A 144,179-nucleotide genomic window follows, 5' to 3' on the forward strand; every position below is an offset into this window, starting at 1 on the left:
TATAATAACTCTCCTCTCCTATTTTTAACTGACAAATCCATTTGTTCTCTAGGCTTCCTTAACTTGTTAATCTCACTCCAAAACTTTTTCTTATTTTCAACAAAATTTGTTGATAACATCCCACCCACTCTCTCATTTGCTCTCTTTTTACATTGCTTCACCACTCTCTTAACTTCTCTCTTTTTCTCCATATGCTCTTCCCTCCTTGCATCACTTCTACTTTGTAAAAGCTTTTCATATGCTAACTTTTTCTCCCTTACTACTCTCTTTACATCATCATTCCACCAATCGCTCCTCTTCCCTCCCGCACCCACTTTCCTGTAACCACAAACTTCTGCTGAACACTCTAACACTACATTTTTAAACCTACCCCATACCTCTTCGACCCCATTGCCTATGCTCTCACTAGCCCATCTATCCTCCAATAGCTGTTTATATCTTACCCTAACTGCCTCCTCTTATATATATATATATATATATATATATATATATATATATATATATATATATATATATATATATATATATATATATATATATATATATATATATATATATATATATATATATATATGACTTTTTTGTACAATTTTTGAACTGATTTTATAGCAGAAATTGAGCATATGAATCGAGGAGAAAAATACAAGAGTGACAAAGTCACATACATATCTCTAAGTGTAAATACACTGAGAGACATGCACCTCTCAGTGTATATATCCTGCACTGTTGTCTCGTGCAAGGGGACACCAGATATATTTACACTGGTGGTGGCCAGCTCTCTGGTGGCGCACTCAAAATAGTCAGAGAAAGGTTTTTGTTGTATATGTTATATATAACAAAATTAGATACATCAGCAGTGAGCTGCTAGATTATTTATTCTCTGTTTTTTCTGTTAAGGTCCATCACGCAGGATGGTACTCATGGACGTTCAGTTAGTTTAATGTCTTTATTATGCACCCCGTACCCGTCCCGTGGGCGGTAGTCAAAAGATTACAGAGGTACATAATGGGTCCAGGGACTGGACCCCAAGCTGGGAGAATCCTGTAGTCTCAACCTGAACTGAGAGACTCCAATAGTTTCAATCTGAGCTGGGAGACTCCAGTAGCGTCAACTCGAGCTGGAAAACTCCAGTAAGGCAACAAGGATATCACCAAGTATTCCAGCAAAGGTTCATCAGCTACGGCAGATTTCGTTCCAGCAGAGTTGGAACTACAGCATCACTAAAGTGAGAGATCCCCAGAAGACGGAGAAGCATCACCGCTAAGTTTGTATAGTGAGTGGTCACTGAGGCTGCCACTGCTGCCCGCTGGTCCCAGGAACTATGTTTAACCTGAGCCTCCACCATGCGACCTCCACCACACCTTACCCAGGTATAAATTAGGAGAGTCCCTCCTACACACACGAAAGAAAACGTGAAGAAAAAATTGAATCGAAGCGTTCTCTTTAACAGTTTGTTCATTTATGAGAGAATTTGCGTAGGATGTTCAGTTTTTGTCTTGAGTTGACGTTTTATGCATTGATAAATATTTTTGTCACTATGAGACGATAATCTGGTAAATATAGGTGTCCTATGGCTTGGCTGGTAGCGCATTCAGCTCACACATTGAGTGTCCGTGGTTCGATCCACGGTACGGGTGCAAATGATAGGCATGTTTCCATACAACTGCTGCTCCTGTTCACCTAGCAGTAAATAGGTGCCTGGGTGTTAGTCACATTACACCTGCTGATCCTGTTCACCTAGCAGTAAGTAGGTACCTGGGTGTTAGTCACCTTACACCTGCTGATCCTGTTCACCTAGCAATAAGTAGGTACCTGGGTGTTAGTCACATTACACCTGCTGATCCTGTTCACCCAGCAGTAAGTAGGTACCTGGGTGTTAGTCACATTACACCTGCTGATCCTGTTCACCTAGCAGTAAGTAGGTACCTGGGTGTTAGTCACATTACACCTGCTGATCCTGTTCACCCAGCAGTAAGTAGGTACCTGGGTGTTAGTCACATTACACCTGCTGATCCTGTTCACCCAGCAGTAAGTAGGTACCTGGGTGTTAGTCACATTACACCTGCTGACCCTGTTCACCCAGCAGTAAGTAGGTACCTCATCTTTGACTGTTGCAGCTCTCCTGCAACTACAACTCCACTGCTAAATCTCTGGTCTACCTAATGTACATCTGACATACCTCCACAAGTGGGGCCTTGCCCTCATGTAACCACATCTTCAACTGCTGCACCTCGCCATTTCTTCCACTGACCACAGTATGAAACTATTTGTATTAAATTGATACAGTCTGTTGGATGGGCGAAACGTCTCTAAAGACACCCAAGTCTTGCACGTTTCTTATTCATTTCCCTACCAGTATTATACCATTGATCTAATACAACGAAATCTATTTATAATACAACGAAATCTGTTTCCAATACAAAGAAATCTATTTATAATACAACGAAATCTATTTCTAACAAAACGAAATGTATTTCAAATACAACGAAATACATTTCTAATACAACGAAATATATTTCTAATACAACGAAATATATTTCTAATACAACGAGATATATATTTTAATACAACTAAATATATTTCTAATACAACGAAATATATTTCTAATACAACGAGATATATATTTTAATACAACTAAATATATTTCTAATACAACGAAATATATTTCTAATACAACGAAATATATTTCTAATACAACGAGATATATATTTTAATACAACTAAATATATTTCTAATACAACGAAATATATTTCTAATACAACGAAATGTATTTCTAATACAACGAAATATATTTCTAATACAACTAAATATATTTCTAATACAACGAAATATATTTCTAATACAACGAAATATATTTTTAATACAACGAAACATATATTTCGTTGTATTTCAGAAGGAAAAGATCAGGATAAACAAAAGACAACAGACTCAGTAATATAATTCCTTTCACAGTGTGAGATACGAACCTACATTTTTCTACGAAACATTCGTGCATTTAACATATTTCGTAACAGAATCGTTCAACGTGTATGTCAACTTACTGAGACATTTTCGTTAAATTCTTGAGGTCATCAGAGGTTCCCACAGTGTGGCTTTTATAGGGGATAGAGTTGTCTTACACTGTGGGGTGTTCCCACACTGTAGTGTACAGCTGCTGGTGTTCCCACACTGTAGTGTACAGCTGCTGGTGTTCCCACACTGTAGTGTACAGCTGCTGGTGTTCCCACACTGTAGTGTACAGCTGCAGGTGTTCCCACACTGTAGTGTACAGCTGCTGGTGTTCCCACACTGTAGTGTACAGCTGCTGGTGTTCCCACACTGTAGTGTACAGCTGCTGGTGTTCCCACACTGTAGTGTACAGCTGCAGGTGTTCCCACACTGTAGTGTACAGCTGCTGGTGTTCCCACACTGTAGTGTACAGCTGCTGGTGTTCCCACACTGTAGTGTACAGCTGCTGGTGTTCCCACACTGTAGTGTACAGCTGCAGGTGTTCCCACACTGTAGTGTACAGCTGCTGGTGTTCCCACACTGTAGTGTACAGCTGCTGGTGTTCCCACACTGTAGTGTACAGCTGCTGGTGTTCCCACACTGTAGTGTACAGCAGCTGGTGTTCCCACACTGTAGTGTACAGCTGCTGGTGTTCCCACACTGTAGTGTACAGCTGCTGGTGTTCCAACACTGTAGTGTACAGCTGCAGGTGTTCCCACACTGTAGTGTACAGCTGCTGGTGTTCCCACACTGTAGTGTACAGCTGCTGGTGTTCCAACACTGTAGTGTACAGCTGCAGGTGTTCCCACGTTGTAGTGTACAGCTGCTGGTGTTCCAACACTGTAGTGTACAGCTGCTGGTGTTCCAACACTGTAGTGTACAGCTGCAGGTGTTCCCACACTGTAGTGTACAGCTGCTGGTGTTCCAACACTGTAGTGTACAGCTGTTGGTGTTCCAACACTGTAGTGTACAGCTGCAGGTGTTCCCACGTTGTAGTGTACAGCTGCTGGTGTTCCAACACTGTAGTGTACAGCTGCTGGTGTTCCAACACTGTAGTGTACAGCTGCAGGTGTTCCCACACTGTAGTGTACAGCTGCAGGTGTTCCAACACTGTAGTGTACAGCTGCAGGTGTTCCCACACTGTAGTGTACAGCTGCTGGTGTTCCAACACTGTAGTGTACAGCTGCAGGTGTTCCCACACTGTAGTGTACAGCTGCTGGTGTTCCAACACTGTAGTGTACAGCTGCTGGTGTTCCAACACTGTAGTGTACAGCTGCAGGTGTTCCCACACTGTAGTGTACAGCTGCAGGTGTTCCAACACTGTAGTGTACAGCTGCAGGTGTTCCCACACTGTAGTGTACAGCTGCTGGTGTTCCCACACTGTAGTGTACAGCTGCAGGTGTTCCCACACTGTAGTGTACAGCTGCTGGTGTTCCCACACTGTAGTGTACAGCTGCAGGTGTTCCCACACTGTAGTGTACAGCTGTTGGTGTTCCAACACTGTAGTGTACAGCTGCTGGTGTTCCCACACTGTAGTGTACAGCTGCAGGTGTTCCCACACTGTAGTGTACAGCTGCAGGTGTTCCCACACTGTAGTGTACAGCTGCAGGTGTTCCCACACTGTAGTGTACAGCTGTTGGTGTTCCCACACTGTAGTGTACAGCTGTTGGTGTTCCCACACTGTAGTGTACAGCTGCTGGTGTTCCCACACTGTAGTGTACAGCTGCAGGTGTTCCAACACTGTAGTGTACAGCTGCAGGTGTTCCAACACTGTAGTGTACAGCTGCTGGTGTTCCAACACTGTAGTGTACAGCTGCTGGTGTTCCCACACTGTAGTGTACAGCTGCAGGTGTTCCCACACTGTAGTGTACAGCTGCTGGTGTTCCAACACTGTAGTGTACAGCTGCTGGTGTTCCCACACTGTAGTGTACAGCTGCAGGTGTTCCCACACTGTAGTGTACAGCTGCTGGTGTTCCCACTCTGTAGTGTACAGCTGCTGGTGTTCCCACACTGTAGTGTACAGCTGCAGGTGTTCCCACACTGTAGTGTACAGCTGCTGGTGTTCCCACACTGTAGTGTACAGCTGCTGGTGTTCCAACACTGTAGTGTACAGCTGCAGGTGTTCCCACACTGTAGTGTACAGCTGCAGGTGTTCCAACACTGTAGTGTACAGCTGCAGGTGTTCCCACAATGTAGTGTACAGCTGCAGGTGTTCCAACACTGTAGTGTACAGCTGTTGGTGTTCCAACACTGTAGTGTACAGCTGTTGGTGTTCCCACACTGTAGTGTACAGCTGCTGGTGTTCCCACACTGTAGTGTACAGCTGCTGGTGTTCCCACACTGTAGTGTACAGCTGCAGGTGTTCCCACACTGTAGTGTACAGCTGCTGGTGTTCCCACACTGTAGTGTACAGCTGCTGGTGTTCCCACACTGTAGTGTACAGCTGCAGGTGTTCCCACACTGTAGTGTACAGCTGCTGGTGTTCCCACACTGTAGTGTACAGCTGCTGGTGTTCCCACACTGTAGTGTACAGCTGCAGGTGTTCCCACACTGTAGTGTACAGCTGCTGGTGTTCCCACACTGTAGTGTACAGCTGCTGGTGTTCCCACACTGTAGTGTACAGCTGCTGGTGTTCCCACACTGTAGTGTACAGCTGCTGGTGTTCCCACACTGTAGTGTACAGCTGCAGGTGTTCCCACACTGTAGTGTACAGCTGCTGGTGTTCCAACACTGTAGTGTACAGCTGCAGGTGTTCCCACACTGTAGTGTACAGCTGCTGGTGTTCCCACACTGTAGTGTACAGCTGCTGGTGTTCCCACACTGTAGTGTACAGCTGCAGGTGTTCCCACACTGTAGTGTACAGCTGCAGGTGTTCCAACACTGTAGTGTACAGCTGCTGGTGTTCCAACACTGTAGTGTACAGCTGCAGGTGTTCCCACACTGTAGTGTACAGCTGCTGGTGTTCCAACACTGTAGTGTACAGCTGCAGGTGTTCCCACACTGTAGTGTACAGCTGCTGGTGTTCCAACACTGTAGTGTACAGCTGCAGGTGTTCCCACACTGTAGTGTACAGCTGCAGGTGTTCCCACACTGTAGTGTACAGCTGCTGGTGTTCCCACACTGTAGTGTACAGCTGCAGGTGTTCCCACACTGTAGTGTACAGCTGCAGGTGTTCCCACACTGTAGTGTACAGCTGCTGGTGTTCCAACACTGTAGTGTACAGCTGCAGGTGTTCCCACACTGTAGTGTACAGCTGTTGGTGTTCCCACACTGTAGTGTACAGCTGTTGGTGTTCCAACACTGTAGTGTACAGCTGCTGGTGTTCCCACACTGTAGTGTACAGCTGTTGGTGTTCCAACACTGTAGTGTACAGCTGTTGGTGTTCCCACACTGTAGTGTACAGCTGCAGGTGTTCCCACACTGTAGTGTACAGCTGTTGGTGTTCCCACACTGTAGTGTACAGCTGCTGGTGTTCCCACACTGTAGTGTACAGCTGCTGGTGTTCCAACACTGTAGTGTACAGCTGCTGGTGTTCCCACACTGTAGTGTACAGCTGCTGGTGTTCCCACACTGTAGTGTACAGCTGCTGGTGTTCCAACACTGTAGTGTACAGCTGCAGGTGTTCCCACACTGTAGTGTACAGCTGCAGGTGTTCCCACACTGTAGTGTACAGCTGCTGGTGTTCCCACACTGTAGTGTACAGCTGCAGGTGTTCCAACACTGTAGTGTACAGCTGCTGGTGTTCCCACACTGTAGTGTACAGCTGCTGGTGTTCCCACACTGTAGTGTACAGCTGCAGGTGTTCCCACACTGTAGTGTACAGCTGCAGGTGTTCCCACACTGTAGTGTACAGCTGCTGGTGTTCCCACACTGTAGTGTACAGCTGCTGGTGTTCCCACACTGTAGTGTACAGCTGCTGGTGTTCCAACACTGTAGTGTACAGCTGCAGGTGTTCCAACACTGTAGTGTACAGCTGCTGGTGTTCCCACACTGTAGTGTACAGCTGCTGGTGTTCCAACACTGTAGTGTACAGCTGCAGGTGTTCCCACACTGTAGTGTACAGCTGTTGGTGTTCCCACACTGTAGTGTACAGCTGCTGGTGTTCCCACACTGTAGTGTACAGCTGCTGGTGTTCCAACACTGTAGTGTACAGCTGCTGGTGTTCCCACACTGTAGTGTACAGCTGCAGGTGTTCCCACACTGTAGTGTACAGCTGCAGGTGTTCCCACACTGTAGTGTACAGCTGCAGGTGTTCCCACACTGTAGTGTACAGCTGCAGGTGTTCCCACACTGTAGTGTACAGCTGCTGGTGTTCCCACACTGTAGTGTACAGCTGCTGGTGTTCCCACACTGTAGTGTACAGCTGCTGGTGTTCCAACACTGTAGTGTACAGCTGTTGGTGTTCCCACACTGTAGTGTACAGCTGCTGGTGTTCCCACACTGTAGTGTACAGCTGCTGGTGTTCCCACACTGTAGTGTACAGCTGCTGGTGTTCCCACACTGTAGTGTACAGCTGCAGGTGTTCCCACACTGTAGTGTACAGCTGCAGGTGTTCCCACACTGTAGTGTACAGCTGCAGGTGTTCCCACACTGTAGTGTACAGCTGCAGGTGTTCCAACACTGTAGTGTACAGCTGTTGGTGTTCCAACACTGTAGTGTACAGCTGTTGGTGTTCCCACACTGTAGTGTACAGCTGCAGGTGTTCCAACACTGTAGTGTACAGCTGTTGGTGTTCCAACACTGTAGTGTACAGCTGCAGGTGTTCCAACACTGTAGTGTACAGCTGTTGGTGTTCCCACACTGTAGTGTACAGCTGTTGGTGTTCCAACACTGTAGTGTACAGCTGCAGGTGTTCCCACACTGTAGTGTACAGCTGTTGGTGTTCCCACACTGTAGTGTACAGCTGCAGGTGTTCCCACACTGTAGTGTACAGCTGCTGGTGTTCCAACACTGTAGTGTACAGCTGCAGGTGTTCCCACACTGTAGTGTACAGCTGCTGGTGTTCCCACACTGTAGTGTACAGCTGCTGGTGTTCCCACACTGTAGTGTACAGCTGCAGGTGTTCCCACACTGTAGTGTACAGCTGCTGGTGTTCCCACACTGTAGTGTACAGCTGCAGGTGTTCCAACACTGTAGTGTACAGCTGCAGGTGTTCCAACACTGTAGTGTACAGCTGCTGGTGTTCCCACACTGTAGTGTACAGCTGCAGGTGTTCCAACACTGTAGTGTACAGCTGCAGGTGTTCCAACACTGTAGTGTACAGCTCCTGGTGTTCCAACACTGTAGTGTACAGCTGTTGGTGTTCCAACACTGTAGTGTACAGCTGTTGGTGTTCCCACACTGTAGTGTACAGCTGCAGGTGTTCCAACACTGTAGTGTACAGCTGTTGGTGTTCCAACACTGTAGTGTACAGCTGCAGGTGTTCCAACACTGTAGTGTACAGCTGTTGGTGTTCCCACACTGTAGTGTACAGCTGTTGGTGTTCCAACACTGTAGTGTACAGCTGCAGGTGTTCCCACACTGTAGTGTACAGCTGCTGGTGTTCCCACACTGTAGTGTACAGCTGCAGGTGTTCCCACACTGTAGTGTACAGCTGCTGGTGTTCCAACACTGTAGTGTACAGCTGCTGGTGTTCCAACACTGTAGTGTACAGCTGCTGGTGTTCCAACACTGTAGTGTACAGCTGCTGGTGTTCCCACACTGTAGTGTACAGCTGCAGGTGTTCCCACACTGTAGTGTACAGCTGCTGGTGTTCCCACACTGTAGTGTACAGCTGCAGGTGTTCCAACACTGTAGTGTACAGCTGCAGGTGTTCCAACACTGTAGTGTACAGCTGCTGGTGTTCCCACACTGTAGTGTACAGCTGCAGGTGTTCCAACACTGTAGTGTACAGCTGCAGGTGTTCCAACACTGTAGTGTACAGCTGCTGGTGTTCCCACACTGTAGTGTACAGCTGCTGGTGTTCCCACACTGTAGTGTACAGCTGCTGGTGTTCCAACACTGTAGTGTACAGCTGCAGGTGTTCCAACACTGTAGTGTACAGCTGCAGGTGTTCCAACACTGTAGTGTACAGCTGCTGGTGTTCCCACACTGTAGTGTACAGCTGCAGGTGTTCCCACACTGTAGTGTACAGCTGCAGGTGTTCCCACACTGTAGTGTACAGCTGCAGGTGTTCCCACACTGTAGTGTACAGCTGCTGGTGTTCCAACACTGTAGTGTACAGCTGCAGGTGTTCCCACACTGTAGTGTACAGCTGCTGGTGTTCCAACACTGTAGTGTGCAACTGCAGGTGTTCCAACACTGTAGTGTACAGCTGCAGGTGTTCCAACACTGTAGTGTACAGCTGCAGGTGTTCCCACACTGTAGTGTACAGCTGCTGGTGTTCCAACACTGTAGTGTACAGCTGCAGGTGTTCCAACACTGTAGTGTACAGCTGCAGGTGTTCCAACACTGTAGTGTACAGCTGCAGGTGTTCCCACACTGTAGTGTACAGCTGCTGGTGTTCCCACACTGTAGTGTACAGCTGCTGGTGTTCCCACACTGTAGTGTACAGCTGTTGGTGTTCCCACACTGTAGTGTACAGCTGCAGGTGTTCCCACACTGTAGTGTACAGCTGTTGGTGTTCCCACACTGTAGTGTACAGCTGTTGGTGTTCCCACACTGTAGTGTACAGCTGTTGGTGTTCCCACACTGTAGTGTACAGCTGTTGGTGTTCCCACACTGTAGTGTACAGCTGTTGGTGTTCCCACACTGTAGTGTACAGCTGTTGGTGTTCCCACACTGTAGTGTACAGCTGTAGGTGTTCCCACACTGTAGTGTACAGCTGTTGGTGTTCCAACACTGTAGTGTACAGCTGCTGGTGTTCCCACACTGTAGTGTACAGCTGCTGGTGTTCCCACACCACTGTAGTGTACAGCTGCTGGTATTCCCACACTGTAGTGTACAGCTGCTGGTGTTCTCACACTGTAGTGTACAGCTGTTGGTGTTCCCACACTGTAGTGTACAGCTGTTGGTGTTCCCACACTGTAGTGTACAGCTGCAGGTGTTCCCACACTGTAGTGTACAGCTGCTGGTGTTCCCACACTGTAGTGTACAGCTGCTGGTGTTCCCACACTGTAGTGTACAGCTGCAGGTGTTCCCACACTGTAGTGTACAGCTGCTGGTGTTCCCACACTGTAGTGTACAGCTGCTGGTGTTCCCACACTGTAGTGTACAGCTGCTGGTGTTCCAACACTGTAGTGTACAGCTGCAGGTGTTCCCACACTGTAGTGTACAGCTGCTGGTGTTCCAACACTGTAGTGTACAGCTGTTGGTGTTCCCACACTGTAGTGTACAGCTGTTGGTGTTCCCACACTGTAGTGTACAGCTGCAGGTGTTCCCACACTGTAGTGTACAGCTGCTGGTGTTCCCACACTGTAGTGTACAGCTGCTGGTGTTCCAACACTGTCGTGTACAGCTGCAGGTGTTCCCACACTGTAGTGTACAGCTGCTGGTGTTCCCACACTGTAGTGTACAGATGCTGGTGTTCCCACACTGTAGTGTACAGCTGCTGGTGTTCCAACACTGTAGTGTACAGCTGCAGATGTTCCCACACTGTAGTGTACAGCTGCTTGTGTTCCAACACTGTAGTGTACAGCTGTTGGTGTTCCCACACTGTAGTGTACAGCTGTTGGTGTTCCCACACTGTAGTGTACAGCTGCAGGTGTTCCCACACTGTAGTGTACAGCTGCTGGTGTTCCCACACTGTAGTGTACAGCTGCTGGTGTTCCAACACTGTAGTGTACAGCTGCTGGTGTTCCCACACTGTAGTGTACAGCTGCTGGTGTTCCCACACTGTAGTGTACAGCTGCTGGTGTTCCCACACTGTAGTGTACAGCTGCTGGTGTTCCAACACTGTAGTGTACAGCTGCTGGTGTTCCCACACTGTAGTGTACAGCTGCTGGTGTTCCCACACTGTAGTGTACAGCTGCTGGTGTTCCCACACTGTAGTGTACAGCTGCTGGTGTTCCCACACTGTAGTGTACAGCTGCAGGTGTTCCCACACTGTAGTGTACAGCTGCTGGTGTTCCCACACTGTAGTGTACAGCTGCTGGTGTTCCAACACTGTAGTGTACAGCTGCTGGTGTTCCCACACTGTAGTGTACAGCTGCTGGTGTTCCCACACTGTAGTGTACAGCTGCTGGTGTCCCCACACTGTAGTGTACAGCTGCTGGTGTTCCAACACTGTAGTGTACAGCTGCTGGTGTTTGCAGTGTCTTGGTTAAGAAACAATTAAGTGGTCAGCTCCACGTTCATAAATTTTTCGCTTCTAAACGAAAAGCTAAATTAAAATTTGATCTTTATTAAAAGCGTCTTGAATCTCTTTCTTCCTTTCATATTTTACCCAAAAATGATGTTTTTGGCGGGTTCTCGGATTACACAGAATTAAGCACCATTTTTATGTACCCCAGATCCCCTTTCCATGAATATTGTTTAATTATTACTTATAAAATTCCAGATTATTGAGCCATACAAATATCTGAATATTTCTAATTCTGTGAGCGTTTATCTTTCTTCTCTATGATAATTAAGCCCACAACATTTTTCGTTACTGTATTATGCATTATTTCATATATAATTTAGGTTTTTATAGGTAATAAGTCAGTTAATGATAGCAGAGGGACTGTAAGGAATTGAAAAATAAAAGTCTCAGCTGGGCTGCCTCCTTCGTTAAAAAAATAATGAAATATGTTATTAAATAAACATTAGTGGTAAAATAAAAAAACAAAATATTGTAATACTCAGCTTTATTTGTGATACCATTATTTATGCTATTGAAAATTGGTAATTCAGTAGTAATTGTATTGTATTAGTGTGTGTGTGTGTGTGTGTGTGTGTGTGTGTGTGTGTGTGTGTGTGTGTGTGTGTGTGTGTGTGTGTGTGTGTGTGTGTGTGTTTGTGTGTGTGTGTGTGTGTGTGTGTGTGTGTGTCTGTTTGCTTGTGTTCATACATGTGTGTGTTTGTTAACGTATAAATTATGCTAGCAGTGACCTCTTCACATTGGCATTATTCAACAGGTCCTGAGAGAAACACGGGTGAATATATTACTAGGAAGAGAAGTCTGTGTCGTTCAGTAGGAACAAACTGAATCTACGAAATCGTGCCATCGAAGTAACATTTAGAAGCACTTGCGGTGGACGATGCCGGGGCCGGATTCCTCATACTCCTCCTTGGTGATCCACATGGTCTGGAAGGTGGACAGTGAGGCCAGGATGGAACCACCGATCCAGACGGAGTACTTACGCTCAGGAGGAGCAATGATCTTGATTTTGATGGTAGCAGGAGCCAAATTAGTGATTTCCTTCTGCATGCGGTCAGCAATACCAGGGTACATGGTGGTACCACCAGACATGACAATGTTGGCGAACAGGTCCTTCCTGATGTCAATGTCGCACCTCATGATTGAGGTATGAACTGTCTCGTGGACACCAGCAGATTCCATACCCAGGAAGGAAGGCTGGAAGATAGCCTCGGGGCAACGGAAGCGCTCATTACCAATGGTGATGACCTGACCATCGGGAAGCTCGTAGGACTTGTCCAGGGAAGTAGAAGCAGCAGCAACATTCATCTCATTCTCGAAGTCAAGGGCGATGTAGCAAAGCTTCTCCTTGATGTCACGAACAATCTCACGCTCAGCTGTAGTGGTGAAGGAGTAGCCACGCTCAGTTAGAATCTTCATCATATATGCAGTGAGATCCCGACCAGCAAGATCGAGACGAAGGATGGCATGAGGAAGAGCGAAACCTTCATAGACGGGAACCATGTGAGAGACACCATCACCAGAGTCACACACCAGACCAGTGGTACGACCAGAGGCGTACAACGACAACACAGCCTGAATGGTAACATACATGGCTGGCATAGCGAATGTTTCGAACATGATCTGTGTCATCTTTTCACGGTTGGCCTTGGGGTTGAGGGGAGCTTCAGTCAACATTGTGGGGGACTCCTCAGGGGCAATACGAAGTTCATTGTAGAAGGTATGATGCCAGATCTTCTCCATGTCATCCCAGTTGGTGATGATGCCGTGCTCGATGGGGTACTTGAGAGTCAGGATACCTCTCTTGCTCTGGGCCTCATCACCGACGTAGGCGTCCTTCTGACCCATACCGACCATCACACCCTGGTGACGAGCGCGGCCGACGATGGAGGGAAAAACCGAACGGGGAGCGTCGTCACCAGCGAAGCCGGCCTTGACCATGCCGGAGCCATTGTCGCAGACAAGAGCTACCTGTTCCTCCTCGTCACACATAGCTGATGGTTTGAGTCAATCCCCACCTGAAAAATTTTTGTTATGATAATAAACGCCGTTGTATTGATTGCTGTATTATAAGGAAACCATTAAACTGCAAATCATCATAAATCTATTACATTTTATTCCAAAATTTTATTAAAACTTTACTTGTGTCTCATCCAAATTCCCAAGTAAGTTAAGCTATATGTTAATATTCTAAGCTTCTCAACTTTCAGCGTTATTATAGTCACAAGTTTCAATGCTTCTAACTTTCAAGTATCTTTAATAACTAGTATATGTAAGGCTGACAGTAAACTCTTTGTTTATATCTAACAGATTTAGGCTGAGAGTAAATTCTCAGTATATAAACGAGAACACTTATGAGTATATTTCAGTTACGTTTTAGATACCACTAGGCTACGATCTACTTAAATACCCTCATATCCAAATTTACTTTAGAATAGTTGAATACTAAATGTTTCTAGCCAATAACACCGACATCAGTTACGACGCAAAACACGAAGTCACTATTTACTTTGTTTCTTTAATAGAACTTGAGAGTATGGTAAATGATAGACTAGTTGCAGTGGAGGTCTTCGTTGGTACAACGTTTCACCCATTAATGGGTTTTCTCAAGTATTTGATAAAATCTACTCGTAGGCGATAAGTTGTACCAATGAAGAATTCCACTGTATATGAATGGTTCAAAGAACCGACACGTTGTTAAATTTGACACATGTGCAACTCTTGGGTATCTTTATTGAGGAAACGTTTCGCCACACAGTGGCTTCATAATTCCATACAAAGGATAAACTTGAAGAACAGGAGGAGAATGAGGTAATCAGTCCCTCAGCCTTGAGTCGATGTGGTCAGTCCATCAAGGCTGAGGGACTGATTACCTCATTCTCCTCCTGTTCTTCAAGTTTATCCTTTGTATGGACTGATGAAGCCACTATATGGCGAAACGTTTCCTCAATAAAGATACCCAAGAGTTGCACATGTGTCCAATTTAACAAGAACTCCACTGTTGCTGACATGTCTCTCTTTCCTTGTCATGCCGCCTCCAGTTTCTAACTCAGGTAGTTACCACCTCTGAGGAGAAAATGGCTCAGAAGAAAAACACGGCATTTCACAAGTTTTCAGAGGGGCAAGTGATGCTTTCACACAATGGTTGTTAACCCGTTGGCGTGGAAGATTAAGGCATCCACTGCGTTGAATTTCTAACACAGACTTGGCGTGGAACATGACTTACCGAGCACTGACCGACACAGGAGTCGAGTGCAGACTGAGAGACCTGCACAAATGACTTTCTTTTATAGGGAGTCACTGCAGGGTTTAACGTGCAAATATTCACGCATGATAATTAGAGTCTGTTCAATGGTTAAATGCCTTCTGGCTTACTCAGGTAAAAGTTGGTACGGCCCACTGAAGGTCGTGGTGGACAGGTAAGATGGATAAGAACCAGTTTACTGCTGTGTCGCGTGAGCAATAATTTGTAATCCCTGGCAAGAAAGTGTGTTCCTTCTTGCTTTTATCTTCGAAATAACAAAATAGCGGTTTGTGTGAGAGGATTTTTTGGAGAGAGGCCGGGAAGGGAGAGGGGAGAGCTCTGCTGCACTAATCATCTGAGGAACTGAGGCTAACACGGCCTATTGTGCTTACCGTCTTAGGCTATTTGTTTTTATTTTTTAAATAAGGGTTTTTAGGTTTCTGTTATACTGGTTTTTGTGCTCTGTTCCTAGACCTAAGTGCCGAATAGGTAAAACTTGCGATTTTGGCTTTAATAGCGACGCTTTTCTTGTCGAATAAAGCAACCGAAAATTTGTGTATGCAATAATTTTGCAAAAATCATTCTGAACCTAACGAAAAAAATATATTTCATTGTGTTTTTTTATTATTAAATTACTGTAAATTTGTCTAAAATATATTTAGTTGGATTGGGCTAAATTAAATGTGGCAGATGTTGCAAATGTATGGAACAGGAGGTAGGTTACTGAAAGCAGTGAGGAGTTTTTACGAGGATAGTGAGGCTCAAGTTATAGTATGTAGGAAAGAGGGAGATTATTTACCAGTAAAAGTAGGCCTTAGACAGGGATGTGTGATGTCACCGTGGTTATTTAATATATTTATAGATGGGGTTGTAAGAGAAGTGAATGATCGGGTGTTGGCAAGACGTGTGGGGTTAAAACATAAAGAATTTAACACAAAGTGGGAGTTGTCACAGTTGCTCTTTGCTGATGACACTGTGCTTCTGAGAGATTCTGAAGAGAAGTTGCAGAGGTTGGTGGATGAGTTTGGTAGGGTATGCAAAAGAAATTAAAAGTGGATATAAGAAAGAGTAAGGTGATGAGGATAACAAAAAAAATTAGGTAACGAAAGACTGGATATCAGGTTGGAGGGAGAGAGTATGGAGGAGGTGAATGTATTCAGATATTTGGGAGTGGACGTGTCAGCGGATGGGTCTATGAAAGATGAGGTGAATCATAGAATTGATGAGAGGAAAAAGGTGAGTTGTGCACTGAGGAGTCTGTGGAGACAAAGAACTTTGTCAGTTGAGGCAAAGAGGGGAATGTATGAGAGTATAACTATACATATACATGTACAAGCATATATATACACACCTTTCTGGGGTTTCCTTCTATTTTCTTACTGGTTCTTGGTCTTGTTTATTTCTTCTTATCTCCATGGAGAAGTGGAACAGAATTCTTCCACCGTAAACCATGCGTGTCGTAAGAGGCAACTAAAATGCCGGGAGCAAGGGGCTAGTAACTCCTTCTGTATAAATTATTAAATTTAAAAAGAGAAACTTTCGTTTTTCTTTTTGGGCCACCCTGCCTCGGTGGGATACGGCCAGTTTGTTGAAAGAAAGAATATACGAGAGCTGTTAATCTTGTGAAGGGTATGTGTGGGGTATAGGGCCAATCCTTGTAAGCACACTGTGCCTCTGAAACTCTTCTAAACTGAGACACAGATCACAGCATCATTCGTGTATCCTCAGCTGGGTGAGTGCATCAGTTACTGTCCGCCGACGTGCAGAAAAAAAACGAGGAGATTTACGAGACCATCTCCCTCTGTTTTTTTTTTTACCAACATTTAAGACTTCTGCAGAATTAATGATCAGAGTTCCTACTATGTTTTTTTTTTTTGTGTGTGTTAGGGGCTGTTAGCTTGGCTCGGGACATATCAAAGTCTGGCTCTAATCTTTATCGTGACGGTATTGTGTTGGTGTAAAGTTTTTCAAGACTGAGTAATATTCATATTATGATTCTGTTATTGATTTAGTTGACTTAAATTCTCAAGTATGCAAATTAACCACAGTGAAAAATTCGTAAATTCTAAGCAAACCATACCAAGGGTGGGGTTTGAACCCGCTGTCAGAGTCGTAGTGAAATTCTAAGAGCTTTCGCGATTTCTCACATTAACAAGGATAATGATAATGTGTGAAATCACCAAAGCTACTGGAATTTCACTATATTTTCAGTGTAGTTATTCTGCATATTGTGATATCATCTGTTTCCTGTGATCTCATTGCATACTCGAGTATGTTCTCAGGTGTAAGCAGGCCAGAATTCACAATTATGCATGTTATTACAACCCAGGAATCCCAAAGGCCTCTCATCCTGGGTGTAAAGGGAGCAAAATAAACACAGCAGAAAAACTTTTGACTTACATTGTCCTTCACCAATTTAGAACAGAAGTATGTACACTATATACACTATGTACAACGATAGGTATTAGTGCACTCCACTAGAGAGCAGACCGTGCTTCAACCAGCTCTAGAATGGGAATGACAAGGGCAGACAGGAGAGTGGTACCCACATAACCTCTGCGATTGCCAAAACCATCTTTTCATTAGCTGGAACCTGGGTACTGGTTGAATGACGGGGGCCCCATCATCAACCCTTAGTACCTGGTTCGCTGGTTGGGGAAGATAGCCTTTCAATGAGGGTGTGTACATGCGCTGAATAAAGGTTACGTACTCTTTGCATGCCACACACGTAAAATTGAAAAAAATACATTAGTTGAAAAGTAGAAATACCCAAGCTCCTTCTGTCATATTTTAGAGTGAGAAATAGTTTACTACTCTTGATTCTTTATTCTCACTCTTCTGAAGATATGTATGCAAACCCATGAAAGCGCTCAGTTATTTCTGTATTTCTCTCTGTGGTATTTTTATGAGTATTTATAATATATATGCAGTATGTATAGGTAAGGTAAAGTTCGTCAGGAAACAGGACAAGCGTTTCCTGACGCGGGTCTTAGATGACCCGCCTTTGGAGCTTTTGGTCATCTGACCGAGGCCTTCCACTGGCTTACCGGTCCACCCTATTAAAAATTATGGTCATAATTATAATCATTTAAGATTAATATCCTAATAGTATGTATAGGTGGTGCCAAAATATGTGGTACTTCTCTTATCAATGAAACAACGAAGGGTGAAAAAGGCAAGAAATACCAGAGTCAAATTCATCAGAATGCTTTCTCGTTGTTGAGAATTTTCAAGTATACGAGTCGAGCATTTTTTGACAGGGACAGAAAAAAAATAGGATTGGAGTTTGTCTCCCCAGTTCTAGAATATAATATATTGTGGCTATGATGAGTGGTATCACGTCTGGCAGTGGAACTGACCCCATCAAAAACGTCAATAAAAATTAATTGATATTTTCTGCACTTATCTTAAACGGTCGATATATTGAAAAATATGTTAGGAAATACAAAGGCATTAAGTATAAGTAATAATTTATTTTTATTCCGTTTATAGTACGTGTGCTTAGGTAGTAAAATACACATGCATACTTAATAAATTGATAAAACAATGGTGAAAATCATGTCTTATAAAGAATATATAAAAATATTTAGGGATTTTTAAACGAAAGAAATATAGTTCATGATATTATTTTGTTTTAGAAGCTTAATATTCAAACATAATCATAATTTGTATCACAGTTATAATAGAACAAGTGCACAGTTTAGAAGCACTTGCGGTGGACGATGCCGGGGCCGGACTCGTCGTATTCGTATTTAGTGATCCACATAGTCTGGAAGGTGGACAGTGAGGCCAGGATGGAACCACCGATCCAGACGGAGTACTTACGCTCGGGAGGAGCAATGATCTTGATCTTGATGGTTGGGGGAGCCAGAGCAGTGATTTCCTTCTGCATGCGGTCAGCAATACCAGGGTACATGGTAGTACCACCAGACATGACGTTGTTGGCGAACAGATCCTTCCTGATGTCAATGTCGCACCTCATGATGGAGTTGTAAACCGTCTCGTGGATACCCAAAGATTCCATACCCAGGAAGGAAGGCTGGAATAGAGACTCAGGGCAGCGGAAACGTTCGTTGCCAATAGTAATAACTTGACCATCAGGAAGCTCATAGGACTTTTCAAGGGAACTGGAAGCAGCAGCAACATTCATTTCATTCTCGAAGTCAAGGGCGATGTAGCAAAGCTTCTCCTTGATGTCACGGACAATCTCACGCTCAGCTGTGGTGGTGAAGGAGTAACCACGCTCAGTCATGATCTTCATGAGATACTGAGTCAGGTCACGACCAGCAAGGTCAAGACGAAGGATAGCATGAGGAAGAGCGTAACCCTCGTACACAGGAACCATATGGGTCACACCATCACCAGAGTCACACACAAGACCAGTGGTACGACCAGAAGCGTATAGCGACATCACGGCCTGAATAGCCACATACATAGCCGGCATAGCAAAAGTTTCAAACATGATCTGTGTCATCTTCTCGCGGTTGGCTTTAGGGTTGAGAGGAGCCTCAGTCAACAATGTTGGAGACTCTTCAGGGGCAATACGGAGCTCATTATAGAATGTATGATGCCAGATCTTCTCCATGTCGTCCCAGTTGGTGATGATGCCGTGCTCGATGGGGTACTTGAGAGTCAGGACACCTCTCTTGCTCTGGGCCTCATCACCGACATAGGCGTCCTTCTGACCCATACCGACCATCACACCCTGGTGACGAGCGCGGCCGACGATGGAAGGAAAGACAGAGCGGGGAGCGTCGTCACCAGCGAAGCCGGCCTTGCAGAGACCAGAGCCATTGTCCACCACAAGTGCTACTTCTTCTTCGTCACACATGGTTGTCGGTTGTCAAACTCTTCTGAAAATAAAGTGAAAAGTTCTAAAATGACATATTCATGAGTATTAATAAGCCATTACATAGCCATAAAGTATATATACGTATGTATGAGTAATATTCATGTTTTGGAGGAAATAGGGAAAAGTGAGCATACTCTACTGGTTTCTTTACTGAAAATTAATAATATAAAGCGCGTCCAGTTAAATATTTTAGTATTTTTCTAAACTGAATTTCAGTCAGGGTCGGTGCCACCTCTTAGCTGAGCTAAGACGGCAAAACTAAATACAAAATTGACATTTTTTTAAATTGACAATTTCATTGCTCCTCTTTGAGCCTCACTTCACCATAATGGAGATCGCGGAAAGATAGACTTTAAAAATCCCGTGAAAACTCAATAAGAAATGTATATTCACTGTGACAAATATTTTTTCCGTTTTCGCGTAAAATAGATCTTTAATTATAAATGCATAAATATATTTTTTTATTGTTACTAACACTCAATATTAACTTTCGTTGGTATATTGAGTCTGGGGAAGAGTGAAGCCATGGAAGCTCGATCCTACTTGAGAGACTTGATCCTCTTGTTCACGAAATTGTAATAACACGATTGGAGACAAATGAAGGAGCTAGTGGAGCCTGAACCCATGACCTGTGAGCTTTAGAACTCACTTGCCATGGGTTCAAGCCTCTCCCGTTCCGTGATTTTGTCCTCTGATCACTAAGTTGGGTGTAAACAGTGTCTCGACCTGAACATGGCAGCGGGTGTTGGGTTAAGCCGGATCAGAAAGTTTCTTAAGAGTGTCAAACACCCTTGCACAGTTACAGGTTGTCGCGTCTTCTGTTTGCTGAAGGTGTCTCAGCTGGCTCGGTTATTATGATATATAAATGTACCTCGCCATCGGCAGCTAGAAATAACAAGAAGGCACAATACTGTGACTGGAACAATACACAAATTAACCGTAAAGTAAAAGGACACAAGTGCAACTAATGTGACATTTATTGTGGCAACGTTTCGCTCTCCAGGAGCTTTATCAAGCCATTACCGTAATGGCTTGATAAAGCTCCTGGAGAGCGAAACGTTGCCACAATAAATATCACATTAGTTGCACTTGTGTCCTTTTACTTTACAAATTGTCGGTAATTCTACCAACTTTATTACAAATAAACCGCACATATGAGAGAGGAGCTTACGGTCAGACTTGGATTATTTACAAAGTCACGCAAATTTAGCAAAGTCACACTAGTAACTTTGTAAATTGTCTAAGTCGGACCTAAACGTCGTCGTAAGCTACTCTCTCGTATGTGCGAATTATATGTGTATCAGCACTAGCCTAACTGACTAGCCTAACTTACTGCGAACTTCTGCAAATTCTAGTAACGACTGAGACGACCCGGCCAATGTGTTCTCTTTATATAAGGAACTAACACAGAGCTAAAATCTCGTAGTGTTATTTTTTGCCAGCGTTGAATCCCAAATATATTTAAGTTTTATATAAACAACAGTCACTGGCCTGCACTTCAACCAACAGAATCCTTGAATACACATCGACCTCGTGAATCACACCAGATGGTGATAGTAAGAAATATAACTCTAACTTTCAACACTAAATAATCAAGATAACAGTTTAGAAGACCAGGAAAAAATACAAATCTACCCTCTGCCTCCCTTTTCCACGAATCACCTGTTAAATTCCGCTTGAGAATGTCATCCAAAACAAGTAAGGTTATTTGTAATGGTACATGAGTCATGTTTTTGCTCTCCTTACAGGGACTACTCAGTAGCCTGGATGACAGCCAAGTGTGGTAGTGGGCGGATTCCATTTTTTTGCCTTAGACTTTACGTAACCATGCCCAGCCCCCATCTCAAGCACAAACAAGTGGTCACCACCAATACATCTTTATGATATAACACGCAGTAACTGTGTCTCCTTTGAGTAACATCGCAGCTTTATACATCATTAGTAAGGCCTCACCTAGATTATGCAGCTTTATACATCATTAGTAAGGCCTCACCTAGATTATGCAGCTTTATACATCATTAGTAAGGCCTCACCTAGATTATGCAGCTTTATACATCATTAGTAAGGCCTCACCTAGATTATGCAGCTTTATACATCATTAGTAAGGCCTCACCTAGATTATGCAGCTTTATACATCATTAGTAAGGCCTCACCTAGATTATGCAGCTTTATACATCATTAGTAAGGCCTCACCTAGATTATGCAGCTCAATTCTGGTCTCCATATTACAGAATGGATATAAATTCGTTAGAAAACATTCAGCGTAGGATGACTAAATTAATACATAGCATTAGAAATCTTCCTTGTGAAGAAAGATTGAAGACTCTTAAGTTACATTCACTTGTTAGGCGGAGAATGAGGGGAGACCTGATCGAAGTGTATAAGTGGAAGATAGGTATTAATAAAGGGGATATTGGAAATAAATGGTATAAAATACCGACACAATGGAAATATAAACACATATGCAGTATAATGTGATCCTTTATTGACTACGTTTCGCCCACACAGTGGGCTTTTTCAAGTCACAAACAGAACTACCTGGGGTGGAAGGAACGCGAGTATTTATAGTCAGGTTCAGAATGCTGAGGTCAGGTGGAGAATGCTGCATCTGATGATGTACCGAGTGGGGTTATAGAGTCTAAAATCTCGGGTAGCTTGGAAAGGAGATTGGATAAGTTTGTGAGCAGACCTTCTACAGTGTTCTTATGTGGGATAGCGATGAAGAAGTTTCTTGGCAAGTGGTTCAGCTATGTTATAGAAGCCACTATTCTGGTTGAAGTTGTCGGATATAGAAATAAGTGATGATTCCAGGATTCTTCGGTATTGAGTGTCGTCTTCTGTGGCGATAAGTCTTGAGTTTCTGTAGTTTATCAAGTGGTTGTGTGAATTACGGTGTTGTACGCAGGCATTCCTTGTGTCGTCAGACCTCCTTGCGTCAGGTGAGGTGACGCGTGGGTAGAGGTGGTAGTAGTAGTAGTAGTAGTAGTAGTGGAACTAAGGAGGTGAGGCAAGAGAGGGACCTGCTGGCATCATGTAACACCAGTTCCCAGGATGGGTAATATCCTCTTGCTTAGTAATTTTGAAATACTGTAACTTACTAAGCAAGAGGATATTACCCATCCTGGGAACTGGTGTTACTTGATGCCAGCAGGTCCCTCTCTAGCCTCACCTCCTTAGTTCCATTACTACTACTACTACTACTACCACCTCTTCCCACGCGTCACCTCACCTGACTCCTGCCACTATATATATATATATATATATATATATATATATATATATATATATATATATATATATATATATATATATATATATATATATATATATATATATATATATATATATATATATATATATATATATATATATATTATCACACTGGCCAATTCCCACCAAGGCAGGGTGGCCCGAAAAAGAAAAACTTTCACCATCATTCACTCCATCACTGTCTTGCCAGAATATATATATATATTATATATATATATATATATATATATATATATATATATATATATATATATATATATATATATATATGTGTGTGTGTGTGTGTGTGTGTGTGTGTGTGTGTGTGTGTGTGTGTGTGTGTGTGTTTTCTTAGTTTTCTCTGTATTAGGACTGAAGAAGCCACTCGTGGCGAAACGTTTCCTTTAATAAATGTCCTGAACTGTACATAAGTGTCTTTTTCCTTCCTCTTGTCTTCACGCTTTACCGAGCAAGTGTTGATGTGGTTAATTTTGAGGACAAGAGTCTATTGGCTACGCGAGTGTCATCAAAGCTGTGTTTCACCTAATACAGATTAAATTAAGCTCTCAATGCATTCCGATCGAGAGGTACACACCTCTCCGTGTATTTACAGTGTGAGATACACACTTCTCGTGTATACACACTGAGATACACCCATCTCAGTGTATAAACACAGATATACACACTTCTTTGTGTAAATACACAGAGATAAACTGCCAACAGAATGTAAATTAATGAATTAGCTAGAGCTTAGCTAGGAAACTCAAAGTCTAGGTCGAAATGTGTGTTGAATGATTTTTTCCTATACATACAAGAAAGGCTAGCATAGGCCCCATCGTGACTACAAATACACTTTAATTAGGCTAGCATGGTACAGTGGAGAGTGCATTATCTTGCTAGTTTTAGGATTGGTTTGCAGTTGTTGATGACAGGCGCTCGTGGGAGTGTATCCTGGAGGCAGTGACGAAGGAAAACATTGAAATATTCAACTTCATCAGGCTGGCCTGTTCCAGGATTTTGTCTAGTAAGGCTTATTAAGATTTTTGTCGATTAAGACACATGGAACTGAACTTTTCTCCAGGCTGAGGGACTGACTATCTCAAATACTTTGTATTTGATTGAAGGTACCCAACTGTTGCATATGTCTTAATCTTCAACTTATCGGTACTGTGTACCATTTTCAACAATAAGAGCTAAACCCGTATGGGTTGCACCTTGGGGAATGCTTTTAGGTCCGATCCTTGACTAAGAAGAAAAGAGTCCAGTTCACGGAATCAAGAGCCTTCTCCACCTCCCCCCCCCTTGGTGGCATCAAGGTACCTCCCTCGATGAGAGATGTTCTGCTGCCAGGTAGGATGGAGGTGAACGCGACCCCAGAGCAATTGCTTAGCTGTTCTTAGTTTACGTTGTTACGACATTCCCTCTTCCAACACCTTGGTATGTTTCACGCAACACCTGGGTATCTTTCAACACCTGGGTGTCTTTATTACGACGATGTTGCACACGGGTGTTGCACACGAGTGTTGCACACGGGTTCAGTGCATCAAGTTGAAGGGAATAAGAACATTATTATAACAATCATATCTAAATGCTAGATTCACTAGGGCAGGGGTCCCCAACCTGTGTCCCGAGGACCGCATGTGGCCCTTCTAGGAAATGGATGCGGCCCTCATCACACATTTGACCATCAAATGTGGCCCACTTGTGTAGGATGGTTGAGAACCACTGCTCTAGGGTCGTATGGCGCTGCAGGGTAGGATGGAGGGGTAATATGCCTGATCAGAGACCAGCGAGGGTGAAGAGTATGTCAGAGGCAGAGTTACACAAGATTTTGTTCGGATTTTTAACCCCTGAGGTTAGCCACCCAGGATTGCATAAAATCAGTGCGTCATCGAGGATTGTTTGTCTTATATCCACTGGGTTCACTCAATCTTGTCCCTCAGTATGCCACCCACACCAGTCTACTAATACCCCGGCACCTACTTGCTTGCTAGGTGAACAGGATGTTAGGTAAGACACATATGCAACAGTTAGACAACTTTATTCCGAAACGTTTCGCCTACACAGTAGGCTTCTTCAGTCGAATACAGAAAGTAGGCAGGAACAGTAGAGATGTGAAGACGATGTAATCAGTCCATCACCCTTGAAGACGTAGAATTTGAGGTTGTCAGTCCCTCAGCCTGGAGAAGTTCAGTTCCATAGTCAGGAACTATAGTCAGATAGTTCCTAACTGTTGCACATGTGTCTTACCTAACAACCTGTCGGTATTGTATACCATTTTGATATTCATCTAGGTGAACAGGAACAACAAATGTAAGGAAAAACGCCCAATATTTTCACCAAGCCAGGAATTGAACCTTGGACATTCAGTGTGTGAGGCGTGACCGCTGCCAACTAGGCCACGGGGTGCTAAAGAAAGGTATAATCAAAGTCAGTGTAATAAAACTGTTGCTGACAAAAAATCAAAGAGGGACTCTGTGTCAAAGATGAAACTATCAGCAAGATCAGATAAAGGGTTTTAAGGAATAAGAGCAACAACATTAGCAGTAAAATTTATTGTGTTAGGTTCTTTACCTGGCTCATCGACTTACAACGAAGAGATCAACAGTAGCTGTTTAATGCATGTGCTCCACCGCCAGCCTGGCCATCAATAACTTCATGCAATAAAGAGGCACATACAGCAAATGGAGATCTTCATTAATACGACATTACGCCTACATAAGACTTCATAGAAAACAAAGTCTCGTGTTGGTGATGCCTTGTACTAATAAAGGTCTTCATTTTTGCTGTGTATTTCTGTAACCACTTGTCTGCTACGTCATACTTCAACTGCTTATCCTGACGTAAAATATACTGTAAGAGAAGATAAATACATTAACCATAAGGTAAACTAAGAAATCCAGCACTGGAGGGCGCAGTGGGATGCATAGATAGGGTTCTCTGTTCGTATGTTACGAAAAAGCAGCAGGAGAGCTGGAAGCCCCAGGAGCTATAATGTCCTCTTCCAATAAGGTTTTCTTCCTGGGGCTCAATATAAAACGACAACACAGAACACAATAATAGTTTTGTCTATTAGTAAGCTGTCTCAATGAGTTGGGACACAATGGACGGAGTTCCTTCAATGAGTTACAGGCACTGAGTCGGGGTCCTCAGTAACAAAATATATAAATAATATCAGGGAGTGGACAGACACCAGCAGACTCAATCTCGTCATCTTGTGCAAGAAATTCTGTGTATGGTCTCCCTCACTTGAAGGAAGTGTACGAAACGGAAACTCAGATAAAAGTATTACGTACATATTTGCAGATTAAGTGGCTCGTGACTCCCATGCAGTATACGAGAAACCACAGCTGGGAGTCCTAAATGACCCAAAAGTATATTTTTTTTTTCCATTTTAGGATGTAATATTTCGATAACCGCAATAACCTATACAAATGATAGGCCTTGGACAAAGGTGCAGCAGATAATTCAAATTTGAATATGTTAGGAAAGGTAAAATTAGTATAATATAAAATATATCTATATTTTACTCATAATGTAACATATATTTGAAGTCTTTAAATTTGATCAGAAAGAGAATTTTAGGTAATGTTGCATTTAGAAGCACTTGCGGTGGACGATGCTGGGACCCGACTCATCGTACTCTTCTTTGGTGATCCACATGGTCTGGAAAGTGGACAGTGATCCAAGGATAGAGCCACCGATCCAGACGGAGTACTTGCGCTCGGGAGGAGCAATGATCTTGATCTTGATGGTAGCAGGAGCCAGAGCAGTGATTTCCTTCTGCATGCGGTCAGCAATACCAGGGTACATGGTGGTACCACCAGACATGACATTGTTAGCGAACAGGTCTTTCCTGATGTCAATGTCGCACCTCATGATGGAGCTGTGAACGGTCTCGTGGATACCAGCGGATTCCATACCCAGGAAGGAAGGCTGGAAGAGAGCCTCAGGAGCACGGAAACGCTCATTACCAATGGTGATGACCTGACCATCAGGAAGCTCGTAGGACTTGTCCAGGGAGGAGGAAGCAGCAGCAACATTCATCTCATTCTCGAAATCAAGAGCAACATAGCCAAGCTTCTCCTTGATGTCACGGACAATCTCACGCTCAGCTGTGGTGGTGAAGGAGTAGCCACGCTCGGTCATGATCTTCATGAGGTAGTTGGTCAGGTCACGACCAGCAAGGTCAAGACGAAGGATGGCATGAGGAAGGGCGAAACCTTCATAGACGGGAACAGTGTGAGTGACACCATCACCAGAGTCACACACCAGACCAGTGGTACGACCAGAGGCGTAAAGGGACAAAACAGCTTGGATAGCAACGTAAACAGCAGGAGTATTAAAGTTCTCGAACATGATCTGTGTCATCTTCTCACGGTTGGCCTTGGGGTTGAGAGGAGCTTCAGTCAACATTGTAGGAGACTCCTCAGGAGCAACACGAAGTTCATTGTAGAAGGTGTGGTACCAGATCTTCTCCATGTCGTCCCAATTGGTGATGATGCCGTGTTCCACAGGATATTTGAGAGTGAGAATACCACGCTTGCTCTGGGCCTCATCGCCAACATAGGCGTCCTTCTGACCCATACCGACCATCACACCCTGGTGACGGGCGCGGCCGACGATGGAGGGGAACACAGAACGGGGAGCATCGTCACCAGCGAAGCCGGCCTTGACCATGCCGGAGCCATTGTCGACCACAAGGGCAGCCAGCTCCTCTTCGTCACACATGATGGTAGTTCGTGGATTCCCCTAGAGGATAACTGCAAAGAAAAGTGAAAACTAAATATTTGTACCACATCTTGATTATTATTATTATTATAATCAAAAAGAAGCGCTAAGCCACAAGGACTATACAACGTACCACATCTTGAAAACTACCATTCCTAGATCAATAATAATATAATCAAAACCATATCTAAGTCAGTTATTAAAACACAATGGATTATTTTATTTAAAAAACAATATTCTTTAATTAAAAGTAATGTTTGTTATTAGCATCGTCCTTAGAATATATAAAAAAATAATAATACTATCAAGATTCTGAACGGAAGATTTCCTTACCATATAAACATTCAGCCTATGGAATAATAAATGTTTAATGTACGTAATTATTAATCAGTGATAAATTACTAATCCCAAAGTTACTTATGAACTGTGACAACATAATGGGCGCTTGTCGAACGATCCACAGGTTTTTCGGAGATTCGAACCGGGGTCTGGTTTCAAATCCCCGAGAAACCTACCAGGTATTTGTTCATGTATAATAAACAATGTTTTTATTATCCTTTGATAATACAGACTAAAAAAATAATGATTATGTTCACTAAATGTATTTGTAGGAATATATCTCACACAGTGACGGCGGTTCGGATCTTTCACTGTGTTTATGTATACATAATAATCCACTTTTAGCCCCGTCATGTGAAGTAGTTACTGAGGTTCTCTGTCGTGCCGAATAGGTAAAACTTGGGATTTTGGCTTAAATAGCAACGCTCTTCTTGCCGAATAAGGCAAGTGAAAATTTGTGCATGCAATAATTTCGCAAAAATCATTCTGAACCTAACGAAAAAAATGTATTTCACTGTGTTTGTTTATTATTAAATTATTGTAAACAAATCTAAAATATATTTAGTTGGGTTAGGCTAAAATAAATTGCGCTTGTTATGATGAGGTTAGGTAAGTTTTGTAAGTTCCTTTTGGTGCAAAATTATAAATTTTTACATCAACATTAATGAAAAAAATATATCTTTAAACGTATAAGAGAAAATTTTAGAAAGGACTTAATTTTAAATGAGTTTTTTTTTTTTATATTTTATTTAAAACCAACAATATACAATAAACAAAAGGAAAAACCATAAAGATGACAATATATGAACAATAACTGAAAAAACATTACATTAGATATTGAAACATTAACGAATAACATAACAATATAACAAATATGACCACCATTACCTACATATAAAATCAGAAACCGAAGCTTAAAATTGTCCTATACTAGCTACATGTGGATAAGTTAACTTTCGTAAAAACATGCAAACCTATATTAACTCTTCCTCAAATTAATCATCCTTGCTCTTAATTTACACTAGAATAATAAAATACAAGTATAATAAAGAGCAGTTTGAATCAAAGAACATTCCACAATTATCATAAATTTACCTAACCTGCCTCTTGTGGGTAATCTGTGATGTTTGTGGTATCGTGACCGGGTGTTGGGTATTAGCTGTTACGCACCAGTGGATCTATTATTGTTTTTGAGGAAGCATGATGCCCTAAAGGGGTTGTTCTGCCGGCTAGTTATCAAGTGCCTTGACGTGTATTTTGGACACTGCGGCTACAATAGACTGAACATCACATCTGCTGCGATTACTTAGGTAATAAGACTTGATTACTGTTTACTTGTATAAGTGTGGACGCTGGTGGTCGTGTGATGGACCTATATCTTTTTTAATGTATCGTTGGCGATTATTATACCGACACATGTATGAGACGTGTTCAACTTCACCTGGGTGAGTGCTTTAACTGGTCTACTTCCCATTTAGTCTGTCTACTACTGCTCTTTGGTCTCCTAATGTGGTTTAAATATACGCCAACTTTAAACCTCCGTGTTTCCACTTAGAGTATAAAATAAACTTTAGAGATTCAGGGAACCTGCGACATTCAAATGAAATGCGAATACGGGTATAGACGAAATGATAATTAGGTAGTAAATGAAATATGAGGGGGAGACCAAACAGGCATAAACTCTCATCATGAAAATTTGACCACTATAAAAAAAGAAATCCAGTACATATTTATTAACTCTTTTGACGGGGAAATTTCGAATTAGTTCACTGTAGTTCAAGAAAAATATAGATGTAATTTTGGTGACCACTGCCCCTACCGACTAAAATTTAAGACACGCTGAGGTACTTCCCTTATTACAATCAAAACAAAGCGCTAAACCCCCAAGGGGCACTGTCCACAGACGAACTCTCCAGCAAGTTGATAAACGACACTTTCGCAGCATCTATGCGTCTTAATTCTGGGGAATAAAGATTCCCAAATGTTATAAGCCATTTTATCAATCAGTGGTTGCTGCTATGCTCCACCACAGGGCCGCCGATCACCCTGCTGTTAAACCAGTCCCTGAAGATCAACATTCAATTCGTAGTGAACCGTCAATGGATGAATATCGAATCCAGTGGCTGCAGTAGAGATGACGACGTAATGAATGTAGATAAATGGTTCATGTAACCGACCTAATGAATTTATTATCCAGGAAGACTTAATTTTTGAAGTGGTAGACCCTCGGACGGATCTGTCTCTTACAATGTGTAGTTACACTAGTCAAATTATGCAATTAAAGTATATATGTTGGTAAAATTACCGACAATATTACCAACAAGTGCAACTAATGTGGCATTTTATTGTGGCAACGTATCGCTCTCCAGGAGCGGCTCTCCGGGTAACAGCTTGAAGCTCCTGGAGAGCGAAACGTTGCCAGAATAAAATGTCACATTAGTTGCACTTGTGTCCTTTTACTTTACATATGCAACTACACCAGACACTACTGAACAACTCAGTTTACGGGGGAAGGAGATTCACGTAGTGTTACCCAGGTTAGACTACACACAACACTTCACCACCCACTACTTGTTATGATCACTTACAGATCTTGGCCCAGAGGTGCTTCGTAAACACACTAAACACAGGACTCTCAAACCTCAGTTATATATGTTCTCGGCTACACCACTTGTGTGGGTGTATCCAAATTCCTTCCTAGTGAAAACTTGCCAAATGCATATCAAAGTTGCTCAAGGATTACGTGGCCAGCAACTAAACAAATGATAAAGCAGAGGAACTAAAGAATTTTAATTTTATTGTTATCTGAAGGAATTTTGTTAGACATAGACTATGTAGGTAGCTTATTTTTCACTTTTTTTCAGTAACCATCGTTTTTTAATAGCAGTTGCAGCCTACTATGATAATGTGACTTACTGGTAATGTAGAGTACCGTATTTTTTCCCGGCTTGTATAAGTATTTTACTGCCAGTAGATTGCATAACATTAAATAGCATCTAGGTTAAATACTTCGTGATCCATTTACTTGTGCAGCATTGTTTTTCTGTTTAAATATACTCTCGAGTGTTGATAAAGAATCATTTAAGAATGTTGGGGTGGCGGAGACCCAAATGCTTCTCATAAAGCTCTAGTCAAGTAAATTGATACTTGAGGCTTGCTGCCAGCTCCCTGACCACAGGTTATTGCTGGCCAGGATATTCATAAGAGGTTTGAGGCTAACAGTCTTCTTTGTGAGGAGACGGAACACCTTGGACTTTTTTACGAGTCCAAAAAAAGAAAATTGTGTACAACTCGGTAGATATTTTAATGCTCACGGGATATATACTCAGGTGTACGTTCTTCAGTGTAAGTTGAGAATTTACTCTCTGAAGTGGGACTTGTATAATGAGTAAACAGAATCGTCAAAACTTATTTCTTGGGTAGCATTGCAAATTGGGTTGGGCAAATATTTTGTTAATGGGAAGGATTGTAAAGGACTGCCTAGTATGGGCCAACAGGCCTGCTGCAGTGTTCCTCCTTATGTAAGAATTACCCACATGTACAACATCTGGGTATCTTTATTTGTAGATATTTCGCCATCCAGTGGCTTTATCAGTACAGTCCTGCATGACCCTTGTCAGTTTAGCGCTTGAATTTATCAGTACATTCAAGTACAGCGAGAATTTACTTGCATCACAAAAAAGTGTTCAGACTAGTGATGAACAGTGTTAATGCACTGGCTAGTTGTCCATTTTTCAAAGGCACTTTTTGACAGATACTTCGCCTGCGCTCGTGCACTGCCCCAGCGTGATGTACATCTCTGGTCAGCTGCTTTCCAAAAGCTGTCTTGATTATGATACTCTGGTTATGGAGCCTAGTTCTATCTCTTATGTGCAAGACAGGTATACAATACCGACAAGATGAAAGTTAAGACACTTGTGCAACATCTGGTTATCTTTGTTGAGGCTGTTGACCACGATAAAGAATTTGATATTATTTACTTGGATTTTAGTAAGGCTTTTGATAGTTCCGCACCAAAGACTGTTAAAGAAAGTGGCAGCTCATGGCATTGGGGGAAGGGTGCTCTCGTGGATCGAGTCATGGCTCAGACAGGAAGCGGTGTGTGTCTATAAATGGGGTTAAATCCGAGTGGGGATCAGTAACAAGTGGCGTTCCACAGGGATCAGTCTTGGGGCCCGTTGTTGTTTATAATATATATCAATGATCTTGATGAGGGAATTACTAGTGATATGAGCAAATTCGCCGATGACACAGATAGGTAGGATAATTGATTCAAACGTAGATGTTATGGAACTTCAGGAGGATTTAAACAAACTCTATTCTTGGTCAGAAAAGTGGCAGATGCAGTTCAATGTAGATAAATGCAAGGTTCTGAAGCTCGGGAGTGTCCATAACCCTAGTAATTATAAGTTTTTTATTTTAAACTCGGGTACAAAATATATGGGTACATAATCAATATGTAACAAGATACAAGCAGTAAAACAATAATCTGCAGTGACTACACAAATACCGAAGAAGCACTTATATAACAACATCAGAACTGGCTGCTGCACTCCAATCAAACACTTTTATGTACTGTGCTTCACGTGAAAAGATGGTCTTATATAAAAAAACTATCGATAGTCCTACCTAGTAATGCTTACACCCCCCCCTTGAAAACGTACCACTTTCACCTTAGTATATTCTATAATTTGTTCATGATTGTAGCCAAAGTATAAACGTAAGTAACCATTCTACAGAATTCATTACCTTTGTAACTTGTGAGCTCATTACCTTTGTACCTAGTTCAGCTATCAAAACTTTGGGGGCCCAGTCCCTGGACCCATTACGTACCTCTGTAATCTGTAAATACCTTTGTAACTTGTCATGATTGTCACTGACAAATCTCTTATACATTTATAAGAGCATTAAGGACATCATTGACAACATATATAAACACAATCCAGCCATCTAAAAGGCTGACTATAATACAAGGAATGTCTGAACATGATGGCTCACATCCACCATTGAAACCAATCCACACCCTAACCCTCATATACCCCATGGTAACAAGGGTGGGTTTAATACACTACCGCTGACACTTCAACCCTCCTCCCTCCACATGCCTAGTAACTGTGTCTGCCGTCACCACTTATAACCACCATCAGTCACTGAATTTAAAAAAAAACATTAGATACAATAAAATAAAGGAATATAAGAACCCCTTATCGACTCCGCCACAGAAAAATAAATTTTTCAATTTTCTAATTCTGCTGATTCATCTTTGTGCTGACACAAAATATCCCCCATCCCCTATGCTTTTTATCTCTTTACTCCAAAGCTAAATACCAGATTATACATTTTATCAATCAAATTTATATTACAATAAGCATAAACATATCAATACTTATCCGACTAATAGGTGTACATCATTATCACCCTGAGTTCCATGAAATTTACATAAGAATTAATACATATATTGACAATCCTCATAATCCTTCCCGTCTTCTAAATACAGTGTACAAACATTCAATGACATGTCGTTATGATCCAATCATAATTAAATTACACTTCCCCTTTACCCCAGTGCAAGATAAATGCCACTTGCACTAGACGTCACAACATCTTACATTTGTTCACTTAAAACGTATAAAATAATAACTAACATAAATAACTTATAACAATATATAGATAGTAATTACTTGACAAAGTGAAGGGTACCAACTAATATGGTAACAGTACACTAGAAATTGAAACTCACACTCTAATACATACACATTCCCATTTTTATGTATTATTATGTTCAACAAGATATATATATTTATTAATGTTCCAGAGCAATATCAGACTTACTCTGTCACGCACTAAGTTACATAATGTAACTTATGGCTCCTAATAAAACATGTACAGGGCAGTACTACCTCAATCATTAACAAAACCATCCTGGCAAAAGACACTTCAGAAAGCCATCCCCTGACCCCATGCTATCTGTATTAAAAAACACAAACTCACGTTCCCTTCCATGCTCAAGTTCGTACCTGACGTCTAAAGTTATAAAACCCCTGTCTCTTAACCAAATGTCACCAGTTCACCCCCCCCCTACGCCCCCCTCATTCCTAACGACTTTACACCCATATATTCCACTACCACACACTTTTATTCCACCTTCCATCCTCCACTAACCTCAAAACGGAACAAAAATGCCAGTTTAGGGAGAAACAACCCATTCCAGCTCTAAACTACACCCAACCCTAACATTACACCTACTGTCAGATTACGATAACCCAAGGGAAAACTATTTACCCACACCCTCCCATATAGTAGCCTATTTGTGCAAACTGTACGATACACCATACCCCCGGCCGGGATTGAACCCGCGGTCATAGTCTCAAAACTCCAGCGCGACGGGCTGGAGTTTTGAGACTCTATGACCGCGGGTTCAATCCCGGCCGGGGGTATGGTTTATTTGCAATCGTGTCATTACGATTTCTTAAGTCATGTACGATACACACTCGCTGCAAGCGCCCGCACCCTACAATCACCCCCACCTCCCGCATGCACCAAGACACGCACAAAAAATCTGCCACTACATACATCACTGCCCTCCGAATGTCCTTGGAAACCCCGCCCACATCAAAATGCAAAGCCCTCAAAGTCGAAATGTTTCTCCCCCCTCCCGCCACTATACCAAGGACCCTTGCTAACCATGTCCTTACAACCTCCAAGTTTTCACAAAAATATACAGCATGAAAATCCGTCTCCTCTTCCCCACAATGCAAACAAGTGCCCGCACCTACATAACCCATTCTATATAGCGCTGACCTTGTAGCTAGAATTCCCATAAAGAATCTATAAACCACTTCACGAACCCTTGGCTTTAATCTGATCTTCCGAAAGTCTTCCCAAATGCCCCTCCAATCATACATCGGGTATGTTGCTACTCCCTGTATCACTGTACCCTGCCTACCTGTTCTCCCAAGCCTACTTACCCTTACTTTTTTTGCTTCCCGTACTGCCAACAAATTTCGCACCATATCTCACCAGTAGTGCCTTCCCCTTCCACCATTTTCGCACATCCTCCATGACCTCTCCCACCCTTCTACCCCTCTCCCCTCCCACCCTTCTACCCCTCTCCCCTCCCACCCTTCTACCCCTCTCCCCTCCCACCCTCAAGTACCGCTGCTTCACATACACTGCCTTCACTCGTGTGTCCAAAGGTATAAAACCCAGCCCACCCTGCCGCACGCCCATCATCACCACCTCCTTCCACAGCCATGGCTTCCCATAACTCCACACATACCTCAAAACCACCCTCTGCTGCAATGTTACATCCCCAGCCCTCCACCCGCTCATTCTACCCATCGCTCTACTCACAACTTCCTTGGAATTTATTCTCTGCGCCTCCCCAGCGTCCGCCATATACACAACCCCACATATCTTAATTCTATCCACTACGTTCCACCCATACAGTTCCCCCCCCACCCACGTGCCTACTTCTAATAACTTTGACTTTGCTTTATTAACCCTCATCCCTGTCGCCCCACCAAAAATCTCTATTATACATCCCACGTTCCCCAATCCTATTTCCCCTCCCACCAAAGCTGTGGTATCATCCACATACCCCACAATACGACATTTGCCAGGACCCACCTCTCCCTGTTCCCACACTCCTTTCTCTATAAGCCTATAAAAAGGGTCCTGCATACATGCAAAGAGGATTTGAGACAAGGGGCAACCCTGTCACAAACCCTTCCCCAACTGCACCGGCAACCCTAACTTCCCATTAACCTGTACCCTGACCGTCGCAGGCGTATACAAAGTAGTCACCCAGCACACAATCTCGTCCCCAAAACCCTGTTTTTGTAAAATACTCCACAACATACGTCTATCTACACTGTCATAAGCCTGCTTCCAATCAATCCCCAAGATCCCCCCCCCCCTTGTCAACCCTCCACAAAATCCTTAATTCTCCCATGCCCCTCACGCATACTTCGACCTGGAATCCCACACTGTCCTCTATGTAGGACTCGGCCAAGCACCTTTTTCATACGATTACTTAAAACCTTCGCAAAAACTTTATAATCAGCGCACATGAGGGAGATCGCCCTAAAAGCACCCAAGGTCTTCCCCCCCCTCCCTTATAGACCAAAACAACTACCCCCGTGCCCTGCGATTCCCCCAACACTCCCCTTTCCTTCATACAGTTAAACAATGAGACCAGACATTCCTTCATACAATCCCAATGTGTAATATAGAAATCATTAGGAATTCCATCAATGCCCGGCGCTTTTTCCCTACTCAAGCCCATTACCGCCTCCTCCGCCTCCTCCTCACTGATCCTACCCTCTATTATCGCTCTCTCCTCCCCTAAAATACCCTGAATTCCTTCTCTTAGAATCTCTCCCTCCCTCCCTCCTCCCTCCCCCTGCTTAAAATTCTCCCTAAACCAATAATCGGCATAATTGCTCATTCCATCGGTGGTACTAAGTACCTGCCCCACCCTATATCCCCCCCCACCCCTTTACACACCTCTAATTCCATAATCGTGGTCATCTGTTGCCTATTCCTAAATCTCCTCAAAACACATCCTGACGGTTTCTTACCCCATAGAACCTCCTCTAAACCTTCCCTCACACATATCGCATCAAAACGAGAATTTTGTATATCCCTCAATCTTCCCCTTAAAACCTCTATTTCTCCATGTCTAGCCCCCCTCCCCCTTCATAACAATCATTGAGCTGCCCCTCAAAATATTTCTGTAAACCAAACTTCCACCTCGCCTCATCCCGTCCTCTATGCTGATAATACTCCTTAATCTGCAATTTAGCGTGCTTCTCCCACCATTCCAAGACATCCTCCTCTTTGTTGCAAACCTCCCAGAGTTGCCTTCACCATTCCCTAAACAACCCCTCCCCCTCCCCCTCCCCCTGAAGTAGCCTCACATTCATTTTCCAATAACCCACATACGTACGAACCATCCCTTCCCATGCCACCTCTGCCAAAACAGCACGATGGTCCGAAAAACCTAAATCTATCGTCATTACACGTTCCACTGTTATATCTCGAGTTACATATATACGATTCAACCTGGCAGCATAACCCCTCTGCATAAACGTTATAGCATGTACCTCACCATATTGTTGAAAAATCTCTCTGATATCCACATCATCTGCTTCAAAAGGAACGTTGCGGATCCTCACCCAGGTGTAGTATTTTGAGGCATCCCGCAGGCGTACCTCCAGTCCAGATGATACGGTGATGCTATTCTCCTGGTACTGAGTCGGTAGGTAAGACACATAGGCAACAGTTAGGCAACTTTATTCCGAAACGTTTCGCCTACACAGTAGGCTTCTTCAGTCGAATACAGAAAGTAGGCAGGAACAGTAGAGATGTCTTGCCTACCAACCTGTCGGTATTGTATACCATTTTGATGGTACTGAGTCACCGTCCTTTCATACGCCTCCACTGTGCAGAACTTTACGAAGATTCTTGAAGAACCATTAAGCGCTATGCCATGTAGTTCATCATTGTCAATGCCAAACGTGTCCCGTATAATCGTTGGTAATAAAACAGAGGCATTCGTCGGATAAATTGTCCCTTTAACAAAGTCAACACACACGGTGTTGCTCCTTCTGCGGAAGCTGGCAGCCATCTTGATGAAAACAGGAAGTTGCGCAACAGAGAAAGCAGGAGCTTTTTGCACAGTGCGTCCACACGGCCCGAGAGCGATGAGGACAATATAGGTACTAATAAAGGGGATATTAATAAGGTCTTGAGGATATCTCTTCAAGAGAGAACCCGTTGATAAATTAGACACATGTGCATCTCTTGGGTATCTTTGAGGAAACATTTCACCACACAGTGGCTTCATCAGTCCATACAAAGAAGAATCTTGAACAGGAGGAGAATGAGGTAATCAGTCCCTCAACCTCGAGTCGATATGGTCACTCCATTCGAGTGACCACATCGACTCAAGGTTGAGGGACTGATTACCTCATTCTCCTCCTGTTCTTCAAGATTCTCCTTTGTATGGACTGATGAAGCCACTGTGTGGCGAAAGGTTTCCTCAATAAAGATACCCAAGAGTTGCACATGTGTCTAATTTATCAACATGTCGGTTCTCTGAACCATTCATCTACAAGAGAGAACCCGCAGTAATGGATTTAAATTAGATAAGTTTAGATTTAGAAAGGACATAGGAAAGTATTGGTTTGGAAATAGGGTAGTTGATGAGTGGAACAGTCTACCTAGTTGGGTCATTGAGGCTAGGACTTTGGGTAGTTTCAAATTTAGGTTGGATAAGTACACGAGTGGGAGGGGTTGGATTTGAGTGGGACTTTCACATCAGAGCTTATTTCTTGGGTAGCGTTGAAAATTGGGTTGGGTGACGTGTACTTAGCTCTGTGAAGACCTGTTTGTGCGCTCTCTACGAATTGAAGCAAGATGCCCTCCATCGAGCAACTTTACCAACAGCTTAAGGATGAATTGAGGATGGCGAAGATGGAGATTCGGCGACTGACCGAGGAAAACAAGATTCGTAGTAGTCCTCCTGTTTTGAGTCGTCAGGTCAAGAAGGGAAACTGGTCAGTGGCTGGACAGCAGGGAACGAAGTTGATGATCAAGAAGACGAATGGAAAGGTAGAAACGATGAAGAAGAAAGAGACTGCCGTGGAAACTGTTGTGGAAATATCTAATACATTCTCATTGCTACCCGACGAATGTGAGTCGACTACTGGGAACATCACGACGAACGACACCAAGGAAGGTAAGAATATTGTTGTTGGGGATAGCCAAGTTAGGTATATGGATAGGGCATTCTGCTTGAAGGACAGGAGTAGGAGACAGAGGGTTTGCTTTCCTGGGGCTGGGATGGAGGATATTGTTAGCCATCTGGATGACATCATGAGAGGTAATGGGAGCAATCCTATTATCTGTCTCAGTGCTGGAGGCAACGATGTTGGCAGACGTAGGAGTGAAGATCTGATGAGCAGGTATAGGTCAGCAATAGAAATAATTAGGAGGAAGGGTGGGAACCCTGTCATATGTGGTATTTTGCCAAGGAGAGAAGTTGGAAATGAATGGTTGTCCAGGGCAATTGGTGTCAATTGCTGGCTGGACAAATACTGTAAGGAAAATGAGGTAACATTCATTGACAACTGGGACCTCTTCTATGGCAGAAATGACATGTATTCCAGGGATGGGGTTCACTTATCTAGGTCTGGGGTGGGAGCACTGGCAACTGCAGTGGAGGGAGCTGTTAGGACTTTAAACTAGGAATAGTTAGTGGTATGGGTTTTGGCAGGAAAACAGTGAAGTCCCAGTGTAGTAATAATATGAGTTCTAGGGGAACTAGTAATAAGCAGAACGAGGTAGATATTGAAAAGCCAGTGACACTGGGTGATAAGGACAGTAATAGGTTTAGTAGAAAAACAGAAATGAGCAAGAAGGGTAAAGAGAAAGGAGAGTCTTTCAATGTTTATTATGCTAATAGCCGTAGTGCTATGAATAAGATGGACGAGTTGAGATTAGTTGCTAGTGCAGGTAACAGTGATGTATTTGCCTTAACTGAGACGTGGTTTAATTCAAAAAGTCGAGACATGCCTGCGGAATGTCACATTCAGGGTTTTAAATTGTTCCAAGTAGATAGAAGTATCGGGAAGGGGGGTGGGGTGGCATTGTATGTCCGAGATCGCTTGAACTGTTGCATAAAAACGGGTATTAAGTCTGAAGTAGCACATACAGAGTCTGTTTGGATAGAATTTTCAGAGGTGCATGAAAAACTGATTTTAGGAGTGATATACCATCCCCCAAACTTAGATAGGGACCAAGGGAGACTACTATGGGAGGAAATTGGTAAGGCCACAAGGCATGATAATGTAGTAATTCTAGCAATTGTTCGCATCGCTATTGGGCCATGCGGACGGGCTGCGTTGCTCCCACTTCACCTGGTTTCTGCGCAGTTTTCACTGATCAAACATGGCGGATTACACCGGCAGGAGGATTAACACAGTCTGCATTGAGCTGTTAAGGGGTTCTCTGAGCCCTGCTACGATGAACGTACTTCTTCCTGCAATTATTAGGGATCTATATGGCATCCCTAACGAGGAACTGTATGGTGTGGCCCTTAACGGGATGAAAAGAGTATTTGTGAAGTTTCGAGGGCCAGTTTCTACAGCAGTGTGGTGGAGGAGTACCAGGAACGCCGAATGTGCCTCAACTCGACGATGGACGTGTGCATGCATGACGTGTCTACTTACTACACGTGGGTACGGGTGAGAAATGTACCCTTTGAGGCGACCAAGTTTGGTATAGAGGACGTTTTCAGCAACTACGGAGTCATTCATGAGGCTAGAGGAGGGGTATGGCGGGATGGACCATATGAGGGCCTCCCGGAAGGTTCATACAACATCAAGATGACATTAAAGAAGCCTATACCTTCGTATGTTATGTTAACAGGCAACAGAACTCAGGTATATGTGTCTTATGCGGGACAAAGGAGAACGTGTCGTCTTTGCAACTCTTATGAACATATAGCGGCGCAATGTGCCCCAAGGGTGCCTGACCCGGTGGAGGAGGCCCAGCAGACGAGTGTGGTGGCGACGGCGAAAACTGGGACCCCTCTATGGAGTGAGGAGGTGGAAAAGGAAGGAGAACAGTTGGGGACGTGTGTCACACTCCCGGTGGAGGATGGAGATCTTCCTCCAAAGCCTGTGGAGGTGGAGGAAGTGGCGGAGTCGACACAGGAGGTGGCCTTGGAGTCTGTGCTCCAGGAATTCTTGGAGGAGGCTTTCGTAGGAGAGGACATGGATGGACGGCCCAGTGATAGGCAGCGATTGCAAGGGCTGAGTGAGAAGAAGGGAGGAACAGGGAATGGTGGACAGGATACAGTTGTGGTGGCAGAGGTACACAGGGAGGATGTACCTGAGGAAGAGATGGCTTTGGGAGGCAGCTCTAGGAAGCGGCCAGTAGGGTTGACTGAATTAGACGACGTTTTAACACCTGGGCAAAGACCAGGTAAGAAGGTATGGGCAGAGGCGGTACGAAAATCACCTACAGGGGGGGAGCACAGGGAAAATGGGGGGGAGGGACAGGGGGGGTAGGGGGTCTTATTAAAAAGAGTAGTAAGGAAAGTGTGAGCAAGCCACAGCGGCACAGAGGTAAGCCGCCTTTCCTTGACCGTTCAGGTGTGTAACACTAAATGCTAATGGCCTCAAGACTGAAGTAAAAAGGGTATGGTTGGAGTGGTTCCTCAAAAGGTATGATGTGGATGTTTGTTTCCTACAGGAACATAACCATAAGTCAGGTAGTGAGTTGCGATTGAGAGGATATAAGTTGTTTGTAAGCATGACAAAACTTTTAAAGGGAGGAGTGGCTGTTTTAGTAAAGGAGACCAGTCCGTTGCGAGTCGTGGGGTGGGAGGAGGGGGGAGGGGGGAGGGTTGTTCGAGTGGATGGGTGGTGGGGGGGAGAGCAGGGTATGTTTTGTGGGAGTTTATATGCTCGCGATTGGTAACATGAGGATAAAAACAGACTTTGTTCGGGACGTATTGTTATACTATCTCAGGGGTTTACCTGCTATTGCGATAATTGGAGGTGATTGGAATTGTGTGATTAGGCAAGGAGACGTAATACCTAGGGGGGCGGGGTGTGTGTTGGGTGTCTTACGGGATGCTTTTCGAGACGTCGGGGTCGTAGATGTGGTCGGCAGGGGGGGGTATCAGGTGGAGCACACCTATGTACAGGGGAGTTATGAGGCAAGGTTGGATAGGATTTATGTGAGGCAGGGGATAGGAGTGAAGAGGGTTAGAACAGTAGACGTGGGTTTGTCTGATCACAGGGCAGTGTTGGCTGACCTGCGGGTGGATGGTAATCCGAGAATATATCAGAGTTATTGGAAATTAAATGTGAGGCTTTTACAGGAGGAAGATCAAGGTTGGTCCTTTCAGGCATGGTGGAAAGGGTTTTGGGAGGTTAGGGATGAGGAGGTGGATTTGCTAGATTGGTGGGAGTTGCAGGCAAAGGTGCAGATTGCAGGATTGTTTAAGAGGGGCAGGGAACGGGCACGCTGGAGGTTTGGATTGCAGAATTATTTAGAGGGCCAGTTGAATGATTGTTATGGGGAGGGTAGGGAAGGTGTGGGAGGAGTTATGGGGGAACTTAGAAGTCGTTTAGTGGAGATGCATAATGAACGTTTTGATGCACTCAGGGTCAGGGCAGGCTTGGAGGACGTACTAAAAGGTGATAAGCCAACAGGGTTTGTACTCCAAAAATTCAAGGACAGACAGTTGAGGAATACCGTGGTACATATTGTCGTGGAGGGGGGGAAGGGTTATGTGCAGGGACAGGGTCTCTCGGACACAGATTGTATCAGTAGGTATACCGATTCTTGGTTTACGGAGAAATGGAAGAGAAGGGGAGGGGTGGTTGGGTTAGAAACATTTAGAGATATAGGGGTTCATCAGGTTTTGGGGCAGGGGGATAGGGACATGTTGGAGGGTGGCATTAAGGAGGCAGAGGTGGGGGAGGTGGTGAATGGGTTGAGTCAGGGGAAGACACCGGGAATAGATGGGTTATCTAATGATTTTTACAGAGCACATTGGGAGGATCTGAGGGAATGCCTAGTGGCGGTTCTGAATTATGTTGAAACGTGGTAGGATGGCGCAAACGCAGAAAACTGGGGTTATTGTTTTGGTGCCAAAGAAGGGGGGGGAGGAGAAGGGGGGGGGAGATGAGTTGAAGCAGGAGGAGGCAGGAACACAGTGGGACGTGCCACTAGTGTAAGTAGGTCGTCGTCCAAAGGTAGGGCAAGCGTTGAAGTCTTTGTACCAAGATTCCATGATGTTGCAGTGTCTGATAGATGTGATGAATGGTTTTCAAAACCATTCATCACATCGATTCCAGGTTGAGGGACTGATTACCTCGAACTTCTACTCTACTTCTACTCTACTGTTGAAGAAAGTAGCAGCTCATGGCATTGGGGAAAGAGTGCTCTCGTGGATCGAATCATGGCTCACAGACAGGAAGCAGAGTGTGTCCATAAATGGGGTTAAATCCGAGTGGGGATCAGTAACAAGTTGCGTTCCACAGGGATCAGTCTTGGGCCCGTTGTTGTTTATAATATATATCAATGATCTTGATGAAGGAATTACTAGTGATATGAGCAAATTCGCCGATGACACGAAGATAGGTAGGATAATTGATTCAAACGTAGATGTTAGGGAACTTCAGGAGGATTTAGACAAACTCTACTCTTGGTCAGAAAAGTGGCAGATGCAGTTCAATGTAGATAAATGCAAGGTTCTGAAGCTCGGGAGTGTCCATAACCCTAGCACTTATAAGTTAAATAATGAAGAACTTAGCCATACAGATTGCGAAAAGGACTTGGGGGTTATGGTAAGCAGCAACCTTAAACCAAGACAGCAATGCCTAAGCGTACGTAATAAGGCAAATAGATTACTGGGATTTATATCAAGAAGTGTAAGCAACAGAAGTCCAGAGGTCATACTGCAGCTTTATACATCATTAGTAAGGCCTCACCTAGATTATGCAGCTCAATTCTGGTCTCCATACTACAGAATGGACATAAATTCGTTAGAAAACATTCAGCGTAGGATGACTAAATTAATACATAGCATTAGAAATCTTCCTTATGAAGAAAGATTGAAGACTCTTAAGTTACATTCACTTGTTAGACGAAGAATGAGGGGAGACCTGATCGAAGTGTATAAGTGGAAGATAGGTATTAATAAAGGGGATATTAACAAGGTCTTGAGGATATCTCTCCAAGAGAGAACCCGCAGTAATGGATTTAAATTAGATAAGTTTAGATTTAGAAAGGACATAGGAAAGTATTGGTTTGGAAATAGGGTAGTTGATGAGTGGAACAGTCTACCTAGTTGGGTTATTGAGGCTAGGACTTTGGGTGGTTTCAAATTTAGGTTGGATAAGTACATGAGTGCTGACCTATACTTAACTCTGTGAAGAAGTGTCTTGTTTGCTCCGTGGACTGAACCAAGATGCCCTCCATCGAGCAACTTTACCAGCAACTTAAGGAAGAATTGAAGGCAGCGAAGATGGAGATACGGCGATTGACCGAGGAAAACAAGAGGATTCGTAGTAGTCCTCCTGTTTCGAGTCCTCAGGTCAAGAAGGGATCGTGGTCAGTGGCTGGACAGCAGGGGACGACGAAGTTGACGATCAAGAAGACGAATGGAAAGCCAGAAACGATGAAGAAGAAAGAGACTGCTGTGGAAACTCCCGTGGAAACCTCCAACGCATTCTCGGTGCTACCCGACGAATGTGAGTCTACTACTGGGATCGTCACGACGAACGACAAGGAAGGTAAGAATATTGTTGTTGTTGGGGATAGCCAGGTTAGATACGTGGATAGGGCATTCTGCTTGAAGGACAGGAGTAGGAGACAAAGGGTATGCTTTCCTGGGGCTGGGATGGAGGACATTGTTAGCCGGCTTGACAACATCATGAACGGTAATGGGATCAATCCTATTATTTGCCTCAGTGCTGGAGGCAATGATGTAGGCAAGCGTAGAAGTGAGGATTTAGTTAGAAAGTTCAGGACAGCTATAGACATGATTAGGAAGAAGGGGGGGGCGCCCTGTTATATGTGGCATTTTGCCAAGAAGAGGTGTTGGTAATGAATGGTTGTCCAGAGCAATTGGTATTAATTGTTGGCTGGATAAACACTGTAAGGATAATGCAGTACCATTCATTGACAACTGGGACAACTTCTATGGCCGAAATGACATGTATGCCAGGGATGGGGTTCACTTATCCAGGGCAGGTGTGGGTTTTCTTGCTAACTCAGTTGAGGGGGTTGTTAGGACTTTAAACTAGGATTAGTTAGAGGTATGGGTTTAGAAATGATTAATAATGAGTATGGATATATTGACTTATGCTCTGATATTAAGAATCTTAATAGTAACTGTCATGGAGTAACTCTGGGTAATGATAATTTCAGAAATTGTGTAAAAACAAAGATGAATAGGAAAAATGTGCAGAAGAAAAAACATATGATGGTATTTTATGCTAACAGTAGAAGTGCAAGAAATAAAATTAATGAACTACGTTTGGTAGCATGTGCTGGGAACTTTGATATCATTGCATTAACTGAAACGTGGTATGATTTAAAGAGTCGGGATATGACTGCTGAGTGCAATATTCAGGGATTTAAGTTATTCAATGTGGATAGATGTAATGGGAAGGGGGGAGGAGTTGCATTGTATGTTCGAGAAAATATTAATTGTTGCATAAAAAAAGGTATAAAAATAGATGGAGCAGTAACAGAGTCTGTTTGGGTAGAGTTCGTGGAGGGTCAAGAAAAACTAATTCTAGGTGTAATATACCGACCTCCAGGCTTGGATCACGATAGAGGGAGACTTCTTTGGGACGAAATTGTTAGGGCTTCTGGACACAGTAACGTAGTCATAGTAGGGGATTTTAACTTTAGCCAAATTGACTGGAATTCTTTGACAGGTAATCTAGAGTCCAGTGACTTCATGGAAACAGTTCAGGACTGTTTTCTGAAACAGAGTGTAACTGAACCTACCAGGGGTAATAATTTGCTAGACCTAGTCTTGTCACATAAGGAAACACTAGTGAATAATCTGGAGATCACTGAAGAGCTTGGCGCAAGTGATCACAAATCCATCACCTTTAGCATTAATTGGGAATGCAAGAATAATGATAATACAGTAAAAATCCCCGATTTTCGTTCTGCCGATTATAATGGACTTAGGGAACATCTGTCTAATCTTGATTGGGGTTATCTAGCTAATGATTTTATTGACGATAATCATACTTATGAATATGAAGGGATCTGCTTTTATGATTGTTTTCTTAATAATGTACACAGTGCCCAGAGTATATACATTCCCCAGAGAGAAATTAGGTCTAATAATAACGATCCCAAATGGGTTAACAGGAGGTTAAAGCATCTATTAGGGGAGAAAAGGGGAATTTATAGGCGCATCAGAAGAGGAGAGGTTAACCTTACTGACCAATATGTTCAGCTTAAAAGAGAAGTAAAAAAGGCGATTAGAAAGGCTAAACGTGACTATGAAATTAGAGTCGCTAATGAATCAAAGACTAATCCAAAGGGGTTCTTTCAAGTGTATAGGACGAAGGTGAAGGAAAAAGTAGGACCTCTGAAATCTGGGAATGGACAGCTGACGGATAATGAACTGGAAATGTGTTCCTTATTTAATGACTATTTTTTGTCAGTTTTTACACAGGAAGATGTAAATGAGATTCCAGTAATTAACAATTATTTAGTTCCTGATGAATTTAAGTTAACTAATATTACTGTCACGAGGGACATGGTTATTAAACAGATAGACAAACTGAAACAATAAGTCCCCGGGACCCGATGAGTTGTTTTCAAGGGTACTTAAGGAATGCAAGATGGAGCTTAGTCAGCCATTAACGAGTGTATTCAATGCGTCCATCCTTACCAGTGTTGTGCCAGAGATGTGGAAGATGGCTAATGTGGTTCCTATATTCAAATCAGGGGATAAGTCCACGCCTTCAAATTACCGTCCAATAAGCCTGACATCTGAACATTAAAATGGTATAAAATACCGACAGGTTGTTAGGTAAGACACATATGCAACAGTTAGGTATCTTTATTATGAAACGTTTCGCCTACACAGTAGGCTTCTTCAGTCAAGTACAGAAAAGTTGATAGAAGCAGAAGATACTTGAAGACGATGTAATCAGTCCATCACCCTTAAAGTTTTGAGGTGGTCAGTCCCTCAGTCTGGAGAAGAGCATTGTTCCATAGTATGAAACAATATTGTTTCATACTATGGAACAATGCTCTTCTCCAGACTGAGGGACTGACCACCTCAAAACTTTAAGGGTGATGGACTGATTACATCGTCTTCAAGTATCTTCTGCTTCTATCAACTTTTCTGTACTTGACTGAAGAAGCGTACTGTGTAGGCGAAACGTTTGATAATAAAGATACCTAACTGTTGCATATGTGTCTTACCTAACAAGCCTGACATCTATAGTGGGCAAGTTATTAGAATCAATTATAGCTGACATTATCAGAAGTCACCTTGAAGAGCATAACTTGATAAATGAATCTCAGCATGGATTCACGAGAGGTCGTTCCTGCCTGACAAACTTACTGACGTTCTTCAATAGAACATTTGAGGCAGTTGACAGTGATAAGGAATATGATATTGTTTATTTGGATTTTAGTAAAGCCTTCGACAGAGTACCTCACAAGAGACTCTTAAGAAAAGTGGCAGCTCATGGTATAGGAGGTAAAGTTCTAGCATGGATTGAGGCATGGCTTACCAATAGAAAGCAGAGAGTTACCATTAATGGAGTGAAATCTGAATGGGGATTAGTCACTAGTGGCGTTCCACAAGGATCAGTTTTAGGCCCTCTCTTGTTCATAATTTACATTAATGACCTTGATGAAGGGATTACTAGTGACATGAGTAAGTTTGCTGATGATACAAAGATAGGCCGTATAATTCACTCTGAGGAGGATATCAATGAACTCCAGGACGATTTGAACAAATTAATGTCTTGGTCTGAGAAATGGCAGATGAAGTTTAATGTGGATAAGTGTAAGGTACTTGCCCTTGGTAATGAAAATAACCCTCGAAGCTATAATCTAGGTGAAGTAGAGCCTGATCATACAGAATGTGAAAAAGACTTGGGAGTCATGGTAAGCAGAAATCTAAAGCCAAGACAGCAGTGCCTTAGTGTGCGCAACAAGGCCAACAGATTACTTGGATTTATCTCAAGAAGTATAAGTAACAGAAGTCCAAAAGTTATTTTACAGCTCTATACATCACTAGTGAGGCCTCATTTAGATTATGCTGCTCAGTTTTGGTCTCCTTACTACAGGATGGATATAGACTCATTAGAGAGCATACAGAGAAGAATGACTAAAATGATTTACTGTGTAAGGAACCTCCAGTATGAAGATAGACTTAAAGCCTTAAATCTCCACTCTCTGGAGAGGCGTAGAATGAGGGGAGATATCATTGAAGTGTATAAGTGGATGACGGGCATAAACAAGGGAGACATTAATAAAGTACTGAGGGTGTCGAACCAGGTAAGAACCAGGAATAATGGATTTAAGTTGGATAAATTTAGATTTAGAAAGGACATAGGTAAGTACTGGTTTTCTAACAGAGTTGTAGATGCGTGGAACAGTCTTCCCAGTGGGGTGATAGAGGCTAGGACCTTGGGTAGCTTTAAGAAGAGACTGGACAAATATATGAGTGGGAGGGGCTGGGTTTGATTGGCGTCATTGGGTACGGGAGTTATTTCTTGGGTGGCTTTAGGTAGAGATCGTTTTGATAAGGACCTGCCTCATATGGGCCAGTAGGCCTTCTGCAGTGTGTTGTTAGGTAAGACACATATGCAACAGTTAGGTATCTTTATTTCGAAACGTTTCGCCTACACAGTAGGCTTCTTCAGTCAAGTACAGAAAAGTTGATAGAAGCAGAAGATACTTGAAGACGATGTAATCAGTCCATCACCCTTAAAGTTTTGAGGTGGTCAGTCCCTCAGTCTGGAGAAGAGCATTGTTCCAGACTGAGGGACTGACCACCTCAAAACTTTAAGGGTGATGGACTGATTACATCGTCTTCAAGTATCTTCTGCTTCTATCAACTTTTCTGTACTTGACTGAAGAAGCCTACTGTGTAGGCGAAACGTTTCATAATAAAGATACCTAACTGTTGCATGTGTGTCTTACCTAACAACCTGTCGGTATTTTATACCATTTTAATGTTCTTCTGCAGTGTTCCTACATTCTTATGTTCTAATCAGTCCCTCAGCCTTCGAGGTGGTGTTTATAGCACCGTGGTTGTAGAGATTCTGAAGCTCAGGTAAGGAGACTGGCGCTTATATAGGCGTCAGTGAATAGGCACGTGTAGCAGACGAAGACAGTCATTGACGATGAAGCCACTGTGTGGCGAAACGTTTCCTCAATAAAGATACCCAAGAGTTGAACATGTGTCTAATTTATCAACGTGTCGTTTCTCTGAACCATTCATCTACAATCCTGTCAGACACTGCAACTTCTTGGGATCTTAATACTTGGGAATTTAAGAAGAGACTGGACAAATATACGAGTGGGAGGGGCTGGGTTTGATTGGTGTCATTAGATACGGGAGTTATTTCTTGGGTAGATTAAGGTAGAGGTCGCTTTGATAAGGACCTGCCTCGCATGGGCCAGTAGGCCTTCTGCAGTGTTCCTCTATTGTTATGTTCTTATTATATAAAAGAGTGGAAAACAAGGTTGAGTTTAAACATTAAAATGGTATAAAATACCGACAGATTGTTAGGTAAGACACATATGCAACAGTTAGGTATCTTTATTTTGAAACGTTTCGCCTACACAGTAGGCTTCTTCAGTCGAGTATAGAAAAGTTGATAGAAGCAGAAGATACTTGAAGACGATGTAATCAGTCCATCACCCTTAAAGTTTTGAGGTGGTCAGTCCCTCAGTCTGGAGAAGAGCATTGTTCCGTTGTTCCGTAGGCGAAACGTTTCAAAATAAAGATACCTAACTGTCGCATGTGTGTCTTACCTAACAAGGTTGAGTTTAAGAAGGACCTTCCCAGCACCGGTCAGATGTCATTGTAGTGAGGCGGAGCCATATATATATAAGCTGCAACATTACACAGCTAAGGCGTTATAGGAGCCACGAGACGACATATTAGCTCTTCGCTACAGATAAGGGGAAGACATTATGGCGCAGAAAAAAGGCGGAGGTCGTAGGGAAATGAGATTATCGGTAAGTTTAAAGTATCTATCGTCAGTCAGTTTTATTTGTAGCCTATTGGATGTTTTCCCTTCATCCGAAATTACCTATATATATATATATTAAGGTTTATACTACAAGATATTTAAACTAGTTGCTGTTTTAAATCTCATTGTTAATCTCAGATATACAGTCCGATATATATTTTTGGATTCTTCAAATTCTTTTACATTATTATAATCATGGGGAAGAGCTAAACCTGTAGGGATTATACAGCGCCTGTGGGGGCGGGGGGATGGAAGGTATTCAGACTCAGTTCAGAGAACTGGAGCACATTAAATTCTCTTGATCAAGAGCCCCTCACCAGTGTCAAGGAACCTCCCCTGAGGTGATTATTGCACAGCTTGTCCTATTCTTTTCGCTGATGCTAGATTTTCAATCCTCAGAAATGTAATGGCGTCGATCGGGATTCGACGAACAAGGCAAGGTGTACAAAGCATGTCAAGAGACCATCAGTGTGTGACAGGAGGCGAAGTAACAGCAACAGAGACTTCCATGACCACCTCCGTGGTACTAGGAACTCCAATGGTGGCAGAGGCGGCAGATTTTTGCCAGGCAGGCTCAAAGACTCCCGTGGTGGCAGAGTGCAGAAGGCTACTGTAGATGGCTCGGCAGATACTACAAGGATGAAGAGTTCAACGTTTGTCAAGAGATTATCGCAAAGTTCTGGAGGCAGAGGGAACAGAAGAGGCTCCCGAGTTTTCAGAGCTCATGGTGCCAGAACTGTTTATACTGTTTTGGAACTCGATGCTGAGCTTGCTGCTTTTGTAGATCAGGTAACTCTTATTTTTTTTTTGTCTCGTGGATTAGTAAAGTCATTTGGTTAATTATAAATGTGTAACACTTTGGTATCATGTGTCTAATTTATCATCATTTCTCTACCTGGAGTTTACCTGGAGAGAGTTCCGGGGGTCAAAGCCCCCGCGGCCCGGTCTGTGACCAGGCCTCCTGGTGGATTAGAGCCTGATCAACCAGGCTGTTGCTGCTGGCTGCACGCAAACCAACGTACGAGCCACAGCCCGGCTGATCAGGAACTGTCTTTAGGTGCTTGTCCAGTGCCAGCTTGAAGACTGCCAGGGGTCTGTTGGTAATCCCCCTTATGTATGCTGGGAGGCAGTTGAACAGTCTCGGGCCCCTGACACTTATTGTATGGTCTTTAACGTGCTAGTGACACCCCTGCTTTTCATTGGGGGGATGGTACATCGTCTGCCAAGTCTTTTGCTTTCGTAGCGAGTGATTTTCGTGTGCAAGTTCGGTACTAGTCCCTCTAGGATTTTCCAGGTGTATATAATCATGTATCTCTCCCTCCTGCGTTCCAGGGAATACAGGTTTAGGAACCTCAAACACTCCCAGTAATTGAGGTGTTTTATCTCCGTTATGCGCGCCGTGAAAGTTCTCTGTACATTTTCTAGGTCGGCAATTTCACCTGCCTTGAAAGGTGCTGTTAGTGTGCAGCAATATTCCAGCCTAGATAGAACAAGTGACCTGAAGAGTGTCATCATGGGCTTGGCCTCTCTGAACCATATATCTACATAATCACTTAAATTTCCAGACTACGTAGCCCATTCTTGCTAGGAAATAAATTAAAGGCTAATTCTCACATTGAAATCATTCCCCAGGAATGTAATGGTGTTACTCTCGCTGGTGATTCAGAAGACATGGAATGTACGGAGCTTCCCCAGAGATCTTCACCTCCACGAAAACCTATTTCAGGTGATTTGGGCAAGTCATTTTCTCTTTTAAAATTTTCTGCAGTTGAATATAGTTCGGCTTGATGAAACGCCTGATAATTATCGATCTTGAATAACTTTTTGATGTAATGACTGATGTAATCGTATGCTTCCATAGGTATCAGGGGCAATGGCGGGTCCAGAGGCTCCCGTGGTAGCAGTACCAGAGGAAGAGGTTTGCATGACAGCCTCAACACCCCTGAAGGCTCCTCTGGTGGCAGGTCCAGAGACTCCCGTCGCAGTAGCAGAGGAAGAAATTTACAAAACCTCAAAGACGCTAGAGGCTCCAACGGGGACGTCAGGAGCAGCAGAGGTCCACCAAGGCTGGTAGCTGCTCCCAATATCGCAGTGAAAAGCGCAACAATTGTTCTCGAGAAATTATCAGTAATTCCCGGAGGAGAAAATTCGGAGCTCAAGAAATCGTCACAAGGTTCTAGTGTAAGGGGCAGAGGGGCCAGAAAAGGCTCTAAATGTGGCAGAATTTTTAGGGCACATGAACCTGGAGGGGCGACCTACACTGTTAAAGAACTGAATTCAGAACTTGCTGCTTTTGTTAGCTTGTTTTCTAACTAAATTAGTGGCTTAAACTTGGTATTATTCTACACATATAATACCAGAACTGTAAATGATGGTTTTTGTACAGTTTTTGTCTACATGTCTGTTCAAACCCGTCCAGAAAATGTCATTGTGGAATAGGTTTCGCTTTTAATTATTAAAAATAAGAATTTATAGTTTTGTAAGCCGAAAAAAGTTTGATGCAACACACACAAGAGCAAAGTGCTCCAATAATATTTAAATTAAAGAATTAAAGCAACTAATGTTTTATTTATATTTTTTTTAGCTGTAACACCTAACACCTCATCAGCTGATTTTTATTTACGTCTCCGAATGGCGGCAGATGGTGAGCTGACAGTAACATAATTGACAAAATTCCACTACAGTAGGCCTAGGGGTAAATATTAGATTGATCCTATACTCTCATTGTGTTGTATATTTGTCTGTTATTACAATAATGGTATAAAATAACAAGATAAGGCATTAAAACACCTGCGACACGTCTTTATTTTTCTTGTCTTGTAATAACTCAGTATTGTGTATTTTTTTAATGTTTTTTTTCAAAAGCGCTAAACCCTCTGGGGGGGCTATACAGCAATGTGCAGTATAAGCAGTGAACAAAATCTTACATCGTAAACTTTTTTTTCTCTGAAAACGAAGCATTAATGGGAATACCATTGGATAACACCCCTGGTGTGGGGCTCTTGATCTAGGGGATTGGATCTGTGCTCCAGTTCCCTGAATTGACCCTGAATAACTTCCATCCCCTCCCTCACATGTGCTGTATAATCCTACGGGTTTAGAGCTCCATGATATAATCCTAAGGGTCACACACTGTCTTAGGAATGAAGGGCAATGAGGCTCGACAAGGAAGAGGACGAGTTTAGAAAATCTTACTTGTTTCATGGTTTCATTGCTATATAAAATTCTTGCGGAGGCTGGTATTCAAACGGGAGGTGGTTTTCGGATCATGAACAACACCTAGCTCTGCTGGGTGCATGATCTATGAAGGATAACTGGTTAAGGCGACGTGAACGTTGTTCTGTCTCTTGATGCAGGAGTGTATGGGTCAGTAGACTTCCTCCAGTGTTCCTCAGCTCTTGTTCTTGAATTATATAGTTGATTTAAGTTCAACCAGTTAAATCCCAAAGCGCTATTAAAATATCTTAATTTTAGAGATAACTGGACTAGAATTTATTCTGACAAACTATTACAAAACCAGAAGCTGTATAGCCCTTGCAGCTTAGCGCTTCTTCATGGATATCACATTTTGTAACAAGTGGTGACTCTACCAGTGTCCCGTGGCCTGGTAGGCAACGCTCTCGCTTCACACTGTCCATGATACGATCCCCGGCAAGGGTGGAAATACAGGGCGTTTTTCCTTACACCTGTCCCCGTTCACCTACCAAGCAAGTAAGTACCTTGGTATCAATCGACTGATGTGAATCTCATCCTGGGGGACAAGATTGAGGACCACAATGGAAATGAGTTATCCTAGGTGGCTAACCTTCCGGGGTTAATAATTCGAACGAAATTTCATCTCTATGAATACAAGCCCTTGTGGTTGAGCGCTTTTTTGATTATAATAATCTGAGTACAGGTTCTCAAAGTTTATTTAGGTACAGGCACACAAGTACAGTTGTGATTAAAATTATCATACATAGTAATATGTGTAAATTACCTTGGATAATCCCCCCAAAAAGTCAAGACTATTTCCATTATGTGTAATCTATACACATGCTATCTGTGATAAATTATGTAACTATGTACCTGAATAATTATAATCATGGGGAGCGCTAAACCCGTAGGATTATACAGCGCCTGTGGGGGGATGGAAGGTATTCAGGGTTAATTCAGGGAACTGGAGCACAGATCCACTTCCCTAGATCAAGAACCCCTCACCAGTATCGAGGAACCTTCCTTGAGGGGAGAACCTAGGATAACCCAAATGTCAGCGACTTATTTCTATTGGGGTCCTTTGCGAATTATTTAACGTGTGTGTGTACAGTACCTAGGATACATTCCCCCCTCAAAGTGGTTTCCATTGGTGAGGTAAAAAACAATGTGGTAAGTCTATCAGCTTTGAGGCCTGGTCACAGACTGGGCCACGGGGGCATTGACCCCCAGAACTCTCTCCAGGTAAACTCCAGCGTGTGGTGGGGGGGGGAGGTATTCAGGGAGCTGGAGCACAGATCCAATTCCCTAGATCAAGAGCCCCTCACCAGCATCAAGGAACCTTTGATTATTATAATATAAAAGAAGCGCTAAGCCACAAGGGCTATACAGCACAGAACCTCCTTTGAGAGAATTGCAGCTGTTCTTTCATGGAAAACACTAATAACAAATCGTTTAGACCCTTGTAGATTTAGGACATTTGATGCCAACCAGTCTGTCATAATAAAAAGTATTCCATTCCATTATTATATCAGACCGCTGTGCTTAGCACTTTTCGATTATAATAATCAGACCGCTGCTGGGCACAAATTGTTAGCTCGAGTGTCCAGGGAGAGAAATGAATCTTTCATTTTAACCACCAAACCCACAGTTCACACAGCTGTGAGTATGGCATGCATTGTTATTCTTTTACTTCTCCTGGTTATAACTTATGGGAAGGGCATAGGGGGGAGGGGGGGTGAAAAACCAGTCAGGGTCACCAAGCTCCTGAGGGAAGGGAGCAAACAGCTTATTAAAAATTTATTAAAGGATAGAAACAAAATATAAATCATAGTTTTATTCACAAAAAATTGTTTTTAGGTGCTTTTGGCATTGGACAGTTGTACTTTATAAACCTAATTTTCGGCCAAGCCTTCTAGTATTCAAATGCATTCAATCACACTACTTCCATTCCAACTTAAAAATAATGTGCTGCAAGTTCAAAAATACTCGTTACAAAAAAGGTCAAATAGAAAAACTAAATAATGCCAACGTCCAAGAAAATAGTTTAGAAATCTTGTATTGTTTAAAGTTATAGAACCAGACACTGTAACACTGTAAATGATGCATGCAGACAGCACTAGTCCAGTCTGATCTTGCACGTCCACGTCAGTTCGCTCCTTAGTCACCACACATCCCATCGCCATTTATCTGTTGTGGAAGAAATTAAAATTAAAAATTTGAAAAATTAATTATCAGTGACTGACCTTAATTGCCTTTGTCATGCAATGACATGTCAAGTCAATTTTGTACAATATATAAACAAGCTCCCTACTTACTGTACTGCAAACAAGAAATTCACAAGATATATAAAAGAACAAGACACAGGATACTTGGGTGGTGGCAGGCAGGGAGGTGGGATCGGCGAGACAGTTGGGACGATTGCCTGTAGCCGCCACACCACACTAGTCTCCGCACAACCGTCGAAGGGGTTATGGAGGGCCCTGGGTCACCTCGTTTACCACACACGACACGTTTCACCCCATATCATCAACCCAAAGTTGCTTGTAGAAAACCATTATCCAAAATTTTGGTGTAAAGGATATTCTCCAACCAAAAACTTTGCTTCAAGTCACAGCCAAGATTATTCTTTTTATGGCACTCAATCACAAGGTTTAGCAGCTCACTACTTTCTCAGTCAGCATTTTAATACATTAACAAATCACAGTCATGGGGCAACTGGCTTTCACGTTATCAACATACTCAAAGAAAAATTATCACAAATGAATTTAAAGCATCTTATAGGAAGTTGCAAAAACTAAATTACTATTCAGTCCAAATTCCCTTGTCCAAGATGAACAATCCTTATCAGATTATTAACCCTACATGCAATGCAATTAAATTGTGCCCATAAATTTTCTATGAATCATATCTTCAGACATTTTGCTAGTCTGTTTTAACTATTAGTGTTTTAGCCATTTTCAGTTTCCCAAATGCTGGATCTCTTGCTTAAGTCTTCGTCTTGGCATTTCATTGGCGTCTTGCAGATGTATATTCCACAAACTTCTTTTTATCTTCTTTCTTCAAGTATAAACTTTGACTGGATGACACAGTCATCTTGCTTTTGTCTACAGTAGTTCATTCAATTCCACTCTTTAATGTGGTTAACTAGCTTCGCCATAAGCAACACTTCATATACAAAATGGATTCATCAACGAAATCTCAATTAACAACTATTTCGCACAACTCGCATCAAAAATATTTACAAATTTACATCACTTTAATATGTGCCAATTTCCATAAACTGTCAAGGAGTCTGACTAAATTGTTACAACAATAGAGCATATTCATCACTTAAAACTGCCAATTTTTCATTAAACAAGCAAACTATAACAATTTCCCATGGACAAGGGATAATGCACTAAAAAACCACCCATCCCAACATATTCCCACAAACGCTGGGCCCAATCCTTAGGTCCGCACTGCCAGACCCAGCACCACCGCTGCTATCACTGAGGCAGACAAGTCGCAGCAGCAGGCAGTCAGCGCCGCCACACTAGTACCCAGATGCTGATGATGGAAGGCCTCCACTCCTGGCCACCAATTACCTCACTTGTTGACCTGCTTGACATAGGCGTCAAGCTCAGCATCCAATTCCTCAGCAGTAGGCACCTTCGTCCTGGCCCCCCGCCCTCCAAACCCTCTGCCACGGCCACCACCACGGGCACCTCGGGTCCCTCTGGTCCCTCTGGTGCTGCCACGCAGACCTCGGCCACCACCACGACCACCTAAAGAATGAAGATTAGTTAACTAGTCTATGCTACTGCAATAGAGAACACAATTATATTGTACATATAATCTCAAAATTACCTCTGCTTTCCCAGATGAATATGAACATTATTTTAATTAACTTACCAAAACCACTTGAAATAGGTCTTGGTCCTTGTGACAATCTCTTGACAGGCGCTGAATTTCTCATCCCCCCACCAACAGATGCACCATCCATTGTAATGTTCATTGGTCGACCATCAAGATGTACACCATTGTATTGTTTGAGAGCTTTAATAGCATCTGCTTGCCGATCAAATACAACATGGGCAGTACCTAACGATCTTCCTGAGCGATCATAGTGAACTGCTGCATTCCTCGTTACTCCAAATTCAGCAAACAACTCCTGAAAAAGAAAAAAGAATATGGAAAAGGCATATATACATGCTATATTACAATACCTATCTAAGCTAAGCTAAGTGACAGTCAATTTATATGTAGAGTGCTTTAATAAAAAAAAATGTAATTTATCAATGGTATGCAGTGCCTACACCCACCCTATACAAGGTTTAAATAAACATTATCAAAGCATTAGAAAGGGAACAGTAAGGCAAGTGAAATTTATTGTTTGTAAATGAACTGAAATCCTAAATGTCTTCATAATTATACGAGTGATAGGTAATATACCCTAAATATTCAAAGGACAATTTCCTTTTTTAATAATTAGCACAAGAATTACTAGCTGCCCACTCTGGCATTTTAATAATTCTCTACAAGACAAATAGTTTACTGAGGAAGTATTATTATCCACCTTCCACTTGGGATCTAAATAATAATAAAATCAAATTTAGACCCAAAAGGGGTCACACAGCTATGGAATTTAACCCTTTGAGGGTCGACAGGCCCTCTCCGAAACTCGTTCTCAGGGTCGGCCAAATTTAAAAAAAAAAAATTTATTTTATCTTATGAAAAGATAGAGAATCTTTTCCCGATCATAAAGACACCAAAAGTTTGAAATTTGATAGAAAACTTACGGAATTATGCTCTCGCAAAGTTAGTGGTCTCGGCGATGTTTACACATCGGCGATTTTGCCCACTTTGAGCCCCATTTTCGGCCAATTTCGCTGTACTAGTCGACAAAAAACATGAATATTTCGCTAGAACTCCATTTTTTCTATCGAATGGGTGCAAGAAACCACCCATTTATGAAATTCAACTATCCAGTACAGTGGTCAGAATTTAGCAATTTTGCCAATTTCACACAAATTTCAAAAGATGCCAAATTCCGAATAGGGTCCAGAATAAACAAGAAAGACATTCCTGGCACTAAAATGACATTTCCTCTAGTCATTAGTCACGTCTCAAGGTCCCTCTTATATTCTTTTGCTTTCCATTTTGAATTTTTATTCTCACAAAAAATATAAGATTTACTGTTATGCAGACTACTGCATTAGTGTAAAAAATGGTATAAATATTATTGGTGCACTTGTGAAAGAATATTAGACTCACCAGTTGACGTGTATTGCACGCTTGGCACGATTTGTTTGCTTTTGAAGTTTGGTAAAAATCGAACATTTCTGCTACTTTGAGCTCAATTTCAAGGCACCTTTCATTGTAAAACCAGCCAAAATTATCTCAATTTCTGTAATATGTCTTCCATTCTATAAAATGAGACCAAGAAAACTAGAATACAACAATAAATACCATACGAAAATACACTGCAAAGTCGCTGATTTATTCCAAAAAAATGGTCAAAGTTTTTTTTTTCTCATTATGCACTGTGTGCTGCAGGATTTTTTTTAGACTGCACACTGACCACATAGACCCATTCTTTCATATGAAGGCCTACCAGCTTTCTCCCACTAGATTTGAGGCCGCTAGAATTTATGCGTACTAGTACGTCAAAAACCCCTACGCGTAAGACGTACTAGTACGACGAAAACCCTCAAAGGGTTAAAGGAAACACAAAATCAAGAACAAGATACTGAAAGGAAACCCACAGCAGTATACCTACACACACATGGTACATGCATAGTGTATACTAGGTGTAAGTAATAGTAGCAACAGCAGCAGTAATACAAGATGTACCTGTTATCTTGCATGTTTACACAACAAAATTGAGACAATTCTCTTCACATTCATGTGCATTATCTCTACTAAGTGGAGATAATGCATCTGATACAAGTGGGACATGCCACAGTTGCTCTTAGCCAATGACAGTTCTTTAGGGAGATTCAGCAGTGAAGTTGCAAAGGATCTTAAGAGTACGAGAAGGTACGAAGAAAAGGAAATCAGAAGTAAACCTACAAAAAGAAGGGGATAAGAGTATAGGTAATGAAAGACTGAAGAACAAAAAGGCACAATACTGTGACTGGAACAATACACAAATAACCTGCACACTGGAGAGAAGCAGCTTACGATGACATTTCCGTCAGACTTGGCCCATTTACAAAGTTACACTAACTTTGTAAATGGTCCAAGTCGGATGGGAATAATGTCATAAGCTTCTCTCTATGCACAGGTTTTTGTACAATAAAAGCCTGAATATCAAATTGGAGAAAGAAAAGTATTCAGATATTTGGAGGGGATATGTTGGCAAATGGGTTTATGAAAAAGGAAATGAACCACAGAATAGGCTATGGGACAAAAAATAAAGTATACAGCTGTAGAACGTAAAAAGATTTATCTATGGAGACAAAAAAGGAAAACCAGATAGTGGTACCAACAGTACCATACAACAGGACACACACCAGTATGACCTTTAAACCTTGCAGTGATATGGTTGGAAGCTGTGATGTTTGAGAGCAGTGTGGTGAGAATACTAGGAGCTTGGAGATTAGAACTGCGAGGTAAGCAAAAAAACTAATTCAGAGGGTGGTGGAGGAGGGGTTGTTTAGGCATTTAGTGAGGACAGCATAGGGTAATTAAGAAAGACTGGAGGAAGGGGGTAAGTGCTTTTCATAACTGACATGCTGTTGGAGTGTCAGCAATATGGCATTTATGAAGGGATTCTGGAACACCAATAAGTAAGGTGGGAAGTACAGTGCCTACACTCTAAAGGAGGGATGAGGATGCTGCAGTTCAGAGGATCCACACCATGCAAGAATGAATTTCTTTAGGACATCAATAATATAATAGTAAGAATCCCACAAATAATCCAACAGCCAACATTTTAACTATGCAATACCAAAACAACATATGTGAAAGTGAGCACAACATTTATGTTGCAATACAGGCCACAATTTTAATAAACAAGTCAATTTATTAGCAATAAATCATTTACACATCTTTCAATATTACTCACATGAATATCCGAGTCTGAGACACCAAAATCCAGGTTAGAGATAAGTAGTTTTGCTGGTCCACTCAACTGCTGAGTGCGAATTCCTCCTTGATACATATCATGGCTCCATCTTCCATCTACATTGCCCTGCAAGTATTGTAAATCTGGTCACAAACTGTTATAAAAATCATTTAAGATTTTTTTTATTAACACACTGGCCGATTCCCACCAAGGCAGGGTGGCCCGAAAAAGAAAAACTTTCACCATCATTCACTCCATCACTGTCTTGCCAGAAGGGTGCTTTACACTACAGTTTTTAAACTGCAACATTAACACCCCTCCTTCAGAGTGCAGGCACTGTACTTCCCATCTCCAGGACTCAAGTCCGGCCTGCCGGTTTCCCTGAATCCCTTCATAAATGTTACTTTGCTCACTCCAACAGCACGTCAAGTATTAAAAACCATTCGTCTCCATTCACTCCTATCAAACACGCTCATGCATGCCCGCTGGAAGTCCAAGCCCCTCGCAAACAAAACCTCCTTTACCCCCTCCCTCCAACCTTTCCTAGGCCTGATACACTCTTGAAGTCATTCTGTTTCGCTCCATTCTCTCTACATGTCCGAACCACCTCAACAACCCTTCCTCAGCCCTCTGGACAACAGTTTTGGCAATCCCGCACCTCCTCCTCACTTCCAAACTACGAATTCTCTGCATTATATTCACACCACACACTGCCCTCAGACAAGACATCTCTACTGCCTCCAGCCTTCTCCTCGCTGCAACATTCATCACTCATGCTTCACACCCATATAAGAGCGTTGGTAAAACTATACTCTCATACATTCCCCTCTTTGCCTCCAAGGACAAAGTTCTTTGTCTCCACAGACTCCTAAGTGCACCACTCACCCTTTTCCCCTCATCAATTCTATGATTCACCTCATCTTTCACAGACCCATCTGCTGACCCATCCACTCCCAAATATCTGAATACATTCACCTCCTCCATACTCTCTCCCTCCAATCTGATATCCAATCTTTCATCACCTAATCTTTTTGTTATCCTCATAACCTTACTCTTTCCTGTATTCGCATACCCTACCAAATTCATCCACCAGCCTCTGCAACTTCTCTTCAGAATCTCCCAAGAGCACAGTGTCATCAGCAAAGAGCAACTGTGACAACTCCCATTTTATGTGTGATTCTTTAACTTTTAACTCCATGCCTCTTGCCAAGGCCCTTGCATTTACTTCTCTCACAACCCCATCTATAAATATACTAAACAACCACGGTGACATCACACATCCTTGTCTAAGGCCTACTTTTACTGGGAAATAATCTCCCTCTTTCCTACATACTCTAACTTGAGCCTCACTATCCTCGTAAAAACTCTTCACTACTTTCAGTAACCTACCTCCTACACCATACACCTGCAACATCTGCCACATTGCCCCCCTATCCACCCTGTTATACGCCTTTTCCAAATCCATAAATGCCACAAAGACCTCTTTAGCCTTATCTAAATACTGTTCACTTATATGTTTCACTGTAAACACCTGGTCCACACACCCCCTACCTTTCCTAAAGCCTCCTTGTTCATCTGCTATCCTATTCTCGGTCTTACTCTTAATTCTTTCAATATTAACTACCATACACTTTACCAGGTATACTCAACAGACTTATCCCCCTATAATTTTTGCACTCTCTTTTGTCCCCTTTGCCGCGGGGGCGTTGACCCCCGAAACTCTCTCCAGGTAAACTCCAGGTATGCTCTCTGCCAATCCCTAGGTACCTTACCCTCTTCCATACATTTATTAAATAATAGCACCAACCACTCCAAAACTATATCCCCACCTGCTTTTAACATTTCTATCTTTATCCCATCAATCCCAGCTGCCTTACCCCATTTCATTTTACCTACTGCCTCACGAACTTCCCCCACACTCACAACTGGCTCTTCCTCACTCCTACAAGATGTTATTCCTCCTTGCCCTATACACGAAATCACAGCTTCCCTATCTTCAACAACATTTAACAATTCCTCAAAATATTCCTTCCATCTTCCCAATACCTCTAACTCTCCATTAAGATATACCTGGTAAAATAATCTCATGACAAGTCCATTTATGATACAGCTGTAACACACATACAACTCAACTTCAGTAATACTGTACTTATGAAATTCACTACCCCCCCACAAATGCTTAAGAGTACTGACTAACATTGTAGGGTAAACTATAGTAATTTTTACCTAGTAGACTATTAAAAATAGTGGCAAACTTAAAGGTGCCTTAACACATCCCTATTTTCTATTCTCCCCCTCCCCCCCATTTCCCATTTTTCAATTCACACAATGTAATTTTAAATTAAGCACCAATTATCAGAAATATAACCCACAATTTAATGTAAAATTTACTATATAAATATTAGTATTCAGTGGAGTGGAGATGTCATGTCTGAGGGCAATGTGTGGTGTGAATATAATGCAGAGAATTCGTAGTTTGGAAGTTAGGAGGAGGTGCGGGATTACCAAAACTGTTGTCCAGAGGGCTGAGGAAGGGTTGTTGAGGTGGTTCGGACATGTAGAGAGAATGGAGCGAAACAGAATGACTTCAAGAGTGTATCAGTCTGTAGTGGAAGGAAGGCGGGGTAGGGGTCGGCCTAGGAAGGGTTGGAGGGAGGGGGTAAAGGAGGTTTTGTGTGCGAGGGGCTTGGACTTCCAGCAGGCATGCGTGAGCGTGTTTGATAGGAGTGAATGGAGACAAATGGTTTTTAATACTTGACGTGCTGTTGGAGTGTGAGCAAAGTAACATTTATGAAGGGATTCAGGGAAACCGGCAGGCCGGACTTGAGTCCTGGAGATGGGAAGTACAGTGCCTGCACTCTGAAGGAGGGGTGTTAATGTTGCAGTTTAAAAACTGTAGTGTAAAGCACCCTTCTGGCAAGACAGTGATGGAGTGAATGATGGTGAAAGTTTTTCTTTTTCGGGCCACCCTGCCTTGGTGGGAATCGGCCGGTGTGATAATAAAAAAAAAAAAAAAATATTAGTATTCACAGCATGAGTAAGATTAAACATTTAAAACCGTGAATAAATAACAACCATTAACCAAACATTACTGTTCTGGAAATGTTTTTGTAGCATAATTGATAAAAACAAGCACTAAGAAATATTTCAGAAACATCAACAGCAAGGGATTAATAATAAATACACTGATATTAATAAACCACTATATTAATACAGAGATAACTTGTACACCAATATACTGTATAATGGTACAGTAATTAAGACTGATATGTTTACTGTGAATAATATTGTAGAATAAAAATGTTTATAATAAAAACATAAGCGGTATTTAAAATTTAAAGATGCACACATGGGTAGGCAATGTCAGCTGTGGTCTGGCCTCAACATTTACATCTGATTACTTTTGCACATGGAAACTGACAATGTTCTGCTCGTGCAGTGGACTTCATTAAGTCGCTGCATGGGCAAAATGTGTCAATAAAGGTCCACATTACTGCATTTCTCTTGTACCATAACAGAACACCACTCCATTGGGCCTACTGGCTCATTCTAAGCAAGTCCTATTTGCCCAACCACTCATTTCAGTAATGCTACTCATTATTTCCATTGCGTGCAAGTTTCCACTCCATCCAAAACTATTGCCTAACAAGAGTTTTCCTATATCCTTTCCATATCTGAATTAATCTGTCATGGTTAGTCTCATTCCCACAAATGAAGATTTCTCCCATAAATAGAATAAAAAATAAGTCACACTGGTAGCTAGCAATAATTCAAGGATAATCCAAAGGCAAACAGCACGACTGGGTGCCAAATGCACTGCCGATTTGTGAAAATTGGTGGTTAACGCTCTCGCTTCACACGGTGAGGGCCTGGGTTCGATTCCCAGCCAGAGTAGAAACATTGGACGTGTTTCTTTCCACCTGTTGTCTATGTTCCCCATAAGTAAAATGGGTACCTGGGTGTTAGTCGACTGGTGTGGGTCGCATCCTGGGACACTGACCTAAGGAGGCCTGGTCACAGACCGGGCCGCGGGGGCGTTGACCCCCGGAACTCTCTCCAGGTAAACTCCAGGTAATACCATTATTAATTATGCCCGATTATAATTAAAGCACTAAGCCCAAAGAAGTCATGCAAGTATGCTAAATGTGCTGCAGGTGTGGTACTGCAGCAGTTTAATGGCTCATTAAAATGTCTATATTATAAGGAAGCGCTAAAACTGTAGGGGTCGTGAAGCCCTGGAGAGTGGGAGGTTATCAGGTTTTAGATTCTTTTTAACTGCTACATTTACAATATATAATAATCTTTTGTAAGACAATCTTGTTAAAAATTATCATACGCCGGGGACGGCCGCACGTCTCGCAGGGGACGGCCCCACGTCTCGCAGGGGACGGCCCCACGTCTCGCAGGGGACGGCCCCACGTCCCGCAGGGGACGGCCCCATGTCCCGCAGGGGACGGCCCCACGTCCCGCAGGGGACGGCCCCACGTCCCGCAGGGGACGGCCCCACGTCCCGCAGGGGACGGCCGCACGTCCCGCAGGGGACGGCCGCACGTCCCGCAGGGGACGGCCGCACGTCCCGCAGGGGACGGCCGCACGTCCCGCAGGGGACGGCCGCACGTCCCGCAGGGGACGGCCGCACGTCCCGCAGGGGACGGCCGCACGTCCCGCAGGGGACGGCCGCACGTCCCGCAGGGGACGGCCGCACGTCCCGCAGGGGACGGCCGCACGTCCCGCAGGGGACGGCCGCACGTCCCGCAGGGGACGGCCGCACGTCCCACAGGGGACGATCATACATCCCATAACAGATTACATCTTGAAAAACAATCTTTTACAAGACATAATAATTTACAAGTCATATAAATATTTTACAATACATAATAATAATTAAGACTAAAAGCTGGACGGCACTCCTGGGGGTGGGGGGGATGTACCTCTTTAATTCCAAGGTACTAGAGGACCTCCACGACCATCAAGGAACATCCCCATGAGGATAAACCCACAATAAAACCATAATAAATACGAGAAAAGGCTGAAATAACTTACCCTTTGTGAAAATGGTTGTCTGTTACCACCCAAGGATCTCTGACCAGGGCGTCCACGGGTCTGTCCTAAGGAGACGCCACCACGTCTTATCCCTCCACGGCCTCTCCCTCGCATCCCACGACCCACTCCGCCACCTCTCCGGGTCCCCGGCTTTATCTTCTGCGTCTTTATGATGTCCTCCAGGCTCATATCCACTTTAGTGGCCATATTTTTGGGTTATGTGTGGCTGGCAGAGGTGGCGACGGTGCACAAGTATGGCGTCTCAACGCTGGCTGGGTCCACCTTGTCTCACTTCTCATAGTTGACATGACTTAACTTCACCTTTTTTATGTTTATAATGCAATGCTGGATGTCATATTTCCTGTAATTAATCATATCTTTTTTATTTGATATTATTTTGATATTTTTAATGTGTATTTGTAGCTTAAAGTGGAAGTTTATAGATTTTTAATTGTGGTTTATGTTCCTAAGCCACTGTCATTAATCGTACATTTATGAAATTTTCACTAGATAAATATGTTTTTTATTTAAAATCACAATTAGTATCATCCTAAAGTATATATACAAACACTTAAAGATGACTTTTTACAGCAGAATCCACTTTATTTACTAGTTACCTATAACAAGGAATACCTTACCGGCATAAACAAAATCTTACTACATCTCTCTCAGAAATATAAATTAGAACCACATACCCCCCACAGCACTTCCTCGCATTTAAATCTAACTGAAAAATAAATACCCCCCATTAATAAGCATCATTTCAAGGGAAATATATTAATATTTTAGGTTTTTAGTGCCTAAAGCCAGTGTAAACAAAGAGTCCATGTCTCTCTTCCCAGCTTACTCTGTCCACCACAATTGTGGTATGTTTTACGTGTTTTTGTAGTTCTCTGGCGTTTTGTGTGTTCATATTAGGCACGTTAATCCGTGGAGATGTTGAAATGGTTGTTTGTAATGTTATTTAGGACTTATGGGACTATGCGAGAGTGTGGGAAGCCTCGAGACTCGCTGTGTGAAATTCCGAATTTGTGACAAGCTGGGTAGGCCTACTGGCCCACCAAAGGCTAATTATACGTATTTCTAGCCGTTTCATTTCAAATGTTTAGCTAAAATATTTTTTAAAGCCACCCAGAGTGTTTTATGATTTGTTTCAAGGAACCCGGTGCAAATAAGTCACCGAATTATATTTGGGTTATCCTCTGAATTACCCTTGTGGGTTTAGTGCTTATTTATGGTGATTTGGGTTATCCTAGTTAATTTACACTATATGATAATTTGCTTCTGTCTCCTGAAATGCATCATGTTAATCATTTATCATGAGGTAGCTTTAATATGGCTTGAAGTGGCTAACCCTCCAGGGTTAAAAATCCAAAGAAAAGCTTATCTTGATTTCTTGCAGGAGGCCAGTCTGAAGCTTCGTCAGCATCCTTGGCTTGGTTGACCAATGAAAGTTGTCCTCCAGAAGCTGGTCAGCCACTAGTGGCACATGTATCCCACGGGTCAGTCTAAAATTATGCCGCCAGGAATAATAAGTCCATGCTGGTGCTGCTGTTCTTTTAATCATCCATGGTGCTTCATGTCTGTTTTATTATGTTAAAAAATGTGAGAGTAATTTAGACCTTCCTATTAGTGGGTACAGGATTGATCCTGTGTAATAATAGCAGTTACCAGTTTTTTTATTAATAAGTACTTTTTTTTAATAGTTATTAGAGTAAATTTTCATTTCAGCACTAATAACATTAGTAAAATTACTTCCTCTTAATATGGTTCATTTTTGCATATGGATTTTCAAAAGCATTGTGATTAGAAATTATCATCAAATGTTGCTTTGGTTTTGCTTCTCACGATTTGTTTCATATTTTTAATTTACCTCATTTTTGTTCTTTCGACTTAATAGCATATTTCTAACTACTGTGATGCACGTGCTTGTACGGGTGAGTGTTGAATCTTAACCCGTAAACGGTCCAAGCAGATCTACGTTCACGTGCTTAGTGCTCCAAAAGTAGATCTACGTGTTTTTACATATTTTCAAATATAAAAAAAAAAAATGTAGAGCAAAGATTTTTTACATATTTTCAAATATAAAAAAAAAAAATGTAGAGCAAAGATTTTTTACATATTTTCAAATGTAAAAAAAAAAAATGTAGAGCAAAGATTTTTTACATATTTTCAAATATAAAAAAAAAAATGTAGAGCAAAGATTTTTTACATATTTTCAAATATAAAAAAAAAAAATGTAGAGCAAAGATTTTTTACATATTTTCAAATATAAAAAAAAAAAATGTAGAGCAAAGATTTTTTACATATTTTCAAATGTAAAAAAAAAAAAGATCTGTTTTTTTACATACTATCAAATGTTGAAAAAAACATATACAGTGGTCCCTCGTTTTTCGTAATTAATCCGTTCCTGGAGCCGTTACTATAAACAAAATTTACGATTTACGAATCAATTTTCCCCATAAGAAATAATGTAAATACAATTAATCCGTTCCTGACACCCAGAAGTATTAAAACAAAAAAATTTTTAACATGAAATATACATGTAGTACATAAACAATACAATGGGAAATGATGAATGAAACATTAACAGCATAACACTTACCTTTATTGGAGATTCTTCTTAGTGTTTGGGAGACTGGAGGAGGAGAGAGAGTGGATTGTTTATAGTTTGGAAGGGGAATCCCCTTCCAGCAACACCTCAGGTACCATTTGCTTTTCTGGGGTTGCTTCTCTTCTCTGTTTCTTAATGCCACTAGGACCACCTTGAGAGTCACTGGAGTCCTGTCTCGCAAAATAACTGTGGAGAGAGCTCTGTTTCTGGCGTCTCTTTAACACTTCCCTAAAATGGCCCAAGACTTTGTCACTGTACATGTTGCCAACCTGGCTTGCAACAACCTTGTTAGGGTGATGTTTCTCCATAAAGCTTTCCATCTTACCCCACATAGTAAAAATCTCTTTAATTTTTGAAGAAGGCACCTTCTTCCATCTCTCTTCCTCCTCCTCTGCAGCAAGATTCTGAGCTGCGATGTGTTGCTCTTCCTGCTGAAGCTCTTGCAGCTCCTCAGTGGTGAGCTCTTCATTGTGGTCTTCCACCAATTCTTCCACACCCTCCAAACTCACATCCAACCCCATGGAACTCCCCAGTGCCACAATTGATTTTACAACAGACATAGGCTCATTAGGGTCAGTCCCAAATCCTTCAAAATCCCTCTTGTCAACACAATCTGGCCACAATTTTCTCCAGGCAGAGTTCAAAGTCCTGGTAGTCACTCCCTCCCAAGCCATACCTATAAGGGTTATGCAGTGGAGGATGCTGAAGTGTTCTCTCCAAAATTCCCTTAGGGTCAAGTGAGTGTCTGTGGTCACAGTCAAGCACCTGTGAAACATTGCTTTTGTGTAGAGTTTTTTAAAGTTTGCAATAACCTGCTGGTCCATGGGTTGGAGGAGAGGAGTGGTATTCGGGGGCAAGAACTTTACTGTGATGAACCCAAACTCCTCGAAAATTAGGTCATCCAAGTTTGGAGGATGAGCAGGTGCATTGTCCATTACTAGCACGCACTTGAGATCCAATTTCTTTTCCAGGAGATACTCCTTCACACTAGGGCCAAACACTTCATTGAACCACTCGACAAAAATTTCCCTCGTGACCCATGCCTTACTATTAGATTTCCAAAACACACACAATTTACTCTTCATAACATTGTTTTTCCTGAACACTCTGGGATTTTCAGAATGGTACACTAGTAATGGCTTCACTTTGAAATTCCCACTAGCATTAGCACAGAACATTAGCGTCAGCCTGTCTTTCATAGGCTTGTGTCCTGGCATTGCCTTTTCCTCTTGTGTAATGAAGGTCCTCTTTGGCATTTTCTTCCAAAAGAGGCCTGTTTCATCACAATTGAACACTTGTTCAGGTTTCAGTCCTTCAGCCTCTATGTACTCCTGGAATTCATGCACATATTTTTCAGCCGCCTTGTGGTCCGAACTGGCAGCCTCACCATGCCTTACCACACTGTGTATGCCAGTACGGTTCTTAAATCTCTCAAACCAGCCTTTGCTGGCCTTAAATTCACTCACTTCACCACTATTTGCAGGCAATTTCTTTACCAAATCTTCATGCAACTGCCTAGCCTTTTCACAAATAATCAAAGTCATAAGAGTATCTCCTGCTAATTGTTTCTCATTTATCCACACCAATAATAACTTCTCAACCTCTTCCAGTACTGGTGATCTCATTTTTGTCAGCATAGTTACTCCCTTTGCAACAACAGCATCCTTGATTTCCTTTTTCTTGGCCACTATGGAACATAAGGTTGTGTAGGGTTTTTTATACATCCTGGACAGTTCGGCCACACTTGTACCACTTTCATATTGTTCAATGATGGTTTTCTTAAATTCAATCATATTTCTCACCTTCTTTACCACAAGCTTGGCACTAGGAGCTTTCTTTGGAGCCATGGTAGCTTATTTAGTACTTGCAAGCACTAAAATAAATGGAATATTATGAAATATTTCACTGGAGCACGTGAGAGGACCTTCGCTCACTGGTAAACAATGCCAGACTGGCTGCCGCCCTGGCTCATGCAGTGGGTACGCGTCCCGGACGAACTATGACTCGCGAGTCAACCTATGAAAAGCGAGTCCATGTTTATACGAAAATACCCCTATGATTGGCGAATTTTACGATTGCCGGGAACTACGAAAAGCGGGGGACCACTGTATATGTGTTTGGACCATTTACGGGTTAAGCATGAAATTAAGATTATTTTTCACAACTGTCTCAAGTAAAAATACTACATTATTTCAAAATAAAACTGATTGGATTATACTGACACAAGTTTCTGATTTAGAAATGCATGGTTTCTAGAATATATTTTAGGCTTATAATACAAGATTTTATTCTGAAATTTGTGTACAGACTTATGATACAAGACTCAGTCCTGAAATTTGTTTACAGCGCTGTATCAGAAGATGGGGAAATATCTCGTGAGAGTGGTGAAGCGACGAAGTCTCCACAGGTGGATAAAGAAAGATCACCCTCACCCAAAAAGAAGAAAAAGAGGAAGAGAAGGAAGAAAAGCAAATCTCAGAAAAATGATTCGTCTTTAGATGAATCAAGCACTGAGGAGGTAAACAGGAAGAGAAAAAAGCACAAAGACAAGAAGCCTCAGTACCCTAATCCTGATAAATATTCGTCCAGGTCACGTTCAAGATCCCTAACTCCTCCAAGAAGTACAGATAAAAGAGCTAGGTTGGGGTCGCATTCCAGATCAGGATCCAGGTCAAGAAATGTTGAGTCAAGAAAACAACTGAAGTATCGAAACAGATCCAGGTCACGAACCAGAAGATCTCACTCAAGATGTATATCATCCAAATCAGGATCGAGAAACAAGTCCAGGTCATTGTCTAGAGGTAGGAAATCCAAGTCAGCGTCGAGATCTAGAAAATCCAGGTCATGGTCGAGAGGTAGAAGGTCCAGGTCATGGTCAAGAAGCAGAAGGACCCGGTCAAGAAGCAGAAGGACCCGGTCAGGAAGCAGAAGATCCCGGTCAAGAAGCAGAAGGACTCAGTCAAGAAGCAGAAGGACTCGGTCAAGAAGCAGAAGGACTCGGTCAAGAAGCAGAAGGACTCGGTCAAGAAGTAGGAGGTCCAGATCTTGGTCAAGAAATAGAGGATCGAGATTCAGAAGATCTAGATCAGGTTCCAGGTTAGGATCAACATCAAGATCAAGAATTAAATGGAGTCCAAGGCCGAGATTCAGAAGATCCAGGTCAGGCTCAAGAAAAAGACGGGGTATAAGGCAGCAGGCGTCACGTTTTAAGAGAAGGTAAATAAGCCCAAAATTAGAAATATTTGTGGTAATATTATGTTAAGGACATGAAACGTGTATTTTCTTTAATTACAAATGAGAGTTTATATACTTATATTATTTATGTTAAATATAATTGGAATGAACTTTAATAAGTGACTTCCACTCACGTTTTCACAAAATAACAGGAATGCAGTACAATCTTTCATTTCACGCAAATACGATATGTTAGTCACTCAGTGTGTGTGTTATGTTATTGAAAGTCAGCACATACAGTAAATGTAATATATTAATACATGTATATATTAAACTCTGTTAGATTAGTTTGGTTAGGTAATACAGACAAGAATCCTTTATCTTATTTGCTTGGGACTGGAAGTGTTTTGGATTTCGGATTTTTTCAAATTTTGGAATATTTGTATATTTGCATCTATAAAATAGGACAGCTTGGGGATGGGACCCAAATCTAAACATAGTACTGTACTGTACAGGTACTATACCAAAAAAACATGTGCTGCTTACAAAAAGACGATAAATGCCCCCAATTCTGACTGACTTAAGCTAAAATGCACTGAATTTACATGAAACAGTGCTAAAATGGGCTAAATTTATGTGAAATGTTACTAAAATATGCTAAATTTACAGGAAAGTGCTAATCACACTAAATTCACGTGAAGTGCTAAAATATGCTATATTTATATGAAATGGTGCTAAAATGTGCTAAATTTATGTAAAATGGTGCTATAACATGCCTAAAGAAAAGTCGTGAGTTTAAAATGGTACAGGATGAACTGAAATATCTGAGGACCACAGTGGTAGCACCCAGAAGGACAAAGGGGTGAAACCCCTAAAATACATCAGTTCCCCCCTAAACCCCCAAATAAAAAAAATAATACTGCCTCAAGACAAGCTCCTTAGCCTCCCACCTCTTTCAACTAGATTTCCACCTTTGAGCCACTCCAATATAAACCTTGTGGTGCCACCCCTAAAGGATGCTTCTGGAGCTCAACTTCTCTGTGGCCTAGTCCCAGACCAGGCCTCCTGGTGTATCAGTGCCTGATCAACTAGGCTGTTACTGCTGGCTGCTTGTAGTACAACATAAGTACCACAGGCTGGCTGGTAAGGAACTGATTTGAGGAACTTGTTAAGTTACCCCCATGAAGAACTTGTTAAGGTCCCTCTTGAAGACATCCAGAGGTTTGTTGGCTATTCCCCTCATGCATGAAGGAAGGGCTTTGAAAAGTCTGGGATCTCTGACATTCATTGGGTTCTTGCTCTCTAGGGATTAATCTCCAATTCTTGGGTTAATTGTGAATTGTTTCAGACACTGTATTGCTGACTTATTCTATATAGTACTCGTTTGTGCTCTCCAGGATGCATTGAAAGTTAAATGATAATTTGTGTTTCTAGTAGATCAAGATCGTATTCACCGCCTGGAACAAGGAGGCGCTGGAGGTCCAAGTCACGCTCACGGTCAAGGGAACGTGTTAGACACAAGAATAAGGATAAGAAAAACAAGAATGACAGTGTGAACTATTTTGAGTAAGTTTGAACTTTGTAACACTATAACTTACTTCATTTTGAGTGTGTGAACAGTGATCGCTTGATTATTGGACCTAAAGGGAAAAAAGGTGTGGGCAGATAATCAAAATTTTTGGTAATTGAAGATCTTTTAGCCAGTTAAACTTTCATTTTATTCTTGAGATTGGCAGAACAGGGATTTCTCTGTTTTGATCTCAGATTCACCTTGTGAACACACAGTACATACTGGTATATAGCACAGATCTATAAACATTGGTTAATCATACCTTTCAGAGCCTTGATATCTAAAATGCTTGCAAATTCTTAAAAGAAAAAATGAACCCAACTCATACACCAAACAAACATATAAAATCAGTTCATTTGATAAAGTAAATAAATAAATAAATATATATATATATATATATATATATATATATATATATATATATATATATATATATATATATATATATATATATATATATATATATATATATATGTATCATATATATATATATATATATATATATATATATATATTTTTTTTTTTAACAAGTCATTCTATCTTCCCATTATTAATGTGATTAATTTTTTCCCAAAAATATGATCACGTGTACAAACGAGTCATAAATAAAAGTCCCTGCATTTGATAAAAAAAATACATATTAATTTGCCTTGAGTGAGTTAACAATTTTGTCTCATAACTCTTGTATGGCAAATACATTACTTTGGCTTCAGGAATCTTGCATGCTGCACCGCTACTTCAGTAATTACTTTACAAATTACATTTGAAAAGTTCCATATACATTATGTGCATTAAGTAATTATAAGAGATGTCTGTTCACAGCCTAATACAAATGAATGGTGTATTCACATGTTAAACTTAACTTACACAACTTACATTAGCTTTAACTTAGCAATACGTAACATTTAATCTTGGCTTCCAGAGACAGAGTCATGGCTGGATTGTGTACTTGGCGTTCTAACCACAAATTGATCCATTTTTGTCTGTTTCCTATTGACCATCTAAAGAATAAAGTCTTTGATCGCCCTTAAGTGTGGATATTGACCTGCCAAGCCCTCATGATCAGTTAATAGAAGCAAGATTGGTAAGTTTATCCACATATTCCAAATATGAACTGTATTTTATCTGTTGTGATGCATGAATAAAATCTCCATCATCTTCCACATGGGTAGAACTCGTCTGGGCAGTCTCCTCATCTCTTAATATGACGTAACCTGAATTCCTAGCATTAACCTCTACTTCATTTGTCTTTCTAAACGTTATATGAATCTCAGTATTGAATTGTTTAGTCATATTCTGATTATGCATTATCATCAAGAGGGTTAAGTTTATTGTAGCAGTCTTTGAGGTCCTCCTATTAATCTCACTCAGAACTTGAGCCCTTTTAGAGATTCAGTATCTTCTTTAATTGCACACATCTATTTTTTCTTAAGCTGCTTTTGGCTCTATTGTCCATCTTCATTAGCCTATGCTAGGCGGGTCCTACTCACTCATGTTATTAGCGTCAATGCTGCTGTCCTGTTTATCCATTCCACTGCTACTTTGTACTCAAAGATATCAGTCTAAATAACATCAAAAATATTATATACAAATACAATGAGTGAATGATGGTGAAAGTTTTTCTTTTTCGGGCCACCCTGCCTTGGTGGGAATCGGCCAGTGTGATAATAAAAAAAAAAACAATGTATGTGACTGAGAGTGGTTGGGTTTGAGTATGACCTGCCAAGCATGGGTCAGTAGGCCTATTGCAGTGCTCTTAAAGTATTTATCTTCTTGACTGTAGTTGAAATTCTTTTGTACCAGCTTTCACTCTCCTAACTCATCTTCATAAGAACTTAGAATTACCATATCTTTTCTCAATGTACCTTTTTTAACTGGGAGGGATGTGGTGTTGGGTGATAAACATTTTATTTTAACATCCTTTGAAGTTAGAATATGAGCATTTGGTTTAGTAAGGTCATAGTTTATCAATAACAAAGCCTTAGTGTTGACGGCATCCACAACCACAGTTCTGGATAAGCAAAGGCCAGATAATCAAGCGACCATTGTAATTGTGTACTGTATATTTGTACAAGTACTATATACATGTATAGTACACATACATGTGTGCATGTATTTGTAAAAGTACAGTAATTTGTATATTACACAGAAAAAAATTTATATATATATATATATATAATTTTTTTTTTTAACAAGTGTGTGTGTGTGTGTGTGTGTGTGTGTGTGTGTGTGTGTGTGTGTGTGTGTGTGTGTTTATTTATTCTAAATACTGAATAAATATTTTGAATTTTACGAATAACCTACAATTTAGAGATGACACTTGTTTAAAGTTTCTTTACCAAATTGTGGGTTATTATTTAATTGTTCCAGCCACAATGTTGTGCCTTAATTTTCAAATACTTTGAATCTGTCTTTCATATTCACAAGTACACAGTAATCAGTATACACGTATTTTTTACTTAGATCAGATAAGATAGTCATGGGCAGCAAGAGCGTCTTCTTGGAGGACCTTCATGGTTTGGTCAAACCTGAGAGGGCCTTTTTCCTCAGTGCAGATGGGGACAGAAACAATATCGCATTTCCCACCACACATCACACTCAGTTAGCAAGGTACGGTTATGTGTATTCTGTTTAGCGATGTACTGGAAAGAAGGGACGAAGGATTTTTTTTCTTTTTTAATAAACAAAATGTCGTTCTTCAAGGTGAGTTTGTGTTATGTGAAGGATTGTGTTGTGCTTGGAGAACGTTATGCACTACAGGGTGAGTTGTAATAGTCATATGTCAAAACTGTATGACAGTTCCTCCTCCAGAGAGTGTATTTAGAGTTTCTAAACATGTCCCAGAGAGTGTATTTAGAGTTTCTACACATGTCCCAGAGAGTGCATTTAGAGTTTATAAATATGCTTTGGTGTAAACAGTATTGTATTTACGTTCTGGGGATGTTCAGAAGTTGTTAATGAGCTTAATATATCTTTAGTCATTTTATCTAAATTTACCTTAAATTGTTTTAATATAGCTCCATCTTGTGTGCTTCCTTAGCAATGGACTCATCTGCAGTACTGGTCAAGAACAGCCATCTTCTCATCAGTATTCTGGAATTTTCACTTCACACTGTCAGCATCAGACTGGCTTGCTCATCACAGTGGTGGTGTGAAGATTTGACTAAGCCTCCAGATTCCAGGGCCTAATTGGTTAATTAATCGTGATGATTTAAAAAAATTAAACAGTGATTGACTGGCTTTATATGCAGGCCAGTTGCATGTGACTCGTGTTTAGTGAACCTGTCTTATTTCTGCTTAAAAAAAAAAATTGAGGTGAGATACATGAATAAAAATATATACTATAAATTAATTTTTCAGATTTATTTTATTTCAACAAAAAAATATAATGACTGCTACATTTCAGACATGTGCGATAGAAAGGGATAAATACCATCCTAACAAATCTAAATTAGTGAATGAATTGATGCCTTAATGTTTCATCTGTTTGTGGGAATGTGTAGATTATGTCTAATGTATCTGTAAATTAGGCTCAGAGCCTAACTTACAGATACAGAGATATGTAGTTCTCTCTCCTATGTTCACTTTTAATTTCCTCCTTTTACATACCCTCCCATATTTGCCCACCAACCTTTGCAACTTCTCTTCAGAATCTCCCAAATGCATAGTGTCGTCGGCAAAAAACAGCTGTGACAACTCCCACTTTGTATTACGTTCTGTATATTTTAATCCCACACCTCTCCCAACACCCTAGCATTCACTTCTTTTACAACCTGATCTATAATTATCTCCCTTCCTTCCCTTCCTCATTCTCTGGCTCAGGCTTCAGGAGTAGAACTCTTGAAACCCCTCAGAGGTATATCAAGGGTATCCTCTTTCCTCTCACTCTTTGTTTCACATCTTGATTATTTCTATCATTTTTCTTTTTTCTTTTTTTTTTGTAATGGTAAGTACACTAGAGAGAGAAAATACAGCTGTTTTCTGTTATGTGGACAGATGATTTAACAGATTTATATTAGACTTTTATGCATTTTTTAATGAAGAAGATACACTGTCAAGTACCAAATATAAAGGCAAAGAAATCTGTTGTAAATAATAATAATAATTTTCTCAAGAATATAATGCTGCTGAAGCCTAAATTATTAGTTTACATGTCAGGAAAACAACATGAATTATGGGAACTAGTTATTTTGCAAACAACTTCAGTAGATATACAGGTGGGCTCCACTTATACAGTGCAGCGCTGTATAGCCCTTGTGGTTTAGCGCTTCTTTATTATTATAATTATAATCCACTTATACAGCAGGTTAAGTTCTAGGCTACTGCTGTAAAGTGAAACATAGCCTTTTTCATTTTCAAATGGATATAAAAGTCTGATAATATGTTTACTCTATCTTATTTTAAGTAAACAATAGAGATAGCTCTAAAAAAAACTGCATATACAGTATACACATTACTGAAAATAATTTCATCTTTGGTTTATAGTGAGTGTTGGATATATTTACTGTAGGACGTCTGAATAAATGAAGAATGGGTATAACTGAAAACTGCTGCATTAGCAAAATACCACAAAATGAGGCTATATAAAATGGGGCCCACCTGTAATTCATGACGTGGGCTTACTGTGTAAGGAATACATATGTGAAAAATGGTAAGGTGATACCAACAAAATGTGGAAAAGACACTTATATTGAGTTCAGGATATTTCCTGTAATAAATGTCCTGGACTGTACCTAAGTGTTTTTTCCACACAGTAATGTATACATGTATGTTTAGTGCAGTGACAAAGCAGACCATACAAAGGCATCATTATGGGTAGCTCTTCCTGCAGTTGGCCTACCTGCAGCACCTCCTGTGTTTCACCTCGGCTGTGTAGTGCTAAATGATCCATACAGGTTTGAAACTCTCCACACGATAATAGCTCTAGTAATGGGCCATAGGTAAATTAATAATGTAGGTAATTCCAAGCTTGGATATTTTGTATATTAGTACGATGTACTAATTTTGTAGTTATGGGGTGCCATAGTAAATGAAGTGTACATCATGCTTAACAGATTTCTATATATAACAAAAAGTTACTTATTGCATTAACCCTTCAAGAAGGGTGCCATAATACTGATGGACTCTTGATCCAAGGAATTGAAGCTACTTTTCCCTTGCATCGCGCCTGATTATGTTTTCCCAGGAGCTATGTGACCATTACAAATTTATTGCTTTCTCATGAATATAATAATTTATAGCATTGGATTGCATGTATACATTTCTTCTGTTGCAGTTACAAGACGAAAGTCAAGGGACTTCTTGGAAGCAGTGTCACGAAAGATAAACTTAAGTCTAATAAGAAGACTCTGAGATATTTCAAGAGAGTTGCTCTGAAGATGATGTACTCCGATGCTACGAAGGTTAGAACATTGCCTATTGAGAATAGTGAAGGCAAGGAAAACCACAATGGCTATATTCCAGTTGAGCTGACATATGCCGAGGAAGCCAGAGCAAAGAATACCACCCAGCATTCAGAAGTGAACCCCCTGGGAATACACGATAGTACAACACAACAATATTTGATGGGCTTAGGAAATGTCAGGCAAGAGGAAAGCCAACAGAGTAGCCAAAAAATTGAATATGAATACTGGCAAAATCATTCAAAGAAGTACAACGAGAGACTTGGAAAAGAGCCAGGCAATGTACCGTTGTGGCTGGAATTTGTTAGATTTCAAGATGAAGCCTATTTGTATCTTTTTCAGGGTACAGACTCCAATAACAAGGATAGTAAAAAGAAGCATAAGAGAAATCGGAAAGCTTTAGCAGAGAGGAAAATTTCCATATTAGACAGTGCCATCAAGAAAAACTTTAGGTCTCTAGAGTTGCAGTTTGAGCGTCTGGAAATTGGCAAGGATATTTGGGATGACAAAAAACTCAAGCAGGAATGGGGCACACTAATATTCAACTTTCCAAATAAAATAAAAGTATGGCACCAATATCTGATATTTATGAAGACCCATTTCACCTCATTTAATTTGTCAGTGGTGGTGCAAACCTTTGCCAAATGCACTGAGAGACTGCAACAAATGCACAGTGGGGTGTTCTTGACTCATTCTCCACCTCCAGATCTTGGAAGATGCCTAGTGGATATAGCTGTCCAGCTTGCTCAAATATGGAGACAAGGAGGCCACATGGAGAGATCAATTGCCCTGTTCCAGGCACTTGTCGAGCTCAATTTTTTCAGTCCAAAACATTTGTGTACCAAGGATACGCCAGTGGAAGCAAGACTTGCTCTCTTTGAAGCTTTCTGGGATTCACGAGCACCAAGGTAGGTGCAGCATACTGTTTCAAGTAACCCTATGAATTGTAATTATTTTTTTTATTGGCACATCAGCCATTTCCCACCGAGGCAGGGTGACCCAAAAAAGAAGAAACGCTTCCATTATCACTCACTCCATCACTGGAGTAATGGTAGAATTACCCACAACATGTAGGTAAAGGGACACAGGTGCAATTAATGTGAAATTTTATTGTGGCAATGTTTCGCTCTCCAAGAGTTTGACATAGCTTAACAAAGTTCCTGGAGAGCAAAACGTTGCCACAATATAATGTCACATTAGTTGCACATGTTCTTTTACCTAACACCCATCAGTATTCCCTTATGCTGTACAGAATAATTTTTGATAAGCTAGGCTTGTGTAAATTGGTTATAATGTAACAAGTTTTAACATTGTGCTCTTACAGTCAGTATCAAATATTTTTAATTTAATAATTTCCGGGTTTTTTGTTTTTTTTGTGACGTAACTTTAAAAGGACAGAGCAAGATAAGTTGACCAAAAGCATGTATAAATCTGGGGTTGATGGAAGGAGGCATGGAGGGGCATGAGTATCCAACAGGCATGTTTGATTGGAGTGATCTGATTTACTGTTGCAGTGTTAGTAAGGTAACCTCTGTACATTTAAGAAAACTAGTGAAGCTGACTAGAGTTCTGAAGGATCATTGACTTATGTCTGTACTTTCTGGAAAGGCAGGTAGGGAGTGAGTGATGGGAGCTGTATTTCCTTCTTTGGGTACCCTACCTTGGTGGGCGATCTTATATGAACTTGTGGGCATATTAATATTTCTTTATTAAAGCATAAATTTTACATATTAAATGAAGAGAAATTTTATTAGTATGCTGTAGTATAAAAAGAAAAAACAGGAGTTAAAGGTATGATTAGCATATGCTGTAAAGAATGGCTTTTCAGGTGGAATTTGTTTGTTTTCAATACAATGGCCATCTCTCACTGAGGTAGGTACACCCAAGAAAAAAAAAACATACTCATCATCAATCATTCTGTTTTGTTAGAAATGTGTAAGCATTACAGTTCAGTTGACACTCCAAACTGCAACATTCCCATACCTCTTTCCGAGTGCAGACACTATACTACCTACCTCTCCAGTTCAAGTTCAGCTAACCAGTTGCCTTGAATGTTACCTTGCTCACACTCCAACAGCACATCAAGCCTTAAAAATCGTGTGTCTCTACTATGATTTAATATACTCACACAAGCTTACTGAACACTCAAGTCCTTAGCACTCAAACCTTCCTTCACCCTTCTCCTGGGATGATCCCTACCCATCTTTCCTTTTATCCCAGATTTGTATGCTGTCTTGATAATTCTACACAGCTCCAGCCTCTCTAAATACCCAAACCACCTCAACAGCCCTTTGTCAGTTCTCTGGATTATACCTTTGGCAACCCACACACCATCTTCTGATTTCTACACATCATGACATATCTACTGTATTATCTTTTTCTTTGCCTTTACTAGCTTCTGACTTGGTGGATTCTGTTCAGGTTTTTCTCATAGGGTTTTTGTCCTATTTCTTTTCCAAAGCCCATGGGCTAGTAGCCTTCCTTCAGCATTCATTTCTCTTGTTCTTGTATTATTATTATTATTATTATTATAATCAAGGGGGAAGCGCTAAATTCATAGGATTATACAGCACCTGTGGGGGGGGGGGGTGATGTGGAAGGTATTCATGCTTAATTCAGGGAACTGGAGCACAAATCCAATTCCCTAGATCAGGAGCTCCTCACCAGCATCAAGGAACATTCTTTGAGGGGTCTTGTTCTTGTACCTTACCTCCTCCTCACAGCCATATTTAACCCTTTCAGGGTCCAGAGGCCAAATTTCGAAGTGTGCACCAGTATCCAAGAATTTTCAGAAAATAATTTTGTTATTTTTTTCTTATGAAATGGTAGAGAATCTTTTTCTGAAGGTAATAAAACAAAAAGTACAAAATTTGATGGAAAATTGACGAAATTATGCTCTCGCGAATTTTGATGTGTCAGCGATATTTACTCATCGGCGATTTTGCAAACTTTGACTCCCATTATTCCAGTCGACCAAATTCTTAGCTATTTCACTAGTATTACTTCTGTTCTATTAATTGAGCACAAGAATTCGCCAAGTCAACTGTTTCAACTACAAAATAAAGTGATCGGAAATTGGTAATTTGTCCAATTTAATGCAAAGTTCAAATACTCCAATTTCAAAATAGGGTCCAGAATAAACAATGCAGGCATTTCTGGCACTAAACTAACATTTACTCTGTTCATTAGTTACATTTTCAGGTTTTACTAATGAATTCCATTTTGATTTTTTATTCACATCATGAATTTTTATTCAAACCAAAAAATAGAAGATTTACTGTTATGCAATATTGTAATAATTGTTTAAATAATATCACCACATTTGTGAACATATATTAGACCCACCAGCAGGCGTGTATTAGACGTGTGAGGCCATTTGTTTACTCTTGAACATCGGCAAAAATTTAAATTTCCGCTACTTTGAGCTCAACTTCAAGCCATTTCCAGTACTAAAACCAACCAAAATCATCTCTATTTCTGTAACATATCTTCCATTCTATCAAATGAGACCAAGAAATCACAAATACAACTATAAAAAACATACGAAAAAACACTGCAAAGTCACTGTTTTAAAATTACGGTCTCAGTTATTTTTCTCTCATTATGCACTATGGGCTGCAGGATTTGTTTTATGTGGTGCACACATACCACATAGATGTATTCTCTCATATCTAGGCCAAAATTTACCGCTCACAGCTTATCAGAGTGAGCTGAACTCATGACGTAGATCTACGGTTTGGACCCTCAACGTAAAGCCGTAGATCTATGGCACGGACCCTCAACGTAAAGCCGTAGATCTATGGCATGGACCCTCAACGTAAAGCCGTAGATCTATGGCACGGACCCTCAAAGGGTTAAAGCCCATTCCACATACCTATATAAAAGTGTTGGTATCACTCTTGTATATTCTGGTACATTCTACTTTTTTCCTCCACAGAGAAACCTCTTTATTTCCTTGGATGGCTCAACACACTTTTTTCCTTGCCTCGTATTTCACACATTCATCCGATGACATGTCCGCCCTCTTATGTCTGCATACCATACATTCACTTCCTCCTTAATTTCTCCAATCTAATATCCACTTTTTCCCTGCATAAACTTTGTTTTACCGTACTCATCACACTAGAAATAAAGATTATAAAAATTAATATTATTATTCTTCTTTCAACAAACTGGCCATACATAGTAATATATGCATACAGGAGAAGGGGTTACTAGCCCCTTGCTCCCGGCACGTTAATTGCCACTTACAACATGCATGGCTTACGGAGGAAGAATTCTGTTCTACTTCCCCATGGAGTATTATTATTATTACTGTAGTCTTTTCTATATTCACTTTTAATGGCTTTCTTTTACATCTCCCAAATTCATCTATATTTTATTGCATATCTTACTAATGTTCATATTGGACATTGCTGAATCATAATTATAATGTTACGTACTAATGTGCGAAGAAATAATAAACATGTTTGAGTACAGTTACCTAGGTTTGGCAGTCTTGTTGTATACAATGGACCCCCGGTTTACGATATTATTTCATTCCAGAAGTATGTTCAGGTGCCTGTACTGACCGAATTTGTTCCCATAAGGAATATTGTGAATTAGATTAGTCCATTTCAGACCCCCAAACATACACATACAAACGCACTTACATAAATACACTTACATAATTGGTCGCATTGGGAGCTGATCGTAAACCGGGGGTCCACTGTACTTTACTTTGTGAATATGCATATAAATCACTCCTATGTGGAATTTTACAGATTTGGTGAAGAGAATGCAATTGGATGGGCCCAAGTCATGGAGAGAAAGCAGAAGGTGGAGTTCCCAGAGGTTATATTAAGTAAGTTAAGGTCAGAAACGAGTGTCATTTTTTTAAGGGGAAGTTCCCATGGATTTTTTTATTTCTTTATCCATTGTACGATTTCATCCAAATTTTTATCATGTACTCTAGGAGAATGGAAGTGTATGAGGAAAAAGTTTCGTGAAGATCAGACAGTAAATAAAGATGAAAATACAAGGTAATTGTGGTTGATCTTAGGTAAGATTAAGTTGATTTCCAAATCACTTCTGCTTGGTCCCAGGGGCATGGTACCTTGAAACTACATTTGAGGTCATGACTGGAGCCACAGCTCTGGTAGGATTAATGACCGGACTTTCAATATAGCCATTTACATCATGAAAAATTTAATGAAACAAGACAGATGGTAAATAATACCAGATAAAAATTTATGAGTGGGGCTAGTAAACGCTTATCCTGTATAAATTACTAAATTTCAAAAGAAAAAAATTTAGTTTTTTCTTTTTAAGTCACCCTGCCTCAGTGAAATACAGTGGACCCCCGCATAACGATATTATTTCAATCCAGAAGTCTGTTTGGGTGCCGTTATAGACCGAATTTGTTCCCATAAGAGATATTGTGAATTAGATTAGTCCGTTTCAGACCCCCAAAAATACACCTACAAAAACACTTACAAAAATACACTTACATAATTGGTCGAGTTGGGAGCTGATCCTTATGCGGGGGTCCACTGTATAGCCAGTTCGTTGAAAAAACTTGAGATACTTCCTAGGAAGAGACATATAATATGGGACTAAAGAGAATATGAATACATGGAGTAACAATGTTAAATTAGTCCCTACAAATCATGAGGGACTGCATTCATAGGGGCACTGTTAATCTAATGTAAATTTATGCTTGCAACATAAATGTTCTTTCAGATTTGGACCCCTCAAGGCAGTTGCTTTGCTGCCAGTGAGGGAATCTTGATCCAAGGACTTGGACTCATCCTCCTCCCCTTGGATCAAGCCTTGATGCCTCCTGTTCCCCAGGAACTATATAACCTCTCAGGTTATATAGTTTCCCCTGATTAAAATAAAAAAGAAACAGATTTTATTTCATTTTATTCTTAGAAGTGCAAATTTGGGTGGGAAAATCACAGAACACAATTAAATTTTTTTTAACACATCAACTGTCTCCCACCAAGGCAGGGTGACCCAAAAAAGAAAAAAGTTTATCTTCTTTTTACATTTATAATTTATACAGGAAAAGGGGTTACTAGCCCCTTGCTCTCACCATTTTAGTCTCTTACGACACACATGGCTTACGGAGGAGTGATTTATCTCCACTTCCCCATGAAGTTCAAATGAAATTATGGTTGGTTTTCAATTTCAAGGTCATGTGCCAAACAATAATTCAAGCAAATGCACCAAACTTGACAATGGGTTACCAGCATGAAGCCCACAGATTATTTAGTTGTTTTCAAGTTGGTCATCAGTAAAAATACTAAAGGACTGAACCCCTCAAATGAGGAAGCCCACAGATTTGTAGGGACATCTGTCAATTAAATTTAATTTATACACTTTGTAAATATTTACTGTTGAAGACTTACTTTAATATGCAAATTAATTTTACAGTAATGCATGGCATTCTCAGAGCCATCATAATGTTAACAAAAATCACAGAAATATAACCTTTTTAAATCATACAGTGCCACTAAAGTAAGGTAATATATGATGTTAGCTTTATATGGAGCTATGTGTAGAAAGAGGTTTGGTAATAAGTAATACATATTTTATGAAGAAGAGGATAAATAAATATACAAGGTATGATATAGCACGTAATGAAAGTAGTTTGTTTGATTATGTATTGGTGGATAAAAGGTTGATGGATAGGCTCCAGGATGTACACGTTTATAGAGGGGCAACTGATATATCGGATTATTATTTAGTTGTAGCTACAGTTAGAGTAAGAGGTAGATAAGAAAAGAGGAAAATGGCAACAACAAGCAAGAGGGTGGTAAAAGTGTATAAACTAAGGGCGGAGGAAGTTCGAGTGAGATATAAGCAACTATTGGCAGAAAGGTCGGCTGGTGCAAGTATGAGTAGTGGGGGGGTTGAATAGGGTTGGAATAGTTTTAAAAATGCAGTATTAGAATGTGGGGCAGAAGTTTGTGGTTATAGGAGGGTGGGTGCAGGAGGAAAGAGGAGTGATTGGTGGAATGATGAAGTAAAGGGTGTGATAAAAGAGAAAAAGTTAGCTTATGAGAGGTTTTTACAAAGCAGAAGCATTATAAGAAAGGTAGAATATATGGAGAGTAAAAGAAAGGTAAAGAGAGTGGTGAGAAAGTGCAGAAGGAGAGCAGATGATAGAGCGGGATAGGCACTATCAAGAAATTTTAATGAAAATAAGAAAAAATTTTGGAGTTAAACAAGTTAAGAAAGCCTAGGGAACGAATGGATTTGCCAGTTAAAAACAGAGTTGGGGAGTTAGTAGATGGGGAGATGGAGGTTTTGGGTAGATGGCGAGAATATTTTGAGGAACTTTTAACCCTTTGACTGTCGCGGCCGTATATATACGTTTGCGAGGTACCGTGTTTGACGTATATATACTCATAAATTCTAGCGGCTTCAAATCAGGCAGGAGAAAGCTAGTAGGCCCACATGTGAGAGAATGGGTCTGTGTGGTCAGTGTGCACCACATAAAAAAAATCCTGGAGCACGCAGTGCATAATGAGAAAAAAAAAACTCCGACCGTTTTTTTTTAATTAAAATGCCGACTTTGTGGTCTATTTTCGTATAGTATTTGTGGTTGTATTCTCGTTTTCTTGGTCTCATTTGATAGAATGGAAACTATATTATAGAAATGGAGGTGATTTTGATTAATTTTACTATAAAAAGAACCTAGAAATGGAGCACAAAGTACAGGAAATGTTTGATTTTTGCCGATGTTCAAAAGTGAACAAATGATGTCATTGTCCAATAAATGTCCAAATAGCCATTCTAATACGCAGTCATGAATGGGTTGATGTAATTTTTACAATTATTACAGTATTGCAGTAGTCTGCATAACAGTAAATCTTCTATTTTTTGTTTGAATAAAATTTCAAAATAAAAAACAAGAGTAATATCACAGGGACCTGGAGACATGACTGATGAACAAAGAAAATGTTATTTTAGAGCCAGGAATGTCTGCATTGTTCATTCTGGACCTTATTTTGAAATTGTCGTATTTTTTAATTTTCGTGAAATTGGCCAAATTGCAAATTTCTGACCATGTTATTGGGTAGTTGAAATCGGTAAATGGGCAGTTTCTTGTACTCAATCGATAGAAAAAATAGAGTTCTGAAGAAATAGTTATGAGTTTGGTTGACTGGAATAACGGAATTAGCCGAAAATAGGGCTCAAAGTGGGCGAAATTGCCGATTTTTAAATATCGCCGAAGTCGCTAACTTCGCGAGAGCGTAATTCCGTCAGTTTTCCATCAAATTTCGTTTTTTTGGTGTCTTTACAATCGGGAAAAGATTCTCTATCATTTCATAAGAAAAAATAATTTTTTTTTTTTCGAATATTTTGCGACACCAGAAGCAACTTCAGGATTTGGCCCTTCGACAGTCAAAGGGTTAAATGTCGACGAAGAAAGGGAAGCGGTAATTTCATGCACTGGCCAGGGAGGTATACTATCTTTTAGGAGTAAAGAAGAACAGGATGTGAGTGTGGGGGGAGGTGCGTGAGGCATTATGTAGAATGAAAGGGGGTAAAGCAGCTGGAACTGACGGGATCGTGACAAAAATGTTAAATCGAGGGGGATATAGTGTTGGAGTGGTTGGTATTTTTGTTTAATAAATGTATGAAAGAGAGGAAGGTACCTAGGGATTGGCAGAGAGCATGTATAGCCCCTTTATATAAAGGTAAGGGGGACACAAGAGAGAGTAAAAATTTTAGAGGAATAAGTTTACTGAGTATACCAGGAAAAAGTGTACGGTAGGGTTATTATTGAAAGAATTAGAGGTAAGACAGAATGTAGGATTCCGGATGAGCAGGGAGGCTTCAGAGTGGGTAGGGGATGTGTAGATCAAGTGTTTACATTGAAGCATATATGTGAACAGTATTTAGATAAAGGTAGGGATCTTTTTATTGCATTTATGGATTTAGAAAAGGCATATGATAGAGTTGATAGGGGAACAATGTGGCAGATGTTGCAAGTATATGGAATAAGTGATAAGTTATTAAATGCTGTAAAGAGTTGTTATGAGGATAGTGAGGCTCAGGTTAAGGTGTGTAGAAGACAGGGAGACTACTTCCCGGTAAAAGTAGGTCTTAGACAGGGATGTGGAATGTCACCATGGTTGTTTAATATATTTATAGATGGGGTTGTAAAAGAAGTAAATGCTAGGGTGTTCGGGAGAGGGGTGGGATTAAATTATGGGGAATCAAATACAAAGTGGGAATTGACACAGTTACTTTTTGCTGATGATACTGTGCTTATGGGAGATTCTAAAGAAAAATTACAAAGGTTAGTGGACGAGTTTGGGAATGTGTGTAAAGGTAGAAAGTTGAAAGTGAACATAGAAAAGAGTAAGGTGATGAGGGTATCAAATGATTTAGAAAGAAAAATTGGATATCAAATTGGGGAGGAGGAGTATGGAAGAAGTGAATGTTTTACAGATACTTGGGAGTTGATGTTTTGGCGGATGGATTTATGAAGGATGAGGTTAATCATAGAATTGATGAGGGAAAAAAGGCGAGTGGTGCATTGAGGTATATGTGGAGACAAAAACGTTATCTATGGAGGCAAAGAAGGGAATGTATGAAAGTATGGTAGTACCAACACTCTTATATGGGTGTGAAGCTTGGATTGTGAATGCAGCAGCGAGGAGGTGGTTGGAGGCAGTGGAGATGTCCTGTCTAAGGGCAATGTGTGGTGTAAATATTATGCACAAAAATTCGGAGTGTGGAAATTAGGAAAAGGTGTGGAGTTAATAAAAGTATTACTCAGAGGGCTGAAGAGGGGTTGTTGAAGTGGTTTGGTCATTTAGAGAGAATGGATCAAAGTAGAATGACATGGAGAAGGAGAAGGAAGGCGGGGTAGGGGTCGTCCTCGAAAACGCTGGAAGGAAGGGGTAAGGGAGGTTTTGTGGGCGAGGGGCTTGGACTTCCAGCAGGCGTGCATGAGCGTGTTCGATAGGAGTGAATGGAGACGAATGGTATTTGGGACCTGACGATCTGTTGGAGTGTGAGCAGGGTAATATTTAGTGAAGGGATTCAGGGAAACCGGTTATTTTTATATAGCCGGACTTGAGTCTTGGAAATGGGAAGTACACTGCCTGCACTCTAAAGGAGGGATTTCGGGATATTAGCAGTTTTGAGGGATATGTTGTGTATCTTTATACGTATATGCTTCTAAACTGTTGTGTTCTGAGCACCTCTGCAAAAACAGTGATTATGTGTGAGTGAGGTGAAAGTGTTGAATGATGATGAAAGTATTTTCTTTTTGGGTCACCCTGCCTCGGTGGGAGACGGCCGACTTGCTAAAAAAAAAAAAAAAAACTTTGTATTGTTTATTACAAGAGTAGCTAATATTGTATTTTTCTTTTTTTATGTTGTGATGTCCCATAGGTGGAACACAAGACGAAGAAGATGACATCATATCCCAGGGAGGCACAACTTCACGTCTGTGGCTAGCGCTTGAGACCTCACGTGAGAGACATCACTGGCTGCCTTGGGCACAAGATCCCGAAGACTGTGAAGACCCAGACAGAATGGTTCCCTTTGAAGAACTCTCCCCCCACCTTTTCATTTTGGATTCTGTCGATGAGCGTTTTTATCTCGTCCTCCAGTTTCTTAACTTTTTCGGTGTGCCTGATACTAAAACTTTCACAGTGTCCATACCAACCGTTAACAAAGGACAAAAGAAATGCAACACAACTGAAATAAGTACAAATAACGATAATGCTTTTGAGCCTCAAATAATTGAAACACTGTCTGATATAGATTTATTTGGGTCCCATTTTCAGTTAGGAAAAACACATAAAATTAGTGAAATTCTGAATTTTGATACTGTTGGTCCATCTCTCCTAGAAGACTCGTGTGAGGAGTATTACCAGTTCTTGTGCCGGCTGCTTCAACAGGCATCTAATATATTTGATCAGTCCTATAGAAATAGAATAACAGTTCTGTACATCAAGCTGTTGAGTAAACGGTATCTAATCAAGAAGAAAAACAACACTGATAAGGCCAGGCTTAAAAGCTTTGGGAAAGAATTAAAGAAGCATATCAAAAATATATTGAAATCAGAGGAATTTAGAATGTACCTACCAGTGTACCTGGAATATGGTAAAATAGAGGAAGCTATGGGTCATTTTGACGAGGCTGAGAATGTGTATGCAACAGCGTTGTCCGTTGGAACAGCCAGTGGAAATGCTCTCGACATTACAAACGTAGACTTTCCTGCTGTTATGGACCTCTATAAGTCATATGTCCATCTTGAAATGGATAGAGAGGGAAAACTGTGCGATTGTAAGCACAGTAATAATGTCATGTACTCGCTTTGTTCACTGGTGATTGATGGAAAATTTGATGCAGCCGATGGGTCTCATGCACCAGGTGGGAACGTCCTCAAAGCTAAGAAAAAGCTGAACGAACTTCTGGAATTCTATAGTGATTCCATTGCATTTAATTGTGACAGTCATGTTCCAAAGGACAATGAAAAATTACTAACAGGTAAATTAGTGGTCTTTATTGCTATTTTACAGTTGCTAACTGTTGGTTTTAAACCTGCTTGTATAGTTTTTGAAACCATCATAGACAAAATTAAAGGAATATGTAAAGATCCAATTCCTCACAAGCTAGAGGATATTGCATTGCCTTCAGAAAGTGCTATTACTACTCCAATAATGGAGGAGAAAAGGAAAAACAAAGGTGATAAGTTAAAAATATTGGAAAGCCTCTATGAAGACTACCTGTGGCTCATAGAAGTGTCGTCTCAGCTTGGCCATCTGGTCAGGGACGGCACAATGTCACCAGTGTCACTGAGGGCGATTCTCACATCAGCTGTGCAAGTTGCTCCAGAAAACCAAAGATTTCTCCTGGTACTTGCTCAGAACCAGGTATGTGCTTTATTTTCAGAATTTATTTGGAATTTACATGTAACCCTTTACACAGATAACCCGCACATAGAAGAGAGGAGTTTACAATGACGTTTCGGTCCGACTTGGACCAAAACATTGTCGTAAGCTCCTCTCTTCTATGTGCGGGTTAACCATGTATTGTTCCAGTCACGGTATTGTGCCTTGTTTTGTTATTCGTGTAACCTTTTCACTGTCACAACCTCTGAAATAGTGCTGACGGTGTTGCAGGTTTTCAAAATCACAGCACTGGAGTAGTTGAGAACTGTTTTCTGAAACTAATGGCACAAAAAATGCTAAATTTAATGGAAAACTCATGGAATTACAATGCCGCAGAGTTGGCAGTCTGGGTGTAATTTATGCATCAGTGACTTGACTCGTTTTGAGTCTTTAGCAGTTCCATTGCTCAGTTTGACCCAGTTCGTAGCTAGATTTCTAGTATGCCTTTCACTATCAATTTAGAACAAGAAACTGCTCATTTAAGGATCAGAACTACCCTGTAAAGTGCACAGAAGTTGGTAATTTGACCAGTTTTACACAAAATTCAAACAAATTCCCAAACTAAACATTGTAGGCATTCCAGACACTACTGCAACCTTTCCTTTCCTATACAGCACTTTTCCTCCATTTTGAAGTCATCATCAAAAAAAAAAAAATCGTTTTTTACCCTTTTTCTTGGATAATAAGATGCGGTATGAGCAAGAATGATTTGTCATGGCTCTGGACATCCTAATAACTGAAGCAGGGGGGCTATCTTTTCTAGGAAAAAATCACCAAAACTCAGATTTTTGCCACTTTGAGGCCTATTTCAAGCTACTTTGGGTCTGAAACTGACCAAAATTATCTATTTCACTAGTGTTTTCCATTGTCAATAAAATCATAAAACTACCCTAGAAAACACAAAGTTACTATTTTAGACAAGACACATTCACAGAATATTTGAGAGCAGTGTGCTTAAAACAGACGAATGTGAGCGATGCTGGCATCAGTAATGTAGATTTACTTGGGAGACAGTGAAAAGGATAAACTTGTATTTTTTTATTTAATTGATCTCTGGATTTTTATTCAAATTAATGCATTGTTGGAATTCTTTCATATAAATTTTCTCTCACCATTAATGGCTAACCACTTAGCCCCAATTATACAATAAATGTAAAACTAAATGTATTAGAAAACCTTTAATTTTTTGCATAAAAATGACTTGTGGTCTGATTTGCAGATTTAATAAGAGAAATTTCTTTAACTGCTGTTTTTCAGGGACTTATTTCCCACACACACTAACGTAAAAATAAATTTAGTTTAAGGATACTTCTGCTGTGGTATTATTATTATTTTTCTCAACTCGCCTGCTGTATCCCACCGAGGCAAGGTGATCTAAAAAGAATAACAAGTTTTTTCCTTTTACATTTAATAATAATATCAAAACTAAGCGCTAAGCCCATCAGTGGTAACAGTGATGTTCTACATTGCACCTACCATTATTATCTTAAGACTTCTAGTGGATTTAATATTTATCGCTGAATGACACGGGTTTAGACTTTTTAACACGCTGGCCGTCTCTCTCCCACCAAGACAGTGTGATCCGAAAAAGAAACACTTTCACCGTCTTGCCAGAGGTGTGCAGATATGAATTACCATTCCCCCAAAATTTGTGTCAAATGTGAATTCTTATTTTTGTTTACATGGAACTACTTTAATGAATTGATACTGCAGGGTTGGCGTGATCTTCTGGGAGGCTTGGAGATCCACTCACAGAGAAGTTCTTCCATCGTGGTGTTGGTGTCGCAGATCTTGCCTCACGTCCAGAGAACTGTCACTCTCATTAATAACACAGATGAAGGTTAGTTTCCACATTATTTGTACTAATGGGGAAATCTTATACCCATAAAGGTCATATATATAGCACTTGGGGATTGGATGCAATCAGGCTTGACCCAAGGAAAATGAAGATAGCTCCAATTTCTTGGATTTAGAGTCATTCACTAGCATCAGAATAGCATAAAATCCTCATGCACACACATTTATGGGGGTTATTGATCATGATGTAGCCTTTATGAAAACTGCTACATTATAAACAGAAGCATCAAAGAGGGTGAATGCTTTAATTTTTAAACTTAAAATGGTATAATTTAGTTTGTAAAATGGTGAAGATTGGTGAAAAAATATGTACCAAGATAGTAGAGAAAGCATGCAAAGAAATCTTCAAGGTGTGCAAGGCTCTCAATAATTTTAGAGAAAGTGTGTTGTAGATTAGATAAACAACAGTTGAAGATCTTGAGCATAGACAAGATTTAGTTGAATGCATGTAGTTAAATAGTGATAAAGTTTTAACAAAGGAAGAAAAGAACATGCAAGATCTGTTAGCATGAATAAGTCACAATATTGTGGCTGGAGAAATTCACCGTTATCCAGCCATTGGTAGTGAAAACTTCCAATGATTTTCTGATCCATCCTAGACTATTACCGAGTCAACTAAATAAACAGTTCTGGCAGAAAATGAGGGAGGCATGTAAGGCAATTGGAAGTTTTTGTGAAAGTGCTGAAAGTGAAAGTAACCAATTACTTGTATGAAATTATATTGAATGTAGATGTATTATAATTGTTATAATTTAAAATCCTGGGAATTCGTGAAAATGAAGTTGAGAATAGAGCAAGGCAGGGAAGAATATGACAAGAATGAGAGGCATAAGAATGTTACATACAAGAATGTGACTTAGACTCCATGGAGTGATTATTACAGCTTTAATAAGATATAGATTTGAAACGGTGGCTTGATGTCTATAGAAGTCGAGACATGTAGTAAAGATAGGTTATCTGAGGAGCATGTGTGATATGGAATGAAAATATTTTGAAAAGTGTGGGGTGCATAGGAGGCAATGCAAAAATTCACATTGGATGATTTGCTAATGTAAGTGAGCACTACTGATTTCTTCTGATATTGCCAAGTGTGAAAGTTTGGGTGAAACTGAGTAGCTCTAACCTTATTTTCAACAAAATAATCACTACTTATTTGGTAGGATATTAATCCCAATTTTAAACACTGTCAGGGTTGCTCAGTTGTGGTCACCGGTTAGAGAACGTGTTACGAAAAGGAGTAAGTCGACCTCCGGGCAACCACTGTCCTCTTCTATGGAGATTATATTTGGCTCTAGTTGCTACTACACAACCTAAGAAATTAAGGGAATTAATTTACAGGGCACTCTCTCATTGCCCTGGTGTCAAGGTAAGAAAATAATACATTACTGAAATTTAATCAAGTCTTTGTATCAGTATCATTGACTAATATCACATGGCCTCTTTTAGCTTAGCTAAAGTAATAAATATATATAATTACAGTATATTGAGGATGACTGTTAGTTCATAGGTTAAAACTGCCAGCTTCCACTTATAAATTCCTGCCACATATAAATATCTTTAGTGAACTAGAAAATGGAGCAGCTTAGTATATATTGGCAAGCTACTTCGGTACTTTTAATCTGTCCTGCCAATATTAACGGTGGCATACAATTTGCCAGTATCAGTAAGTCACATTTCTTACATTTAATTAATTGGATACCTCATTGTCATAGTTGTTTGTTTACTCTTAAGTTTTTAATATGTAGCCCTCATTCTAGAGTATTGTGCAGAATATTATCAATAATTTTAGGCAGACATGAAAGAATACTGGTACTACATACATTAAGAAAATCGAATTTTTTGCAGTCAGATTTGTTCTTGTCTGGTTCAAAATGGTGGAGGAACAAAATTTTGCCTTCAGTTTTGTTTTAGACAAAAAATTCCTACACCAGCTATCTGGCACCAAGAGAATGGCCTAAAAAAGTAAATGCATTCCCCATCATATGTAAATGTATAGCTGCTGCTATAAAGTTTCCACTTTCTCTAATCTAACATGCATTTCTGGTTGCTTAAGCCCCCTACCATTCAAAACCTGGGATGACCCCTAACCCCAGGGTAGACATCCCGGACATGTACTGTACACCCTCTTGGTCATCCTATCCTGGTCTATCCTCTAAATGCCCAAGCCATCTCAACACTCTGACCTCGGAATTATACATTTCATGACCCCCCCACTATTCTAAATTCTACTATCCAAATTCTCTGTGTAATATTCACACTGCACATTGCTTCCAAACATGACATTTCCACTGTTTCCAGATGCTGCCTCCTCACTGCAATGTTCAAAACCCATACCTCACACCCATATAAAAGGGTTAGTTCCACTATACTATAGGCTATTTCCCATGTTGCCTTCATTGATAAACTTCATTTCTTTCTTTCTAACACACTGCTTATATTTTTTTCATTTTCTTTTATGGTTCACCATCTTTCATAGACCATCTGTTGACATGTCCAATCCATTCCCAATTATGTGAATTCATTCTCTTCCTCCACTCTGATATTCAGTCTCTGCTTACCTAGGCTTTTTTATTGCTGTAATCACCTTGTTCTTTTTGTTCATTTTTAATATCACCTTGTTTCTTTTCTATATATTTATTATTATAATCAAGGGGAAGCGCTAAACCCGGAGGATTATACAGCGCCTGGGGGGGGGGGGGGAGTGGAAGGCATTCAGGCTTAATTCGGGGAACTGGAGCACAGATCCAATTCCCTAAATCAAGAGCCCCTCACCAACATCAAGGAACCTTCTTTTCTATATAGAAGTTCACTTTTACATATCCCCCAAAACTCCTATACTATCCTTTGCAACTCCTCTTCAGAATCTTTTAAAGACTTTGAGTCATGAGTAAAGAGTAACTGTAACAACTCCTACTCTGTCAGATTCATTATACTTTAGTCCCAGTACCTGAGCATTCAGTTATTTTACAACTCCATCTTTAAATATATTAAAGAACCATGGTAACATCAGACATCTCTGGCTAAAGTCTACTTTTCCTGAAATATATAGTACCTTTGTGTCTTGCATACTCTAACCTGAGCTTCACTCTCAACATAAAAAGCCTCTTTACCACTTTTACCTATTACATATTCCATAGGTTTGCAATATCTACCACACTGCTCTTCTGTCTACCCTGTCATAGCCTTTTTCCAAATCCACTAGTTCAACAAGCAGTTTGTTGTATCTACATATTGTCTTATAAAAACATTTAGAAATTATAAACAAAGTATGGAGCACGAAGTTCTATATGATAGTTGTGAAGGATGCTCTCATAGGATTTTTTATGTACATGGAAGTAATGTTTTCAATGAAACTGGCTTAGTTATGTTCAAGATAAATAATTGGTTCCAATTAATAGCAAAACTATTTTTAATACTTTCTATATGTGTTGACAGAGTGTGTACCTGGACTGTGTGCGTCTCATGCCAGGGATGCTGAAGGAGATAGTAAATCTTCTAAGTGAGAAGGGAATGAGGGTGAGAATGCCCTTAGAAGAGTTGCAAGTTCTCACTGAAACAGAATTGGAGTTAGTTAACAAGAATGAAGATAATGTTGTAGACAGTGACGAGGAAGAAGACCAGGAAACCAAAGATTAGAAACAGTACACAGACTTATGACTGTCTAGACAATGCTTTAGTTACCTAAATGCCAGGCATTAAAAGAGATGAATTAAATCAGTGTGTGTTTTCTACCACTTTGTCACGAGTCTTACCCTCCCCACCACCCAAAAAAAAATTTTTTTTTTGCTAATGACATTTTATCTAGTAATTCATACATCTCCCACCCATTGCTTTTTATATCATTGTTTTGGGAAAATGTTCTTTCTGGCCATACCAAAAAAAAAAAAAACAAAGTTCTATAGATAATTGCAGAAATTCATTTTTCATGTTAGATTCTTTTTATAATAAGGTTGTTTTTAATCACAAATATTGTACACTTAACTGCAGAAATGTCACATAAACAGGAAGAATTAATATATGTGCCTTTTGGAATGTGTGTGTTATTTTCCCCTGAAATTATAAACTACACATTCCCCAACACTCCCAAAAGATAACTAATTTTGGTCATACAAGTTAAAGAGCCACAGTACATAATATACAGGTACTCCTTGACTTACAATGGGGTTACGTTCCGACAAACCCATCTTAAGTCTAACATCAATTTATTTTTTTAACACATCAGCCATTTCTCACCAAGGTAGGGTGACCCAAAAAGAAAGAAAAAACTTTCATCCTCATTCAACACTTTCACCATCATTTATACATAATCACTTATACATAATCACAGTACTCGCTCCCATCTTGTTCCTCATCCTCATATCCGACATAGACAAGGATGTCAGCCACAGCACCGTGTCTTCCTTTGCAGATGACACCCGAATCTGCATGACAGTGTCTTCCATTGCAGACACTGCAAAGCTCCAGGCGGACATCAACCAAATCTTTCAGTGGGCTGCAGAAAACAGTATGAAGTTCAACGATGAGAAATTTCAATTACTCAGATATGGTAAACATGAGGAAATTAAATCTTCATCAGAGTACAAAACAAATGTTGGCCACAAAATAGAGCGAAACGCCAACGTCAAAGACCTGGGAGTGATCATGTCGGAGGATCTCACCTTCAAGGACCATAACATTGTATCAATCGCATCTGCTAGAAAAATGACAGGATGGATAATGAGAACCTTCAAAACTAGGGAGGCCAAGCCCATGATGACACTCTTCAGGTCACTTGTTCTATCTAGGCTGGAATATTGCTGCACACTAACAGCACCTTTCAAGGCAGGTGAAATTGCTGACCTAGAAAATGTACAGAGAAGCTTCACGGCGCGCATAACAGAGATAAAACACCTCAATTACTGGGAGCGCTTGAGGTTCCTAAACCTGTATTCCCTGGAATGCAGGCGGGAGAGATACATGATTATATACACCTGGAAAATCCTAAAGGGACTAGTACCGAACTTGCACACGAAAATCACTCACTACGAAAGCAAAAGACTTGGCAGACGATGCACCATCCCCCCAATGAAAAGCAGGGGTGTCACTAGCACGTTAAGAGACCATACAATAAGTGTCAGGGGCCCGAGACTGTTTAACTGCCTCCCAGCATACATAAGGGGGATTACCAACAGACCCCTGGCAGTCTTCAAGCTGGCACTAGACAAGCACCTAAAGTCGGTTCCTGACCAGCCGGGCTGTGGCTCGTACGTTGGTTTGCGTGCAGCCAGCAGTAACAGCCTGGTTGATCAGGCTCTGATCCACCAGGAGGCCTGGTCACAGACCGGGCCGTGGGGGCGTTGACCCCCGGAATTCTCTCCAGATAAATAATCAAAAGAAGCGCTAAACCGCAAGGGTTATACATACATAATCACCGTCTTTGCAGAGGCACTCGGACATGACAGTTTAGATATCAATGTATGTTAAATACAATAAATAACTACTGTCGCTGAATAAGTAAATAAACAACTAATTACTGTAAATATCAGTATTGAAAAGTAAGTAAACGAATACATGAGACAAAGTTGCCGCCTTCGTGCTGGGTAATTATCTTGAGTTTCATCTCCAAAGTAATTGCTTTTGCACCACTGTAATATAATCAAACCATCATAAATCAAAGATCAAAAGGTAACATTCTAGATCTATACAAGGAAAATAATAGTTGGCAAAGGGTACTGTTGTTACAATACATTCCTGGGAAAAGTGCTCAACATCCACAAGCTGTAGTGTCTGAAGTGAAAACATTTACTCTGAGGAAGTGGAGTGCAGCACAAATCCCTTGGATCAAGATCATGTCAGCAAAAAGTGAGTGGAAAACTCTCGGAACTCATCAAAGGTATTCCCACTGAAGGAACGGGTGACAGAACCAAGCGATAATGGTACATAACAAGCACAAATGTAAACTCAAGAATTAAGAGCAAAGTTCACTTATATGTAATTCAAACTTGTTGGTTAAAGCAAATAAATTAATTCAAAATTTGATGCAAAAGCTCATGACACCGAAGGGCTCTTGATGCAGGGAATAAAAGCTATCGGTCTCTTCCTTAGTGCAAACTACTTGCCATTCCCTAGTCACTCTACAACCCCTAAGAGCTTAGCACTTTCCATTATTATTATTATTAATATTATAAGAGTATCAGATGAATCATTAAACATAAAAGCTACATATTCACTAAAATGTGTCATATTAAACAAAAAATAGATGCATTTCTGTATAACTGGAACTACCCTCCCTTTCCTTGGATTAAACATGATTACCTCCCATTCCCAGATGCTCTAACTCCTATGAGTTAAGTGCTTCCTAATGAATGTAATGCTTATATAATATCCCCGAAGGAAGATTCCTTCACGCAGGTGAAGGAATCTTGATGCAAGAAATCAGACCTGTTCTGTTCTTCCCTGAATCAAATTTGACTTCCTCCAACCCTCCCAGGTATTACCTGACCCCTACAAGTTTAGTGATTCCCCAATAAAGCAGTCATAGGTACTGCCTGTGCAACCCAGGTGCTGTATGACTACCTACAAATTCAGTACTTTTCCCTAAATGCAATAACAATGTTTTTTTTTTTTTTTTCAACAAGTCGGCCGTCTCCCACCGAGGCAGGGTGACCCAAAAAAGAAAGAAAATCCCCAAAAAGAAAATACTTTCATCATCATTCAACACTTTCACCACACTCACACATTATCACTGCTTTCTTTTGCAGAGGTGCTCAGAATACAACAGTTTAGAAGCATATACGTATAAAGATACACAATATATCCCTCCAAACTGCCAATATCCCATACCCCTCCTTTAAAGTGCAGGTATTGTACTTCCCATTTCCAGGACTCAAGTCCGACTATATGAAAATAACCGGTTTCCCTGAATCCCTTCACTAAATATTACCCTGCTCACACTCCAACAGATCGTCAGGTCCCAAGTATCATTCGTCTCCATTCACTCCTATCTAACACGCTCATGCACGCTTGCTGGAAGTCCAAGCCCCTCACCCACAAAACCTCCTTTACCCCCTCTTTCCAACCCTTTCGAGGACGACCCCTACCCCTCCTTCCTTCCCCTATAGATTTATATGCTTTCCATGTCATTCTACTTTGATCCATTCTCTCTAAATGACCATACCACCTCAACAACCCCTCTTCTGCCCTCTGACTAATGCTTTTATTAACTCCACACCTTCTCCTAATTTCCACACTCCGAATTTTCTGCATAATATTTACACCACACATTGCCCTTAGACAGGACATCTCCACTGCCTCCAACCGTCTCCTCGCTGCTGCATTTACCACCCAAGCTTCACATCCATATAAGTGTTGGTACTACTATACTTTCATACATTCCCTTCTTTGCCTCCATAGATAACGTTTTTTGACTCCACATATACCTCAACGCACCACTCACCTTTTTTCCCTCATCAATTCTATGATTAACCTCATCCTTCATAAATCCATCCGCCGACACGTCAACTCCCAAGTATCTGAAAACATTCACTTCTTCCATACTCCTCCTCCCCAATTTGATATCCAATTTTTCTTTATCTAAATCATTTGATACCCTCATCACCTTACTCTTTTCTATGTTCACTTTCAACTTTCTACCTTTACACACATTCTCAAACTCATCCACTAACCTTTGCAATTTTTCTTTAGAATCTCCCATAAGCACAGTATCATCAGCAAAAAGTAACTGTGTCAATTCCCATTTTGAATTTGATTCCCCATAATTTAATCCCACCCCTCTCCCGAACACCCGGTGGTCTGGTGGCTAAAGCTCCCGCTTCACACACGGAGGGCCCGGGTTCGATTCCCGGCGGGTGGAAACATTCGACACGTTTCCTTACACCTGTTGTCCTGTTCACCTAGCAGCAAATAGGTACCTGGGTGTTAGTCGACTGGTGTGGGTCGCATCCTGGGGGACAAGATTAAGGACCCCAATGGAAATAAGTTAGACAGTCCTCGATGACGCACTGACTTTCTTGGGTTATCCTGGGTGGCTAACCCTCCGGGGTTAAAAATCCGAACGAAATCTTATCTTATCTTATCTTAACCCCATCTATAAATATATTAAACAACCATGGTGACATTACACATCCCTGTCTAAGACCTACTTTTACCGGGAAGTATTCTCCCTCTCTTCTACACACCCTAACCTGAGCCTCACTATCCTCATAAAAACTCTTTACAGCATTTAGTAACTTACCACCTATTCCATATACTTGCAACATCTGCCACATTGCTCCTCTATCCGCTCTATCATATGCCTTTTCTAAATCCATAAATGCAATAAAAACTTCCCTACCTTTATCTAAATACTGTTCACATATATGCTTCAATGTAAATACTTGATCTACACATCCCCTACCCACTCTGAAGCCTCCCTGCTCATCCGCAATCCTACATTCTGTCTTACCTCTAATTCTTTCAATTATAACCCTACCGTATGCTTTTCCTGGTATACTCAGTAAACTTATTCCTCTATAATTTTTACAATCTCTTTTGTCCCCTTTCCCTTTATATAAAGGGACTATACATGCTCTCTGCCAATCCCTAGGTACCTTCCCCTCTTTCATATATTTATTAAACAAAAGTACCAACCACTCCAACACTATATCCCCCCCCCTGCTTTTAACATTTCTGTCATGATCCCATCAGTTCCAGCTGCTTTACCCCCTTTCATTCTACGTAATGCCTCACGTACCTCCACCACACTTACATTCTGCTCTTCTTCACTCCTAAAAGATGGTATACCTCCCTGGCCAGTGCATGAAATTACCACCTCCCTTTCTTCCTTAACATTTAAAAGTTCCTCAAAATATTCTCGCCATCTACCTAATAACAATGTACATTTTTTTAATAGACGCACTGGCCGTGTCCCATCGTGGCAAGGCGACCTGAAAAAGAAGAGACGCTTCCATTTTTATATTCAGTAATTTATACAGAAGGGGTTACTACACCTTTCCTCCTGAAAAAATATACATACAAAGCATTAAAAAAGAATAGTAGATATTCTGAAGAACAAGTTACACAAATTATTATTTAAAAAAGATAGTGGATAATTTGAAGAACATTTAAAGTTACACAAATTATTATTATTATGACAACTAAGCACTAACCTATAAAGGTCATATAGCGCTGAGAGTTATACAAAGTATTAATTATTCAATAAAAATTTAGATAGAGGAATTTAGTTGTTCTCAGAACAATACAAGCAATGGTAAAAGGCTAGTCAGTATATACTCGGTGCTTGTTGTAGTCTTTGTATTCAGTACATATGCAAACACACATTCATTGCTGCCACTAAAATGGGTAATTAAAAATTTATCACAGAAAAAGGAACAAGTATTTCATTAAACTATCAGGGGAAGATACGTTAAGTCAGTAAGACTTTTTCTTACATAGAAAATTATCTATTATATATCAGTTCTTCTATAAAGCTCTTGTGTAGAGTGCAATTTTTCATAAATATGATTGAAAAAGTATATCCAAAATTTAATATTGCTTGGAAAGGCCTTTACTGTACATGCTATTCAATATTCAATGCACATTTTTTTAACTGCATTTAAAAAAAATTACACCACATAGAGCTTCATAAGAGAGCCGACTATTGTATTATGACTCACGAAATTGTAATAACACTCTGGCCTGAAAGTTCTGCAACTTTCCATGAGTTCATGTCCCGACCATTCCCTGATTTATGTTTTATTTTATTAAATTGTCATTATAAACTACAGCAGGACCCCTATATCTGCAGGGGGATACATTCCAAGGACCTGCCACGAATACCAAAATAACGGATAGTAGCAAACCCTATATCTAAGTCTTTTTCATTTGCATAAATACCTATTATAAAGTTTAATTGACAAATTAAGCACAATAAGTGGAGAATTATCTCTCTTTCACTGATGGGAAGCACTTCAAGGCTTCTCTTAGGTTTTGAAGAACTTTCTCCATCACTACATTTGCACTCTGAGGCATTATTAAGCAAAATTAAGGGTAATTTTTGGGCCATGGTAAACCGTGGATAACTGAAACTGTCGATACCGGACCCATGGATATTGGGGTTCTACTGTACTGTTATTATCACCTTCAAAAACAAATTAAACTAGTATTGGTCATATAGAAGTCCTAATTAATGTAACTTCACCCTTGAAGAACTGTTAATGGAAGAAATTGGAGCTACCTTCACTTCTCGTGGATCTAACCTTATTACATTCCATTTCCCAAGTACTGTATGACCCAAATGGGTTCAGCATTTCACAATGAATATACAACAGAGAATCCTTGCTTAACTACCTAGAGTGTCACCCAAGGAATGCTTCACTAAGTAAAAAATACATTAAGTGAATAGCCTTTTTTCATGGAAGCCCATGTTATAACTCTAGATGAGGACCAGGATAATATTTCATATCAAATTCCTATTAACTTTTTCAACAACGAAATTAAAAAAATATGTAATCACCCGAGTTCGGTCCACTGTTTAACAGAGGCATAGTAATATTACACACCTGCTTTACAAGTACATAACATAAAAAGTATGAAATATTAGACAAGAGAGAGTACATAATATACTAAACAGCACATAATTTACTAAACAGTACATAATATACTATATAGTATATATACTACACAATACATAATATACTATACTCTCTCTCTTCACCAGAGACGAGTTCATTGTTTAGTAGGAGCATAGTGGTGTTATATTTTTTTTCATTTTTTAATGTATTGGCCATATCCCATCAAGGCAGGGTGACCTAAAAAGAAAACTAAAGTTTTTCTATTCATGTTTAGTAACGTACACTGTTACTTGCTCCTTGCTCTTGGCACTTTAGTCGCTTCTTACGACATGCATGGCTTATGGAGGAAGGATTCATAGTGGTGTTATATCCCCATTTTATAAAGGGATAGCAAAATTACTATGACAATATCAAAATATTGAGAGAAGTATCACAACGTGTATTTGAATGGTGCCCCGTGGCCTGGTGGCTAAAACTCTCGCTTCACACGGTGAGGATCCAGGTTCGATTCCTGGCAAGGGTAGAAACATTGGGAGTATTTCTTTACATCGGTTGTCTATGTTCACCATCAGTAAAATGGGTACCTGGGTGTTAGTAAACTGGTGTGGGTCGCATCCTGGGACAAAACAAGCTAGGCCTGCATACCTTATACATGTACTTGTAAAATAAAGATATTATTATTATTAATGGCCTAAGTCATCATAAGAATTTACACATACGTTACAAGGTGGAAGAAATCACAATAAAATGTGTGATTGCAAATACGAAAAAATACCACAGTGAAAATAGAAATAAAACCCAAGCGCTTTCACATGCTGACACACACACAAACCACAGTACGGGTGGTGCTTGAACTCGCAGCACGTGAGTTGTAAAACTCCAGGCCAGCACATAAGCCATTGCCGTGAGTTCTATCCCCAACCGTACCGTGATTTGTTTGCAATCGTGTCATTACGATTTCATAAGTTACACACATTCCTCTTAAGATGTGCGTGTGAGCACATGAAAGCGCTCAGGTTTCATTTCCTATTATCACTGTGGCATTTTTTTCATGTTACTAGGTATGATAACTGTACCTGTGTGTGCCTGTACCTCAGAAAAATGGGGGGTATAACACCATTACCCTTTGCTTAAAGAAACAACCCATCTACCTCTGGTGGAGGGAGGGTAGGGAAGAATAATGGAAAGTACAGAATGACAAGACATTGCTCCTCTAACAGATATGATCAGACCTGGTTTCTCTGGGCATGATACGTAATTTGTATAGAGTACAGTACAGTGGACCCCAGGTATACGATATTAATCCGTTCCTGAGAGCTCATCGTATGCCAAAATTATCAGAAGGCGAATTAATTTTCCCCATAAGAAATCATGGAAATCAAATTAATCTGTGCAAGACACCCAAAAGTACTATGAAAAAAAAAGTTTTATCACATGAAATATTAAGTTTAATGCACACAAACTGAAGAAGACATGCACAGTTAGTAGTACTCTACTAACAATAGAATACATGACACTTACCTTTAATGAAGATCTGGTGATGATTGATGGGATGGGAGGAGGGGAGAGTGTCGAAGCTGTTAATGTTTAGAAGGGGAATCCCCTTCCATTAGGACTTGAGGTAGCAAGTCCTTTTCTGGGGTTACTTACCTTCTTCTTTTAATGCCACTAGGACCAGCTTGAGTCACTGGACCTCTGTCGCACAACAAATCTGTCCACAGAGGTCTGTACCTCCCGTTCCTTTAAGATTTGTCTAAATTGGGCCACAACATTGTCATTGTAATAGTCACCAGCATGACTTGCAATAGCTGTGTTAGGGTGATTTCCATCCATAAAGGTTTGCAGTTCAACCCACTTTGCACACATTTCCTTAATTTTTGAAGTAGGCACAATGGATTCCACAACTGGCATAGGCTTCTCAGGGTTAGCCCGAAACCCTTCAAAATCTTTCGTAATTTCTATACTAATTCTCACCCTTTTTACCACAGGGTTGGCACTAGAAGCTTTCTTGGGGCCCATGGTGACTTATTTTGCAGAAACAAGCACCAAAAACATTGTGATAATATGGAATGTACCGAAGGTATGCACTGCTATATACTACTCAGACCAACTAGAATGTATCACTAATACTTGCACAAGGGATGAACATGGGGAATATATAATAGCTAAATTCAAATCCAAATACCTACAAAAACCTCTCACAGTGATAAACATCTACAGAGTTCCACAATCAAACATTAGCCAATTTAGTCAAAACTTAGGAAGTATGATAACTGATGCACGCATGAACAAAGATCACTTACTACTCTCAGGTGACTTCAATATAAATCTCCTGCAAGACCAGGACCCACACGTTACTGAATTCACAAACACAATGAGTAACTGCATGTTGCTACCAACAGTAACAAAACCTACAAGAGTTACAGAGACTAGTGTTTCCCTACTTGACCACATCTGGACCAACACCATATCCCCTTTAAAATCAGGCATAATTACAGATAATACCACAGACCACTACCCTACTTTCCTCATAACAACTCTTGGTAAAATACCCCAAGACACTACTAAAGTCACCTTCAGACTTCACAATGAGGCAGCCATTAATAACTTCACAACAGCAGTAACAAACATTGACAGGCACACTGAGCGAGCTAGAAATCTATACAGATATTGACGAATGTTTTAATAATTTTCTAAAAAAGACCCAATACCTTTATAACAAGCACTGCCCTAAAAAAACTAAACAGATGACAGCTAAGAGACTGAACAGTCCCTGGCTAACACCCAGCATTCTCAAATCCATAAATACAAAACACCGATATGAAAAACAGTACAGAATGGGTCACATAACCAGAGACCAAACAAAACGTTACTCGTCAATCCTAACCAGCCTGATAAGAAGGGCAAAAAAATTGTATTATGAGAACAGATTATCCAACTTACGAGGTGATATAAAAAAGACCTGGAAGACTCTATCAGAAATTCTATGAACAAAAAAGATATCACGACATAGCGAAATAAAATTAGCAAAATCAGATGAACCCCAACTCCCACCAACAGAAACAGCAAACAGACTCAATGATTTCTTCTCCACTATAGGTCAAAACCTTGCCAATAAAATCCCAAGCTCAGATACCCCACCAAATGACTACCTCACTGGCAACTACCCGAACACACTGTTCCTAGCTCCGACTAACCCATACGAAGTCTCCCTTATTATCAACGCACTGAAAAACAAGGTAGGAGATTTAAATACCTTACCACCCTTTATATACAAAAAAGCGTCACAAGTACTATCACCAATCATTGCAACACTCTTTAACAAATCCATTGAATCCTCCACCTTCCCTACAGTTCTCAAAATAGCAAGGGTCACCCCGATCCATAAAGGAGGAGACCAAACAGAGTTGAATAACTATAGGCCAATATCCAATTTACACCCTCTCTCAAAAATCGAAAAATTAATTCATAAACGAATCTACTCCTACCTCATCTCCCAAAACATTCTCAACCCCTGCCAATTTGGATTCAGGCCTAATAAAAATACTAATGATGCTATTATACACATGCTAGAACATATATACACTGCAATAGAGAAAAAAGAAGTCCCACTGGGGATCTCCATTGACTTACGTAAAGCTTTTGATACAGTTGACCATGACTTGCTCCACGTAAAATTGTCACACTATGGTATTAGAGGGCACTCCCTCAACTATCTCAAGTCTTACCTCAGCAACAGAAGCCAATATGTGTACGCAAATGGGGCAAGCTCTTCCGCACAACCAATTACAGTTGGTGTCCCACAGGGAAGTGTCCTTGGCCCTCTTCTCTTTCTCCTATACATAAATGACCTACCAAATGCTTCGCAATTACTCAAACCCACACTTTTTGCAGATGACACTACATACGTCTTCTCTCACCCAAGCCCAGTCACGCTAGCCAATACTGTAAACACCGAATTACAGAAAATATCTACCTGGATGAGGACTAACAAACTTACACTAAACATTGACAAAACCTACTTCATTCAGTTTGGTAACAGAGCTACAGATGTCCCTCTTAACATAACGATAAATGGATCACCTATCACAAAGCTAACAGAGGGAAAATTCTTAGGAATCCACCTCGATAATAGACTCAAATTTCATACACATATACAACAAATTTCTAAGAAAATTTCCAAGACTGTAGGCATACTATCGAAGATACAGTACTATGTTCCACAGTCAGCCCTCCTGGCCCTTTATCACTCTCTTATTTACCCCTATCTCACCTATGGAATTTGTGCATGGGGCTCAACAACAATTAACCATCTCAGACCACTAATTACCCAACAAAAGGCTGCAGTTAGAATGATAACAAATTCTCACTACAGGCAACACACTCCACCAATATTCAAAACACTCAACCTACTCACCATACAAAACATCCATACTTATTATTGCACCTATTACATACATAGAACACTTAACTCTGATATTAACCCTCCCCTCAAACATCTCCTTGCCAACCTCAACAGAACACATGACCATAACACAAGGCACAGATCACTCTTTGATGTTCCTCGTGTCCATCTCACGCTATGCAAAAACTCAATGCACATAAAAGGCCCTAAAATCTGGAATTCATTACCTGTAAATATAAAAGAAACACTACCTGTTTATAAATTCAAGTCTCTTCTCAAAGTTCACTTACTCACTCAAAACCAAATAAATACTGAATAACTGAACCTTATAAATTGTATATCCAAAATGTTACTCACAATTATATCACATAAATGTTAAACCTAGGACCCAATCTAACTTTGTTATTTTTTTAAATACACTACCTAACAGAATACTCCATTCTACTGAATGAACAGCAATGCATGCAACCATATGACCTGTCTTTGTAATACTCATTTGTGCTTTATAGTTATCTGTTTACAATAATGTCTTATCACTGATTACATCATTGCTTAGTTAATCTTAAGTTAATTTTAAGCCAGCCCATAATGCTATGCATATAAGTGGCTTTGGCATGCTGCTCTTACCTGTATTTTTTTTTTGTACCTCTGTATGTATGCTAAAATTTCTAAATAAATAAATAAATAAAAAAGATGCAAGCACACTGGCTGGCTTGTAAACACTGGCACGCACGGGACAGTTCAGGCCACACATGGACACTTCACAGACAAATCCTGTGTGGCGGGTTTTTTAACAAGTGGCGAGGCAAAATTTTTGCATTAAAATGTATCGTATACCGGATTTAACGTGTACCGATGCCATCGTATGCCGGGGGTCCACTGTACATAAAAATTAATCCTGTTTTCCACATATTTTAACTGATGATTCAGAGGATAGGAAAACATGGTTGCCTACTGATGCAAAAGCAGATTTAATCTTATCTGTCAAGACCTGTCAGCAAAAATAGCATCAAAGACACTATTTTTTCCCAAAATAACTTGAAAATTTACCCAGCATCTTGGAGGCCGATGGTTACATCGCTCATAGACCTTACCCTAAGCCTAGACAAGTGTTATGATGCTAGACAGTAATCTAGTTGCATACAACCCAATAATGAATCAAGTAGGCTACGGTACACAGTAGTTGTAAACATTTCCTGTTATGGTGTTTGGCTCTGGCAGCACAAATGTACTTATTAAATAGTAAAAATCAATAAACTTAAAAATATGAAATATTTTTAAAATGCATGAAAAAACAATCACAAAGCAATATGCAATCCTACCCAGCCACTGACATGCCCACTTGTACGCATCGAGACAGCGAGTAGAAAAAGAACATGGCCAGAAGTTCTGCAGCCTTATTTTTATACTTATTTTCATTTTTTTTTTTTCAAAAATTTAGCCAGTCAGAATTGGGGGGATGTCCTCGACACCGGAGAATCTTTCTGGCCATATCACACTGAAGCAGGGTGACTCAAAAAGAAAAACAAAAAGTTTCTCTTTTTAAATTTAGTAATATATACAGGAGAAGGGGTTACTAGCCCCTTGCTCCTAGCATTTCAGTTGCCTGTTATGACACGCGTGGCTTACAGAGGAAGAATTCTGTTCCACATCCCCATGGAGACCAGAGAATCTTGCTTGCCGTAAAATACCATACACAAATAACCCACACATAGAAGAGAGGAGCTTAAGATGACGTTTTGGTCCGACTTGCACCATTTACAGAGTCACACTTATATTATCTGGTCATTGCACAAAGAAGAGGTCTTCAATCAGGCAGGTGACAGACTGTAACCTTGAATTTATCATTAGACGAGCAGGAGCCAATCGTTAAGCGAGGAATTACTACATTAGTATAGTGGTCCCTCGCTTTTCGTAGTTCTCGGCAATCGTAAATTTCGCCAATCATAGGGGTATTTTCATATAAACATGGACTCACTTTTCATAGGTTGACTCGCGAATAGTAGTTCGTCCGGGACGCATACGCAGTGTGAGCCGGCGCGGCCTCCCTACCCAGCCAGTCTGGCATTGTTTACCAGTGAGTGAAGGTCCCCTCAAGTGCTCCTATGAAATATTTCATAATATTCCACTCATTTTAGTGCTTGCAAGTACTAAATAAGCTACCATGGCTCCAAAGAAAGCTAGTGCCAAGCCTGTGGTAAAGAAGGTGAGAAGTATGTACAGTGACAAAGTCTTGGGCCATTTTAGGGAAGTGTTAAAGAGACGCCAGAAATAGAGCTCTCTCCAAAGTTACTTTGCGAGGCAGGACTAGAGTGACTCTAAAGGTGGTCCTAGTGGCATTAAGAAACAGAGAAGAGAAGCAACCCCAGAGAAGCAATTGGTACCTGAGGTGTTGCTGGAAGGGGATTCCCCTTCCAAACTATAAACAATCCACTCTCTCTCCTCCTCCAGTCTCCCATACACTAAGAAGAATCTCCAATAAAGGTAGGTGTTATGCTGTTAATGTTTCATTCATCATTTCCCATTGTATTGTTTATGTACTACATGTATATTTCATGTAAAAAAAATTTTTGTTTTAATACTTCTGGGTGTCAGGAACGGATTAAGTGTATTTACATTATTTCTTATGGGGAAAATTGATTCGCAAATCGTAAATTTCGTTTACAGTAGCTCCCCCAGGAATGGATTAATTACAAAAAACGAGGGACCACTGTATCTACAAAGCCTTACTATATACGTAGCTTGGGGCACAAGAAAATCAAAATATGTCTTCAAAACTTAAAAATATTTTTATCTGGAATGCTGGCATCTTTGGCAGCGTTCACCATATCTTTATTGAATGACTTTGTTCCACAAATAAGCACTAAAGTTGAATCAACAGAGCCTTTTGATAGATCCTGAAGAATATCATCCTTCAACAGTCTCCTGGCTACTACCTCCTCATTGTATCTCTTTTTGCTCACATCAGTCTCTTCACTTAAATAGTGACACATTGTAAAATTCCAATATCGGCAGTAACTGCACAATTCCTCCCTTAACAAAATATTGGAAAAAGTCTTGGAAGCATAATTTAGCTTAATAAAAGTCTCCTCCTCTTCATTTTCAACGACAGTTTTTATTATCTGATACACCGGAGCAATGCCAGTGCCAGCTGCCAGAATAAGGATTCTTCTGTAACTATTTTCCTTGTAAGAAAAATGGCCAAATGGCCCTCTCCATGGAATCATGTCATTAACATTCCAATTTTTAATAATTTGAGTAATTTTGCCCTTAGGGTAAATTTTTATGAGAACTTCGAAGGATCCTACTCGGTTTATATCAGAGACAGGTGTATACTGCCTAGTAACTGAACGGCCATTTCTCACTTGCTTCACAATTAAATGTTGACCTAAATTCAAGCCCAAACATTGGTTATCTTCTAGTTTGAAAGTGTAGAGATAAGTGTTATTACTCACTTTATTCACTGCAATAATCTCAAACTCGTTCCATTTGTCTGGCTCAACAGCACCCGGGAAATGTCGTATCCCTTCACTGGATCCATTACGAATAAGCTCACACTGCTTCTTCCATGCTTTCAAATCATGCTCATATATATCGTGAACACAAGGACAGCAGCCAGTGCCGCAGCAGTCACTGGGTTTAGGTGCCTGAGGTTTTGGTGGCAATATATCTTCGATATCAGGAATTTCTTTGCTTGTCATAGTACACAAATTTTTAAACTCGATATGCAAAATTATCCATCCATGCTGGACGTTAATTATCAGCTTTGAATACACACTCAGAGCCAAATCAAAATCTTTCAAAATTTTTCCATATTTTATTAACCATATTCAACTGTTGTATTATTTAAGAACAAACCCATTTTAGTGCAGTACATCTATACTATATGAAAATGATATACAAAATAAATCACATGATATTCCCACCTTAACAACTATGTAGGAGGCATGCCTCTTACTGTATTGATATAAAAATTGTAAATATAATCTATAAATCCCAACAATATATGGAAGCCCACAAAATAGCTATAACCATGGTATTCAACAAGCATAGCACAGTATTACAAATATTACATCATCCCAGAAACATTCCCAGTACACAAATAACTCGCAGATAGGAGAGAGGCTTATGACAACCTTTAGGTCTCTTTTGGCTCACTTACAAGTCACACCAACTATGTGCAGGTTATTCGTGTATTGTTCCAGTCACCACATTGTGCCTTATTGTTTTTTGTTCCCAGTATACTCATAACAATAAAAGCACAATCCAGGGCTTTAGTCAAGTTCCCGATGCAGTGTCCAAATGCACATCTGGCCAATATTAGACGATGTAACAAGTCGCCATCCTCTTTTCTCGAGCAAGTTTAGCACCTTGCGCGGCACCAGTTTCGTACAGTAACTGAAACTATACACAAAATCTATGTAGCATTACTTGTGTTGTTATACTGAAATCTTCTATTATACCTACAACATAATGTTGTACTTACTTTTTCAAAAAAATTAAATTACTCTACTTGATAAGCCACAGAAAGACTATGAGGTTATCTGGTTTCAAGGAAAAATTAATACTACTACATGCACACTTGTACAGAAAAAAATATACATGTACACCTACCATCCGACTTATGACCAAGCTTCGTTCCGACCAACTGGTCGTAAGTCAAAATGGACGTAAGTCGAACCTTACTACTGAATATCAACATCACATTTTTGTAATGACTTGATTTTATTGTTTTATTCTGGTATTTCATTTTTTACATTACTTTTTATGCTGTTAGTACACTGTATTTTATACTGTAAGACTTAGGATAAACACTGTGTACATCACAAACAGTTGTTTATTTCCCAGAAATTTGGCATACAAAACACGGTCGTAAGTTGAGTGGTCATATGTCGAGCAGGTCATAAGTCGGATGGTAGGTGTATATGGTTGTTTAACATATTTATAGATGGGGTTGTAAAAGAAATATGTAAATGCTAAGGTGTTGGGAATAGTGGTGGGATTAAATTATGGAGAATCAAATACAAGATGGGAGTTGCAATTACTTTTTGCTGATGATACTGTGCTTATGGGAGATTCTAAAGAGAAGTTTCGAAGGTTAGTGGACAAGTTTGGGAGTGTGTGTAAAGGAAGAAAGTTGAAAGTGAACATAGATAAGAGTAACGTGATGAGGGTATCAAACAATTTAGATAAAGAAAACTTGGATGTCAGATTGGAGGGAGGGAGGGAGCATGGAAGAAGTGAATGTGTTCAGATATTTGGGAGTAGATTTTTCAGCAGATGGGTTTATGAAGGACAACGTTAACCATAGAATTGATAAAGGAAAAAGGTGAGTGGTGCATCGATAATAATAATAATAATAGTATTTTGATTTACTGCAAGTCCATGTACATGGTATACAGGCCTAGCTGACATCAATGTCATATGTACTACCATACAGAAAGCTGCTTGTTATGCTGAGCATTTCGGGCAAATTAAGTCAGTTTCGTCTCAGGATGCAACCCACACCAGTCAACTACCATCCAGGTACCCATTTTAAACTGATGGGTGAGCAGGGACAGCAGGTGTCTTATGGAAACACGTCCCTAATGTTTCTCAGCTGTATCGGAGAAGATTCGAACTCCAGACCCCAGTGTGTGAGCTGAGTGCACTAGAGATCGAGCTACGGGACAAAACACGTTATCTATGGAGGCAAAGAAGGGAATGTACGAGAGTATAGTGGTACCAACACTCTTATATGGGTGTCAAGCATGGGTTGTGAATGCTGCAACAAGGAGAAGGATGGAAGCAGTGGAGATGTTGTGTCTAAGGGCAATGTGTAGTGTAAATATTATACAGAGAATTCGTAGTATGAGGAGTGGAGTTACTTAAAGTATTATTCAGAGGGCTAAAGAGGGGTTGTTTAGGTGGTTAGGTCATTTAGAGAGGATGAAGCAAAAGAGGTTGACTTGGAGGATGCATAACTGTAATGGAGGGGAGGAGGGGTAGGGGTTATCCTAGGAAAGGATGGAGGGAGGGGGTGAAAGAGGTTTTGTGTACAAGAGACCCAGACATGCTGCATGTATAAGCGTGTTAGATAGGAGTGAATGGAGATGAATGGTTTTTGGGACCTGATGAGCTGTTGGAGTGTGAGTAGGTTAATATTTTGTGAAGGGATTCAGGGAAACCGATTAGTCGGACTTGAGTCCTGGAGGTGGGAAGTACAATGCCTGCACTTTAAAGGAAGGGTTTGGGATATTAACTGTTTGGAGTGACATCTAAAATGTTGTATCTGAGAGCCTCAGGAAAGACAGTGATTATGTGTGAAAGATGGTCAAAGTGTTTCTTTCTTGGGTCATCCTGCCTTGGTGGGAGACTGCCTATGTGTTAAAAAACAATATATATATATATATATATATATATATATATATATATATATATATATATATATATATATATATATATATATATATATATATATATATATATATATATATATATATATATATATATATATATATATATATATACACATACATGCATACATACATACATACAGGCAGGCCCCGCTTTACAGTTTCGCTAACGCAGCAGTTTTCAATAATACCCATTCTTCATTTATTCAGACTTCCCACAATAAGTATATTCGCCACTCACTATAAGCTAAGGATGAAAATATTTTAAGGTGGCCCGGTGGCCTGGTGGCTAAAACTCTCGCTTCACACACGGAGGGCCCGGGTTCGATTCCCGGCGGGTGGAAATTCCGACACGTTTCCTTACACCTGTTGTCCTGTTCACCTAGCAGCAAATAGGTACCTGGGTGTTAGTCGACTGGTGTGGGTCGCATCCTGGGGGACAAGATTAAGGACCCCAATGGAAATAAGTTAGACAGTCCTCGATGACGCACTGACTTTCTTGGGTTATCCTGGGTGGCTAACCCTCCGGGGTTAAAAATCCGAACGAAATCTTATCTTATCTTATCTTAAGGTAAGTAATGTGTGGAACAAGGTGCTAGTTACCCCTTCTCCTGTATATATTACTCAATTTTAAATAAAAGAGAAACTTTTGTTTTTCTTTTTAGGTCACCCTGCCTTGGTGGGATATAGCCAATTTGTTGAAAAAAAAAATAATATGTGTATTGTATATGCATTTTTCAGGCTTAGCTTTATTGTTCATTTAATATTTGATAGTGTAAACATGTTATCAGACTTTTATATGTATTTGAAACTGAAAAAGACTAAAGTGGGGCCCTCCTGTACTATGCTGGCAAACTTCAAAATAGCATTAAAAAAAAATGGGAAATTTTAAGAAAAGTTCTGCAGTGCTATGCTGTCATTCCTAAATTACAGGAAGTGATTATGTCTGAAATACAAGATACAGTACATTAAACCCTCGATTTAACAAAGCTCGGAAACACTGGACAAAATCCGCTGAGTCAACTCTTTGGTAACAAGGAAAAAAACCTATTGATTATAGAAAGGTTGATTATCGTTATGATTGAGGCAAAATCATCTCGTCTTCCACCACAACTGCCAGCCCTAGCCATCCACTTTCCCCTGTTTGCCCATCAAATCGAAGGTCTCCCGTTTGGGTATTGAACATTACACGACCATAAAATTTACTTACCTCTTAGATGTCGGTTCTTTTACTTCTTCGGCTCCTAGATAGCTCATCAAGTCTGGATCACTATCGCTGTCTCCCACATAAGTTGGACCAGCTTCCTGCAAATACACGACGAATGAACGATGTGTTCCAAGTAATGCCAGAGGAAAATAGAAATACTGTGCAGAAGAGAGGCAAATGTTATTAGTAAAGTTAGGATAAGATAAGACTGATAACATTTTATTCGGATTTTTAACCTGGAGGGTTAGCCACCCAGGATAACCCAGTACAGTCAGTGCATCATCAGGGGACTGTCCATCTTGTTTCCAGTGATGTCACAGCCTGGCGATGTCACAGTCTGCTAATATCACAGCCTGGTGATGTCAGTCTGCTAATATCACAGCCTGGTGATGTCACAGTCTGCTAATATCACAGCCTGGTGATGTCACAGTCTGTTAATATCACAGCCTGGTGATGTCAGTCTGCTAATATCACAGCCTGGTGATGTCACAGTCTGCTAATATCACAGCCTGGTGATGTCACAGTCCGTTAATATCACAGCCTGGTGATGTCACAGCCTAGTAATATCAGCCTGGTTATATTATAGCCTATACTAGTAGTAACACTAGTAACTAGAAGTACTAGTAGTAACACTAGTAACTAGAAGTACTAGTAGTAACACTAGTAACTAGAAGTACTAGTAGTAACACTAGTAACTAGAAGTACTAGTAGTAACACTAGTAACTAGAAGTACTAGTAGTAACACTAGTAACTAGAAGTACTAGTAGTAACACTAGTAACTAGAAGTACTAGTAGTAACACTAGTAACTAGAAGTACTAGTAGTAACACTAGTAACTAGAAGTACTAGTAGTAACACTAGTAACTAGAAGTACCAGTAGTAACACTAGCAACTAGAAATACCAGTAGTAACACTAGTAACTAGAAGTACCAGTAGTAACACTAGTAACTAGAAGTACCAGTAGTAACACTAGTAACTAGAAGTACCAGTAGTAACACTAGTAACTAGAAGTACCAGTAGTAACACTAGTAACTAGAAGTACCAGTAGTAACACTAGTAACTAGAAGTACCAGTAGTAACACTAGTAACTAGAAGTACTAGTAGTAACACTAGTAACTAGAAGTACCAGTAGTAACACTAGTAACTAGAAGTACTAGTAGTAACACTAGTAACTAGAAGTACTAGTAGTAACACTAGTAACTAGAAGTACTAGTAGTAACACTAGTAACTAGAAGTACTAGTAGTAACACTAGTAACTAGAAGTACTAGTAGTAACACTAGTAACTAGAAGTACTAGTAGTAACACTAGTAACTAGAAGTACTAGTAGTAACACTAGTAACTAGAAGTACTAGTAGTAACACTAGTAACTAGAAGTACTAGTAGTAACACTAGTAACTAGAAGTACTAGTAGTAACACTAGTAACTAGAAGTACTAGTAGTAACACTAGTAACTAGAAGTACTAGTAGTAACACTAGTAACTAGAAGTACTAGTAGTAACACTAGTAACTAGAAGTACTAGTAGTAACACTAGTAACTAGAAGTACTAGTAGTAACACTAGTAACTAGAAGTACTAGTAGTAACACTAGTAACTAGAAGTACTAGTAGTAACACTAGTAACTAGAAGTACTAGTAGTAACACTAGTAACTAGAAGTACTAGTAGTAACACTAGTAACTAGAAGTACTAGTAGTAACACTAGTAACTAGAAGTACTAGTAGTAACACTAGTAACTAGAAGTACTAGTAGTAACTAGCACTAGTAACCAGTAATACTCACCAGTCTAAGCTGTGTTGAGATCAACAAATATGGCATGATGTAGTGGCTGTTGCTGACGGCTGTCTTCCTGCACCACGGCTGTCTTCCTGAACCACGGCTGTCTTCCTGTACCACGGCTGTCTTCCTGCACCACGGCTGTCTTCCTGCACCACGGCTGTCTTCCTGCACCACGGCTGTCTTCCTGCACCACGGCTGTCTTCCTGCACCACGGCTGTCTTCCTGCACCACGGCTGTCTTCCTGCACCACGGCTGTCTTCCTGCACCACGGCTGTCACCCTGTATCACAGCTGTCACCCTGTACCACGGCTGTCACCCTGTACCACGGCTGTCACCCTGTACCACGGCTGTCACCCTGTATCACGGTTGTCTCCCTGCACCACGGCTGTCACCCTGTATCACGGCTGTCACCCTGTATCACGACTGTCACTTTGTATCACGGCTGTCACCCTGCACCACGGCTGTCACCCTGTACCACGGCTGTCACCCTGTACCACGGCTGTCACCCTGTATCACGGCTGTCACTCTGCACCACGGCTGTCACCCTGTACCACGGCTGTCACCCTGTACCACAGCTGTCACCCTGTATCACGGCTGTCACCCTGTATCACGACTGTCACTTTGTATCACGGCTGTCACCCTGCACCACGGCTGTCACCCTGTACCACGGCTGTCACCCTGTACCACAGCTGTCACCCTGTATCACGGCTGTCACACTGCACCACGGCTGTCACCCTGTACCACAGCTGTCACCCTGTACCACGGCTTTTACCACGGCTGTCACCCTGCACCACAACTGTCACCACCTATCCTGGGGTGTCAGAGTCCTTCTCTAGGTGTTGTTGAGACCTTCCAACACAAGCAGAGTCTAGTAATGGTGAATCGGCTGTGAAAACCACCATTAACTGGACGTCTCCCCCAGGCAGTTCACGGCTGGGGAAAACCACATCAAGACCCCGTCTTATAACCCACCTGGAAGCCACTTACCTGGGTTATCCTGGACTGGTTTCCACTCTAGGGCATGTATCCTCGATGGGTTATCAATTTCCGGGGTGATTGATGGCACAACAAAAGCGAAATTGATGAAAATGTTGGAAATGTCTTCATTTCAGAGGTCTGGGTGGGGAAGCTCCCAGTGTTACCATCTCCCAGTAGAACCGTCATCTCTTATATATGCATATTTCGCGAAAATGTGGTCATGTTAATGACTTTTTATATATTATTGTTATATGTAAGTTCATTTCTGAGCGTTGTGTGTCAGTAGTTTCACAAAAATGACATTTTCTGGAAAATTTTAGTATGTTGTTGGAGATTGATGGTGTTGTCACTGTGATCCTCTGCAAAAATTCCCTTAATTAAATCGTATTTCGTTGAAAATACGTCTTTATAAATAGTTTTCTTTGTTCCAATTTGTGAAATTGATGACGTAGTACATCCTGACATGTACGCTCCATTGAAATATATAGTTAATTTGATTTGACAGCTTCATTGAGTGGTCTAATTTTTCGAAATTGAGAGGGTCTATGATAATAAATTTTTATTTACTACCAGTACATGTACAAGGTATACAGACCATAGTTGACATCAGTAACATACTACTATATATAAAGCCCTTTGTTATGCTGAACATTTCCCGCAAATTAGGTCAGTTTTGTCCCAGGATGCGACCCACACCAGTCCACTAACACCCAGGATGTGACCCACACCAGTCCACTAACACCCAGGATGTGACCCACACCAGTCCACTAACACCCAGGATACGACCCACACCAGTCCACTAACACCCAGGATGTGACCCACACCAGTCCACTAACACCCAGGACGTGACCCACACCAGTCCACTAACACCCAGGATGTGACCCACACCAGTCCACTAACACCCAGGATGTGACCCACACCAGTCCACTAACACCCAGGTTGTGACCCACACCAGTCCACTAACACCCAGGATGTGACCCACACCAGTCCACTAACACCCAGGTTGTGACCCACACCAGTCCACTAACACCCAGGATGTGACCCACACCAGTCCACTAACACCCAGGATGTGACCCACACCAGTCCACTAACACCCAGGATGTGACCCACACCAGTCCACTAACACCCAGGATGTGACCCACACCAGTCCACTAACACCCAGGATGTGACCCACACCAGTCCACTAACACCCAGGATGTGACCCACACCAGTCCACTAACACCCAGGATGTGACCCACACCAGTCCACTAACACCCAGGATGTGACCCACACCAGTCCACTAACACCCAGGATGTGACCCACACCAGTCCACTAACACCCAGGATGCGACCCACACCAGTCCACTAACACCCAGGATGCGACCCACACCAGTCCACTAACACCCAGGATGCGACCCACACCAGTCCACTAACACCCAGGATGCGACCCACACCAGTCCACTAACACCCAGGATGCGACCCACACCAGTCCACTAACACCCAGGTACCTATTTTACTGATGGGTGAACAGGGACAACCAGTGTATGGAAACACTTCCAATGTTTCTACCCTGACTGGAAATCGAACCCAGACCCACGCCGTGTGAAGCGAAAGCTTTAGCCACCAGGCCAATATTAAGCCCACTGCATGGGCGATACTGGTCAATAAAGAATCTTAATATATTGCATTTGTCTTTATCCAAACCCTATATTGAAAAATATAAAAATAAAATTAAAATTTCACTGGACAAGCACCTAAAGTCAGTTCCTGATCAGCCGGGCTGTGGCTCGTACGTTGGTTTGCGTGCAGCCAGCAGCAACAGCCTGGTTGATCAGGCTTTGATCCACCAGGAGGCCTGGTCACAGACCGGGCCGCGGGGGCGTTGACCCCCGGAACTCTCTCCAGGTAAACTCCAGGTAAACATCATTCACGACATGTTAATATAGTAATGGCCTACTGGCCTAGTATGGGCCAGTAGGCCCACACACAATTACTTTACTGGGAGCGCTTGAGGTTCCTAAACCTGTATTCCCTGGAACGCAGGCGGGAGAGATACATGATTATATACACCTGGAAAATCCTAGAGGGACTAGTACCGAACTTGCACACGAAAATCACTCACTACGAAAGCAAGACTTGGCAGACGATGCACCATCCCCCCAATGAAAAGCAGGGGTGTCACTAGCACGTTAAGAGACCATACAATAAGTGTCAGGGGCCCGAGACTGTTCAACTGCCTCCCAGCATACATAAGGGGGATTACCAACAGACCCCTGGCAGTCTTCAAGCAGGCACTGGACAAGCACCTAAAAGTCGGTACCTGACCAGCCGGGCTGTGGCTCGTACGTTGGATTTCGTGCAGCCAGCAGTAACAGCCTGGTTGATCAGACCCTGATCCACCATGAGACCTGGTCACAGACCGGGCCGCGGGGGCGTTGACCCCCGGAACTCTCTCCTTCTCAACTCCAGGTGAACCAATCATTTCCACCAATGCATTTGTCTCAGGGGAACGGAGGTTTAATGCTTTCAGTCTATCTGCATAACAAGCAGCTTTCTATATAGTAGCAAGTTATTGATGTCAGCCATGGTCTGTATACCTTGTACATGTACTTGTAGAAATATAGATATTATTATTATTAGGCTGTTCCTCTAGTTTTCTGGCTCTAGGTAGATCCCGCGCCCCTTCCCAACAGATCTCTCCCCTCTCTCTCTTTCCTCAGACTGTCAGCTTTGAGGGAACCACTAATCGTCCATTCTTTGTCTCCCTTCCATCGCCTCCGTCTGGCAGAACAAAAACTCCTGCGAACGTCGATTTCCCGGCCATGTAAAGTGCTGGGCTGGCGGCTTTTGGCGTACTCCCATGGGCATCCGGAGGTAAATGAGAAAGGTGTCTTTTGTTGTCTCGTTTAGTCTAGACTCTGCCACAAAGGAGGCCGAGCTGAAGTAATTATGAATTTACAAGAGGGAAAAATAGTCCACAACTGCACTGGAGATTGGCGTTGATTACCCAAGCGAGAAGGCGGTGTTTGGCGTCATTAAATGGTTGGAAATTAGGAAGCCATCTCGAGGGAGCCTTGTTTATACTCATTGCCTCACCAACACTGGTGGCTGCTGCTGTTATAGTGTTGGTGGCTGTTGCTGTTACAGTCAGTGTTGGTGGCTGCTACTGTCAGTCAGTGTTGGTGGCTGCTACTGTCAGTCAATGTTGGTGGCTGCTACTGTCAGTCAATGTTGGTGGCTGCTACTGTCAGTCAGTGCTGGAAGCTGCTACTGCCAGTCAGTGCTGGAAGCTGCTACTGTCAGTCAGTGCTGGAAGCTGCTACTGCCAGTCAGTGCTGGAAGCTGCTACTGTCAGTCAGTGCTGGAAATGAGACAGAGTCCCTCGATGACGCACTGCCTTTCTAACTCCGGGGTTAAAAATACGAACAAAATCTTATCTCACACTTCTCATACCAAAAGATCCAGAAAATGATAATTTCCTTTAAAAACACTATTAAATTTAACATTTTATTTTTCATATGCAAAAAAAAAAATACGTTTTTACATAACTGTGTGTGTGTGTATGTGATGTCTTTTTACGTAACTGTATGTGTGTGTGTCTTCACGCCATTACTATTTTGATATTGCTTATGCCTCTGCTTTGTCTCCAAGCATCAATCTCGGCCTTGAGTTGAGGTAGACGACTGTAGGAGCCACGGTCCAGGGGGACCCTGGTGAAGGGGTCTGAGGGAGACACCAGCAGCAGGTAGATCAGTGTCGACTCGTCCACCACCATGTTGGAAGGGCGAAGTAACACTGGCGCCTCCATCACCGCCTGCGTCACACTGTCCACGAACTTTTCTGGGCAATCAGACAGTGTGTTATCGGGCACTGTACCGAAAGTCAGGAAAAGGTGTCCAATTGTACTAGCTTCCCTTATGAAGACTGACAGATGGTGGCCATGATCGCGTCGCAAACATGACATCACTGACTGCGGGTTCTCGTATAGATCTAAATTCTCCAAGATAAAGACTATCCTAACAATAATATCGGTTAATTCCTTGTATTTCCTAAGATGGGGGGCAGAACAGAGAGACAGTATACATGTTATGGTTTTGGCGATGGTCGCAGCAGCGGTCTGAGCTAGACCAGGCCTCTGGAAAGCTTGTAACGTAGGCGAGGTAGCCACCAGTAGAAGAAGCAGGTACGACACAGACCCGAGAGTCGCCAGAGCGTGAGACATCCTGCATATATCTGCCTCGTACCATACTTGAACCAATTCTACTATCCGGCCTAATATCTCCACCAGGTGAGCCAAACACTTTGCTTCAGGTCCAACTTGCAAATCCCTTAACTGCAGGAAAAAAAGAAGAGTAGTGGTAAGTAAGACATATAAGCCATCTTTATTCTGAAGAGTATTACTCATAAATCCTCAATATAAATTAAAATGGCATAAGTGCAGCAAAATTATTTCGAAAAGTATCATAATGGACTATCTAAGAATGTATTAATTGGGACGTTCATAAAATTGTATATTACATATTAATGTTATGTAAAACAATTAAGATTTGCTTCTATTAATAACAAATGTCTAAGTTATAACATGTGTCTAATTTATCATCAAGTTATAAATAACACGTTATTAATATTCATAATAAATAATTATAATAGTTGATAAATAAGATTTGTGTACAACACCTGAGGATCTATAAATCTGCATCATTCCTTGTAAATAATAATTAGACTGAGATAGCCTACCGACTAGGCGGTAAGTTTGTTCCTTACCAAACATGCATGTGGGGCAACGAGAAGTTCAGTTCCATAGTCAGGAACTATCTGAAGATCAAGCGACAGTGCGGAGACTTAAATATTTAAGTCTCCGCACTGTCATGTGGGGCAACACAGCAACGGAATACGGGAACAAATTTGATATATGGGAAGAGCAGCTCCATTTCATCAGAAGCCAGCTCTTCCAAGAAGTGGAAGGAAGAAGATTTTACCTGATCCTGGGCGGCGGTTGAGATCGACTCGAGGTGGCCGTGTCGCTGAAGATTCTGTAAGACTCGCAGGAAGGGATCAGCCAGGTCCTGGTAAGAACAGGTCTCAAACATAATTTCCGCATTCAGGTATTGACTCAGAGGCACCAGCGCTTTTGCAATCTTCCCTCCGTATTCCGGGTTCTCCATGATATCGTCGTTCCACATCTGAATGAGACGCATCATGCAGATCCGTATGTGAAAATTGGGACATACCTGAGGATCGGTAGCCATGCGTAGAGTCCATTGTCTCAAACAGGAAGACTGGGTCTCCAGGACGCACTTTGCGAAACTTGGGTCCCAGAAACGAAGCATATGCATGATGTTATAGGTGATGTTCTCCCAATGGCCTGCCATTATTGCCAAAGAATTTAGCATGCGCTCAGAGACGCCCTCGGCTGCAGCAAGACCAAGAAAACCCATGGTTCTCCTATATTGGTTTGAGACGATCCCTCTGTAGAACCAGTTAATGGTGTTTCTGCCTAAGTCAAGAGCTTCTTTTAGATGGTGTACACATAGTGTTGTAACTCTAACCCACGCCATTGTAGAATAATAAACTGACATGACCACTTTTTTACCATTAGGATGACTGTCATTAGAGATACTCTCTATGTTGTGACGCATATTCTTCAGCGCCTGGTCAACAGAGTGATGTTCCAGGGCCAAGCCATCATCACATGTGTGAGGTAACACAGCGCAAACAAATTCTTGGCCAAAAAGGCTCATGTTCATACTGTGTACACGAAATTTCAATAGAACGTCGAAATTTCTTTATATAATGAACGAACGAACGAACGAAAGTTCAGGTAAGATCCCAAATGGGATGAGCGGGGAAGACGGGACAGACGAAGAATAGTGCTGGAGAGGAGTGTTCTTAGTCGTAGAAAATGAGCCAGGGCTTAACCCAGCAGCGAAGGCGATCGTGGGACAGATATTGAGAAGAGAAATTCAGGCTATCGCTATTTTATAGGCCGTGGCTGTGAGATGTCAGGTTATCACCAAGAAGAAATGAGTTAGTCAGATGTCTGAAGAACCTGGTCATACAGGGCAGGTCTTTCTTAACTAAATATAACCACCCACTGATCCAACCTTTTTCCAAAGCCTTCCGAGAATTCCGGTAAATTTCTCAGGTACTGGAAAACGTAGGATGACCAGAAAAATGGAGGAACACTGCAGAAGGCCTACTGGCCCAAATTAGATTTATAGTTTATAAGTCTCATTACTGTACCTTCAGCTTCACGTTGTTTCAAACTATGGAGCAAAACTTTTCTCCGGGCTGAGAGACTGATTACCTCAAATTCCTCCTGTTCACCATTTTCCTTTGTATGAACTGATGAAGCCACTGTATGGCGAAACGTTTCTTCAATAACGATTCCCATATGTTGCACATATGTCTTACTCGTCAACCTGTCAGTATTGTAGCATTTTCATATTAGATGTAAGAACATAAGAAAGGAGGAACACTGCAGCAGGCCTGTTGGCCCATACGAGACAGGTCCTTCACAAATCCAACCCACTAACAGAATAAACGCTGATAAATTAGACACATGTGCAACTCTTGGGTATCCCTATTGAGGAAACGCTTCGCCACTGTGTGGCGAAGCGTTTCCTCAATAGGGATACCCAAGAGTTGCACATGTGTCTAATTTATCAACATGTCGGTTCTCTGAACCATTCATCTACAGAATAAACGCTACCCAAGCAATAAGCTTTAATAATTCTATTTACTCAGGTTCGTCCCACTCAAATCCAACCCCTATGAGGACAGGACTCGTAGCAATGGTTTTAAGTTGGAAAAAATCAGATTCAGGAAGGATATAGGAAAGCACTGGTTTGGTAATAGAGTTGTGGATGAGTGGAACAAACTCCCAAGTACAGTTGTGTAGCTTTAAAAATAGGTTAGATAAATACATGAATGGATGTGGGTGGGTGTGAGTTGGACCTGATTGGCTTGTGCTACTAGGTCAGTTGTCGTGTTCCTTCCTTAAGTGAATGTGACCTGACCTGACTAGGTTGCTAATGTAATTCCTATTTTTAAAACAGGGGACAAGTCGTTACCGTCAAATTACCGCCCAATAAGCCTGACCTCAATTGTAGGCAAATTACTAGAGTCAATTATAGCTCAGATTATAAGAAACCATCTCGATAAGCATAGCTTGATTAATGATACTCAGCATGGATTCACAAGAGGCCGGTCTTGTCTAACTAATTTATTAATTTTCTTCAGTAAAGCTTTTGAGGCTGTTGACCACGATAAAGAATTTGATATTATTTACTTAGATTTTAGTAAGGCTTTTGATAGAGTTCCGCACCATAGACTGTTGGAAATATAAACACAAATGCAGTATAATGTGATCCTTTATTGACAACGTTTCACCCACACAGTGGGCTTTTTCAAGTCACACACAGATCTACCTGGGGTTGGAAGGTACGTGAGTATTTATAGTCATGTTCAGAATGTTGAGGTCAGGTGGAGAATGCTGCATCTGATGATCTACCGGGTGGAGTTATAGAGTCTTGGGTAGCTTGGCAGGGGTATTGGACAAGTTGTGAGTAGACCTTCTGCAGTGTTCTATGTTCTTATGTGGGATAGCGATGAAGAAGTTTCTTGGCGAGTGGTTCAGCTATGTTATAGAAGCCATTGTTCTGGTTGAAATTGTTGGTTATAGAGATAAGCGATGATTCCAGGATTCTTCTGTATTGAGTGTTGTCTTCTGTGGCTATAAGTCTTGAGTTTCTGTAGTTAATTAAATGGTTGTGTGAATTGCGATGTTGTACACAGGCATTCCTTGTATCGTCAGTCCTGCTTGCATATTGGTGTTCTGAAATACGTGTTTGGAGGTCTCTTGATGTTTCGCCCACATATAATTTGTTGCAGTCATTACAAGGGATTATGTATACCCCTGCAGAGGATGGAGGCTTGTCCTGTCTACTACTGGTGATGTCCTTGATGGTCGTGGTTGTGGAGGTAGATACTTGGAATGATGTTTTGGCAAAGATGTTGGAAACATGTTTGGCAATGGAGTTGGTGGGAAGGACTATGTATCTCTTCTCGGCAGTGTCTTCTCTGGGTGTGTTGAAGATGTTTAATGCCCGCCGTCTGCAGTCTCTGATGAAGTGACGAGGATAGTGGAGTTTAGAAAATACGATCCTTCAAGCTGAGCTGGTGGCGATTCAACAGGCATTGTCACATTCCCTACGACATCGACTCCGACCTGTCATACATGTTGATTCCACCTCTGCAATCAATGCCTTCCCCCATCCTCAACCACAGGACAATGTTCACTCTCATCACATCGATCCTGAGCATAATGACAGCCTTAGAAGTTCAGGGTAACAGATCGACATTGAACTGGATCCCCAGCCATGCTGGCATCCGGGGAAATGAGGCGGCAGATGATGCAGCCAAGGCAGCAACAGACTATCCACATGTTGGGATTACTGTCCCAATCAGCCTACGACAGACCAAACTGGTGGTTGCCAGAGCCATGAAACTTATGGGGGAGGTCTTAGGTGATACCCCATCTCAACAGTGGTACCGAGCAGCGACTCAGGGAGAACCCCCTCCATATGGAAATAAATGGTATAAAATACCGACACAATGGAAATATAAACACAAATGCAGTATAATGTGATCCTTTATTGACAACGTTTCACCCACACAGTGGGCTTTTTCAAGTCACACACGGATCTACCTGGGGTTGGAAGGTACGAGAGTATTTATAGTCATGTTCAGAATGTTGAGGTCAGGTGGAGAATGCTGCATCTGATGATCTACTGGGTGGGGTTATACAGTCTTGGGTAGCTTGGCAGGGGCATTGGACAAGTTGTGAGTAGACCTTCTGCAGTGTTCTATGTTCTTATGTGGGATAGCGAGGAAGAAGTTTCTTGGCGAGTGGTTCAGCTATGTTATAGAAGTCTTTTGCTTACGAAAATCACTCACTACGAAAGCAAAAGACTTGGCAGACGATGCACCATCCCCCAAATGAAAAGCAGGGGTGTCACTAGCACGTTAAGAGACCATACAATAAGTGTCAGGGGCCCGAGACTGTTCAACTGCCTCCCAGCACACATAAGGGGGATTGTTAGGTAAGACACATATGCAACAGTTAGGTATCTTTATTATGAAACGTTTCGCCTACACAGTAGGCTTCTTCAGTCAAGTACAGAAAAGTTGATAGAAGCAGAAGATACTTGAAGACGATGTAATCAGTCCATCACCCTTAAAGTTTTGAGGTGGTCAGTCCCTCAGTCTGGAGAAGAGCATTGTTCCATAGTATGAAACAATATGGAGAAGAAGTGACAGAATCGGGCCTTATATAGTGCCAGAAGGTGAGACGTAGGTTGATTTGGGAGGGCAGGTCCCTCTCAAACATATTGTTTCAGACAACGGAACAATGCTCTTCTCCAGACTGAGGGACTGACCACCTCAAAACTTTAAGGGTGATGGACTGATTACATCGTCTTCAAGTATCTTCTGCTTCTATCAACTTTTCTGTACTCGACTGAAGAAGCCTACTGTGTAGGCGAAACGTTTCAAAATAAAGATACCTAACTGTTGCATATGTGTCTTACCTAACAATCTGTCGGTATTTTATACCATTTTAATGTTCATTCTGTCAGACACTGCAACACAAGGGTATCTTGGTACAGACCATCTACTTCGACAACCTCTACTAGTGAGAACGTTTCGCCCACACAGTGGGCTTTTTCAAGTCACAAACAGAACTACCTGGGGTGGAAGGAACGCGAGTATTTATAGTCCGGCTGAGGTCAGGTGAAGAATGCTGCATCTGATGATGTACCGAGTTGGGTTGTAGAGTCTAAAAACTTGGGTAGCTTGGAAAGGAGACTGGACAAGTTTGTGAGCAGACCTTCTACAGTGTTCTTATGTGGGATAGCGATGAAGAAGTTTCTTGGCAAGTGGTTCAGCTATGTTATAGAAGCCACTATTCTGGTTGAAGTTGTCGGATATAGAAATAAGTGATGATTCCAGGATTCTTCGGTATTGGGTGTTGTCTTCTGTGGCGATAAGTCTTGAGTTTCTGTAGTTTATCAAGTGGTTGTGTGAATTACGGTGTTGTACGCAGGCATTCCTTGTGTCGTCAGACCTGCTTGCGTATTGGTGTTCTGAAATACGTGTTTGGAGGTCCCTTGATGTTTCGCCCACGTATAACTTGTTGCAGTCATTACAAGGGATTATGTAAACCCCTGCAGAGGATGGAGGCTTGTCCTGCCTACTACTGGTGATGTCCTTGATGGTCGTGGTTGTGGAGGTAGATACTTGGAATGATGTTTTGGCAAAGATGTTGGAAACATGTTTGGCAATGGAGTTGGTGGGAAGGACTATGTATCTCTTCTCGGCAGTGTCTTCTCTGGGTGTGTTGAAGATGTTTAGTGCTCGCCGTCTGCAGTCTCTGATGAAGTGACGAGGATAGTGGACTTTGGGTAGTTTCAAATTTAGGTTGGATAAGTACATGAGTGGGAGGGGTTGGATTTGAGAGGGACTTGCACATCGGAGCTTGTTTCTTGGGTGGCATTGAAAATTGGGTTGGTCAAATGTTTGTTAGTGGGATGAATTGTAAAGGACCTGCCTAGTATGGGCCAACAGGCCTGCTGCAGTGTTCCTCCTTTCTTATGTTCTTAGTTATTTCTAGGGAAGCTTTAAGTAGTAGTCGTTTTTATAAGAACATAAGAACATAAGAATGTAGGAACACTGCAGAAGGCCTACTGGCCCATACGAGGCAGGTCCTTATCAAAACGACATCTACCTAAAGCTACCCATGAAATAACTCCCGTACCACATGACACCAATCAAACCCAGCCCCTCCCACTCATATATTTGTCCAGTCTCTTCTTAAAGCTACCCAAGGTCCTAGCCTCTATCACCCCACTGGGAAGACTGTTCCACGCATCTACAACTCTGTTAGAAAACCAGTACTTACCTATGTCCTTTCTAAATCTAAATTTATCCAACTTAAATCCATTATTCCTGGTTCTTACCTGGTTCGACACCCTCAGTACTTTATTAATGTCTCCCTTGTTCATGCCCGTCATCCACTTATACACTTCAATGATATCTCCCCTCATTCTACGCCTCTCCAGAGAGTGGAGATTTAAGGCTTTAAGTCTATCTTTATACGGGAGGTTCCTTACACAGTAAGGACAGCATTGAAATCTGTTGGGGAAATATTTTGTTAAGGACCTGTGATGAATGGTTTTGAAAACCGACAAGTTGAAGAACTGAGACACTTATGCAACATAAAGGACCTGCCTAGCATGGGCCAGTAGGCCTTATGCAGTGTTCCTACATTCTTACGTTCTTATGTTTAGTACGGGCCACCAGCGATGCTTAACCAGTCATCTAAAGGTCAGCTGCAGAGGATGTTTGACCTCACGTCACTTGTCGCTGTCATTATAAAGAATCAGGGAGGAGAATTCGGGCATTATTAACCTCAGGGAGCTGGTGAATGTGCTGCTGATCCTGCAGGAACTGACGCAAGATACACATATCGAACGTAATCGTCTTCAAGTAAGGGAAGCTATGCAAAATAACTGCCCAGTTTGCGAGGAGATGGCTCGTCTACTTTTGCAACAGATAAAGAACGAGGAGCAGCAGATGGTTGTTAACTTACAAGACGACCCCGGAACATTAGCCTATGAAAAGGTTCGACTTGCACTGTATCATGTACGACACATGGCATCGTCCATAGGAATGCTGCCTTTCAAGTTGATAGGTGCTTGTGAGGAAGTCTTATGGACATTAGTTGGTCTTGTGGTACGCTGGCGCCCAATTACTATGGAAATCGACTCGCAAGATAACAGTATCACGAAGCCTTGGATTCTTCGGGTGTACACTGATCCCGTTTTGTGTCCCAATGTGCACCTGCGGCTGGAGATGATTCGTTTCATTGCTATGTGGCCAAGTACGTTCCTAGAAGATGCAACCTCCGGCCAGGCAGTGGTTAAAGGACTGGTAAACACAATCCCATACGTGGATCCTGTTGTCGACATACGAGTGTCCATCTTATATCCTCTGGCCAAGGTGTTGAATACCCTTCATCAGTACCTTCACTTTTTTGATGTAGCTGAGGCCGCCGTGCACCAGGTGAAGAATTTGAAGGCTGGTCCGGAGCTGATCTTCTTCCACCGTCTAATTGGACTATTTAGTAGAATGGCAGAATTGGCTGGTTTTTTGTTACAGAAAGGTGTGGCGAGTGCAGCCGAAACTGAGGTTGCCTACTTTAAAATCTTCGGGGCATTTGGATTACTGTTATCTGTATCAGCTACCGCAGAAGCCTACAGGTATCCAGGTCTGTCTCAGGTCGCTGCAACGTCCCTTGTATCAGTAGCGTCTTCCCTAGTTGCTGTGCGGGGTGACTTACTGCTTAAGGCCGGGGGCAGCTTTCCACGACTAGTCATTAGTTTAGATTCCATTTTCATGGTACTTTACATTCAGTCTAATTACTCGCCTCTTTGGAGAGTTCTGCAGCAGAACCACGCCGAGGTTCTTAATAACATCAAGAAAGAGGCTATTGAATTCGGAGGCTTCTTCCATCACTTTCCAGAACTATGTGAAGACTCACCATCGAACTACCCAGAGGACTTCGTGGACAGTGTGACGCAGGCGGTGATGGAGGCACCTGTGTTGCTTCATTCTTCCAACATGGTGGTGGACGAATCAACGTTGATTCACCTTCTGTTGGTGTCTCCCACCGACCCCTTCACCAGGGTCCCCCTTGACCATGGCTCTTACAGTCGTCTACCTCAACTCAAGGACAAGATTGACAGCTGGAAAAACAATACCAGAGTTACTGAGGATAGAAGTAGTCTTGAACATCAGTGACAGTAAGATTGCCTGTATATAACTTATGTCTCAAATTGTAGAGTATGTGTTTAATAAATAAAGATAACCAAGTGTTGCACTAAGGTTTTATTCACAGTTGTAAATTATTTGTAATCGTCAAAACCGTTGCGTTAGTACAGAGTTCAGATTCAGGGGTACAAGTTGTGCCACGTTGATAGAGATGACAAAAAGGAAGACACTGTGTCCGAGCAAACTTGAATTACTGCATCAAGAACAAGAAAACGTGTTGCACAAGTGTCTCATTCTGGACGTGAAAAGCTGATGATGTGAAGTTGGAAATAATATTGACAGTTTCACCCACTGCGTGGGTGCTCTTCACACTTCAATTCCAAAGCTGAGGAGCTGTTGTTGTTGTTAAAGATTCGTCGGTATTCTTCCGGTCCGGGCCCTTCCAAGTGGTGGCCCGGCACTGGCTCCCTGTCTAGTCTCCCATGGGTGGAGGCAAGAAGCCTCTCTTCGACCCCGTCGGGGTGTAGAATTTATATTCTACAAACGTGATATCCTTTTCACAATGGTGTCGAATCGTGTGAAAATCAAGCCTGTGAATGGTGCAATAAATGACTCCTCGAAGTTAGCTTTAGCTACCGTCGTTAGGACCTGCCTGCAGGTCAAATTTACGGCAATCCACTCTCTGAAGCCACTGAAGACATCTATTGAGGAACAAAACACGTGGGCCTCGGTAGACAGCATCTCAAAGATCCCCAACGCCACATCAATGCTAAAGATTACATTCTCAGACATCTCCATGGCTGCCCAAGCTCTCTCTGACGGTCTGGCCATCTCATATTACCACATTCACCCAAGTCATATAGAACAAGAACGTTTCACATACATCTCCCACTGCTGGACCTGCTACTCCTATAATCACACCACCAAGGACTGCCCCATCAAGAATAAGAAGTTTTGTTCAAAATGTGGGAATGATGGACACGATTTCAGATCCTGCACCATTACTACAACACCAACATGTCTTAACTGCAAGGGTAATCATCATACCCTTGCAGCTAAGTGCCCACTCAGGAAAGAAATCATATTGAAGAAAACTAAAGTTCTGAAGAAGACCTCCAATTCACCGACATATGCTGCAATAACCAAACCACAAACCGACGCCATCAAGACTCTATACGCTAATCTACAGGCACCATCGCCCAGCAACTCCCTCTCTCCACTCCCCGACGGTGCTCCTTCCAAGGTGCTGTACTGCATGGTGTATGCACACCTTGCAAACGCAGCAAGCCCCGGCACTTTCAACACCACTATTAACGAACTATTCCGTCTGAACAACATGCCTGCCTTCAATTTTCCGGAATCCACACCTTCAGAAGACATCCTCAAGATCCTTCCCAACGTCCTGAACTTTACTGCACCTACAGACCTGTCTCCTGCCCAAGCAACTGCTCCTGTAACTTCTATAACCACTTCCACCGCTGACAACGTTGATCAAGTTGACTCAACCACCGCCTCCCACCTCTCCCAGCCTGCTGTTACACAACCATTACACCTCACAGCTGCTCCTGTCGAACCTCAGTCACCTGCTACCACCATTGTAGATTCTCCCAGTGAATCCATTCCAGAAGAGGAAGATAACGACGACTCCAGTAAACCCTCATGGGAAAACCTTACATTTTACACTTCTCCTTCAAATACTGACACCATGACCTGTACTGAACTCTACAAAAGCCTCGGTGCTGGAACAGTCAAGTATGCATGTGAATCACCGCTTCACTTCACACTCACCCAAGTTCTTGAGTTCATCAAGCCTCTACGTTTCACCTTCAGCAACAAGGCTAAATTATACCACCTATCTAGAAGCAGCTTCAGAAAGTTTGAAAATGGCTCCATTGCTAACCTGCCTCCTCAGTTACTCCTATAACTCCCATATGTGTTCTACCCTCTGATGTGACCTAGCCTGCTGCCAGCTACTCAAGATTCAAGACTTCAACTACAACAAGTTCAATGCAACAGTCCCTGCTATTCCTGTTCTCAAGTCTGCCCCACGATCGCCTTAGCTGCTGGGTTAAGCCCTGGCTCTATTTCTCTTACTAAGAACACTCCTCTCCAGAGCTATTCTTCATCTGTCCCGTCTTCCCCGCTCATCCCATTGGGATCTTACCTAAACTTGTTTGCTTTGCTTTGCACCCCAGGTAGTTCTGTTTGTGACTTGAAAAAGCCCACTGTGTGGGCGAAACGTAGTCAATAAAGGATCACATTATACTGCATTTGTGTTTATATTGCCATTGTGTCGGTATTTTATACCATTTATTTCCATCTCCTCAGACACCTTCCTCCAAAGGCTCCTGGTGCCTCTGGCCTAAACCATATTATCCTGAAAGACCTTCCTGACTCTATCATTACTGCCTACACAAACCTCCTCAATGCCTCCCTTGCCTCTGGATACTTCCCTTCCCTCTTCAAAGCTGCTACTGCTATCCTCCTTCCTAAACCCAATAAAGATCACTCTGACCCTAGAAACTATCGCCCTATCAGCCTCCTCGAAACTTTAGGAAAACTCTTTGAAAAACTCATTAATCATCGCCTTCGCAGATACCTGGAACATAATTCTCTACTTTCAGATGGCCAGTTTGGCTTCAGAACACACAGATCCACACAGGATGCCATTAACATCATTCTCAACTACATCCACATAAACACAAAACAAAGAAACAGGACAGCCCTGGTTGCAAAAGACGTTGACAATATAAACACAAATGCAGTATAATGTGATCCTTTATTGACTACGTTTCGCCCACACAGTGGGCTTTTTCAAGTCACAAACAGAACTACCTGGGGTGGAAGGAACGCGAGTATTTATAGTCCGGCTGAGGTCAGGTGAAGAATGCTGCATCTGATGATGTACCGAGTTGGGTTGTAGAGTCTAAAAACTTGGGTAGCTTGGAAAGGAGACTGGACAAGTTTGTGAGCAGACCTTCTACAGTGTTCTTATGTGGGATATCGATGAAGAAGTTTCTTGGCAAGTGGTTCAGCTATGTTATAGAAGCCACTATTCTGGTTGAAGTTGTCGGATATAGAAATAAGTGATGATTCCAGGATTCTTCGGTATTGGGTGTTGTCTTCTGTGGCGATAAGTCTTGAGTTTCTGTAGTTTATCAAGTGGTTGTGTGAATTACGGTGTTGTACGCAGGCATTCCTTGTGTCGTCAGACCTGCTTGCGTATTGGTGTTCTGAAATACGTGTTTGGAGGTCCCTTGATGTTTCGCCCACGTATAACTTGTTGCAGTCATTACAAGGGATTATGTAAACCCCTGCAGAGGATGGAGGCTTGTCCTGCCTACTACTGGTGATATCCTTGATGGTCGTGGTTGTGGAGGTAGATACTTGGAATGATGTTTTGGCAAAGATGTTGGAAACATGTTTGGCAATGGAGTTGGTGGGAAGGACTATGTATCTCTTCTCGGCAGTGTCTTCTCTGGGTGTGTTGAAGATGTTTAGTGCTCGCCGTCTGCAGTCTCTGATGAAGTGACGAGGATAGTGGAGTTTGGAAAATACCTGTTCAATTATAGTGCATTCTTCCTCAAGGAACTCGTTGCTGCAGATTCTGAGTGCACGCAGGAAGAAGCCTGTAATTACACCACGTTTGGTTTTGGTGTGGTGAGAGTAGAAGTGGAGAAGATCGTTTTGGTTGGTGGGTTTTCGATAGACTTTAAAACGAAGTTCGTGGTCAGCTTTGCAGAGTAGAACATCAAGGAAAGGAAGAGTGTTGTCGACCTCTTCTTCAAGTGTGAACTGGATTGAAGGCACTATAATTGAACAGAATAGTGGCTTCTATAACATAGCTGAACCACTTGCCAAGAAACTTCTTCATCGCTATCCCACATAAGAACACTGTAGAAGGTCTGCTCACAAACTTGTCCAGTCTCCTTTCCAAGCTACCCAAGTTTTTAGACTCTACAACCCAACTCGGTACATCATCAGATGCAGCATTCTTCACCTGACCTCAGCCGGACTATAAATACTCGCGTTCCTTCCACCCCAGGTAGTTCTGTTTGTGACTTGAAAAAGCCCACTGTGTGGGCGAAACGTAGTCAATAAAGGATCACATTATACTGCATTTGTGTTTATATTGCCATTGTGTCGGTATTTTATACCATTTATTTCCAAAAGACGTTGAAAAAGCTTTTGACACTGTGTGGCACGAGGGGCTCAAGTACAAACTCTGCACTAACTTCAACCTGCCTCTCAATACTCGTAAACTCCTCTGCAACTTCCTAGACGGCCGTACCATGAGAATCAAATTCCAAGGCTGTTACTCTGACTACTTCACACTAAATGCTGGAGTACCCCAGGGATCTGTCCTTTCCCCTACCCTCTACATTTTATACACTAACGACATTCCAACACCTGTATACCACAACTCCATCACACTAGCCTATGCAGACGACATTACACAACTTATCACTCATGCCAATATAGATACACTCACACACAAAACACAAAATGAGGTTGACAGGATAGCCATCTGGGAACAAAAATGGAGGATCAAAACCAATGCAGCAAAATCCAGCATTACGTATTTTAACTACAGGAAACGTGATCCTCCATTACCTGTCGAACTCAGAACAGCTGACACCCGCACTTACTTACCTTCTTCGTTTACACGGACACATTCACTCAAGGCATGCAATAGCTAGTAAGGCCCTTGCGGGCCTCTACAAGCTGAAACATGCCTCTCAACGCACCAAACTACACCTCTACAAATCCCTAATACGTCCTCTGATAACTTACTCTCCTCTAGCCCTCTCTCTTGCAGCAAAAACAAACTTACTTAAACTGCAGCGTGTCCAGAACAAGGCGCTGCGCTGGGTGCTTGATGTCAGATGGGAGGACTTTGCCACAAGCGTGTCTCTCCATGCCCAGTTAGACGTCCCTGCGCTGAATCTGTACTGGAAGAGGCTCAGTGACAGACAGATAGACAAACTTGAGACACGACATGACTACTGGACCTCTCTCCTTGACGAAGACATTCGCAGACCCACAAACCAACACAACCTTTTCTACTCCTTGCATGATCCTGCTCCTAACCCTACTTACAAATAACCTTGGATCCGCTGACAGGTACCTTCTAAGACAGGTACCATTCTCTGACCCACGTTCGCCTTAGCTTTTTGGGTTAAGACATGACTCAGTTCTGCACTCCTCTCTAGCTCTAAACGTCGCAAGTCCCTTACTCCCAGCTCACCCACCGGAGTCCCAACAGAAGAACCGGAATTTCTCTTTTCAATATCTGTCCCACGATCGCCTTTGCTGCTGGGTTAAGCCCTGGCTCTATTTCTACGACTAAGAACACTCCTCTCCAGCACTATTCTTCGTCTGTCCCGTCTTCCCCGCTCATCCCATTTGGGATCTTACCTGAACTTTCGTTCGTTCGTTCGTTCGTTCACCCCAGGTAGTTCTGTTTGTGACTTGAAAAAGCCCACTGTGTGGGCGAAACGTAGTCAATAAAGGATCACATTATACTGCATTTGTGTTTATATTGCCATTGTGTCGGTATTTTATACCATTTATTTCCAAAAGACGTTGAAAAAGCTTTTGACACTGTGTGGCACGAGGGGCTCAAGTACAAACTCTGCACTAACTTCAACCTGCCTCTCAATACTCGTAAACTCCTCTGCAACTTCCTAGACGGCCGTACCATGAGAATCAAATTCCAAGGCTGTTACTCTGACTACTTCACACTAAATGCTGGAGTACCCCAGGGATCTGTCCTTTCCCCTACCCTCTACATTTTATACACTAACGACATTCCAACACCTGTATACCACAACTCCATCACACTAGCCTATGCAGACGACATTACACAACTTATCACTCATGCCAATATAGATACACTCACACACAAAACACAAAATGAGGTTGAACATCAAAATGGTATACAATACCGACAGGTTGTTAGGTAAGACACATATGCAACAGTTAGACACCTTTATTCCGAAACGTTTCGCCTACACAGTAGGCTTCTTCAGTCGAATACAGAAAGTAGGCAGGAACAGTAGAGATGTGAAGACGATGTAATCAGTCCATCACCCTTAAAGTCGTAGAATTTGAGGTATACAATGGTATACAATACCTGTCGGTATTGTATACCATTTTGATGTTCATCTTGTCAGACACTGCAACACGTGGCATCTTGGTACAGAAAACTCCTTGGACAAGCTTTTCAAGTGAGAAGGGTTGGATCTGAGAGGGACATGACCTCTCAGTGGCCTCTCACTACTACTACTACTACTACTACTACTACCCTGCACCTCTCCTTCCGACAGTATTTAAGTCTCCGCACTGTCGCTTGATCTTCAGATAGTTCCTGACTATGGAACTGAACTTCTCCAGGCCGAGGGACTGACAACCTCAAATTCTACGACTTTAAGGGTGATGGACTGATTACATCGTCTTCACATCTCTACTGTTCCTGCCTACTTTCTGTATTCGACTGAAGAAGCCTACTGTGTAGGCGAAACTTTTCGGAATAAAGGTGTCTAACTGTTGCATATGTGTCTTACCTAACAAAATGAGGTTGACAGGATAGCCATCTGGGAACAAAAATGGAGGATCAAAACCAATGCAGCAAAATCCAGCATTACGTATTTTAACTACAGGAAACGTGATCCTCCATTACCTGTCGAACTCAGAACAGCTGACACCCGCACTTACTTACCTTCTTCGTTTACACGGACACATTCACTCAAGGCATGCAATAGCTAGTAAGGCCCTTGCGGGCCTCTACAAGCTGAAACATGCCTCTCAACGCACCAAACTACACCTCTACAAATCCCTAATACGTCCTCTGATAACTTACTCTCCTCTAGCCCTCTCTCTTGCAGCAAAAACAAACTTACTTAAACTGCAGCGTGTCCAGAACAAGGCGCTGCGCTGGGTGCTTGATGTCAGATGGGAGGACTTCGCCACAAGCGAGTCTCTCCATGCCCAGTTAGACGTCCCTGCGCTGAATCTGTACTGGAAGAGGCTCAGTGACAGACAGATAGACAAACTTGAGACACGACATGACTACTGGACCTCTCTCCTTGACGAAGACATTCGCAGACCCACAAACGAACACAACCTTTTCTACTCCTTGCATGATCCTGCTCCTAACCCTACTTACAAATAACCTTGGATCCGCTGACAGGTACCATTCTCTGACCCACGTTCGCCTTAGCTTTTTTGGGTTAAGACATGACTCAGTTCTGCACTCCTCTCTAGCTCTAAACGTCGCAAGTCCCTTACTCCCAGCTCACCCCACCGGAGTCCCAACAGAAGAACCAGAATTTCTCTTTTCAATATCTGTCCCACGATCGCCTTTGCTGCTGGGTTAAGCCCTGGCTCTATTTCTACGACTAAGAACACTCCTCTCCAGCACTATTCTTCGTCTGTCCCGTCTTCCCCGCTCATCCCATTTGGGATCTTACCTGAACTTTCGTTCGTTCGTTACTTCAACTTCATATTGTTTCAGACAACGGAACAATGCTCTTCTCCAGACTGAGGGACTGACCACCTCAAAACTTTAAGGGTGATGGACTGATTACATCGTCTTCAAGTATCTTCTGCTTCTATCAACTTTTCTGTACTCGACTGAAGAAGCCTACTGTGTAGGCGAAACGTTTCGAAATAAAGATACCTAACTGTTGCATATGTGTCTTACCTAACAATCTGTCGGTATTTTATACCATTTTAATGTTCAACAGTTAGGTATCTTTATTATGAAACGTTTCGCCTACACAGTAGGCTTCTTCAGTCAAGTACAGAAAAGTTGATAGAAGCAGAAGATACTTGAAGACGATGTAATCAGTCCATCACCCTTAAAGTTTTGAGGTGGTCAGTCCCTCAGTCTGGAGAAGAGCATTGTTCCATAGTATGAAACAATATGGAGATGAAGTGACAGGATGGAGCTTTTTATAGCGCCAAGAGGTGAGACATAGGCCACTAGGAGAGGTAAGAACTCAGATGCTGAGAGGTCAGGTCCCTCTCAAATCCAGCCGCTCTCACTAGTGGAAGTTGTCGACAAGGGGTACGGGAGTTATTTCTTGAGTAGCTTTAGGTAGATGTCGTTTTGATAAGGACCTGCCTCGTATGGGCCAGTAGGCCTTCTGCAGTGTTCCTACATTCTTATGTTCTTATGTTCTTAAGAACATAAGAAAGGAGGAACACTGCAGGAGGCCTGTTGGCCCATACTAGGCAGGTCCTTTACAATTCATCCCACTAACAAAACATTTGCCCAACCCAATTTTCAATGCCACCCAAGAAACAAGCTCCGATGTGCAAGTCCCACTCAAATCCAACCCCTCCCACTCATGTACTTATCCAACCAAAATTTGAAACTACCCAAAGTCCTAGCCTCAATAACCCAACTAGGTAGACTGTTCCACTCATCAACTACCCTATTTCCAAACCAATACTTTCCTATGTCCTTTCCTTTGTCCAGTCTCTTCTTAAAGCTACCCAAGGTCCTAGCCTCTATCACCCCACTGGGAAGACTGTTCCACGCATCAACAACTCTGTAATAAAGTTGGTAGAATTACCGACAATATGTAAAGTAAAAGGACGAACATTAAAATGGTATAAAATACCGACAGATTGTTAGGTAAGACACATTTGCAACAGTTAGGTATCTTTATTTCGAAACGTTTCGCCTACACAGTAGGCTTCTTCAGTCGAGTACAGAAAAGTTGATAGAAGCGGAAGAAACTTGAAGACGATGTAATCAGTCCATCACCCTTAAAGTTTTGAGGTGGTCAGTCCCTCAGTCTGGAGAAGAGCATTGTTCCGTTGTCTGAAACAATATGTTTCAGACAACGGAACAATGCTCTTCTGAAACAATATGTTTCAGACAACGGAACAATGCTCTTCTCCAGACTGAGGGACTGACCACCTCAAAACTTTAAGGGTGATGGACTGATTACATCGTCTTCAAGTTTCTTCCGCTTCTATCAACTTTTCTGTACTCGACTGAAGAAGCCTACTGTGTAGGCGAAACGTTTCGAAATAAAGATACCTAACTGTTGCATATGTGTCTTACCTAACAAAGTAAAAGGACACAAGTGCAACTAATGTGACATTTATTGTGGCAACGTTTCGCTCTCCAGGAGCTTGATAAAGCTCCTGAACTGCATCTGCCACTTTTCTGACCAAGAGTAGAGTTTGTCTTCACAGTGGGGTGATAGAGGCTAAGACCTTGGGTAGCTTTAAGAAGAGACTGGGCAAATATATGAGTGGGAGGGGCTGGGTTTGATTGGTGTGATTGGTCAGAAAAGTGGCAGATGCAGTTCAATGTAGATAAATGCAAGGTTCTGAAGCTCGGGAGTGTCCATAACCCCAGCACTTATAAGTTAAATAATGTAGAACTTAGCCATACAGATTGCGAAAAGGACTTGGGGGTTATGGTAAGCAGCAACCTTAAACCAAGACAGCAATGTCTAAGCGTACGTAATAAGGCAAATAGATTACTGGGATTTATATCAAGAAGTGTAAGCAACAGAAGTCCAGAGGTCATACTGCAGCTTTATACATCATTAGTAAGGCCTCACCTAGATTATGCAGTTCAATTCTGGTCTCCATATTACAGAATGGACATAAATTCGTTAGAAAACATTCAGCGTAGGATGACTAAATTAATACATAGCATTAGAAATCTTCCTTATGAAGAAAGATTGAAGACTCTTAAGTTACATTCACTTGTTAGACGAAGAATGAGGGGAGACCTGATCGAAGTGTATAAGTGGAAGATAGGTATTAATAAAGGGGATATTAACAAGGTCTTGAGGATATCTCTCCAAGAGAGAACCCGCAGTAATGGATTTAAATTAGATAAGTTTAGATTTAGAAAGGACATAGGAAAGTATTGGTTTGGAAATAGGGTAGTTGATGAGTGGAACAGTCTACCTAGTTGGGTTGAATGGTTTGAAAAACCGACAAGTTGAAGATTGAGACACTTATGCAGCATATGGGAATCTTTATTCAGGAAACGTTTCGCCAGATTGATGGACTGAACACATCGACTCCAGGCTGAGGGACTGATTACCTCATACTCCTACTCTCCTTACGCCTTCCTCTTTGTATTGGACTGATGAAGCCACTGTGTGGCGAAACGTTTCCTGAATAAAGATTCCCATATGCTGCATAAGTGTCTCAATCTTCTACCTAGTTGGGTTATTGAGGCTAGGACTTTGGGTAGTTTCAAATTTAGGTTGGATAAGTACATGAGTGGGAGGGGTTGGATTTGAGAGGGACTTGCACATCGGAGCTTGTTTCTTGGGTGGCATTGAAAATTGGGTTGGTCAAATGTTTGTTAGTGGGATGAATTGTAAAGGACCTGCCTAGTATGGGCCAACAGGCCTGCTGCAGTGTTCCTCCTTTCTTATGTTCTTAGTTATTTCTAGGGAAGCTTTAAGTAGTAGTCGTTTTGATAAGAACATAAGAACATAAGAATGTAGGAACACTGCAGAAGGCCTACTGGCCCATACGAGGCAGGTCCTTATCAAAACGACATCTACCTAAAGCTACCCAAGAAATAACTCCCGTACCACATGACACCAATCAAACCCAGCCCCTCCCACTCATATATTTGTCCAGTCTCTTCTTAAAGCTACCCAGGGTCCTAGCCTCTATCACCCCACTGGGAAGACTGTTCCACGCATCTACAACTCTGTTAGAAAACCAGTACTTACCTATGTCCTTTTTAAATCTAAATTTATCCAACTTAAATCCATTATTCCTGGTTCTTACCTGGTTTGACACCCTCAGTACTTTATTAATGTCTCCCTTGTTCATGCCCGTCATCCACTTATACACTTCAATGATATCTCCCCTCATTCTACGCCTCTCCAGAGAGTGGAGATTTAAGGCTTTAAGTCTATCTTTATACGGGAGGTTCCTTACACAGTAAGGACAGCATTGAAATCTGTTGGGGAAATATTTTGTTAAGGACCTGTGATGAATGGTTTTGAAAACCGACAAGTTGAAGAACTGAGACACTTATGCAACATAAAGGACCTGCCTAGCATGGGCCAGTAGGCCTTCTGCAGTGTTCCTACATTCTTACGTTCTTATGTTTAGTACGGGCCACCAGCGATGCTTAACCAGTCATCTAAAGGTCAGCTGCAGAGGATGTTTGACCTCACGTCACTTGTCGCTGTCATTATAAAGAATCAGGGAGGAGAATTCGGGCATTATTAACCTCAGAGAGCTGGTGAATGTGCTGCTGATCCTGCAGGAACTGACGCAAGATACACATATCGAACGTAATCGTCTTCAAGTAAGGGAAGCTATGCAAAATAACTGCCCAGTTTGCGAGGAGATGGCTCGTCTACTTTTGCAACAGATAAAGAACGAGGAGCAGCAGATGGTTGTTAACTTACAAGACGACCCCGGAACATTAGCCTATGAAAAGGTTCGACTTGCACTATATCATGTACGACACATGGCATCGTCCATAGGAATGCTGCCTTTCAAGTTGATAGGTGCTTGTGAGGAAGTCTTATGGACATTAGTTGGTCTTGTGGTACGCTGGCGCCCAATTACTATGGAAATCGACTCGCAAGATAACAGTATCACGAAGCCTTGGATTCTTCGGGTGTACACTGATCCCGTTTTGTGTCCCAATGTGCACCTGCGGCTGGAGATGATTCGTTTCATTGCTATGTGGCCAAGTACGTTCCTAGAAGATGCAACCTCCGGCCAGGCAGTGGTTAAAGGACTGGTAAACACAATCCCATACGTGGATCCTGTTGTCGACATACGAGTGTCCATCTTATATCCTCTGGCCAAGGTGTTGAATACCCTTCATCAGTACCTTCACTTTTTTGATGTAGCTGAGGCCGCCGTGCACCAGGTGAAGAATTTGAAGGCTGGTCCGGAGCTGATCTTCTTCCACCGTCTAATTGGACTATTTAGTAGAATGGCAGAATTGGCTGGTTTTTTGTTACAGAAAGGTGTGGCGAGTGCAGCCGAAACTGAGGTTGCCTACTTTAAAATCTTCGGGGCATTTGGATTACTGTTATCTGTATCAGCTACCGCAGAAGCCTACAGGTATCCAGGTCTGTCTCAGGTCGCTGCAACGTCCCTTGTATCAGTAGCGTCTTCCCTAGTTGCTGTGCGGGGTGACTTACTGCTTAAGGCCGGGGGCAGCTTTCCACGACTAGTCATTAGTTTAGATTCCATTTTCATGGTACTTTACATTCAGTCTAATTACTCGCCTCTTTGGAGAGTTCTGCAGCAGAACCACGCCGAGGTTCTTAATAACATCAAGAAAGAGGCTATTGAATTCGGAGGCTTCTTCCATCACTTTCCAGAACTATGTGAAGACTCACCATCGAACTACCCAGAGGACTTCGTGGACAGTGTGACGCAGGCGGTGATGGAGGCACCTGTGTTGCTTCATTCTTCCAACATGGTGGTGGACGAATCAACGTTGATTCACCTTCTGTTGGTGTCTCCCACCGACCCCTTCACCAGGGTCCCCCTTGACCATGGCTCTTACAGTCGTCTACCTCAACTCAAGGACAAGATTGACAGCTGGAGAAACAATACCAGAGTTACTGAGGATAGAAGTAGTCTTGAACATCAGTGACAGTAAGATTGCCTGTATATAACTTATGTCTCAAATTGTAGAGTATGTGTTTAATAAATAAAGATAACCAAGTGTTGCACTAAGGTTTTATTCACAGTTGTAAATTATTTGTAATCGTCAAAACCGTTGCGTTAGTACAGAGTTCAGATTCAGGGGTACAAGTTGTGCCACGTTGATAGAGATGACAAAAAGGAAGACACTGTGTCCGAGCAAACTTGAATTACTGCATCAAGAACAAGAAAACGTGTTGCACAAGTGTCTCATTCTGGACGTGAAAAGCTGATGATGTGAAGTTGGAAATAATATTGACAGTTTCACCCACTGCGTGGGTGCTCTTCACACTTCAATTCCAAAGCTGAGGAGCTGTTGTTGTTGTTAAAGATTCGTCGGTATTCTTCCGGTCCGGGCCCTTCCAAGTGGTGGCCCGGCACTGGCTCCCTGTCTAGTCTCCCATGGGTGGAGGCACAAGTAACCCGTTCATCCTGTGATTCTCTCATCTTTTATATATAGCTTCAAATTATTCCCTAGGATCTGTATTGATAAAGCCACTGGATGACGAAACGTCTACAATAAAGATACCCAGATGTTGTACATGTGTCACAGTTGTCATCTTTCCAATATTCACCAATAACTATTTTTAGTTTAAAGATCTAACAGCTCCCTCCATAGCAGTTTTTCACATTTGTCAATAGACATCTTGTCGGGAGTTTGGAAGGATGTGAAGACCTGTTTGTGTGCTCTCTGTGAATCTGTACCAGGATGCCCTCTCTTGAGCAACTTTACCAGCAGCTGAGAGAAGAGCTCAGAGTTGCTAAGATGGAGATACGGCGATTAACGGAGGAGAACAAGAGGATTCGTAGTAATCCTCCTGTTGTGAGTCCCCAGGTTAAGAGGGGAGCTTGGTCAGTGGCCGGACAACATGGAACCAAGCTGAAGATTAAGAAAACTTCCAACCCATTCTCGGTGCTACCCAACGAATGTGAGTGTTCTACTGGGAATGCCACAACGAGCACCAAAGAAGCACTGGCAGACGTGAGTGAGACATCCCAAGAAACCCCAACGAAGACCATCGAGAACGTCTTGACGAATTCTATAAGTGGTGTAATGCTACCTGGCGAATGTGAGTCAACTACTCGGAGCATCACGACGGACGACGCCAAGGAAGGTAAAAACATTGTTGTTGTTGGGGATAGCCAGATTAGGTACATGGATAGGGCATTCTGCTTGAAGGACAGGAGTAGGAGGCAGAGAGTGTGTTTTCCTGGGGCTGGGATGAAGGATATTGTTAGCCGTCTGGATGACATCATGAGAGGTCATGGGAGCAATCCTATTATCTGTCTCAAATTGTCGGTTTTTCAAACCATTCATCACAACTGTCAGACACTGAAGCATCATGGGATCTTGTTACAAAGAATTCTTCAACACTTGTTCAACCTTTGGACGGAGACCTACTTCGACTAGTGGATGGTACCACTATGACCCCGCCTCCACCTGCTTCACGTCACCTCACTACAGTATATAAGCCACGTCTACGGCCCTATGCTGTACATTCTACAAGATTGATGGACTGAACACATCGACTCCAGGTTGAGGGACTGATTACCTCATTCTCCTCCTCTCCTTACGCCTTCCTCTTTGTATTGGACTGAAGAAGCCACTGTGTGGCGAAACGTTTCCTGAATAAAGATTCCCATATGCTGCATAAGTGTCTCAATCTTCAAATTGTCGGTTTTTCAAACCATTCATCTCAAAACTAGGAATAGTTAGTGGTATGGGTTTTGGCGGGAAAACTGTGAAGTCGCAGGGTAGTAACATGAGTACTAGGAGAACTAGTAATAGGCAAAATGAGGAGGATATTGGAAAGCCAGTGGCACTAATTGACAATGACAGTAATAGGTTTAGTGGAATAACAGAAAGGAGCAGGAAGGGTAAAGAGATAGGAGGGTCATTAAATATTTATTACACAAATAGTCGCAGTGCTAGGAATAAGATGGACGAGTTGAGACTAGTTGCTAGTGCAGGTAACATAGATGTATTTGCCATTACTGAGACGTGGTTTAATTCAGAAAGTCGGGACATGCCTGCAGAATGTCACATTCAGGGTTTTAAATTGTTCCAAGTAGATAGAAGTATCGGGAAGGGG

The 144,179-nt window shown here is 41.5% G+C and overlaps 8 protein-coding genes across 10 annotated transcripts; 2 read left to right on the forward strand and 6 right to left on the reverse strand.

Annotated features, from left to right (window-relative positions):
* Positions 1-11,831: 11,831 nt before the first annotated feature.
* LOC128704465 (actin-2, muscle-specific-like) lies at positions 11,832-14,647 on the reverse strand. Its single transcript, XM_053799607.2, has 2 exons — positions 14,514-14,647; positions 11,832-13,305 (listed from the first exon to the last, which is right to left on the reverse strand). Exon 2 carries the CDS (start codon positions 13,277-13,279, stop codon positions 12,146-12,148), a length of 1,134 nt encoding a protein of 377 aa, XP_053655582.2. The 5' UTR covers positions 13,280-13,305; positions 14,514-14,647; the 3' UTR covers positions 11,832-12,145.
* Positions 14,648-17,989: 3,342 nt separating this feature from the next.
* Positions 17,990-20,838, reverse strand: LOC128704342 (actin-3, muscle-specific). The gene is made up of 2 exons (XM_053799507.2): positions 20,717-20,838; positions 17,990-19,384 (listed from the first exon to the last, which is right to left on the reverse strand). The coding sequence occupies exon 2, from the start codon at positions 19,360-19,362 to the stop codon at positions 18,232-18,234; it is 1,131 nt and encodes a 376-aa protein (XP_053655482.1). The 5' UTR covers positions 19,363-19,384; positions 20,717-20,838; the 3' UTR covers positions 17,990-18,231.
* A 5,298-nt stretch (positions 20,839-26,136) lies between these two features.
* On the reverse strand, positions 26,137-30,395 carry LOC128704337 (actin, alpha skeletal muscle). Its single transcript, XM_053799504.2, has 2 exons — positions 30,291-30,395; positions 26,137-27,395 (listed from the first exon to the last, which is right to left on the reverse strand). The coding sequence occupies exon 2, from the start codon at positions 27,361-27,363 to the stop codon at positions 26,230-26,232; it is 1,134 nt and encodes a 377-aa protein (XP_053655479.1). The 5' UTR covers positions 27,364-27,395; positions 30,291-30,395; the 3' UTR covers positions 26,137-26,229.
* Positions 28,812-52,038, forward strand: LOC128704345 (uncharacterized). Of its 2 annotated transcripts, none has more exons than XM_070103126.1 (4): positions 28,812-29,012; positions 49,881-50,270; positions 51,114-51,216; positions 51,343-52,038. In XM_070103126.1, the coding sequence occupies exons 2-4, from the start codon at positions 50,121-50,123 to the stop codon at positions 51,795-51,797; spliced, it is 708 nt and encodes a 235-aa protein (XP_069959227.1). In that variant the 5' UTR covers positions 28,812-29,012; positions 49,881-50,120; the 3' UTR covers positions 51,798-52,038. The 2 variants fall into 2 exon arrangements, with proteins under 2 accessions (XP_069959227.1, XP_069959228.1); XM_070103127.1 differs by having other exon boundaries at positions 51,114-51,207.
* A 2,459-nt stretch (positions 52,039-54,497) lies between these two features.
* Ref1 (RNA and export factor binding protein 1) lies at positions 54,498-65,053 on the reverse strand. Its single transcript, XM_053799512.2, has 5 exons — positions 64,768-65,053; positions 59,725-59,850; positions 56,568-56,826; positions 56,261-56,440; positions 54,498-54,863 (listed from the first exon to the last, which is right to left on the reverse strand). Exons 1-4 carry the CDS (start codon positions 64,972-64,974, stop codon positions 56,262-56,264), a joined length of 771 nt encoding a protein of 256 aa, XP_053655487.1. The 5' UTR covers positions 64,975-65,053; the 3' UTR covers positions 54,498-54,863; position 56,261.
* Positions 65,054-65,522: 469 nt separating this feature from the next.
* Positions 65,523-95,322, forward strand: LOC128704336 (nuclear exosome regulator NRDE2-like). Of its 2 annotated transcripts, none has more exons than XM_053799503.2 (11): positions 65,523-65,633; positions 66,170-66,269; positions 69,728-70,597; positions 71,990-72,121; positions 74,589-74,735; positions 77,401-78,435; positions 82,291-82,370; positions 87,926-89,415; positions 91,147-91,273; positions 92,481-92,656; positions 94,726-95,322. In XM_053799503.2, exons 1-11 carry the CDS (start codon positions 65,594-65,596, stop codon positions 94,924-94,926), a joined length of 4,398 nt encoding a protein of 1,465 aa, XP_053655478.2. In that variant the 5' UTR covers positions 65,523-65,593; the 3' UTR covers positions 94,927-95,322. The 2 variants fall into 2 exon arrangements, with proteins under 2 accessions (XP_053655478.2, XP_069959225.1); XM_070103124.1 differs by having other exon boundaries at positions 71,993-72,121.
* Positions 95,323-100,564: 5,242 nt separating this feature from the next.
* Positions 100,565-109,946, reverse strand: LOC128704346 (NADH-cytochrome b5 reductase-like). The gene has a single exon (XM_053799511.2). The coding sequence runs from the start codon at positions 109,944-109,946 to the stop codon at positions 109,017-109,019; it is 930 nt and encodes a 309-aa protein (XP_053655486.1). The 3' UTR covers positions 100,565-109,016.
* On the reverse strand, positions 100,565-115,926 carry LOC128704349 (GTP cyclohydrolase 1 feedback regulatory protein). The gene is made up of 3 exons (XM_053799513.2): positions 115,625-115,926; positions 113,851-113,945; positions 100,565-110,649 (listed from the first exon to the last, which is right to left on the reverse strand). Exons 1-3 carry the CDS (start codon positions 115,658-115,660, stop codon positions 110,520-110,522), a joined length of 261 nt encoding a protein of 86 aa, XP_053655488.1. The 5' UTR covers positions 115,661-115,926; the 3' UTR covers positions 100,565-110,519.
* Positions 115,927-144,179: the final 28,253 nt, after the last annotated feature.

The sequence above is a fragment of the Cherax quadricarinatus genome, chromosome 84 (genome assembly GCF_038502225.1).
Source record: "Cherax quadricarinatus isolate ZL_2023a chromosome 84, ASM3850222v1, whole genome shotgun sequence".
NCBI classification, from domain to species: domain Eukaryota; kingdom Metazoa; phylum Arthropoda; class Malacostraca; order Decapoda; family Parastacidae; genus Cherax; species Cherax quadricarinatus.

Coding starts and splice junctions, on each gene's coding strand:
- LOC128704465 (XM_053799607.2), bottom strand. CDS start 13,279: ATGTGTGACGAGGAGGAACAGGTAGCTCTTGTCTGCGACAATGGCTCC.
- LOC128704342 (XM_053799507.2), bottom strand. CDS start 19,362: ATGTGTGACGAAGAAGAAGTAGCACTTGTGGTGGACAATGGCTCTGGT.
- LOC128704337 (XM_053799504.2), bottom strand. CDS start 27,363: ATGTGTGACGAAGAGGAGCTGGCTGCCCTTGTGGTCGACAATGGCTCC.
- LOC128704345 (XM_070103126.1), top strand. CDS start 50,121: ATGAAGAGTTCAACGTTTGTCAAGAGATTATCGCAAAGTTCTGGAGGC. Junction 50,271..51,113: donor TTGCTGCTTTTGTAGATCAG/GTAACTCTTATT, acceptor ATCATTCCCCAG/GAATGTAATGGTGTTACTCT. Junction 51,217..51,342: donor ACCTATTTCAGGTGATTTGG/GCAAGTCATTTT, acceptor ATGCTTCCATAG/GTATCAGGGGCAATGGCGGG.
- Ref1 (XM_053799512.2), bottom strand. CDS start 64,974: ATGGCCACTAAAGTGGATATGAGCCTGGAGGACATCATAAAGACGCAG. Junction 56,827..59,724: donor TCTCAGACTCGGATATTCAT/GTGAGTAATATT, acceptor TTTCTTTTTCAG/GAGTTGTTTGCTGAATTTGG. Junction 56,441..56,567: donor ACCTATTTCAAGTGGTTTTG/GTAAGTTAATTA, acceptor TTCATTCTTTAG/GTGGTCGTGGTGGTGGCCGA.
- LOC128704336 (XM_053799503.2), top strand. CDS start 65,594: ATGTCTCTCTTCCCAGCTTACTCTGTCCACCACAATTGTG. Junction 65,634..66,169: donor CTCTGTCCACCACAATTGTG/GTATGTTTTACG, acceptor GATTTCTTGCAG/GAGGCCAGTCTGAAGCTTCG. Junction 66,270..69,727: donor GTGGCACATGTATCCCACGG/GTCAGTCTAAAA, acceptor ATTTGTTTACAG/CGCTGTATCAGAAGATGGGG.
- LOC128704346 (XM_053799511.2), bottom strand. CDS start 109,946: ATGACAAGCAAAGAAATTCCTGATATCGAAGATATATTGCCACCAAAA.
- LOC128704349 (XM_053799513.2), bottom strand. CDS start 115,660: ATGCCATATTTGTTGATCTCAACACAGCTTAGACTG. Junction 113,946..115,624: donor TCTCAACACAGCTTAGACTG/GTGAGTATTACT, acceptor GTGTATTTGCAG/GAAGCTGGTCCAACTTATGT. Junction 110,650..113,850: donor AAAGAACCGACATCTAAGAG/GTAAGTAAATTT, acceptor TTTTGTGTATAG/TTTCAGTTACTGTACGAAAC.